Raw genomic sequence first — 144,179 nt, 5'->3', positions numbered from 1 at the left:
TGCACAAATGAGGATAGTAGCATACCAGCAAGAAGTAGCAAGGTCTTTCAATAAGAATGTCAGAACAAAAGTCTTCAAACTAGGAGATTGGGTTCTCAGAAAGGTATACGAAAACACCAGGGAAGTAAATGCAGGGAAGTTAGCACCCAACTGGGAAGGACCATACGAGATCACTAAGGTAGTAGGTAACGGAGCGTATAGACTCAGAAATGCAGAAGGAAAAGAAGTACAGCGAAGCTGGAATGCAGCACACTTAAAGCTATATCATTTCTGAGGAAGCGAAGGTACGTAATTATCATTTCAATTTTGTTTCTTTTTTACAAAAACAAAAAAAAACAGAAAAGCAAGGAAAAAAACAAAAAAAAAAAAGAAGAAAAACACAAAAACACAAAAATCTCTAACAGCCAAAATCAGCACGAAAGGTACTCCTCTCTACTCACCCTTTGTCAATTTGATTTATGATCATTACGAGTACTGACTTTGGCATCGGAGGGCCGTTGGGGAAACCCACGGCCACCCCTCACCTTATTCTGTTTTGCAAGGAACATTAGCTACGTTACTAAGCAAGAATGCAACAAGTCACTGCAGAACAATGGTCAATCATTCTTGCACAGAACAGACCAGCTATCCTAACAGATAAGCAAACACATGTAAGAAACACTACAACTGTAATACAACTGTAATGCAATTGCAACACAACAGCGACACAACACGTAAATCAACATAACAAAAGAGGCATAAATACTTAGTTGCATAACAACAAAACAAACAAATTATCCAGCTACAGAAATGTAGCACAAAAGACAAAACAAATTATCCAACTGCACTAAGGCAGTAAAAACAGAAATCATTCAAGTTTAACATTTTTTTAAGCTGACACAGCACCACTTAAACTAATTCTCCCCCGTGTTGTCAGCAGGGATCACCTCCTCAGCAACAGGCTTCATACTCTCTGGAGCATCCTTGACCTCATCATTGTGAGGAGAGTTCACTTCTTCATCAGCGAAACTCAGCAACAATGAGCCAGGAGCAGTAGTCCCTTCAGGAAATGCCTTCTCAAAGGATGCCTTGTCACCGTCATAATCCTAGGTTTCATGCTTTCCTTGCTGAAACTCCTCCATCATTTCAAGACGTGCCTTCCCATAATAGTACGTAGCAGCATCAATGGCCTCATTTGCAGCCTCCTTCAAGGTACCCTTCAGCCCATCCCGTTCAGCAATGCACTCCCTATGCTTAGTCCGTTCAGCCTTCAGGGCATCAGTAGCATCTTTGTACTTGTTAGATAGAGCATCACGTTCCTTCTTCATAGCCTCGTACACTCGAGTAAACTCTGACACCTTGCTTAGTTCACCCAAGCAAGACTGAAGACTCTGCAAAACAAAGGTTAAAATGTGAGACGCATAACTCAGTAATGTCGATTTTATCAAAAAAAAAAAATTTAGAGTATACTATACCTGGAAGGACTGCACAGCAGCCTCTTAAGAAAGGTCAGCAAAATGCAGCGAGGACTGACGATCCTTGAAAGATGGAAACAACAGGGTATCCACATGTTGAGCCAGAGAATCAAAAGAGAACTCAGCAGCATCAACGTCAATAGGCATCTCCAGCTTCCTCTTGAGACTAGCGCGAGGCGGAGGCGGAGGCGGAGGAGGGACACCTTTTGGAGCAACCATCTTGACAGGAGCAGTTTCAGAAGTATGAGGGGACGAGCGAGACTTGAGGCGACCTATGATGGAAGACGAGCTAAGAATATCATGAGACCTTAGTGACCTTGATGTATCTACAAGGAGCATGGCAGAATTCAAAAAGGAGCGCAGCAAGGAACACAATAAGCGTATTCAGCAGGAAACATAACAAGCATATTCAATAAGGCACGTGACTAACCCAGAAAGAACAGACAAAATGGAAACCAACAAATTCATGACAAAAGCAAAACAAACTTGCATCAACCAAACACATCTATAAAAACTGAAACAACAGAAAATTATAAACACACCAGAAGAAAGAAAAACAAACCTTGAGACATAGTTAGGGCAACTTTTTTTTTCAGAGTCAGAATCGTCCAGAGACTTGATTTGAATAACTGCTTCAGGCTGCGTCAACTTGATGAAGGATCTCTCGTCTGCCCTCAACTTGTACAACTTGTCTATCAGAGACGGAGACTGAGAACGCTGCTTCAATTTACTCACTGCAACCAACAAGCAAATAAGCCCAAATCAACAAAGAAGGAGAGCAAAACATAGAAGAATAAGAAAACAAAATACCTTCAGCCTCAACAGTGTCAATAAAAAAATCGCAATCATCACCCAATGAGTCAATCCTCACAAAGAAGAACTTGTGATACCACTTCTTATCAAACGCCTTCTCCAAGTCAGTCACCAAAGGACCAACACCATCCTTCAAACGAAGACCAACCCGACCCTTACCACTGGTCCTAATAGTATAAGGATAACACAAATCCCTCACAGCAAGCTCTATACCCAATTTTGCACTTAGCAAATCCAAGATTCTCAAAACCCTCCAAGTTTGGGGCAATAACTGACTAGGTGAAACCCTAACCTTAGAAAGAAATTGATGAACAAGAGCAGAAAAAGGGAAAGTATGCCCAATTACAAAGGGATACTCGAAGAAACACACCTAACCAGGGGCAGTCCAGTCAGCCCTCTCCCTAGAAGATGGAATTTTCACCACAACCCCATCAGGGAATCGCGCAATAGCAGCAATGTTCTGAACTTCCTCTTTCGTGATGGTGGAAGGATAGACATCCTTAGCAGGAAAGACGTTCTGCGCCACCAAGTTAGGCTTTTTCACACCCTCATCCACCCCAGCAAACACCACTTTCACATGATCATCCATCGCAAAAACAGAAAGAAAAATACGAAGTGAAAAAACAGAGAAAACAGATAAGAGAGAGAAAATACCTGATGAAATTGAAAATTGGGGCAAAGCAATGAAGTGATTAGACAAGAGCCTGCACACCCAATAAATACCAAAGACGGAAATAAACCGCCTTTCACAGTTATCGAGGAAGTTGCCTTAAAACCGCCACCACATTCCTTATTTTTGTTAACTGATAACTTGTTATTTGATACGATTTTAGGGTGATTTTTGAACCTTGTTTACTTGATATATTAGCATTTTGGTTCACTTCTATCCTATTTTCATTCAATTTTTGTGTATCCCTTGTTTCACGGGTTTTTAGTGTTTTTGTTGAGTTTTTAGGTCCAAAAACGATGATTTGTAGCATATGGATAATAAACCGAGGTTAGAAGCCGTGACAAAGGAGCAAAACTGAAGAAAATGCGAAGAAAAGGGCTTAGAAGACCCTGCACGGCCGTTCCATGTCCTGCACGACCGTGCAGGAGTGTCCCAGCCAAGCCAAGCCAGTGCCTGATTTGGCACGGACGTGCAAGGCTTAAGCACGTCCGTGCAAGTCAGCCAGCACGTCCGTGCCAAAAGCTGCACGGTCGTGCATCTCATTTGGCCCAAGTTGAAGCTACTGCCCGATTCTGCACGGTCGTGCTTAGGGTGGCACGTTCGTGCCACTAAGGCTGCACGTCCGTGCCACCCCTGGCACGTTCGTGCGCCCCTGTAGTCGTACCCGACTCTTGTTTTCTCCGTCCTTTTTATTTGAGGGTCATATAAATACCCCCTTTTGCTCAATTGTGCGGCATCCAAGTTTTTAGTGCTTCCTCTTAGTTTGTAATTGTAGAAACATAAATACTCTCAAATCATTAGTTAGATTTCAATTATTAGTTTGGAATTCTCAATCTCAATCATTGTAGAAGACAAGTTCCTCCATTGTTATTCAATTTCAAGCTTCAATTAGTAATTTCCTCCTACTTTTCTCCATTAAATTTCTGATTTTATTTGCTTTTGCATGTTATTTAAATCTTCTTAGTTCTTGGTAATTTCTTATTGGATGATAGTTATTTCAATCGTTAACCACTTTTCCCCAATTATTGAAGTAGTTAGAACCCTAATTGTTGATTGCATGTTGATAAATATGAGTTGTGAGTAGTCTTCTTGCTAGGGGTTGGGTGAAGCTCAACCTTTTGGGTTAGTTATGCAAATGTGGGAGAAACATTGATGTTTGTATTGCAATTAAATCGATTATATGAGATTGCTTGTTAGTTCTTCATGATAGGATTAGCTACCCTTGACTTAGGAGCTTGATAGCATGATATGCCTAATTTGACATGGAAGTGTAAATTGAGTATGTCATTACTTATTGCAATTTGATTATGTATCATCTATTGCTAGACTAATGAGGAATCTAAGTTTAGTAGTGTGAGTTATTTTCTAATTGCATGAGGTTGATTTTACATATAGTCCTTGCTATATCTTGTCTATTTTACTCCCCGTTTGCCTAATTGCCTTGATCGAGTGGATCTCATTCCCTAGTGTCCTTAATCCATTGATTTAGAACCATAGTTTATTTGTCTACTTGATGAACCCCATTTCACCTTCGACTTCGAATTAGCTTAAGTGTTAAGATCTTTAGCAACCATATCTCGTTCCTTGTGGACCAAACTCTTACTTGTCATCATGCTTGGTTTATAAGGTGTTTGTTAATAAATGTGTTTGACTGAGTGTGGAATGAGCGACCGTTCTAACGCCCATCATTAACCGTTGAAATAATTTCTGAAAATTCGAAAATCCTTCTAACGGCTTCTTTAGGTAATTTTCACTTCCAATACATGGAAATAAAAATTAGGGGCAATTGTTGGGCCCGTATTACCATACGACCCATTACACTTAGGGCACCAGTCCAAGATCAATGGTTCAGCAAAATTAGGCAAACGGCTTGATTGGAGTAAACAGGGAAAGCAGCATCATACATATCAATCAAGAGGATACTTGCCAAAGATACACCTACTGAACAGGGAAGAAGATAAATCAAGAAGATCTTCTTCATTTCGAATATATTCTGAAGATATTTGTAAACCCTAGAGATCCCTAAGTATAAATAAGCATAATTAGACATTTTCAGCATTCATGTACGCACGTATACTCTAAAATATAATAAAATTACTCTACTTTATCTACGGAACTGCATCCCTACTGAAGAAGGAGGCTTGTCCTTGCTCAGTATTGTATTTCTGAACTCATTCTCTTTACATAATTGAATACTTATTGCTTATTTGTTGTTTATTTATTGCTTTATCAATCGTTCTTAGTAGATTTATATGCTTTTGGTAGTATGATTGTTATTACCCCTCAAACCTAGCAGATTCTCATATGTCCTTGTTGAGATTTGCCTAAACAAAACCTATCCGAGCTATGCTAACAGACACTGTCTTGATGACCAGATATCAATCAAAGTACACTGAAAACAACTGAGTTGAACTGAACTGAATAGAACTGAAATAAATTGTTTATGAGATAAGGAAATTAGGAACTGAATTGATTGTAATTGAACTGAACCGAACTGAAATTAAGCTGAACAAAACCGGTCCCAAGTGTAAAACGCGGTGAATGAACGTACGATGATGTGTTAGTTCCAATTAAAATGCTTCTCTTTTGGAGCCAATAGGTCGGCCCATGGCCAAAAACACACTTGCAACTCAAAAGAAAATGGCAATCATGATACTTTTTTTGTTCCTAAATAAATGCATCACTTGCTGTATTTGGCCCTAGAAGGATTATTGACTACCTAAGAAAGAAGTTTGACTTTACATAAGGATAACTAAACCACACATTTGAGTTTTTCTTAGAAAATGTTCTCCATGGATTAAAATATTTTCCATTAAAACAAATGGAGACTATCTATATACTGCTCTTATAAATCTTAGAGGGAAAATGAAAGTCGTTCATTTGGAGATGATATGAGTTAGGGTAACAAACTAACAATCATATTACTTTAATACTCATATTATGATGATTGACCATTATATACTGTAGTATGAACCCAAAAACTAAATTCCTCAAATCAAAGAGAAAGGTTAATAGGACAGAAAACTGTTCATAAGTCATAAAAAAAAAATGCTAAAATTAACATTCTTATAAATAATTTCGTAAAGAGGCAGTTTACATTGCAGCAACATAATAGGCTAATGGTCAAAAGGAGGAGAAACTGGACGAAGATGATCAAAGCCCGGAGGGGCATCCAATACAAACGAACCAGTAAATAATAGGCTAATTGATCATCTTCGTCCAGTTTCTCCTCCTTTTGACCAGTGCCTTACGGGATTGGTCTCTGACTTGGTCGACAATGGGAATCAAGATACTCTTCCCTTCTTCCTCTCGTCCCTTTGGGAAGTTTGGTTAACTCGCAATAATTTGGTCTTTCGCAATGCAGTCTATTCTCCGACCTCCATTTCCGTTTTGACTGAGGATTGGTACCAGCGAAGCAAACATGCCATTTCCTTTTCCTCTTGGCAATCGTCTCAGCAACATTCTCTTTCTCTTCATCGGGTGTATTCTCCTTCGGGCTGGCTTAAAGGTTGTGATCAGTCATCGCTGGAAGCTTGCTTGATTTTTGATGGTGCTTGGGATAAACAGGATAATAGTGCAGGTGTAGGTTGGATTCTTCGAGCTTTGGGATCAGATGTGGTATTGGGTGGAGGCTCATGTGCTTGTCGAACTTCCTCTGCCCTCCAGGCAGAATTGCAAGCTTGTTTTTGGGCTCTCCCGGTGGCTTTGACAAGAGGCTTGTTGCGGGTCTCCATCTACATTGACTGTTCTTCTTTGTTTAATCTTCTGTGTGGTTCGGGATCTGATAATGTTGATTGCTGTTGGTTGCTTCATGATATTCGGTAGGTTCTTGATGGTTTCCAGGCTTGTCATTTTCAAAAGATTCCTCGGTCCTGGGAAGCTCCTACTCATTGGGTGGCTGTTCGGCGCAACGTCGTCATTTTCTTTTTTGGTCTTTTTAGTTTGTTTCTTTTTCTTTTTTTGTTTATTTCTTAGTTCTATTTGTCAAAAAAAAAAAATAATAATAATAATAATAATAGGCTAATGGAACTTCTCAAATCTTAAAAGCTGACACCTTAATCACAACTTTAACCAAAGCTTGAAGCTTGAACACAAACATATTCTGATATTCATATACAAATTACAAATGGAATGTTATTCCTCTCCTACAAAGAAGGCTCGATTCACACCCCACCGTAACTAATGAAAATGTCAGAACACTGCTCAGCTAATTTGAAATGAATACGTATCCATACACAACCTCACGAATCACGAAGATCTAGCCAGCAATTTTGTATGTTGGATTGACAAGATTATCACCGCCGGAGACCACTTGAGCTGATTCTATGACATCGCCGACCTTGAGATCTGCTAAATAATCTTCGTTTTCAGTAACATAGCCAAATACTGCATATCGACCATCTAATATATTGGCATTGCTTGGGGTCAGTTCACTTTCTTTTAGCAACCAAAATATTTGACTTGAAGCTGAATTGTTCTCAAATTCCTGCAACAAGTAGGAGCTGAATATGTCACAACAAAACTATATACTGAACAAATAGTATGTCAATACTACATTTCTACATACATAACAGTATTTATGATTATTGTATAAAGGAAAAAAGTAGTATTGCGGTTACTGTATAAAAATCAGTATTTGCCGTTGCAAGTTCTCACCTCTCTAGCCATGGCCATTGTACCGAAGGCATTGAATGGAAGCTTTGTCTGAGCTTTGTATAAACCAAGTTCCTAAAACCATATTGTACGGATTGTAAGATCTGAAATCATTTAATATTTTTCCAAAAGCAATACATATTGTCTAAATATAAGGGTAATAGAGGATCAAAATTACTCTAAAACAAAATTTCACCTTATTAAACAATGTATGCAAAACAGACACCCAATAACCGAATAATATTAATTGATCATGCAATAAACAGTACGCCACATTTCAGAAAAATAAATAAATAAATGAAAATCATAGGAAAAGTTACATATGCATTTATATTGGTCTCTATTAAACATAACTAGCCTTTTGGCCCGTGCAATGCACGGGTTATTCATATAAAATTGTATTGAGAGATAAGTGAGGAAATATCAGTAAGTCATTATAGGATATAATATGTAATCGGAAACACGATTAAAGAAATTTAAATTTTGGAACATTAATCGAAAAAGAGGCTTAAATAGAAAGGTGGAAGTGCTAAAATTAAAGAGAGAGAATAGGAAAAGGTTGAATTAAAGGAGAGAGAAGAAGATGAAGAGATGAAGTACAACTTTAATGAAAGAATTAAAAAAAATGGTGTAATAAAAATTTAATAGTGTAAGATGACAAGTGGCATTATGGTTAGAGAAGTGTAATAGAATGGATAGGGACATGTGTCTTTCTTAGTTTCTTGGCTATAGTTTTTAAATACTAATTATAGATATAGATTCTTGGCTATAGTTTTTAAATACTAAGTATAGATATAGATTGTGGAATAATGAACTGTGGTGATACACATTTGCAAAACATATTATGAGAGGAGCTTACTTCAAGAGTTGCATCATAAAAAGGAACTTTTTCTCCTTCAACCATGATTTCCAATGGAATTGTGCGAGGCTTTTCTGTGCTGGGGTCAATGAAACCCTCAGCTGGACCTTCAGGGTCTCCTGTTTGGACAACAAAGCCATCGGCTGCAATAGAAAAGAAAGGCCATCATATCATTAAGACACACACACAGTTTCTTAGCATTTCAATAACCACGAAAGTGTTGTAATTTCAGAATTCAGAGAATTTATTAGCATTTCAATAACCAAGAGAGTATTGTAATCTCAGAATTTCTTGGCATTTCAATAGAATTTCTTAGCATTTCAATGACCACTAAAACGTTGAAATATCAGATTTTATTTAGCATTTTCAATGACCACGAAAGCCAAATGGGAGGAAACATTTTACGCCCCAGTAAGGCAGTAATTATGTTTATGACGCAAAACAAGCAAAAGAAATAAAAGTTATCTGCACTAGCCATCAAGTCAGTATTCTAGTAAACAAACATATATTAACTGTCACTATAATTCCCATTAATTGTCGTAATAGTTACCAAATTACAAAGTATTAAATTTGGTACCTCTTTGGATTTCCATGCCATCATAAAAGTGTCTTTCCACCAAATCCACAAAATTGCCAGCAGTGACCGGGGCATTATAGCCATCAAGAACAATACGAAAAACACAATCCTCGAGATTTGGATTGTCCTTCACCTTGACCTTCATCTGAATAACTGCTCTTCCCTTCAGGAGTGGCATAGATCGGTATTCTTCTGGCACTTCATATGGGAAGCCATCCACCATGTCCTCTTCAACACTGCAGAAACCCAATGCCCCAGGAAGATCTCAGCTGCAGTCAATAAGGATACCTATGAGATAAAGCTTATTTTAAGAGGTTTGGGCTTTACACGTCCTTTCTAATTCATCACACTAATGTTCTACTATCCCTCAAACCACCCGAGAGTACCATACTTCCCCTTCATAACATCATAAGCACCCATTTTTTCCCCTGCCCTTTATAAAAGAGGAAAAGTGAAGAAACAAATAGAAAAGGGGACTCTTAGGATTTCTGTATTACGAAGTCATATCACAATCTCCGACAGATTTTTTTTAGTTAAAAACAAAAATCCAGCAACCAAACCTTATAATCAACACAGAGAAAAAGCGACGAAACAGACAAGAAATGGGGCTCTTAAGAATTTTATGTTAGAAAGTCATAAATCACAATCTCACACTAATTTGTCAGCTAATTATAAAACAGCCAGCAAGCCTTGCATAAAATCAATTGACAACAAAAAGTAACTTCACATTCCTAATAACAGACTACAGACACTAACCTGCCAACATACTGAAGCAACTCCTTTTGTTTAGGAGCAACCCCGTCCCTATTCCTGTTTTCGACAATCTGTTGGAGCTCACCCATTCCTATCTCTAGCTTGTCGAGCAACTCCATACCACGATCTTTCTTTGATTCAGCCAGCCCTGAAATAATTAGACTCTTGCCATTCTTCAGTGCTCGAGACGCCTGCTTTAGGTTCTACAATTACGAAACAGCTTATAATCAATCATCAGCATTATCAACACTGAATAAGAAGATAATTCCTGTTAACAAAAGAATAAGGCCCTTGATTCTTACTCTCTCAACAGAATCGAGAGCTTTAAGGCCCGCGACCTTAAGGCTATCCGTAATGTCTTCCAACGGCTTCTGAACTTCCCTAATGGCCTTATTATCAATAGGCAATGCATATCTCAACAATGCTTCAGGATCTTTGATTGGTGGACCAGATATTAACACTGCTAAATCTGGTAATGCTGGATTAGTGATTGCTTGGGCATGGCTTTGCCCATTCAAATCAGGTGCTCCAGTTATCAACCCGATTGCTAATGCTATCGAAATCGCACATTGCTTCATCGAAAATGAATTCTTTTTCTGCTATCAAACACCATAAAAATTTACACATACAACCAAACGTCTGTGATAACGAATATTAGGCCTTATTAATGTTCTAGGTTGCACAGAAACGGATACGGACAAAAACATGGACGGGTACGGGGGTGGGAAACGGCAAAATCAAAATTCCAAAAAAAGGGGTACAGCAAAAATAATTCAACATAATTAAACTTCATACATTTGACACTAACTATCACCCATTAATATTGGTCGATATTGATCAATCACACACACATGAGCAGTAAACCCGTTAACTCGAATACAATATCACAAATTACTATGAAAATTATATAATTACTACCCAAAAATTTATAATACCAAGCAAAATCAAAATTAATTAGCAAAGTTAAACTTACTTGTTTATCATGGGAGTCAATATGACGAGGAACTTCAGAATAACAACAAGAGCTCAAACGACTCAACCGAGTTTTATTACGAAACTTGGGGATACCCAAATAAATAGGGGCAATTGGGTTATTAGGAAGTGCATGTTTTGAGGTGCAAAGAGAAGGATAGAAATGGTGACAAATGAAAGAAGACATTGTTATACTAATTTGAAGCTTAAGTTAGTTAGAATACTAAAACATCAGTGTTGAATGTAACAAAGGAAGTACAAAGAGAAAGAGAGATAAGGGAATGTATAGTAGGGTGGTTTGACAAACTGGCTAATCTTATTAGTGGGAGGGAGTGAAAAGGAGAAGATGATGTTGTGGATCATCCGAAATTTGGATAAGGTTCTTGTTTTTGTTCTCCCAAAATTTCCCAATGTTTCTTTTTTTTTTTTTCCCCTCTAGTTCGTTTTGCGTGCGGCTATTCATATCACGTGTCCGCTTGTAAAAGTGTTAGATTATGTAACTAATCGTGTATATATTTAGATTGTATTTTACTAATATAGCCTTAGCCCTAACCCTAGCATACTTTGTATATATAATCTTGTTAATTCAATGAGAAAGGCACGGCAAATATTCTCATATTCTATCATGGTATCACGAGCTTAGGTTTTTCGATCCAAAACCCTAACTCTCTTCCGCTCTTCTTCTCTTCTCTTTTACTCTTCTCCTTCCTTTCGGTTTTTCCTCCATGGCCGAACAGAAACTTCACCCTGCTACCCTCGTTAACAACATCAAAACTTGCATTCCTGTGATCCTTGTTTATGATGGCAAACAATACAATGTTTGGTCCACCTTATTCCAACTTCATTGCCGCACGAATTTGGTGATCGATCATATCATACCTCCTGTTGTTAATGAAAAGGATAAAGCTCCTGAAATTTCTGATCCTGCTCTATGGCAACGACTTGATAACATTGTTCGTCAATGGATTTACAACACTATTTCGACTGATCTTCTCAATTCCATAATCGATCCTGATGACAAGGCTATTGATGCTTGGAAGCGTTTGAAGGATTTTTTTCTTAATAACAAGTCTGCCCGGGCATTACATCTTGATGCGCAATTTACCAACACCAAGCTTGAACACTTCGATGGTGTGAAACCCTATTGCACTCGCCTCAAAACCCTTGCTGATGATTTAAGGAATGTAGGAGACAAAGTCTCAGACAATAGGATGGCGCTTCAATTGTTGAAAGGGTTAACAGAGGATTACAAACCCTTTCGAACTTCTGTTAGGCATCTTGACCCTCTTCCCTCTTTTGACACCCTTCGTTCTATGCTCGAGCTTGAGGAACAAGGCAACGCTGACTCTGTTACGGATTCCCGTGAAGAGGCGCATCTCTCCTCTTCGACTAACCTTCCATTGGCTGATCAGTCTGCAAATCGAGGGGGAGGGCAGCAGTCTCGTGGTCGCAAGAGCAAGGGTAAAGGGGGAAAAACCGAGGTAGTGGCCAGAACAGCCAGCCACCACAGCAGCAGCGGTCTAGCCAGCCACCGCAGCAGTACCAGCACCATCAGCAGCGTGTTGGACAGCAGCAAGGACAGCAGCAGCAGTATGCCCCTGGCTCTATGCAGGGGTGGATGTTCCCACCTTGGGCATATTGGGGTCAAAGTCCTTGGGCTACGCCACCTTGTCCATACCCCTCACAAGGATCGGGCCCAAATCAGTGGGGAGCTAGGCCTCACGGGTATTCTTCACAATCCGGCATTCTTGGTTCTCGGCCTCACCAAGCATATTTCACCAATGCTCCGTCTTCTGCTTCGGGTTATGTGCCGACCGACATTGAGCAAGCAATGCACACCCTCACCTTGAATGATCCGAATTACTATATGGATACCGGTGCTACATCGCACATGACTCACTCTCGAGGTAATTTAGCACCTTATTTTTCTTTGAGCAAAAATAAGAAAAATGCAATTGTTGTTGGTAATGGTAGCAAAATTCCAATTTATGGTTATGGTCACTCTTCCTTGAACCACAATTCTTTACATCTCAAAAATGTTCTTCATGCTCCAAATCTTATCAAAAATCTTGTCTCCGTTCGAAAGTTTACAACTGATAACAATGTCTCTATTGAGTTTGATCCTTTTGGGTTTTCTGTGAAGGATTTGCAGACGGGGAGCAAAATAGTGAGATGTAATAGCCATGGTGACCTCTATCCTTTTTCCACAAATTTTCAAGCTGCTTCATCCACTCCTTCGGCATTTACTGCTTTATCTCCTAGTGTGTGGCATTCCCGTCTAGGACATCCGGGAAATGCAATTCTTAGTTCTCTTTGTAGTAGTAAGCAAATAAAATGTAATAAGGCTCAAAAGCATTCTTGTCACTCTTGCCCTTTGGGTAAATTAATGAAAACGCCTTTTTACGATTCTATGTCTTTTACTACTATGCCATTTGATATACTTCATAGTGACTTGTGGACCTCCCCTATCACTAGTTCCCTTGGTCATAAATATTATGTTCTGTTTCTTGACAACTATACTAATTTTCTATGGACTTTTCACATCTCTTCTAAGTCTCAAGTGTATAACTTGTTCATTCAAATTAGAACATATATTAAGACTCAATTTGAGCGAGAAGTTAAAGCTTTTCAATGTGACAATGGAACCGAATTTAAAAATGGCCTCTTTCTCTCTTTTGCTGAAAAACATGGTATGACATTCCGTTTTTCATGTCCTCACTCCTCTCCACAAAATGGCAAATCGGAACGAAAAATCAAAACCTTGAATAACATTGTTCGTACCTTACTTTGTCATGCATCTATGCCACCCTCTTTTTGGCATCATGCCTTAGCAATGGCGACATACATTCACAACATTCTTCCTACCAAAATTCTTGGCTATAAATCTCCGACGTAAATTCTTTATCAAAAGCATCCCGATTATACCCATCTAAGAGTGTTTGGGTGTTTGTGTTTTCCTCTATTTCCGTCCTCCGCCATACACAAACTTCAATCTCGCTCTACGCCTTGTGTTTTCATTGGGTATCCTTCAAATCACCGAGGGTATAAGTGCTATGACATTTCTAGTCGGAAAATAATTATTGCCAAGCATGTTTGGTTTGATGAGACGGTATTTCCTTTTTCTAAGCTTTATACTCCTTCTTCCCATTCCTATGATTTTCTTGATGACTATACAAGTATTCTTGATAATCCTATGGTCAAACACCATCTTCTTTCGGATGTAGCTGCACATTCGAATCCTCCCACCTCCTCTCTTACTCACGCACAGCAAGGACAGCAGCCCCCTTGCGGTGCTTCCTCTTCTGCCGCAGGTACAATGCGGGGTGGTCTGCTCCAACCCCTGCCATTTCACTACTCTCGCAGAATGCAGCCCCCTCACGCCACGCCTACTGGTCAGCCCAATGGCTTTCCAGCGGGCGCTGGTGCGAGGCAGCCACTCCACGCCACACCTACTGGTCAGCCCGATGGCTTTCCAGCGGGTGATGGTGGTGGGCAGCCTTTAATCTTACTCGCAACCCACCTCCCTCGAGTCAGCCTTTGTCTCCTACCACCGAGGCTTCTGTTGGGCAGAATAGGTTCCTTGTGGACCGTGGGTCTGTTCAATCAGCCACGGCCCACTCGGAACCTACCCACACAGATGGTCGAGGTGCTCACCTTGCTCCTCCTACACATTCTCCTCCCTCTACTTCAGTCGGCCCTCCTCCTCGTCCCATGGCTACTCGTAGTAGTCACGGGATCGTCAAGCCAAATCCAAAGTATCATGACAAGTCACTTCATACTATTACCTTCATCTCACCTATTCCAAAGAACCCGGTTCATGCTCTTCGTGACCATAATTGGAAAATTGCTATGCAGGAAGAATATGATGCGCTTATTGATAATGGTACTTGGGAATTAGTTCCCCGACCGAATAATGTGAATATTATTCGCTCTTTGTGGATTTTTCGGCATAAAACGAATTCTGATGGCTCTTTTGAGAGACATAAAGCTCGTTTGGTGGGTGATGGCAAAACTCAAAGGGAGGGCATTAATTGTGATGAAACTTTTAGTCCGGTAGTAAAACCGGCTACAATTCGGGTGGTTCTCAGCATTGCATTATCTAAGTCATGGCCTATTCATCAACTAGATGTGAAGAATGCTTTCTTACATGGCAATCTAAATGAAACTGTGTACATGCATCAACCTTTGGGATTCAAGGATCCTTCTCGCCCTAATCATGTATGTCTTCTGCGTCGGTCTATTTATGGTTTGAAACAGGCCCCACGGGCTTGGTATCAGCGATTTGCCGACTTCCTAGCTACTATTAGTTTTGCAAATAGCAAATCTGACAACTCACTGTTCATTTATCGCCATGGTAACGAAACTGCTTACATTCTTCTATATGTTGGTGATATTGTTCTTACCGCTTCTTCAGAGTCTCTTCGTCGTCGTGTGATATCTCAGCTAAGCTCTGAATTTGCAATGAAAGATCTGGGTAAATTGAGTTATTTTTTGGGAATTGCTGTCTCCCGGGGCAAAAGTTACTTATTTTTGTCTCAAAAGAAATATGCTCAGGAAATTATTCAGAAAGCAGGCATGGCTAACTGCAAACCGTCCTCTACCCCAGTTGACTCAAAGGGTAAACTAAGTGCCGATTCTGGTGATCCGTATGATGATCCGACGGGATATCGTCGTCTATGTGGTGCATTGCAGTACTTGACTTTTACTCGCCCAGATATATCTTATGCGGTGCAACAGGTTTGTTTGTTTATGCACGATCCCCGTGTAGAACACATGAATGCGTTGAAACGCATCCTACGTTACATCCAAGGTTCGGCTGATTATGGTTTGCATCTTTATAAGTCATCAGTTTCTTCTCTTCTTTCATACACGGATGCCGATTGGGGTGGGTGTCCGGACACTCGTCGATCAACATCAGGGTACTGTGTGTTTCTTGGTGATAATCTGATCTCTTGGTCTTCTAAACGTCAACCTACTTTGTCTAAGTCTAGTGCTGAAGCAGAGTATAGAGGCGTTGCAAATGTTGTTTCTGAATCCTGTTGGGTTCGTAATTTATTGCTTGAGCTTCGACTCCCTATTTCTAAAGCAACATTGGTTTATTGCGACAATGTTAGTGCCATTTACCTCTCTAGTAATCCGGTACAACATCAGCGCACTAAACATATTGAGATGGACATACACTTCGTTCGTGAAAAGGTTCAACGGGGCGAAGTTCGTGTTCTCCATGTGCCTTCCCGTTACCAAATTGCAGACATTTTCACCAAAGGTCTGCCTAAGGTTTTATTTGATGATTTTCGGGACAGTCTCAGCGTCCGCGGTCCTCCCGTTTCGACTGCGGGGGTGTGTTAGATTATGTAACTAATCGTGTATATATTTAGGTTGTATTTTACTAATATAGCCTTAGCCCTAACCCTAGCATACTTTGTATATATAATCTTGTTAATTCAATGAGAAAGGCACGGCAAATATTCTCATATTCTATCAAAAAGAACAAGTAACCTCTATAACACTCATCGAAAAACCACTGTAATAATGACTGAGTAATCCCTATAACAGTCAAAACCACTGTAATAATGACTGAGTAATCCCTATAACAGTCAAGAAGTAACCTCTATGGTATCATGTGCCCGCTTTTTTTTTCAAGTTGTGTTTTTTGCTTTCATCGTATTGTGCTTAGCTGTAAGATGCCTTAATTCTATTATGGCCTTTGGTTGTTAGAAGAGCTAACTATAGCTTAGTCAGTGTAATAATCTCATCAATACACTAAATTTGCCCTTTTCTTCTTCTTCTTCTCTCTATCTCTCTTCTTTCTCTCTCTAATCCGTTACATTTCTTCTTCCTTCTATACTCTTCAATTTTCTGGAAACAAACTCAAGCTCTGCTAATTAGAGCTCAGATAAGGAATTCTCCCTTATCAGTGGTCTCAGAGTCGCGATGTTCTCTACTCAGATCATTCTGGCACCCACTAACCAGGATGGAAGCTCAGTTAGCTGCATTGGAGAGGAGGCTCAAGACTTAATCTTCAACTTCAGCAGCAGTTCAAGAAGATAATGAAAATGATGCAGAAGCTATTGGAAAACATGGCAGCAACATTTGGATCAGAGGATCAAACCAGTACACAAAAATTGGGGTATAATCCTAAACTTAAGTTCCCAAAATTTGATGGTAGTAATCCTAGGGGATCTGGATTAAAAAGTGATGCAAACATTTTAATTTATGTAAAATACCAGATGATTATTAGAAGTTGATTTGGCTTCACTTAACATGACTGGTAAGGCTGAAAATCGAGTATCTAGTTCCCTAGCAACTAGATTTGCAATAGATTGGAGTGATTTTGTAATTTATGTGAATGCTAGATTCAAGGATGATAGGGGTATGAATGTGGTTGAGGAGTTTAATAAGTTGCAGCAGATTGATAATATTGAATTTTATGTTGCTTATTTTAAGAATATGAGATTAGTTATGATGCAAAGTTTGAGTTTACTTGAGAAATATCTGCTTGAGAGTTTCATTGGGGTCTTAAGCCTGGAATAAGGCCTTTATTTACATTTCCTCATTTGTACATGTTCTTCATCACATGGATATCTTTTTGTATTTATTTATTTGCATAATTCCTCTTTAAAAAGACTCTTAAAGTACCATGTATATCATCCAACATGTTCAGATTAAAAATAGAATAAAAAGATAAAAAGATCTATGGATAACAAATTACTCACAGACCAAGGACACATCAAAAGTTATGCTACAAAAGTTAGCACTAGTTCAAACATACGAATACTTAAAACATTCATATCTTGTTTCTAGCCCCTTTTCTAAGATTTTGATTTCGTCATCAATATTAGAATAACCAGGACTTCCTAAATTGATATGTGTAATAATGTTTTAGACTATTATGGCTGGCCAACACTATTAACGACACCCTAATCACTCTTGCTCCAAACTGTAATACATCACTTGTACAAAAGAAAGCTATAAAAAGTTCATAATGTTGAAAATTACTCAAAATAATAGATATGATTTGTATGAGCATAAAAACAATAAACATCCACTTAAAGTACTAGAAGTATTGCTCTCAAAGGATGTTGAAGATGGATCTTGATTATATAATTAAGTGTCGTTGTTTAGGCAAATCTCAACAAGGACATATGAGAATCTGCTAGGTTTGAGGGGTAATAACAATCATACTACCAAAAGCGTATAAAATAGCAATAAAGCAATAATAAAGCAATAGATAAGCAATGAAATAACAATAAACAGACAAAATACACTTCACTTCAAAAAAAGTAAGTTTAGAGACACGATACTGAATAAGGACTTGCCTCCTTCTTCAGTAAGGACGAAGCTCCGTAGATAAGTGAAGAGTAATCCTCTTATATTTAGAGTATATGTGTGTACATGAATGCTCAAAATGTCTAATTATGCTTATTTATACCTAGGGAACTCTAGGGTTTACAAAGATATTCGAAATATATTAAAAATGAGGAAGATCTTCTTGATTTATCTTCTTCCCTGTTCTGTAGGTGTATCTTTGGCAAGTATCTTTTTGATTGATATCCTTGATGCTGCTTTCCTTGTTTATTCCAATCAGGCCGTTTTGCTCGTTTTTGCTGAGTATTTGCTTCTTGGATTGGTGCCCTAAATGTTATGGGTCGTATTACAATACGGGCCCAACAATTGCCCCTAATTTTTATTTCCAAGTATTTGGAAGTGAAAATTACCTAAAGAAAGCTCTAGAAAATATTTTGAATTTCAGAAATTGTTCCAACGGTTAGCAAAATGGAAAGTGGTGGCGGTTTTAAGGCAACTTCCTTGGTAACTGTGAAGGGCGGTTTATTTTCGTCTTTGGTATTTATTGGGTGTGCAGGCTATTGTCTAATCACTTCAATTGCTTTGCCCCAATTTCAATTTCATCAGGTATTTTCTCTCTCCTCTCTATTTGCTCTGTTTTACACTTTGTATTTTTCTCTTGTTTTTGCGATGGATGATCATGTGAGAGTGGTGTTTGCTGGGGTGGATAAGGGTGTGAAAAAGCCGAACTTGGTGGCGCAGAACGTCTTTCCTGTCAAGGATACCTATCCCTCCACCATTACGAAGGAGGAAGTTCAGAGTATTGCTGCAATTGCGCGTTTTCCTGATGGGGTTGTGGTGAAAATTCTATCAGCTAGGGAAAGGGCTGACTGGACTGCCCCTGGTTGGGTGTGTTTCTTTGAGTACCCTTTTGTAATTGGGCATACGTTTCCTTTTTCTTCTCTTATTCGCCAATTTCTTTCTAGAGTTAGGGTTTCACCTTGTCAATTGTTGCCCCAGACTTGGAGGGTATTGAGAATTCTGGATTTGCTGAGTATGAAATTGGGTATAGAACTCGATGTGAGGGATTTGTGTTACCCTTATACTATTAGGACCAGTGGTAAAGGTCGGGTTGGTCTTCGCCTGAAGGATGGTGTTGGTCCTTTGGTGACTGACTTGGAGAAGGCGTTTGACAAGAAGTGGTATCACAAGTTCTTCTTTGTGAGGATTGATTCGTTGGGTGATGATTGTGATTTTTTTATTGACACTGTTGAGGCTGAAGGTATTCTGTTTTCTTATTCTTTTATGTTCTTCTTTCCTTCTTTGTTAATTTGGGCTTATTTGCTTGTTGGTTGCAGTGAGTAAATTAAAGCAGCGCTCTCAGTCTCCATCCTTGATAGACAAGTTGTACGAGTTGAGTGCAGACGAGAGGTCTTTCATCAAGTTGACACAACCTGAAGCAGTTATTCAAATTAAGTCCTTGGACGAATCTGATTCTGAACAGAAAGTTGCCCCAACCATGTCTCAAGGTTTGCTTTCTTTCCCTCTTGTGAGTTTCGATGTTTTGCTGCACTTATACTTTTGTGAATGTGTGGTTGGTGTCGGTTTGCTTGTTTAGTTTGTGGGTTTTTAATTTTGAATTGGCTGTTTCTTTGTTGAATATACTTGTATACAATTGTTAATCAATTTGTTTGTTATTAGCGTCTTTGCTGTATATACTTACTGTGATCCCTGTTGTATTATTTTTGAGCCAGCTATGTTCCTTGCAGACACATCAAGGTCACTAAGGTCTCATGATCTTCTTAGCTCATCTTCCATCTTGGGTCGTCTTAAGTCTCGTTCGTCCCCCCAGACTTCTGAGGCTGTTCCCATCAAGATGGTTGCTCCCAAGGGTGTCCCTCCTCCGCCTCCGTCTCGTGCCAGTCTCAAGAGGAAGTTGGAGATGCCCATTGATGTTGACGCTGCTGAATTTTCTTTTGACTCTCTTGCCCCGCATGTAGATACCCTGTTGTTTCATTCCTTCAAGGATCGCCAGTTTTCGATGACTTTTGCTGACCTTTCACAAGAGGCGGCCGTACAGTCTTTCCAGGTATAGTATACTCCAAAAATATATATATTTTTTTTTAAATAAAATTGACCTTATTGAAATATGCTTTTGACACCTCATCTTTGCTGTGCAGAGCCTTCAGTCCTGCCTTGGTGTTTTAGGCAAGGTGTCAAAGTTTTCTCGTGCGTATGAGGCTATGAAGAAGGAGCGTGATGCTCTGTCTGACAAGTACAAGGCTGCTACTGAGGCTTTGAAGGCTGAACGGATTAAGCACCGGGACTGCATTTCTGAGCGGGACGGGCTAAAGGGTACCCTGAAGGAGGCTGCTAACGAGGCTATTGATGCTGCTACGTACTACTATGGGAAGGCACGTCTTGAGATGATGGAGGAGTTTCAGCAAGGAAAGCATGAGGCTTGGGACTATGATGGTGATAAGGCTTCTTTTGAGAAGGCGTTTCCTGAAGGGACTGCTGCTCCTGGTTCCCTACTGCTGAGCTTTGCTGATGAGGAAGTGAATTCTCCTCACAATGAAGAAATTAAGGATGCCCCAGAGGTGATAAAGCATGTTGCTGAAGAAGTGGCTCCTGCTGACAACATAGGAGAGAATTAGTTTAGTTGGTGCTGTGTCACCTTTTGAAAAATGTACAACTTTGAATGCTGTTTCTGTTTACTGCCGTAGTGCAGTTTGGATAATTTGTTTTTATCTTGTGCTACACTTTTGTAGCTGGATGCTTTGTTTAATTTTGTTGCAATGCAACTAAGTATTTCTATCCTTCTTTCTGTGTGATTGCCTTTTCTGTATAGTGTGCTGTGAATGCAGTTGTATAACGAATGTATTACAGTTGTATTACAGTTGTATTACAGTAATGATGTTACTTACATGTGTTTGTATGTTTTGTAAGGGTAGTAGGTCTGTTCTTTTCAGGAGTGCCTTGTCTTTGTTCTGTAGTGAAGGGACTTGTTGCATTCTTGCTCAAGAATGTCAGCCGTGTTCCTTGCAAAACAGAAGAAGGTGAGGGGTGGCCGTGGGTTTCCCCAACGGCCCTCCGATGCCAAAGTCAGTACTCGTAATGATCACAAAGTAAATTGACAAAAGATAGAGATAGATGAGTACTTTTCGTGCTGATTTTGGCTGTTGGAGATTTTTGTGTTTTCCTATTTTTTGTTTTTTTTTTTTTTTGTAAATTAAAAGACAAAATAGAAATAACAATTGCGTACCTTTCTTCAGAAATGATATAACTTTAAATGTGCTGCGTTCCAGCTTCGTTGCACTTCTTTTCCTTCTGCATTCCTGAGTCTGTATGCTCCATTACCTACTACCTTGGTGATCTCATAGGGTCCTTCCCAGTTGGGTGCTAGCTTTCCCGCATTGACTTCCCTGGTGTTTTCGTATACCTTTCTGAGGACCCAATCTCCTAGCTTGAAGACTTTAACTCTAACGTTCTTGTTGAAGGATCTTGCTACTTCCTGTTGGTATGCTGCCATTCTCATTTGTGCATCGTCCCTTAGTTCCTCCACTGTGTCTAAATTGTGAATTAGTTCTGCTTGATTTCTTTCTTCTATCATTAGCCCATACCTTGCTGTAGGCACTTCTACCTCGGTTAGGATTACTGCTTCGCATCCGTACACCAGTGAGAAAGGGGTATGACCTGTAGCGCCTTTAGGAGTTGTCCTGTCTGCCCACAATATGTTGGGTAGTTCGTCTGCCCATTTTCCTTTGGCTCCTTCCAGCCTTTTCTTCATGTTGCCTATAAGGACTTTGTTGCTTGATTCTGCTTGTCCATTTGCTTGTGGATATCTTGGTGTAGACGTGATAAGGGAGATGTTCCATTCCTTACAGAACTTGGTGGTTTTGTTGCTGATGAATTGGGACCCATTGTCTGTAATGATCTCTGCTGGTACCCCGAATCTGCTTAGAATGTTCCTTTTTATAAATGAAATGACGTGCTTATCCTTGACCTCCTTGTACGCTTCTGCTTCAATCCATTTGGAAAAGTAGTCTGTCATTGCTAAGAAGTACACTCTTTGTCCTGATGACGGTGGTAGCTTTACTATATCCATTCCCCACTTCATAAATGGCCACGGTGTCAATGTTGGGTGTAACTCCTCTTATGGCTTGTGCGTCAAGGGCGCATGTTTTTGGCATGCTAAGCACTTCTTGGCGAACTCAACTGCATCCTTCCTCATGCTGGGCCAGTAGTATCCCATTCTAAGTGCCCTGTTGGCTAAATTTCTTCCTCCTGAGTGATTTCCGCATTCTCCACTGTGTAGGGATTGTAGGACTTGCTGAGCTTCTTTTCTTTCCAGGCATCTTAAGAAAGGTCCTGCTGTAGATTTCTTGAAGAGTACATTACTTATTAGGCAGTACTTGGAGGCTTTCTGTGTGAAAGCTTGAGCTGTCACTTTCCCTGTTGGTTTCGTGTTGCCCAGGAGGTATTCTTTCAGAGGTGTTATCCAACTGTTGTCTTCTTCTTCTGTTGGGCTTGTTTGAATTTCGTAGACACTCATGGTTGATTCCTTCTCTATGGCTGGTGAGAGTACATGTACTAGTGGGATTGCCCCAAATTCTTCTGGGTTGATGTTTGACCCCAAATTTGCCAATGCGTCTGCTTCGGTGTTCAGGTTTCGGGGTACTTGTTCTATCTTGAACTCCTTGAATTCCTTGATGAGCTTCTTTGTGACTTCTAGGTAGGCAATCATTCTGGTGTCTTTCGCTGCATACTGCACGTTGACTTGGTTTACCATGAGTAGAGAATCAGAAATTACTTCCAGGTGTTGTATCTTCATATCTCTTGCAACGGTTAGCCCTGTAATCAGTGCTTCGTACTCAGCTTCGTTATTGGTAGCCTTGAAGTTGCACCTTATTGCCTGTGCTATCTTCTCTCCTTGGGGTGATATCAGTACTACTCCTAGGCCTACTCCTCGTATGTTTGCTGCACCATCTGTATGGAGTGTCCATTTTTGTGCAGCTTTTGGTTCCTGTAGGGCTAGTACTTCCTTTTGTGCTTCTTCCTCAAGGGTAGGGCTGAAGTCTGCCACGAAGTCTGCCAAGGCTTGAGATTTGACCGCCGTCTTGGGTTCGTACTGTATGTCGTACCTGCTTAGATGTAGGGCCCATTTCTCCATCCTTCCTGACATTTCTGGTTTTCTCATGATAGCTCTGATGGGGTAGTTGGTCCGTACTTGTATGGGATGACTCTCGAAGTATGGACGTAACTTTACTGAAGTAGTGTACAAGGCTAAAATGATTTTCTCCAGCGATGCATTTCTTGTTTCCGCATTGAGTAGGGTCTTGCTGACGTAGTAGATTGGAAATTGTTCCTTTTCTTCTTCTCTTGTGAGAACTACGCTGACCGTCCCTTCAGATACTGCAAGGTACAGCTGGAGTGGTTCTCCTTCTTTGGGTTTGGAGAGAATCAACGGGTTGGCTAGGTATTCTTTCAGCTTCTGGAATGCTTCATCGTGTTCTTGTTCCCATTTAAACTCCTTGTTCTTTTTTAGTACCTCGTAGAAGGCTCTGTTCTTTTCTGATGAAGACTTTGAAATGAACCTGTTTAATGCTGCGATTTTCCCTGTTAAACTCTGTACACCCTTCTTGGATTTCGGTCGCTTTAGATCTAGGATAGCTTTGACCTGTTCCGGACTGGCTTCTATTCCTCTTTGCGTAACCATGTATCCCAAGAACTTTCCTGATTGTACTCCAAACGTGCACTTTGTGGGGTTCAGCTTCATGTCGTATTGCTTCAGGATGACGAATGCTTCTCTAAGGTCTCTGACATGATCTTCTGCCTTCTTGGATTTAACTACCATATCGTCTATGTAGACTTCCATCGTGTTTCCAATTTGTTCTTCAAACATCTTGTTTACCAACCTTTAGTACGTTGCCCCTGCGTTCTTCAATCCGAAAGGTATCACCTTGTAGCAGTATATTCCTTGACTGGTAATGAAGGCTGTCTTCTCTTGATCGTCCTTGTGCATGAGGATCTGGTTGTAGCCACTGTAGGCGTCCATAAAGGATAGCAGTTCGTGCCCTGCTGTGGCGTCCACTATGGCATCGATATGAGGTAAAGGGAATGGGTCTTTTGGGCAAGCCTTGTTGATGTCTGTGAAGTCTATGCAGATCCGCCATTTCCCATTCTTCTTTCTTACTACCACCACGTTGGCAAGCCATTATGGGTACTTTACTTCTCTGATTTTTCCTGTCTTCAGTAGGTTTTGAATTTCTTCGTTGATGATCTTGTTCCTTTCTGGCGCGAATTTTCTTCTTTTTTGCTTCACTGGTGTATGCATTGGGTCTACGTTTAACTTGTGGGTGATAACCTCTGGGGGAATGCCTTTCATGTCTTCGTGGGTCCAAGCAAACACATCTTTCTCTTCTTCCAAAAAGTTGTAAATTTGTTGTCTGAGTTCCGCTTTCAACTCTGATCCTATTCTGACTTTCTGATTTGGATGTAGGGGGTTCAACTGGACTTCAGTAGCTTCTTGCTCTTCTGATATACTCAACTTCTCTTGGCCCAGCTGACCCTCTGATTGCTATGCTGAACTCTTTTCTGCAGATGTTACTTTCAGTGCTATCTTGTAACATTCTTTGGCTTCCCTAGGATCTCCCCTGATTTCTTGAATTCCCCATCTAGTAGGAAACTTAATGACCTGATGGTACGTAGAAGGGATGGCTTTCATTTCGTGTATCCAGGGTCTTCCCAGAATCATATTGTATGAGGATAGGGTGTCGATTACTAAGAATTTGACTTGCAGGTTGATCCCTTTTGCATACGTTGCCAATGTAATCTCTCCACTTGTCTTCTTGGTTTCCCCACTGAATCCTACTAGCATTGTTGATTTGTTGACGATATTCTTCTCATCTATGTTCATGTGCTTCAGGGTGTCTAACATGATGATATTTACAGAACTTCCATTATCAACTAGGATTCGCTTAATCATGCAGTTTCCAACTAGGAGTGAGATCACTAGGCCGTCATGATGACCTTCTACTGTGTCGCTTTCTTCAAACATGATAGGGGTGTCTATCTTTGATTTCTCCCTCTTGTCTGGTTGCTCCTTGTTGCTTTCCTTTGCGTGCCGCTTCGCTGCTGAATATGTTAGACCGCATACTTCTGATCCTCCTGATATGAAACAGATGGTTTTGACAATTGGAGGTGGGGGTGGAGGACCTCCTTGTTTGGACTCTCTGTCCTTCCCTGAAGCTTTAGATCTATCTGACAAGAGTTCTTTGAGGTAACCTCTTTGGCACTTCTACCTGAAGGAGTTATGTCTTCGATAAGTGCAATTACTAGATATATCATAGGATCACAGTTATGGAGATAATAAGTTCATACTATAAGGTTGCCAATGTCTGTTGCTAGATTTGACAATTGGACTTTGGGCTTGTCAAATGGTCCAAAGCCTTATAGGATGGATCCTACAAGGTCACACACTAGAGTATTGGGTTAAACAAGTTGAAGGCCCATTATTGGGCCTCATGAGTATATGACACATCTTATGTTTGGGCTTGGAATGTAAGAAGAGTTCAATTAGGATTTGGACATGGTTTTATTTCTAGATATGATCTATAAATATAAACCATACCTAGGGTTGCATGATATAACAATTTGACACACTGTGAAATTGTCAGACAAGCAACCAAGAGATCCCGAACCCTAATTCTCTCTCATATTCGGCCCTCCTCTTCTCCTCCCTAGATCCGTGCGTCTCCCCTCCATTGGTGGTGCGTGTGGTGGTGCGTGGGTGGTGTTGCGGTGTGTTCGTGACTCTAATCTCTGTTGAAGGTTGATTGAAGCGTTCGGTCACAACTAACTAGCATTAGTGGAGGTTTAATCCGTGCTCGTGGACTAAGTAGAGGAATCACACGTGGGGTTCTTTATCTCCCTATTGTTCTTGCTCGATCATAGTGGAATCACGCTCCAAAGGTATAATTCTTACTTCTTTATGTGTTATGCATGAGATCCTTGGTTTGGTGCTATATGAATATGATTCATGTTAATTCCGCATTTAGTACCTATAATCTCCTACAGTGGTATCAGTTAGCCTCTTGCATCTACATATATTGAGTAATAATTCTTTGATAATCCACAATTTTAATTCAATTAGGAGGGAGAATAATTTAATTATGAGTCAATTGTTATATTAAATGTGATTTAACAATATAGAATCATTAAAGGTGTTTAATTTGCTCCATATTAGCCATAATTTGATCCGATTTTGCCCCAAAATTAATCAAAAATTCGAACCCCAAAACCCTAATTTCGAAAATTTCGAAATATTGAACCCTAATTTGTGAAATTTGTGTTTAATTTTGATTTATTTCGATGGTAATATGTTTAAGGAATTTAATCTATTTGATTACATGTTAAAATTATGAATTTTTTCATAGTCAAATTATTTAATTTAAATGTTAAATTAAATTGGGGATTAATTTCATCAAGAACCCTAATTTCAAAATTGAATATGATTTAATTTTGGGATTAATAGGACCACATAAAGTTTAATTGATTTTTACAAAATATGTTTTGTTTTAATTAATTAAAATCAAAAAAAAAAAAAAAAAAAAAAAGAGAAAGAACAGCAGCAGCACCGCGGCTGGGTGGCGCTGCCACGGTGGTGCTGCTGCTGGTGGTCCAGGAGGGAGGGGGCGGGGCTGGGTCAGGCAGCAAGGAGCAGCGCAGCAGTGCCGCAGCCTTGCGTGTACTGCTGCTGCTGCTGTTCCTGCGTTACTGCAGGGGCAGCAGCCACCGTGGCCGGCTCCGGCTGGCCACACCACGGTGGCTGACATGGTTCTTCATAAAAAAAAAAAAAATTTATTTTATTTTAAAAAAAAAAAAAATCAGATTTCAAAATTTTAAAAGATAAGTTTAAATTTTGAAAAGATAATTAACAAATTTAAAGTTGTTATTTTTGTTAAGTTTGGATAATTATGGAGCAAAAGATTCTATAAGGATAATAATTGATTAAATAATGTGATTATCTCATAATTATTTATGGATAATAATTGATTTAAAATATATGATTGGCAAGTAATTAGGATAGAATTCCTAAATTATTTAGGATAATCATGGAAAATAAATATGATTTATATTCCATAATTTCAAATAAGATTTGATTCTATCTCATACCTAAATTAAAATATATGATATTTTATAATTGGTTATGATTAATATATGATATTATCTAATTACAGTAATTATTTAAAATATGAGATATTTATAGCCATGTTTCCTTCATTATGATCATCAGATGTTGTAGTTTAGGAAAGCATGATGAGTGATTTATTATATGGCACTTTATAATATATGATATTGTTTATTGCTATATATAGACTAGTATGGCCCATAGATTCTAAAATACGATCTGCGCATCGTGATGTATTTTGTAATCTAAATACGGTCTGCGTACCGTTGAGTATTTTTGTAATTTATTTTATTTTATTTAAGTAGTAGATAGAATAGAATAAAATTACAGGTTGCAATTGATCCAAAAGCCAATGAAGTGAAGGCCCAATGGAGCAAGATGGATGAGATCCATGAAGATCCAAGTGGGAGCATTTTACTTTATTAGTTTTTCTTAGGATTAAGGGGACATACTATGTCATGTTTTATTGCATTAGTAGATTATGCATGTTTAGGTTTATTTATGTTGCTTGATGATGCGCTAGAGTTCACTATACAATCACAACATAATAAATCTAGATCCCAGAAATATTGATACAGCTTTCCCAATTAAAAACCCGACGAAAACCTTGATCGTTTGTGATGGGTCGGCCTCAGCAGAGCATCATAATATATCTTGGGGAAGTGGGGGTAGGACCGCATAACTACACTTTTAATTGGTTATATTCAACAAGGTTACCTAAAGATCAGTTTAGAACCTTGAAGCTAAGAGTAATAATTAAACATGTGATGGTTAATTATTCAACCAAGAATTACAAAGAGTTGTAATCAGTAAAGAGTTTACTCACCTTGAAAATGTAATGGTTGATGGCAGGGCCTCAGTCCGGTTAATTATTGCACAAATAAAGGATCTTGGAATCATTTTATTCAATAGGGATCATTTAAATATTGAGTAAAATGCTTTAAAGTTACCAATAAATTCTAAATTACTTATGGTACTTTAAATTTATTAAACATAATTATTGAATTTTGCCTCGTTTTGTTTTGTTTGTAGATGAATAACTTATATGACAACACAGATTTACCAATGAAACTCAATTTAAGGCTTAATCTCAGAAACTACAGGCAATGGGAGGGCGAATTGAGAAATGTTCTCACAAGCTTCAAGCTTGATACTCGCCTATATGTACCCGTTGAGAACAAGTGTGCTCCTGGTCAGGACCCTGAAATGCATGCAAAATTAGTTTTGGATGCAATAAAGGTCAAGAACCTAATACTGGAATCTATTCCAAACTGTTGGTATAATAGGTTCAGACGGTATGAGGTGACCAACTTATATCAATGTCTTCGTGCTATCTGTAGGGGTGGCATGGGGGCATTGGGTAGCGGAGGTGTCAACGATCCAAATGTAAGAGAGATCGTTAACTCGATCCCTCAGATTTACTATTCCTGGGCTGACAGTTTAAGGTATGAGACTTACCGGATTCATGGTAAGATAATGGCAAAGAAACTCTTGCCTGGTCAGTCTGTGAGGAACCATGTTAATGAATTGGTTGATATGATCAACCAAATGGATGTCCTCGGGAAACCGATCGATGATGATTCTGCACGTGACATTATTTTGTTCTCGCTCCATGCTGGTTTTGACATTGTGAGACTTTCTCATAATGATGAGGGATCATCAGCGAATTTGATCAACATCTTACTTAACCATGCTGAGGAGTACCTGATAAGGAGAGATTGCCAGTGCTTCTATTGTGGTGGATGGCAAGTCCATACACCAGGGTGTCCCCACTATACACCAGTGAAAACAGAAGGTAAGGAGTTACTTGATGTTTTTGTTGTAGAAATTAATCTTACTTCATCTTCCACTTGGGTATTTGATACCGGTTGTGGTGCTCATATCGTCAATGACGTGCAGGGCTTGAAAGGAAGTAGGAAGCTAGATCCAGGAGAAGTAACACTTTGAGTAGGAAATGGAGCAAAAGTTGCTGCACTTGCTATTGGGAGTTATCATTTGAGACTACCTTCTGGATTAATTTTAGTACTTAATAACTGTTATTTCGTTCCCAGCATTACTAAAAACATTATTTCAGTTCCAGTTTTAGATACTGAAGGTTTTTCATTTGAAATAAGAGACAAACGTTGTTTTATTTCGAAAGAAAACATGTTATATGCTAATGCTAAGTTAATTAATGGTTTGTATGTTTTAGAATATACAACTCATGTCTACAACATAGATCATAAAAAGCAGAAAACAGATGGTTCAAACCCAACTTACCTATGGCATTGTAGGCTTGGACATATTAACCAAAAGCGCATCCAGAAATTACATAAGGATGGACTCCTTTCTTCTTTTGATTATGAATCATTTGAAAACTGTGAGTCATGCTTGCTTGGGAAAATGACTAAGTCACCCTTTACGGGTATAGGTGAAAGAGCTAGCGACCTTTTGGGACTCATACATACAGATGTGTGTGGACCAATGAGTTCAAAAGCTAGGGGTGGATTTAGCTACTTCATTACTTTTACTGATGATTTAAGTAGATATGGTTACATTTACTTAATGAAGCACAAGTCGGAAGCCTTTGAAAAGTTCAAAGAATTCCAGAATGAAGTACAAAACCAGCTTGGGAAGACAATTAAGGCACTACGATCTGATCGTGGTGGCGAATATTTAACCCAAGAATTTGATGAACATCTGATTAATTGTGGAATACTTTCACAATTAACTCCTCCAGGGACACCTCAATTAAATGGAGTGTCAGAAAGGAGAAATAGGACTCTACTTGATATGGTTAGGTCCATGATGAGCTTTACTGATCTTCACATATCATTCTGGGGATATGCATTAGGAGCAACTGCAAACATACTAAACAGAAGCCCGTCCAAAGCAGTTGAGAAGACACCATATGAATTATGGACTGGAAGAGTTCCAAAATTGTCTTATCTCAAGATTTGGGGATGTGAAGCCTATGTAAAACGTTTACAAGGCGATAAACTACACCCTAAATCAGACAAGTGTTTCTTTGTGGGCTACCCCAAAGAAACAAAAGGGTATTACTTCTACAATCGCGATGATGACAAAGTGTTTGTTGCTCGCGATGGTGTCTTTCTAGAAAAGGAATTTCTATCTAGAAAGCCAAGTGGGAGTAAAGTGGTTCTCGAAGAAATTCGAGACGAGCAACAAATGGATGTGGATCACACCACATCAGAGGCGAGGGCGCATGAAACGATTAATCATGCGCCGGAGCAAGCTAATTCCACCAGCAAGACTCCTATCGTCCCACTTGAATCTAATTCATGCGAAAATCTTCAAGGAGTTGGAGAGAAAATTTCTACTGTTGCTCCTACCCCACGTAGGTCTGCCAGAATCAGAAACAAACAGTTTGTCGAGGTTCTGTTAACTGAGGATTCTGAAATCTTCTTATTGGAGAATGAGGAACCCACAACCTACAAGCAAGCTTTGGTGAGCCCCAACTCAGATAAATGGCTTGAAGCCATGAAATCCGAAATGGAATCAATGTCTGAAAATAAAGTATGGACCCTAGTTGACTTGCCTAATGGGGTAAAACCCATTGGTTGCAAATGGGTCTACAAGATGAAAACAGACAAGGATGGAAATGCCTACATCCATAAAGCAAGACTAGTTGCAAAAGGGTTCAGACAGATTCATGGTATTGACTATGATGAAACTTTTTCCCCAAGAGCAATGCTTAAGTCCATTCGGATTCTTCTAGCGATTGCCGCATTTTTCGATTACGAAATATGGCAGATGGATGTCAAAACCGCATTCTTGAATGGGTTCTTGAAGGAGGAAGTGTATATGACACAACCTGAGGGTTTTGAAGATCCAGAAAATCCTAGTAAGGTATGCAAGCTTGAGAAATCCATTTATGGATTGAAGCAGGCATCCAGGAGTTGGAATCTTCATTTTGATGAAGCGATCAAAAGGTTTGATTTTGTTAAAAGTGAAGAGGAACCTTGTGTATACAAGAAGTTTAGTGGGAGCATCATAGTTTTCTTAGTCTTGTATGTGGATGACATACTTCTCATGGGAAATGACATACCAATGCTTGAGTCAGTCAAGGAATGGTTGAAGAGTTGTTTTTCCATGAAAGACTTAGGAGAAGCCGAATACATATTGGGGATCAAAATCCATCGAGACAGGTCTCGAAGGATGATTGGATTAAGTCAAGAGACTTATATTGATAAGGTTCTTGATAGATTTTCCATGAAAGACTCTAAGAGAGGATTTCTCCCCATGTCTCATGGCATCACTCTCAGTAAATCTCAGTGCCCTAAAACGGCGGAGGAGATGAGACGAGTAAGTGATAAACCTTATGCTTCGGCAATAGGATCAATCATGTATGCCATGATTTGTACAAGGCCGGATGTTGCATATGCTCTAAGCATGTGTAGCAGGTTTCAGGCAAATCCAGGAGAAGCACACTGGACAGCTGCCAAGAACATCCTTAAGTACTTGAGAAGGACTAAAGAGATGTTTCTAGTGTATGGTGGCGAAAAGGAATTGGTTGTCACAGGTTATACGGATGCGAGTTTCCAAACAGACAGAGATGATTTTATATCTCAATCTGGATACATTTTCTGTCTGAATGGAGGAGCAGTGAGCTGGAAGAGTTCGAAGCAAAGCACTGTCGCAGACTCTACAACAGAATCAGAGTATTTGGCTGCTGTTGAAGCAGCTAAAGAAGCAGTTTGGATAAAGAAGTTCCTGATTGAACTGGACATTGTGCCAAATGCTCAAAAGGGAATCGAGTTGTTTTGTGACAATAATGGTGCTATTGCTCAATCGAAAGAAGCTAGGTCACATTTCAAATCCAAGCATGTAGAGAGGAAGTATTACCTCATTCGAGAGATCGTTGACAGAGGAGATGTCAAGATGTGCAAAATTCACACGGATGAGAATATCGCTGATCCACTTACTAAACCCCTTCCAACTCCAAAGCATGAGAAACATGCTAATGAAGCTGGATTGAGGCGAATGATGTAATTAAAAGTTGTATTTTGTTTTGAGAAAATAAATTACATATGTAATACATTCATTTGCTGAATTATGTTTAATCAGAAATTCTATTATTTCTCTTATTTAATTATGGTTTTAATATTAAATAAAATGTCCAAAATAATTATGGATTGATGGGCTCATCAGGTTATCTATCAGATAGAGACCTGGTGTATGAAACCCCACAGGTGAACAAAATCCACATATTATTTAAGTTCCTAGTTCGAAATCATTAAAGTGGACATAAATGATTTCAATGAATGGACTAGCATGTAAGATTGATTGGATAGCTCGGTTTCATGGGCTATAGGAGCATAGTGATGAGGCTCGGTCAATCACATGGATATGCATGAATGATGCAGGATCGAACTATAGACCAAACTTTGAAGTTCAAGTATAGAACTTCCGGATATATTAGTGGATTCCTTTGACATGAGTGGAACATTGATTTCATTCAATGGATGATATAACTGTGGTACATTCAAACGTCTACCCGTAACTGGAGATTATAAAGGGTGTTTCCTGGTTATATCAGAAATTGAGTGGGAGCTTTGGTTGCCACAAGATTGGATAGAGTCCACCTATTTAATTAGGAATGTGTCTTGGCCCCTTGAAGAGGGAGAATTCAGAAAATGCATGGCCGTGCTCAAATGGATTACATAGTAACCATTTGTTTTGTAATTCTAACTCAGTTTTCAAGAAAGATTTGTAGATTAATATGATCACGACATGAGATGCAATCATATTATCAAATCGACACACATTGACTTAAGGAATTTGAATATTGTGCACTTGTCTCAGACAAGTGGGAGATTGAAGGAGTTATGTCTTCGATAAGTGCAATTACTAGATATATCATAGGATCACAGTTATGGAGATAATAAGTTCATACTATAAGGTTGCCAATGTCTGTTGCTAGATTTGACAATTGGACTTTGGGCTTGTCAAATGGTCCAAAGCCTTATAGGATGGATCCTACAAGGTCACACACTAGAGTATTGGGTTAAACAAGTTGAAGGCCCATTATTGGGCCTCATGAGTATATGACACATCTTATGTTTGGGCTTGGAATGTAAGAAGAGTTCAATTAGGATTTGGACATGGTTTTATTTCTAGATATGATCTATAAATATAAACCATACCTAGGGTTGCATGATATAACAATTTGACACACTGTGAAATTGTCAGACAAGCAACCAAGAGATCCCGAACCCTAATTCTCTCTCATATTCGGCCCTCCTCTTCTCCTTCCTAGATCCGTGCGTCTCCCCTCCATTGGTGGTGCGTGTGGTGGTGCGTGGGTGGTGTTGCGGTGTGTTCGTGACTCTAATCTCCGTTGAAGGTTGATTGAAGCGTTCGGTCACAACTAACTAGCATTAGTGGAGGTTTAATCCGTGCTCGTGGACTAAGTAGAGGAATCACACGTGGGGTTCTTTATCTCCCTATTGTTCTTGCTTGATCATAGTGGAATCACGCTCCAAAGGTATAATTCTTACTTCTTTATGTGTTATGCATGAGATCCTTGGTTTGGTGCTATATGAATATGATTCATGTTAATTCCGCATTTAGTACCTATAATCTCCTACACTACCATGGCGATCTCTTCTGAGAAAGGAGACTCTATATAGCCATATGATGCTTCTTCCTCCATGGGCTTTGGAATTCCAGGGATCTTGGCGATCTTGGCTTCGATTGCCTTGAGGTACTCTTTGACTATCTTCTCTATCTTTCCCTCCTCAGATCCTTCTTGTCCATTCTGCTTAGGGATTCCTGCATTCAAAGAGTCCAGATCTAGGGTTGTTTCCCTAGTGTTAGATCCTTTTTCCCCGTTAGGGGTATGAAAGACACCTGACATATCGAGCTGCATGGCTATACTTTCAGTGTTTTTTCTGGTATTAATGGTTTTGGAAGCGACTGACTGTATTTAGCTACGGAGGGCTTCATTTTTCTTGGTGAGACTGGTAAGCTTGGCTTCAGTTTGGAATTTTTGGGCCAACAATGTTTCAATTTGGCTTTTTTGTTGGTCTAAGGTTTGACGGAATGCGTTCATTCCCTCATTAATTTCGGCTATGGTAAAGGGTACTTGGTGCCCAGACATGGTGTCTGTATTGATTTTTTTGGCGAATTGGTAGGTTAATTGATTATCAGCCCCACGGTGGGCGCCAAATTGTTTAGGCAAATCTCAACAAGGACATATGAGAATATGCTAGGTTTGAGGGGTAATAACAATCATACTACCAAAAGCGTATTAAATAGCAATAAAGCAATAATAAAGCAATAGATAAGCAATGAAATAACAATAAACAGACAAAATACACTTCACTTCAAAAAAAGTAAGTTTAGAGACACGATACTGAATAAGGACTTGCCTCCTTCTTCAGTAAGGACGAAGCTCCGTAGATAAGTGAAGAGTAATCCTAATTAAGAAACAACTCAGCTGAAAGAAAAGGCATGTTAAATTCTCAAGGTATTTGTAAAATCTTAGGAAATTTTCAATTTTAATACACACGTTCCAAACCTTTAGTAATTCTTTTTTTTTTCGAAACCTTTGATTCTCAAATTTTGTTCACTTTTTTTTTTCAAAACATAATTTTTTAATAATATTTTTATCATATTTAACATTCAAATAATTCATAATAAAAAAAAAACATTCAAATAATTCATAAACTATTGTGTAGACTGGGCGTCGCACTAGATTGCTACTTTAATTAAATCTTGTGATTATATGCATTTGATACTTATAATGTCTTTATTTTTTTTAAAGATTAGTGCTTATGATTATCAATTATATACATATATTTTCATGTTTATAACATAGTTGGCAATTGGCTTAGATGGTTAAATAACCATCCTTCTTATAATAGGTTGGGTGTTCGAATCCTCTTATCATCTTTTTATATGACCCAATATTGGGTTACATGCATAATGACTCAGGAGTGATGCTGTGGCATAATGAAAGATGGAGTAAGTGACGTGGCGTGATCTACGTGGTACAAAGATGTTCTTAGTAACGCCTTTTAATATATTAGTATAGATAGATTGATCCAAAGAAAAAACCTTTATTTCTCTCTATAACAGGAGCCTCTCTCTCTAGAAGAATTCTAGAGCCTTTCACTTCAGCCATCGTTAATCACCGACAACCGCTTTCTTCCACCCCTCAAATCTCAAAATCAATCAAATCAAGTTTTTCATAGCTTTTACAAATATACGATGGGAAACCCCTAATTACTCGTACAATTTGGGGGCACCTAATTCGCTGTTCTTCCTTTGTGTTAAATTTTCAGTCGTTCTTTGTTATTCTCCAGCGGCTGTACAAGTTCATCGGTGACGATCCCGTATCACCAGCGACAATTACCAGAGTTAGTTTTTTTACTCCATAAGATTAAAGCTTAGTGTTTCTTCTTAATTTAGAGGTTTTTTTCGTAAACTCTTATACATAAGCTCTGTAATTAGAGTCTTTAGTTTCCTATCTCTGTTTGCTTTCCCTAGTTTTTCGGTTTAAATTTCCTTGGTTTTCTCTTTCCCTCTTTCAATTGTAATGGCTTCACCTCAATATTCTGGCTATCCAAGTGACAAAGGAATAATTGTGTCATTAGACAGCCACACCTAAATCAAATGAATTTATAACGCTCGACTTAATCTAATACAAGTATATGGCAAGAAGAGGGATCGAACCACAGGGAGAAGCACATAAACACCGCATTCATCACTAGACTTTAAGCTATCTCAGGACAAAGAACAGGAATGACTAAGAGATTAAACTAAAGGTAAATTGAGTTAAAATCAATATAACTAAACACCATGGGAAATGGGTAGATGTAGATGCCGCTTGAACATGCAATAACATAAAAGTAAATCAAAAGTGAACTAAACATGCATGAATATCGAAACAAAGTCCAATCTAACCGCCTTCAAGGGTTAATCGGCTTCTCCTAACATAGCCTCTACGTTTCCACACTAGAACCATATATTAGGAGGTGCAATAAAAGAACAATCGATAGTAATGAAACCTAACTAAGTCAACTTCCGTTCCTTGTTAGCAAAGATTCACCTTTAATCAACCAACAATGTGCACTTACAATAAGATCAAAGAATATCAAGCATGCAAAGATTTTAATCACAATTAACTTAATCCCAATATTATAAGCATGAACAATTAGCAACTACACCATCCCCACACCCTTGGCTAAGTGGCTACTCACAATGTTGAAAACAATATCAATCATTAAATCAATAAGTATCAACATGATTAATAAGCAAAGAAGGAAAATCAAAGTAAACAAACAAAATCAAATGCAAAAGTAAAGAGAAAGAGTAAGAGATTGCTCATTAATTGAGTTGAAGATCTACAAAAGATTAAACAAGCTTCTTCTTCAAAATCCAAGTTCATCAATGAAGAAATCCACACTTTCTCTCTCTACCAAATGTGGACTAATGGTGTTTCTCTCTCTAGATTAAGCTAAAAATGTGCAGAAAATTAAACTAAGTTAATCTAATTACATCAAAACGTTCTAAAATGGGACTTATATAGTCCGTACACAGCTAGCTGAAGTAGGGGAGTGGTCCGACCGAACACTGGGAAGGTTCGGCCGGACTACAGGGTAGGTTCGGCCGAACCTTGGGTAGGTTCGGTCGAACTCCCCTGATCTTGGTCTGGTCAAACTTCTGAGGTTCGACCACTCCTGCAAAAATGCTAAAATGCAACTTGAAACTGCCTCTGCTATTTGGCCGGACAATGGAGCAGGTTCGGCCACACCCTGGTTCGACCGCACCTTCAGGGGGTTCGGCCGAACCTCTCCTTAACCCTGCTTTCTTAAGCTATCCTTGAACTTTAGCCTCCTCCTCTTTGAAGACCCTGTTTCCTACAAAGCATAAGCATGGAGATCAAAGTAAAGAGTAGGAAAAAGGGCAAAATCTAGGAAAGAAGATGCATAAAGGGAAAGGGAACTAAGTGCAAAGAAAATGATGAAAATAAGCCGCAAATGTGGGAAAATGACCATCAAAATGAACCTTAATCGTGGCATAAATGCCACTCATCAACTTCCCCCACACTTGCCTCTTGCTAGTCCTCGAGCAAGGAATACCAAAACAAAGAGAAACACACAACAAACATAATATGATAAGGGTTAAGAAAAACAACTTAAAATCTTAGGTAGAAAATGCTCCATTTGGACTCAAACGAAAAGACATGCACCAAAGAATACTCACCTTTCTCAATTCAATGAGGAAAAACACGTTATAAGAAGCTCGTGGTTGAAAGAGACAAACCTAAGCTAAGCATAGAGAACTAATAATGATTTCACCCTCCGCCCTAGCCCCAACCAAGACGGTCCACGTTCTCTCCACTAGTTTTAATTCATCCCCTAGTTAGCTCCTCATGATTCCTCGAGGGAACCGGAAAAAGATATTTCTATGTGGAATCATAAGGTCATATACCGCAGTGGAATAATCATACCGAAGCTTGTACACCTCGAAGTCAACCCCCGGGTAGAGGAGCCGCCAGGCTATTCTCAGGCGGGCTTCGTTGTCCCGCTCATTCTCATTGATGAGCCGACTTTGCTCAGCGTCGAGCTCCTCCTTATGTTTAGTCTTCAGAGTGACCAACTCAGCAACCAGCCGGCCGGAGTTCTCCTTCCGGAGATCCGTGTTCTCCTTATCGGCTCCCTCCAAGGCCTTGAGATCCGACTCGGCATTTTTCAGCTGCAGCTCTAGGTCGTTGATCCGGTTGGTAGTCGCGTCGTTGGCAGTCGTCAGGCTCTTAATCAGCTCCTCCTGTTTCAACTCCACTGCTTTAATTGCAAGATCAGACATATAATATGCATATTCAGCAGAGTTGAGGTTTTGTTGGGCCCTCTTCTTGGCATCATTTACCTCATCTTTCTTTTTCCTGACAGGCACCCTGAGCCCATCCACCCACACCATGACTTGTATTGGGTCAGCCGGAAAAGTCAAACACTTAGCAAAAAAAAAAAAAGAAGAAGTGAAAAGAAAAGAAGCTAAGTGACAAGTCCAACTTACCTCCGCCAGCTGACCCAGGATTTGGTCAAAATCCACTTCATGGCGATTGGGGACGGAGTTCTTCTCCGAATGGGTGAGAGTTCTCACCATTCTCTTAGCAAACCCCGCCATGTTCGGGGGCCCAGAAGTAGCATCTACACCGTAAGAAGTACTTGGTGAGAGACTAGCAGCGTATTTGGCATTCATTCTCTGCCGGCTGCTGACTGACCCCCCGGAAGGGTCGACCATTGTCTTCACCCTCATAAAGTCAAGCGGCCAAGGAATCTCAATCTTACCTTTAGCATCTGGTCTCGCCGTCTCCTCCCCTGCTGCTGCAGCACCACCTGCAGCATTGAGTGGCTCGCCACTCTTTGATGCCTCTGAGGCATCCGGCTTTTTCTTCCCTTCTCTCTCTGAGCTTTCACTCAGAGACTTCATTGCGGAGGGGCCCTTTCCTCCGGTTGTGGGGCGGTCTTTGGCAATAGAGTCGGAGACCGAGGAGCTTTTCTTCCCGGCTTTGGCAGCCAGGAATTTCAGTTGCTCATCCCCAGGTCTTTTCAAGACTTTTGTAATGGAGCGGGGAAGGATGCCAGCAGAAGTCTGCAAAATAAAATGAAAGTAAGTCATCCGGCATTGAAAGAACTTAAATAAATTCAAGAAAGAGAAATAGATGGTCTTACCCCGCCTTTCTTGGCCTTTTTAGCCTCGACGGCTGCCTTCTTGGCCAATACCGACTCCTTGCAGAGCTGTGCGGCAGACTTGGCCTGTGTTTTAAGCAGGGTCCACCATGTTCCTTGCTTAAACTGCAGATTACAAAAAGAAAGATTAGAACAGAATAACTGAAAACATTAAAGTATAGAATGCAAACGGCAAATTGCCGGATGGATGAGTGAGCCTACCCTTGGGAAACATGGTGCTTAACCCGCAGGTGGACAAGAATCTCTCATCCTTGAAAAAATCCGGATGGGGTATCCAGTTTTTTGGCACAACTATATGAGACCCATCCCCCAAGGGCTCAGTTGTAGTCTTGAAAAACTCCGACTCTATGATATGCTCCCTGGCCTTGGTAGACAGTGCGGGCGCACACATTTCTGGCCCACCAAAGCCGGCTCCTTGTTGTATCGCCGGAGAATTTCTTTTTGCCTTAGGTAGTGCATATGGGCGAAGGCGGTGAAGCTGGGCTCAATATCCTGGAGCTAACAGGCCGCAATGTAGCTCAGAATGTTGACCTACAAGTTTGGGGTCAGTTGCCAAACCCCCAAGTCATACCCCTTCAGTATTTTTCTTATTCCTTTGTTAAGGGGGAAGCAGAGGCTGGCTTCCATCACCGCCTCGTAGCAAACAAAGTAATTGTTTGCATTGTCAATGTCGTTCCCCCAAGCCATCACTGCATTAGCAGGCGGGACGATAATATCCCATCCCTCTCAAAAGGGATGTTGTTGTTTGAAGGCCTTGAAGCCACTTTCTAGAAGAGAAATATCACCCAGCCGCATCCTAGTCCTTGTAGGATCCAGATTCTCTATAGCTTTAGTCGTACGGCGATACGCCTCAGCAAGGTCCCCTTGGTCAGAGCCGGATGCCTCGGCCCCTGACCTCTTAGCGGCTTCTCCGTTTGAGTTATTTTCTTGCTCTGGAGAGGAGGCGGCTTCCTCACCGTCTCCCTCCTCTATTTCGTTGTTGTTGGACGTGGAGCGGGCATCTTCTTGAGAGTCGCTTTGCTCATCCGGACCCTCATAGTCCTCTTCTCTTACGACTTCATCAGCGGGCACTTTCCTAGTGCGCTGCCGTCTGGGTTTGATAGCCGTTTGTTTCACTCTAGCCATTGTGTCCAGCACAGACACAGAGAGGGAGGAAGCCGGAGATGAGCAAAGCATTTCTGAAACTCCAGACATGGCACCCCCGGTTCTAGGCTCAGCCGTAACAGGAGACCGGCTGAATGTCCTAGGCAGTGCCGTGTGTACGGATGGAGAGTCCATTTTATTTTTTGAAAAACTAATGTATACAGCCAGAAATGAATGTATACAAGCTAAAACTAAAAGAAGGGAACAGGCAGTTACCTTACTTTGAGTTCTGAAAAATCTGAAGCAGCAACAACCGGTGACCAGGTGACGTTGAGAAATGCACACGGAAATCTGGAATTTGCAAGAACGCAACCGGGATCAGAGCACCTCTCTCTAGAAAATCTCTCTCTCTATAAAAAGTCAAGGAATGAAGAAAAGTGAGAGGAGAGGAGGGGGGGTAAATCCCTATTTATAGAGGGGTGAAACGGGGGCATCCCCGTCACACCTTCGTTAAACTAGTCGTTTTTATTGTTCACCTTCACAGGTGGACACGTGTCACATCGCCACGTGGCCTGCCACGTGCCCCCTGTGAGGGGCAAATGTTTGGGGGATTTTTACCCTAGACACTTGGACCAATGAGGGCATGCCACGTGTTAGAGGCTGACAAGTCATCTCTGACCAATCTCCAGCTGACACGTGGCATTCCTAGATACATTCTCATAATTGCGGACTTCAAGGGCCCAATTCCCCAAATCCGCTCTTTTGCGGCGCAACCCACCTGCTCTAGGTCAGAATGACCTACTGGAGGGCACTTTTCCCCATGACTCTATAAATAAGGAGATATTCCCCCATTTTGGGGACATTCACAATCAATTATTACACCCCATTTCTCTCACATCAGAGAATACCTGAGCTTGGAATCCAAGCAGATCCCCACTGTAGACACCTAAAAATGTCTCCCCAAAACCAAACCCGATGATGAACAACCTTTTACCGCCATTATTGGTCGGGTTGAGTATTTAATCTTTGGAGTGCTTAAATCCATGTTCATTCCCAATACATTTCATAAACCAACCCAATTCCTAACCCATTTCACCAAACCATAACTTATGTTTCTCTTTTTCGTGCCTTTAAACCCAAAATAATTCATTTCGTGTCCATTAAAATCATTCATTTCGTGTCCTTTTTATAAAAACGTTTAGACCAGTTTATTTTGGTCCATAATCTGGGTCCAATTGTTATATAGTTGTATGGGGATTAAAAAGAGCTTTCCAATCATATATTATAAGCCCAAATCCGAGTTATAACGAATAAGTTATGGCCAAAATACTAAACTGGGTCTAAACCGAACCTAAGCCCACCTTACCTACGACCCAACGATCATGTGGAGGGTCCAAAGGATTTAATCTCATTCCTAAACCAATTAGGATTAATTGAAAGCTTCTATAAACTTCTAAAGATCTTAATTATCCTTTTTGAAAAGATTATATTAAAGAATTTTAAATTGAATAAAACTTTTCTTTTTGAAAGTCCTAATTCTATTCGAATTGAAAGACGTTCAAAGATTGACAGATATTATTTTTGTGCCTCACTGTTTTTATCTAAATGTTATATGGTTGGATAGCTCTTGAAATTATCTTTCCAATGATATATTATAATATTAATTCCGAGCTATAACGAAAAAGATATGAGTGAAATACGAAACTCTATCCAAAACTGACACCGTCCCACTACTTCGGCCATATCTTTTATTCTAAAAAATATTTTAATCTGATTACAATTGGGTTAGAAAGTAGACTTCAAGATCTTTCCAACGATATCTTATTCATCCTATTCCGATTTCTGGATCAAAAGATATGATAAAAACAAAAACCGCAAAAACTGTTGTCTATCGCAAGATTTTTATCCGATTCGAATTATTATCTTTTCTTGATTCGACCCCTCTTTTTTTCCCTATAAATAAAGGTCATATCTCCCTTTTTCAATCATCAACAAGCTTGATCACCAAATCATTCTCTCTTCCTCTCTTCTACACTAAAAATCATCCTCTCTCCCTACACCAAAAATATTCTCTCATCTCTCTCTTGCTCTAGCCTAAACTCTAGCCACCCTATTCTCTCATTTTATATCCCTTAAGCACTCTAAGGAGTCCATACAATACCCGAAGTTCTATACTTAAACCAAGGCGTGAAAGGTAGAATTAACTGAGGGTTTGGACCAAATCAACTCTACTTTTTATTTAATTTAATTTCCATTTGATTTATTTTTATTGAAGTTACTAACAATTTATTCATGATGTAGCAATTTCAAGGAATCACGGAAAGTGAGTAATTAATCACTTAATTACTCTCATCATTATTTCTTATTGCTAATATCATGATGAGGATTTTTATTTGATTTGGACTAACGCTATTATTGTTAAATTGCTTCCAATATTAATGTTTATTCTATTATTTATTATGATCACCGTATTGCATGTTAAAGGGAATATGTAATTGAAAATCACGCCTAATAAGATAAATTGGACAACCGGTTTAGGTTCCTTTTTAATCTTGTTGTTTAATCAAGTGATCACCAATATTCTAGAATTATGTGTTGCATTAATATTCAACCAATTTAGCATAATAATAGTTTGGAGCAAATTGAATATTTTGTTTGCATGCCTTTGAGATCACAGGAATACTTTTTCACAATAAGAATCGAGTAGAGGCCAATACGGGCGAGTGTGACTCCATGACTCACTTCGTACCATCATCCCCGATCCTCCTTTCGTGGTTCCGAACCATATGGAGTTAGTAATCTCATGGATTATGAATGGGGTGTAACCTTCACGGGTCAATTGTTGTTGCCTATCGTTGTTCCTTTTCGTGGTTGCCTTTTATGATCCGTGAACGGTTTACAAGTTCCTTAAAAACTTGTTGGCGGCTCCCTACTTTCCTTGTCCGTAATCGTTATGTCAATTCCCACTTCCTATGAGTGTCAAGCATATTCACACCATGCTTTTACGTAGGCGCACTTCAAACGACGCCTACACCCACCTAAATTTCCGCACTTTTTATCCTTCTTCAAGTTACTAACTTGATCGTTGGAGGCGGAGATCCACCCACCCGGAGTCTCCGTTGTTTTTGCAGGTACAGGCTCAGTCAGACCAGTCTTCGAGCTGTAACTCTCCCGAGGGACAAAAACACCCAAAACAGATGTTATGGCCAAAATACTAAACTGAGCCCAACCCGGGATTTATATGCGAGCCAATGATCATGTGGAGGGTCCATTAATTATAATTTTATTCTTAAAGTCATTAGGATTTGTCTTAATCTTCTAAAGTTATCTAGAAGGTTATTTTAAGATTAAAAGGATTAGGATTGATAATTATAATTATATTTGATTTTAAAAAGATACAGAATTCTACTTGGAATAAAACAAGTGTTTTAAAAGGATTAAATCTGATTAAATAAAAGATAAGTACGGACCCTACTTAACCAAATTCAATTGGAAGAAGGACTCGGTACGATTATTATTGTTTGGGGTATTTTTACCCTTGACAAGTGGACCAATGAGGAGGTGCCACGTGTCAGAGGCTGGCAGGTCATCCTTGACCAATCTTCAGCTGACACGTGGCCTCTCCAGATACTCTCTTAGAATTGCGGCCTTCAAGGGCCCAATTCCCCAAAAATCCGCTGTTTGGCGGCGCAGCCCATCAGTCCTAGGTTAGAATGACCTAGGGAGGGGCACTTTTCCCAATGACCCTATAAATAGGGAGATATTCCCCCAAAATGGGGGACATTCAGAAATTTACTATCATTTATTACATCCTACTTTCTCTCTCATCAGAGAACACCTGAGCTTGGAATCCAAGCAGATCCCCACCTAAATTTCCGCACTTTTTATTCTCCTTCAAGTTACTAACTTGAGCGTTGGAGGCGGAGCACCACCCAACCGGTGTCTCCGTTGTTTTTGCAGGTACAGAGTCAGCTGGACCAGTCTTCGAGTTGTAACTTTCCCAAGGGACAAAAACACCCAAAACATTTGGCGCCGTCTGTGGGGAGAGTACCTCAAGATGGTTCAAAATTCTGTACAATTCTCAATTCTACCTCTCTACGTCCGGGTACTCAGACGGGTAACCCAGAGGACTTGCAACCGGTTATTCAGCCGGAAGGGTTTGAAATCCCTCAGCCTCCGCCTCAGCCTCAGCCAGAGGTATTCACTGAGGAGGAGGAAGAAGAAGAAGACAATGATGTGGAGACCTACATAACCAAAGATGGCTCCCTCATCTTTAAATCCATTCGCTCCAGAGATCAACTGGAGCGAAACCTAGACCAGGGGGGTCCAAGCAGCCGGCCCACTGGGAGGTCAGACGGGGCAACCCAGAAGACCAGAGGAGAAGCTCCAGTCACCCGGAACGAGCTTATGAAATTCATGAACTCCTTCAAGGGTGAAATCAAGGAGATGATCAACAACAAGGCAGGCTCTACCAAGAGTCCGCCGGCTAGAAAGACTCCCAATGATGGGAAGAAGAAGAAGCCAGTCAAGGACAGGCAGCCAACTCCTCATCCAAAGGAGAAAGCAGCCGCAAAACTTGACTGATCGAAGATTTTGATGCCCCGGCGACCCCAGCCGGAGGCCAAAAAGACGTCTACCTTCGATGCTAGAGAAGTCATCAATCGAAGGAGGCAGCAACAGTCTGAGTCAGCTTCTACCTCAAGCTTTCCAGACAGCTTCAAGGAAGCTTCTGCAAGGAACTCTATGTCCTTGCATGAGAGTCGGACAGGCGGAAAACCCCGTCAACACCGAACCTCAACTGATGATAGGGTCTATGCCATACGCACCCCAGGCGCAGTATGGGCAATATGGCCTCCAGTTCATGCAGCCACCTCCATTCGGAGGTCAGGCGGCATATACCAATGTCCAGCCACTAGACTGGCAGCTCCGTCTGATGAGGCTAGGCGAACAGCCGTCTGCCTTTGTAGCCAATATAACTGAGGCGGCTCAGCCGGCGAAGGTTAAGAACATTTTGGTTGGTGCTTATGATGGCACCACCAACCCAGAAGACCACCTGATGGCATATACCAACCTAATGTGATTACAAGGTTGGGACGATGCCACCTGGTGCCGCTGCTTTCCGGCTACATTGAAGGGCATTGCCCAGCAATGGTTTGGCAACTTGCCAGCCAGATCTGTTGACTGCTTCAAGAAGTTAGCCTTCTTGTTTGCCACCAACTTCTCGATGAACATCCCTGCTAAGAAAACAAGTTTAGACTTGAGCACCATTAAGCAGGGAGAGAGAGAAGGGCTACGCTCATATGTCAGACGGTTCAACCTGGTTAGGATTCAGATCCAGGGGCTGTCTGACGAGGTAGCATTTACAGATTTCTTCAAGGGTCTGAGAGACGGGTCGACTTTTAAGTTCGACCTTGTCAGAAAAGGGGCAGTTACGCTACAGGCGGCCCTGAGGGAGGCGGAAAGCTATATACAAGCAACCGACCTCTGCACGCCTGGTAGCCAGTCAGACTCCAAGAAGGCTGACAAAGGGCTTCTGAAGTCCTATATTTCTAAGTCCCCAGCCGGGGCAAAGAAGAAGAACAAGGGTCAGTCCTCTAAGGCTACCCCCCAGCCTACTAGTAGTTCGGAAACCGATAGGGATCCGGTCTACACCATAGCAGGCGGATTCTCTTGTGGTGGCCCTACCATCCGGGGCACCAAAAGCCATATTCGAAAGATGGATAAGGATGATGAGGAGCAGGCGTCTGCCAGCTCCACTTTTCCAGATGTCCTCATTACTGAGAAGGACAGGGGCAGCGTCCGCTGCCCGCATGACGACCCGGTTGTTATTGAATGCAAGGTCGCCAACCAGTTAGTTGGGTGCATCCTTATTGACACCGGCAGCTCGTCAGACATCATCAGCCTCTGGTGCTTGCAGAAGCTGAAATATAACTCCAGCAGCATGCATCCGGTCACCCACCCCTTGGTTGGTGTTGGGGGTGGGATGGTCTATCCAGCCGGAAGAATTGATTTACCCATCCGGCTGGGTGAAAAGGGCAAGGGACGACATATTGTCGTCAGATTCTTGGTCGTTGAGGAGTTGACCGCCTACAACATCATTCTTGGGAGGCCAACCCTCAACGAAGCCAAGGCGGTAATCATCCCGTCCCTCATGCTCATCAAGTATAAGAGGGATGATGGTTCTGTTGGTTCCCTGAACGGGGATCAGAAGACGGCCCGGGAGTGCTACCTCTCAGCCGTCAAGGATACTTGACAGGGTAAAGTCGTATCACCTAATCAAAAGTATTACCTAAATCCTCTAACTAAAGTAGATAGGGAAGTAGGGTCGAATCCACAGGGAAACTGGTCTTTCTACTCCTAAATAATTAATATAGTCTAAATTATTAAAGTAACCAATTTGTTGTTTTTAATGTGAAACTATTCTATGGAGATTAAGTTTAGGGAGAAAGTCAATAATAAGAAGGCCTAGGGTCATAGGTTCACCAATAATTAATATTCCGGGATAAAACATAACAATCAATAAATCAACATCGCACAAATAACATGATTAACAGGCTCTCGCAATTTATTAACCAACATAGATCTAACAGGCTCTCGCAATTTACTAGATCTAAGTTCCTATTGAAAATAGCCTTTAATATCAAATTAACATCTGCTCGATTCATCAATTCAATATTGCTAAACATTCACAATCAAATTACATCTGCTCGATTCATAATCTAATTGCAAAGAATTAAAACAATTCAATAAGAAATTATCATGCATAGTCAATAATCAATAATAATAAATTACCCCTTCATATTAATTATGGATCCCCATAAACCCTAGAATTAAACTACTCGGACATAATCAAAACTAAACAAAACATAATAATTAACCAAGACATAACAGAAAATCGGAAAGAGTAAAATACTGAGATTAATTAAAGGAGAAATCGTACCAAGACGGCGGAATTACAAGAGTGTGAGGAGCAAGGAAAGAAAATAAAATCTAGAGAGAGAAAGTTAAGTAGAGAGAAGGAGGAGAAAAACTAAAACTAGAGTAATAATAATGATAAGAGATAATCGTCTTGCCTAAAAAAAAATTACATTAATACTAAGCGAGCTCTAAACGCTAAACAAAATTGAACGGAAGGCTAATCCTCCCTAGGGAACGACACGCGCCCGGCCGGGCAAGGGGCCGCCCGACCGGGCCCGTCTTCTTGACTTCAAGTGGCTTTCTCGCGCCCGGCCGGGCGCGTACACCGGGCGGGGCTTCCTTCGGCCCGCCCGGCCGGGCGCGCCTCCGGGCGGAGCTTTGGGCCTCCAAACTTGGATCTCTTGGCCCACCGAACTTGGATCTTCATAACCGAGCCCTTAATCACCGATTTGATCCCTCTAATCGGCCTTGGGCTATCGAACTGGGTCGCGGTCTTCTAATACTCGCAGATGCTCCTCTAAAAACCCGGGAAAATGCTCCAAGTATGCAAATTCCTACAAAACTCAAGCAAGACTACCAAAGCACTGAAAAACACAAATTAGTAATAAAAGTGGCTCGGTTGAGCCAAAAACACTACTAATTACGACCAAGGGACGGGGATAAATATATATATAAAATGAACACATCAAACTCCCCCAAGCCAAACCCTTGCTTGTCCCTAAGCAAGGAGCTCCTCAATGAACAAATAAAACATGCCTCACCCCAATATAAAAAAAAAATCAAACACAAACGATTCAAGGCAAATCAAGTGAACATGCTTCAAAATCAACCAATCCTATCCATCTAATCACCCTTCATCCCCAACAATTGTCAAATAGAGCAAACCACAAGAGCATATAGAATTCAAGACTAGTGCTCACACACTCAACTCTCATTTATGTGGCGAGTAAAAGATGTACTCGATCGCTCTCCATCCCAACCCCTTTAATGTGAACAATGCCCTCCCAAACTCACAACACTCGTGTGTTTAAAAAGACATACACTCAACCTAATAGTCGACTCGGAATATGTCAAATCATAACTTGCACTGATAAACAACACTTTCATATTTACACAACTCTATGCACAAGGTCAAAAGGTCTTTTAAAGCTTGTAATGTAAGGCTAGGGAAAAGGGTAGGATAAATTTGGGAATATGTGAGAGAAAAGCTATGCAAAAAGGGAGCCATAACCTAATAAACCCATGACCAAAAATAATGGTCATACACATCTCCAACATAACTAACTCCAACATAAATCACCAAATATACTCCAATCATAAAAATCCATCCCAAAACTTACAATTTCACTCATAAAAATATGATAATATGGAATAAGAGTGAATAAACAAACTTAGAACTCAAACTCAAATATTTACAATGAAACTCAAATTTTTTCTTTCTTTTCTTTTGATAAACCTTCACTTAGATAATTTGAACATGAAACACTTTTTCTTCTCTTTTTTTCTTTTTTTTTTCTAGAAGTTCACTTTCTTTTTTTTTTTATTTTTTCACTATATATTTTTTGAACTTCTCTTTTTTTTTCATCACACTTTTATTTTTCTCAAATATGTACACAATAAAACTCATCAAATAAAAATATGATCAAGAACAAATAACTTCTCAAACCCACCCAATTGTGCAAATAATGTGCACACTACAAACTCCCTCACCTCACTCACTAATAGCTCCCCCAAGCCGAGCTTGGGACTAGTAACCAATGGGGCAAATAAGGCTTGTAATGTGGCTAAAAACAATAAAAAGTCAAGGCAACAACATGGGTAGCAAGAAGGGAACAAATGTATCTAAATAAATCTGAAGGCTACCTAAAAAACAAATGCCTTCGTCCTCCACATGTGCATAATAATGAGCCATGAAACACTACTCATAGTTGCAAACCAATACTCAAATTCATTGACATACCAGGAACTAATCACGCATTCCTAACCAAATCAACTAGTCAAGCACTATATTCACAAGTAGTTGGGCGAAATTGACGCATGTTTAGGAATCCAAATAATTAAACTTCAAGTCATGATCAACTAATCCACAATGCTCACAATCAAATACCAAAAATCAAAACAATTTTTCTCAAGTATGGGGCACAGGGAAGCATGATTTACATTTCATTGGTTCGTATTTTTATATTTTTTTTTATTTTTCAATTTTTTTGTATTTTTCATATAAGGAAAGCAATAAACTAAACTAGAAAGCAATAAATCTAAACTAACAAAACACACCAAAAATAAACAAAAATAAAGAAAAGGAAAGAGAAAGGAGAAAAGTATATACCAAATCCAAAAATCCTCCCCCAAGCCAAGATCGGACAATGTCCTCATTGTCTCGAAAGTAGCCCAGCTGGCTACTCATCCTCATCCTGGTCCATATGAGAGGACCCACCTGCTCCACCACTGGAACCTGCACCATCTGCACCAAAAGAGCTACCACCAAAATAGTTAGCTTGAAAAGTCCCCCCCGGCGGTCCCCCAAAAGGAATGTCCTGGCCGTACCCATGGAACGAGGAATAGTCTGTGTAAATACCATGGGCAGTGGGATCCCTATCATATCCCTGAGGTGGGGGCTGGAACCAGTCTGGGTAAACAGCATCGTCGGGAATGTTGCCCCGACGAGCATAATCATCATAAATGGGGTAGAGTCCCCTACCCTGGTTCCTCTCTAGGTAGCCTAGCCTCTGGTCGACAGAACCAATCATCTGTCTGAACTCGGTCTGGGTCTGCTCTATGCGACCTATGGCCTGGCCAATACTCTGCAGGTCCCAAACTGGGTCAGAGTCACCGTGAGGGACGGAATGGGACTGTCGGGGTGGTGATGGTGGCTGTGGAATGGGTTGAACTACGAGCTGTGGTTGAGCCTGGGCCTGCTGTGGATCCTCACCCCTAGCATGGGCAACTAACAGGGCGTAAGTGTAGGACTCTTGCCCTGGTGGAAAGGCGGTCAGGTCTGGGCTGGGCAAAGGAAAAATGGGCAAGGGTTGTTCAGTCCCTGTCCTAATGCACCAATGGGTGACCTGGTTCTCGTCTACCCGCAACCACCCAAGCTCCTCGAGGTACCTAGAGGTCATGTAGGTGTCGGGTCCCATGTTGGTCATCTTATGAGGTCCACTCTCTACAAAACAGGCCTTCTTGATGGCTATCCTAGTGATAAGGCCACCAAGACGGATAGGGGTAGTGTGGTGGTTGCTGGCCGTAGCGTGCCTACCTAGGTGGTGAATAATGTACCGGGCGATGTTCAGTTTTTCATACCCAGAAATGTAATGGCCAATCACAGCAAGTTCATTGGTCTGACAGTTATGGGGTTCATTTCTACCTAGGAAACATACACCGGCAAATCTTTGCCACAATTTGGGGATGGGGTGGTGAATGGGCCTAGCACTAGCATGTTGAACATGAACATTTGAAATGCCAGTCAAAGCTAAATAAACATCTTCCATTTTAAATTCAACATTCCATTGTCTGTTCAAATCAGGTTCCAGTTCAAATAATTTACAAAATTCCACAAAAGAAAGAGAGATATTTTTATTGTTAAGCCTAAATATTAATTTAGGACCACTTTTATGGTTTTGAATCACAAGAGAAGACAAGAATTCACAGGTTAATTCACGGTATGTGGCATAATGCATATCTACAAATTTACGCATACCAATATCGTTTAAAAATCTCCTAACAAAACCATATAAACCTAAAGCTTCTAAAGTAGGGCGGTGTAACCACCGTGAAGGGATTACCTCGCGTCCGTAGAGCACCTCAAGTTTTTCCCGTTGCTCCGCCGTTGCGATTTTGATCGTCGGCCACTGAGGGAGCTGGAGCGCCGGGTCATACTGCTGGGACGAGCTGGAGCTTCCTCCGAGTAGGCTTCTTGCTCTTTTAGCCGCCATTTTAGGAAGTGGTCAAAAATTAAATTTGTGGAAACTGAAAATTTTTGGTGTAGGAATGTAGAGGATGAAGAGAGGAGTAAGGATATGTAAAAAGTTTTGGATTTGGGTTAGAGATGGAGGAAAAATCTTAGAGAGAAGTTAGAGAGTTTAAGGTTTCTAGAGAGAGAAATTAATGGCGGAAAGGAGAAAGTAAAGAGGAAAGAAGAGGAAGAAAAAGAAAAAGAAGGAGGACGGCTGGGAATGTCTTCGCGCCCGGCCGGGCAGTGCCGCGCCCGGTCGGGCGATCTTTTAACTTTATGGATTTGCTTTGCGCGCCCGGCCGGGCGGTCATGGGCCCGGTCGGGCGATCTTTAAGTCTTGTTGCCTTTGGTTCTCGCGCCCGGTCGGGCGCCATTTCGCCCGACCGGGCGATCTTTCGCCTCTGGGAACCTTTTGTCTCGCGCCCGGTCGGGCGTCTCGCTGCCCGGTCGGGCGATTTTCCTTCAATTTTGACGTCCCTTCTCGCGCCCGGTCGGGCGAAATCCCTCCCGGCCGGGCCAATTTTAAGTCCGTATACGTCAACTCTCGCGCCCGGTCGGGCGACACTTCGCCCGGCCGGGCCCGAGAGTAAGTTTTGACGAACTTTTTTCTTCCTCAAAATTTGACTAACTCTTTCCTGTAAACTGTACCAAAAACTCATAAAACTCATTAAATTCCCTCCTCTCTCCTTTCATAAGAAAAAGAAAGAAAAAACAAAAATTAAAGCAAGTAAAATACGGGTTGCCTCCCGCAAAGCGCTGGTTTATCTAGGTCCTGCACGACCTTTTTACCTCCATTGAGCTCATTTAGGAAGCGGAGTTAGGAGAGTCTCCTCCACATCCCTAATGGTAGCACCATCATGATACACTTTGAGTCTTTGACCATTGACCTTGAACTCTTCACCTTTGTTATTCACCAACTCCACCGAACCGAATTTGTTCACTTTTGTGACAGTGAAGGGACCGGACCACCTAGATTTCAACTTTCCTGGAAAAATCTTCAATCTAGAGTTAAAGAGAAGGACCTTATCACCCGGTGTAAACTCTTTTGGTAGGATCCTCTTGTCATGCCACTTCTTGGTCTTCTCCTTGTAGATGCGTGCATTGTCATAGGCCGCCAATCTAAACTCATCCAACTCATTGAGTTGGAGAAGTCTCTTCTTGCCCGCGGCCTTAGAATCCATGTTAAGCTCCTTGATTGCCCAAAAAGCTTTGTACTCCAATTCTACGGGAAGATGACATGCCTTACCATAAACTAGCCTATAAGGTGAAGTACCAATTGGTGTCTTGAATGCCGTTCGGTATGCCCAAAGTGTGTCATCTAACTTCATACTCCAGTCCTTCCTAGACTTGGCTACTACCTTCTCTAAAATCGCCTTGATTTCTCTATTAGAGACCTCAACTTGACCGCTAGTTTGGGGATGGTAACCAAGCCCGGTTCTATGATATACACCATACTTCTTAAGTAAGTTGTCCAACTGTCTCTCGTGGAAGTGGGAACCTCCATCACTAATAATAGCTCGTGGGACACCAAACCTGGGAAATATGATTCTCTTGAATAGCTTGATGACTACCTTGGAGTCATTTGTTGGTGATGCTATGGCTTCAACCCATTTGGACACATAATCGACGGCCACAAGTATGTAACAATTCCCATTGGAAGATGGGAACGGCCCCATATAATCGATACCCCAAACGTCAAATATTTCAACTTCAAGTATCCCAGTTTGGGGCATCTCATGCCTCCGCGAAATGTTGCCAGTCCTCTGGCAAGAGTCACAAGCCTGCACAAAAGTGTTAGCATCTTTAAACATGGTAGGCCAAAAGAAGCCTGACTCGTTAATCTTGGCCACCGTTCTAGAGGAGCCGTGATGTCCACCATAGGGTGAAGTGTGGCAACTAGTAAGGACGCCGTGAACTTCCCATTCGGGAACACACCTGCGAAATAATCCATCTGCACACTCACGAAACAAAAAAGGATCATCCCAAAAATAATGTTTAACATTAGAAAGGAATTTCTTTTTCTGTTGGTAGGACAAGTCAGGGGGTAGAGTACCACCCACCAAATAATTAGCAAAATCTGCATACCAAGGGTGATTCTCTACTACTGCATACAGGTTGTCATCGGGGAACGAATCATCTATAGGAAGAGAATCCTTACCCTCATCATACCTGATGCGTGACAAGTGATCTGCCACTACGTTCTCTGCTCCCTTTTTGTCTCTTATCTCAATATTGAAATCTTGGAGCAAAAGAACCCACCGGAGTAGCCTTGGCTTGGATTCAGCCTTAGCTATTAGATATTTCAACGCTGCATGGTCAGTAAAAACAATGACTTTAGAACCTACGAGATATGATCTAAACTTTTCTAAAGCATATATAACAGCAAGAAACTCCTTTTCCGTGGTGGCATAATTGACTTGGGCCTCATCTAAAGTTTTGCTTGCATAATAGATAGCGTGCAAAACTTTATCCTTCCTCTGTCCAAGCACGGCTCCTAGAGCATAGTCACTTGCATCACACATAATTTCGAATGGAAGGTTCCAATCGGGAGCACATATGATGGGTGCTGATATCAAAGCCTGCTTAATCCTGGCAAAATCCTCAAGACACTCGTCAGTAAAAACAAAAGGGGCATCCTTAAGCAAAAGCTGAGTTAGTGGTTTAGCAATTTTAGAAAAATCCTTGATAAAACGGCGATAAAACCCCGCATGACCAAAGAAACTCCTAACTCCCTTAACATTAACTGGGGGAGGTAATTGCTCAATCACTGAAATTTTAGCTTTGTCCACCTGTATGCCCTTATCAGATACAATATGACCCAAGACTACTCCCTCTGTCACCATAAAGTGACATTTTTCCCAATTTAGAACCAAATTGCATTCTTCACATCTTTTCAGGATTTTAGCTAGGTGAATTAAACATGCATCAAATGAGGAACCATAAACACTAAAATCATCCATAAAGACTTCCATGATAGACTCTATGAAATCAGAAAAAATGCTCATCATGCAACGTTGAAAAGTAGCAGGCGCATTACACAATCCAAAAGGCATTCTACGATATGCAAAAGTGCCATAAGGGCATGTAAATGTAGTCTTTTCCTGGTCGTCAGGGTGGATCGGAATTTGGAAAAATCCCGAATACCCATCCAAATAGCAAAAGAACTTATGGTTTGCTAACCTCTCAAGCATTTGATCAATAAAGGGGAGAGGGAAGTGGTCATTTTTAGTGGCGACATTTAGTCTACGATAGTCAATGCACATACGCCACCCTGTAACAGTTCTAGTGGGAATTAATTCATTTTTATCATTTTTAACGACAGTCATCCCACCCTTCTTAGGAACCACCTGTACAGGACTTACCCATTTAGAGTCAGAAATAGGATAGATGATACCTGCATCAAGTAACTTCATAACCTCTTTCTTGACTACCTCTTGCATATTAGGATTCAACCTTCTCTGGGGTTGAACGCAGGGCTTGTAATTGTCCTCTAAGTGTATCCTGTGCATACAAAAATCAGGGCTTATACCCTTGAGATCATCAATACTGTACCCTATTGCCCTTTTGTGGGTTCGGAGAACCTCTAAAAGTTGAGAAATTTGTGGGTCATCCAGTGCAGTACTAATGATCACAGGGTACAATTCCTGCTCATCAAGGAAAACATATTTTAAATGGGAAGGGAGAGGTTTTAGTTCAGGTTTCTTCACCTCTGCAGGTTTTGATTCTTGAACCAAATTTACTACCTTCACACAATCATTAAGATCAGATTCCTCGGTGGCAAGAGCTCTTTCTATATCGTCCACCTCCTTGCTCCATACGCTCATGTCACCTGCAGACAAATTTCCACAAAGAATTTCCTCCAAGGGGTCCCTTGCAAGAACATGTGGTAAGCTTTCCTCACAAATATCATCCATTGTATCAAGCACATCAATCAAATAACAATTTTCTTCAAGCATTGGACCTTTTAAAACTTTCCCTAAATTAAACGTGATATTATCGTCGCCTACAGAAAGGGTTAGTTTACCATTTTTGACGTCAATAATGGCTCCTGCAGTATGGAGAAAAGGTCTACCTAATATAATGGGAATTTGCGTGTCCTCAGCCATGTCTAGAACAACAAAATCAACGGGGATAAAAAATTTACCAACTCTAACAGGTACATCCTCTAAAATACCTAAGGGGTATTTAACAGAACGGTCTGCCATTTGCAATGTTATATTAGTAACTTTTAAATCACCCGTATTTAATTTAGCACAAACAGACGATGGCATTACACTAACAGAAGCACCTAGATCACATAATGCTTTATCAATGAAGACATTACCAATATGACAGGGGATAGAAAAACTACCGGGATCCTTTAATTTAGGAGGGGATTTATTCTGTAAAAGTGCACTACATTCCTCAGTGAATGCTACGGTTTCTACCTCATTAAAGGCCCTCTTCCTAGTCAGAATGTCTTTCATAAATTTAGCATATGCAGGAACCTGAGTAATAAGTTCTGTGAAAGGAACTGTTACCTGCAAATTTTTAACAACCTCCAAAAACTTACCAAACTGTTTATCCAACTTAGTCTTCAAGTGACGGTTGGGAAAAGGTAGCTTGATAACTGGTGGTGCTTCCCTACTCTTCTCCTGGGGTGCATCCTTCCCTGGAGTTGTACCCTGCAATGAATCATCAAAAATATTAGCATCAGGAATTTTACCCTGCAGCCCTGCAGGGGAAATTGGTACAAAGGAATCAGGATTAGCAATGTCAGATAATTCAGGTTCATCCTCTTTGGGCATTTGGGGCCCATCATAGTGTGAACCACTCCTTAGGGTGATTGCATTTGCATGATCCGTTGGTTGCATTCCCTGCGCTGGTAAAGCTCCCTGCTGACGAGATTGAAGGGTAGAAGACAATTGGGCAATTTGGGTGTCCATGACTTTATTATGGGCTATAATAGAGTCAATCTGTTGGTCTCTACTCTCCATATGCTTTTGCATATTAGTCAGCATTGCCCTAATTTCTGATAAAGCAGGGTCAGAAGATGTAGTAGGGGGTTGTGATGGGGGTTTCTGATTGGCATGAGGATGGTAATATTTCTGCTGTGGAGGGGGTGCTTGTTGTGGTTGTTGTGGAGGTGGAGGATTTTGAACATTGGTGCTACGGTAAGATAGGTAGGGATGGTTCCGGTAGCCAGGATTGTAGGAATTGGAGTATGGGTTATTTTGCTTGTAAGTTTGAAAAGCATTAACTTGCTCCATTGAACTCCTGCAATCTTGTTCAGAATGACCTACACTTCCACAATTTTCACAGAAAGCATCATTAGAAACAGCAGAAACATTAGCAACAGAATTAGGATTGTTAGTAGTAAGATTATCTAGTTTCTGACAAATAGAAGTAAGCTGGGCTTGCAATAAAGTGACTGAATCAACATGATGCTTGCCCTTGTTAGCAAAGCCTCTAGCATTCCCATATTGGGAATTATGGATTGCCATATCTTCGATAACCTGACCTGCATCATCAACATTTAAATTCATAAATCTACCGCTAGCTGCGGAATCTAAAATTGTCCTAGGGCATTTCCTAAACCATTGTAAAAAGCTTGAATCAACTGCCACTTCGCCAAATTGTGGTGGGGACACTCCCTCTGCAGATCCTTGAATCTTTCCCAAGCTTCATATAATGCTTCATCTGCCTCTTGGGCAAAATTCTGGATGGCGCTTCTCAATAAAGCTGTTTTCTCTGCAGGGTAATATTTATTATAAAAATTCAATGCAAGAGTCTCCCAGTTAGTAATACCAAGTGCAGCTCTATTCAAACCATTAAACCATAATTTAGCTTTTCCACATAAAGAAAAGGGAAAAAGAATCTCCCTGATTTGATCCTGCGTTACCCCATTCTGCCTAATAGTATTGCAGTATTGACAGAAATCTGCAATGTGAAGATTAGGATCTTCACCCTTTGCTCCACTGAATTGCTTCCTTTCTATCATCGTAATGAATTGGGGCTTGATCTCGAACTGGACTCCCTCGAGATCGGGCGTAGGAGAAAGATGCGGAAAATCTGTCAGCGATGGTTGCGAATAATCGCTAAGCTTACGAGGTGGTGGAGGTGGTGGTGTACCCATCTCTAATTCTGAATCAGATGAATGCTCCGAATCACTAGAGGAAGGTAATGGATTTCCAGGAATATCACTACTCCCGGAATCTGCTAAGATCTGCCTGTAAAGATTCTTTTGTCTATGAAACGAGCGTTCGATCTCAGGATCGAATGGAATGTAACCTGATCTGGAACACCTGGGCATAAACAAAGAACTAAAAAAAAATAGATATTAGTAATACCTCAAAGAACTAAAGTCCCTTGAGGCAAAAGAGAAAATAATCTAAACTATAAAAACAATTAGAAATAAAAAAATAAAACCGTTTCCCCGGCAACGGCGCCAAATTTTGACAGGGTAAAGTCGTATCACCTAATCAAAAGTATTACCTAAATCCTCTAACTAAAGTAGATAGGGAAGTAGGGTCGAATCCACAGGGAAACTGGTCTTTCTACTCCTAAATAATTAATATAGTCTAAATTATTAAAGTAACCAATTTGTTGTTTTTAATGTGAAACTATTCTATGGAGATTAAGTTTAGGGAGAAAGTCAATAATAAGAAGGCCTAGGGTCATAGGTTCACCAATAATTAATATTCCGGGATAAAACATAACAATCAATAAATCAACATCGCACAAATAACATGATTAACAGGCTCTCGCAATTTATTAACCAACATAGATCTAACAGGCTCTCGCAATTTACTAGATCTAAGTTCCTATTGAAAATAGCCTTTAATATCAAATTAACATCTGCTCGATTCATCAATTCAATATTGCTAAACATTCACAATCAAATTACATCTGCTCGATTCATAATCTAATTGCAAAGAATTAAAACAATTCAATAAGAAATTATCATGCATAGTCAATAATCAATAATAATAAATTACCCCTTCATATTAATTATGGATCCCCATAAACCCTAGAATTAAACTACTCGGACATAATCAAAACTAAACAAAACATAATAATTAACCAAGACATAACAGAAAATCGGAAAGAGTAAAATACTGAGATTAATTAAAGGAGAAATCGTACCAAGACGGCGGAATTACAAGAGTGTGAGGAGCAAGGAAAGAAAATAAAATCTAGAGAGAGAAAGTTAAGTAGAGAGAAGGAGGAGAAAAACTAAAACTAGAGTAATAATAATGATAAGAGATAATCGTCTTGCCTAAAAAAAAATTACATTAATACTAAGCGAGCTCTAAACGCTAAACAAAATTGAACGGAAGGCTAATCCTCCCTAGGGAACGACACGCGCCCGGCCGGGCAAGGGGCCGCCCGACCGGGCCCGTCTTCTTGACTTCAAGTGGCTTTCTCGCGCCCGGCCGGGCGCGTACACCGGGCGGGGCTTCCTTCGGCCCGCCCGGCCGGGCGCGCCTCCGGGCGGAGCTTTGGGCCTCCAAACTTGGATCTCTTGGCCCACCGAACTTGGATCTTCATAACCGAGCCCTTAATCACCGATTTGATCCCTCTAATCGGCCTTGGGCTATCGAACTGGGTCGCGGTCTTCTAATACTCGCAGATGCTCCTCTAAAAACCCGGGAAAATGCTCCAAGTATGCAAATTCCTACAAAACTCAAGCAAGACTACCAAAGCACTGAAAAACACAAATTAGTAATAAAAGTGGCTCGGTTGAGCCAAAAACACTACTAATTACGACCAAGGGACGGGGATAAATATATATATAAAATGAACACATCAATACTGTGGCCTCAGACGGCCAAGGAAAGGAACCAATAGACCTTGACAATGTCAAGGATGCTCCTTCACCCCCACCAGCAGCCGGAAAAAAGAGAAAAGCTGCAGAGCTGGTGGCGGTGAAGAAAGAAAAGAAATAGCAATCACTGAACGGTGGACGGTCAGAGGAGCTCCGACCCCAACCGGCTGGTGAAAGTATTGATCTTGTTCTAGACGACAGCCGTCCAGAGCGAACTGTTAAGGTTGGGACGGTTGCTAATGCTGTTCTGGGTGCAGACTTGCACATTCTGCTGAAAGAATTCAAAGATGTGTTTGCCTTTGAAGTGGAAGAGATGCCAGGCATCAGCTCGGATCTCGCTGTCCACAAACTCGCCGTGGATCCAAAAATGAAGCCCATCCGGCAAAAGAAGAGGAACCACGGTGAGGAAAGAAGTCAGGCGGCAGCTGCCGAAGTAAAAAAGCTGTTGGATGCCAGGTTCATTCGGCCTTGTAATTTCCCCGACTGTGTGGAAAACGTTGTGCTTGTAAAGAAGTCGAATGGTACCTGGCGGATGTGTGTAGACTACACAAATCTCAACAAGGCATGCCCAAAGGATAGTTATCCACTTCCAAAAATTGACAGCTTGGTCGATTCAACAGCCGGTCATGCCTTGATGAGTTTTATGGATGCCTATTCCGGCTTCCATCAGATACCTCTGTGGAAAAAAGATCAAGAAAAGACGGCCTTCGTCACTGATCAGGGGTTATTCTGTTATACTGTGATGCCGTTTGGCTTGAAGAATGCGCCGGCTACGTTCCAACGGATGATTAATACAATCTTCATTAATCAAATTGGGAGGAACGTAGAGGCGTACATTGATGACATGATAGTCAAATCCAAGCAGCAGGCGGATCACCTTGCTGATCTCCGAAAAACCTTCACCACACTTAGGCAGCATAAGGTTATGTTAAATCCTAAGAAGTGTGTCTTTGGTGTTGAGTCTGGGAAGTTTCTCGGATTCCTGATTGATCAAAGGGGGATAGAGGCTAACCTTGAGAAGATACAGGCGGTAATTGACATGAAGTCACCCCGCACTGTCAAGGAAGTTCAAAGACTCACCGGTTGCCTGGCCGCCTTGGGGAGATTCCTCAGCCGGTCAGGTGACAAATGTCTTTACTTCTTCCAAGTAATCAGGAAGAAGACTAGATTTGAATGGGGGGATGATATTGAGGCGGCATTCCAAAAATTGAAAGAACACTTACACTCTTTGTCAAGGCTTGTTAGTCCTTTGCCTAGAGAGAAGTTGTATATGTACCTAGCCGTCTCAGACCATGCTCTCAGTGCCGTTCTCCTTGCTGAACGAGACGGCACTCAGCTCCCGGTATACTTCATTAGCCATGTGTTAAAAAATGCTGAACTCCGGTACCCCATGGTGGAAAAATTTAGTCTTGCTCTATATATGGCCTTCAAAAAGTTGAAGCCATACTTTCTGGCACATCCGGTGATAATCTACACCGATCAGCCCCTCAAGCGGTCAATGTCCACTCTGGAGTCATCCGGCAGAATGTTGAAATGGGCTATTGAAATCCAAAGTCTTGAAATCTCCTACGAACCAAGGAAAGCAGTGAAAGGTTAGGCTTTTGCCGACTTCATTGTTGAAATGACTCGTCCGGTTCTTCCGGATAATGTTGATCAGGTTTGGAAGGTGTATGTAGATGGGAGCTCTACAAAGAACGGCTGTGGTGCAGGCATTGTTTGTGAATCTCCAGAAGGAGATAGATATGAGTATGCACTACGGTTCAAGTTTCAGGCCTCAAATAATGAGGCAGAGTATGAAGCCCTGCTAGCCGGAATCCGCATGTGTAAGGCAGCAGGGGCAACAAAGATTGACGCCCATTCTGATTCTCAGTTGGTTGTTATCTAGTATGAGGGCACTTATGAAGCGACCTATCCGGCTATGATCAAATATCTTCAGGCTGTCAAAGATGAGGCTGGGACACTTGAGGAATTCAGATTAAATCAAGTGCCCCAGTCAGATAACCACCCGGCGGATGCACTGTCAAATTTGGCATCATCCCCCTGCCATGATACGCCTCGGTCAGTCTTTTGGGAAGTTCTTGAAAAAAGAAGTATTTATGAAGAGCCCATTGGAATTCTGGATCGAAGTTCTACTTAGATAGATGGCATCCGGGCGTATCTTGCAGACGGAACGCTCCCTGATTCACCTCAAGAGGCAGCCGTCATAAAAAAGAGAGCAGCAAACGTCGAGTTGAGAAACGGAGAACTCTTCAAGGCTGGTTTCCTCAAGCCCTTGCTGAAATGTGTTACCCCAGAAAAGGGGAAAGAGGTACTCGCAGAGCTGCATGCGGGATTTTGCGCCTCCCATATAGGCGGCAAGTCCCTAGCCGTCAGAGCCAGGCGGCATTATTTTTAGCCTACCCTTGAGGTAGACGCCAAAGAATTTGTGAAGAGATGTGATAAATGCCAAAGGTTTGGCAAGCTAATACATCGCCCGGCTACTGATCTGACGGCAATCCACAGCCCAGTCCCGTTTGCTAAGTGGGGCATGGACATTTTGGGTCCTTATACGCCTGCTCCAGGCGGAAAGCGCTATATCTTGGTGGTTGTGGATTATTTTACCAAATGGGTGGAGGCGGAGGCAGTTAAGAATATCAAGACAAAGGATGTCATCTCTTTCATCTGGAAGAATATTATCACCCGGTTTGGGGTACCTATGTCTATGGTATTTGACAACGGGCCTCAGTTTGAGACGCCTCAGCTCTAGACTTGGTTAGGAGATCAGGGTATCTCAAGTTACTTTGCCTCAGTCGGCCGTCCTCAAGCAAATGGTCAGGTTGAGGCATTCAACAAACTCATCTCAGACGGCATAAAAAAGAAAATTGAAAGAGCCGGTGGTTTATGGGCTGAAGAGTTAATTCATGTCCTTGGGCCATCCGGACAACTGCCAAGGGGTCAACCGGAGAAACCCCATTTCTCATGGTATATGGGGCTGAAGCCGTTTTACCCATTGAACATTATGAGCCTACGCTCAGAGTGATGCTCTATGATTAAGAGGCAAATTGGGAGGCCATGCGGCTGGCATTGGACTCCCTCCCGGAACGCAGGGGCAATGCTACCCTGCGACATGAGATATACCGTCTGAGAATGACGAGAGCCTACAACAAAAGAGTGCACAAACGTCCCTTGAAAGTGGACGATTTTGTGTTACGGAAAATGGAGGCAACCGGTAGGGCCAATGAGCTTGGAAAGCTAACTCCTAATTGGGAAGGCCCCTACCGGATCTATGAAGAAGTTAGGGATGGCACATACCGCCTGGAAACCCCAGACGGTAGACGCCTGCCTAGAACTTGGAATGTAGATAACTTAAAAAAGTACTACTTCTGAGTATTGTAAAGGTTTTTGTAACAAGAAGTATTAATGAAAAATGCTTTTGTTTCTTTTATTGTCTTTTTATTTCCGTCTGGGTTTACCCATACAGATGTTGAAAAGTTTAGTAGCAAATTTAATATGTGAATAACTTGAGGCCAATGGCCAGATAAAAAACTAAGTCCGATACTTAGTATATAAAATCAAAAGTCCATAGTGACAAGAGGCCAACAGCCGGATCCTTAAGCTAAGCACAAAACCGTTTAGTGGCTATGCAACCGGTCTTCAACTAGACCAGAAGCCAAAGGCTAGATGGTTGTCTTTTTTACAAATTCGTCTATCCTGTTTTGGATGTAGGCGTCCGGCAACACCCCTCCGGGTGCAATCGTCGCAGAGAACAGCCACCTTGCACGTTCTATATACCCATGCAGGCGGCAAAGATTGAGTGGCTAGACCAGCCAACTCATAGCTGTCTAACCATGCTATTTCTCCTAAGTAATTTTTGGTTGCGGAAACTCCGGCTGCCTGCAAGTGTCAGCTGGAGTACCATCATAAGTTTTTTACTTAGTAAAATTTTCTTCAAGTTGCGCACTTTTAGGGCAAACCCTTTTTTGCGTAATGGCTATAAAGGATACCCAGGCGGTTTGATACCGACTGGGGCAGAGGTTGTATGTCTGTCATTTGGCCGGCTGTGTACTTGGTTTGGGGCAATCACTATTGTGATTGATTGTCTTACAAACATCCCATACTCTTTAAAGTATGAGAAGTTTCCAAGACAATCAATCCTGTTTCAGATTAAACCAACCACACAGCCGCCCAGGGGCAAGGACAGCCGGATTTGTACCTGCCGTATGCTTTTCATAAGATAGGCAAATTCACAAGTATATATTGAGTATATATGCAAAAGTGAAAAAATTGAAAATTGAAAAATTGTGCAAGTATAAGAAAACCGACTAAGTCGGTATACTTCAATAAATTAACTGGCTCAAGGCCAGGAATGATTGTTAGCCGGACCCACATCCGGTATACAGAGATATATAAAAAAAAAAAGAAATTACACAATTACTCGGCGCACAGGCCGGAAAAGTTAAAGTTGGCACACAGCCGCTGAAAAACAAAAAAAAGTGGTTGGCATACTGCCACAGAGAAGGAGGGGAGCTACGCTTGGGGCAGTTCCGGTTGGGCTGGAGTTGTTAAAGGAACATCATCCGGAGCAACAGCCTCTTCAGGCTGGCTGTCCTTGTTGTCCAGTTCCTTTATTATCTCATCCAGGTCCGGCTCCTCAGTGTCCGAGACCTCAGCACCATTCTCAGCTGCCTAGGGCTTGAATCGAGGCGGAGCAGGCTCCCCAAGAACCTTGGCATCATACGCCGCAGTGGCGTAGTCATACCTCAGTTTTTAGAAATCAAAGTCTACCTCAGGGTAGAGAAGCCCCCAGGCCATCCAGAGGCGGATCTCATTATCCCGCTCATTCTCCTTGATGAGCCGCTCCTGCTCAGCCTTGAGCTCCTCAGCATGCTGACTTTTCAGAGTGGCAAGCTCAGCAGTCAGCCGGGACTTGTCCGCCCGTAGATCAACATTCTCTTTGTCAGCCCCCTCCAAGGCTTTGAGGTTGGAGCCGGCATTTTTCAGTTGAAGCTCCAAGTCGCTGATCCGGCTGTTAGCCTCATCGTTGGCAGCCGTCAAGGTCTTGACCAGCTCCTCCTTTTTCAACTCGAGGGCTTTAATCTCAACATCAAAGTTAATATAGGCATATTCAGCAGAGTTGGGATTGGCTTGAGCCCTTCTCTTGGCATCAGTTACCTCTTCCTGTTTCTTCCGGAATGGCACCCGGAGCCCATCCACCCGGACCATAACCTGAGCAAGGTCATCCGGGAAACTAAACACTTAGCAAAATTGAAAGATGAAATGAAACGAAATGAAAAAAGATAAGGGGCAAGTTTCACTTACCTCCGCCAGCTGCCCCAGAATCTGGTCGAAGTCACCTCATGGCGGTTGGGGATGGAGTTCTTCTCCGTTTGGGTGAGAGTCCTCACCATCCGTTTGCCAAACCCCGCCAGGTCCGGGGCAGAAGAAGCATCTGCAGCATAAGAAGGACTTGGTGAGAGACTAGCAACATATTTGGCATTCATTCTTTGCCGGCTACTCAAGGAATCCCCGGAAGGATCAGTCATAGTCTTGACGCGCATAAAATCAAGCGGCCAAGGAATCTCAATCTTACCTTTGGAGTCGACCCTCGCCGGCCCTCCCCTGCGGCTGCAGCACCACCTGCAGCCTTGGATGGCTCGCCATCCTTCGATGCTTCAGTAGCATCCGGCTTTCTCTTTGACTTCTCTGAGTTTTCACTCAGAGTTGTGACAGGCTAAAGTCGTATCACCTAATCAAAAATAATTACCTAAGTCCACTAGCTTATGCAGATAGGTAAGTAGGGTCGAATCCACAGGGAAACAAGTCTTTCTACTCCTAATTAATTAATATAGTCTAAATTATTAAAGTAATCAATATTTGTTTGTGATTATAAACTATACTACGAAGATTATGAGTAAGGAGAATAATTAAGGAAGAAATCAAATATTAAAAGGCCTAGGGCATAGGTTCACTAATAAACAATATTCCAGGACAAAACACAATAATCAATCATCAATGCATTAATTATTCAGATCATAAAGGGCTTTTGCTATGTATTACAATCACAGAATTAATTTACCGGTATTAAATCTCATCTCTTGAATCTCGACCTAACCATTTATAAATTAATCTGCCTATTGAAACTAAGCCTAAACATCAATTCTCATCTCTCGAATCTCGAATCAATATTGCTAAACTCATACAATTAAACCTGGCCAAATCTAATTGCATAGCATTTAAACAATCAATAGGAAATCAATTAAGCATTAATGATCAACAATCATAAAATTACCCCTTCATATTATTTATTAGATCCCCATAACCCTAGAAAGAAAACTACTCAGACATGATTAAAACTAGGCAAAACATAATAATTAAGCAAGACATGAAGAAATTGAATGAATAAAATACTGAGATTAATTAAGAGAGAAATCATACCAAGACGACCGGCCCGCCTTTTCTTTCCTCAGCAGGCTTCTCGCGCCCGGCCGGGCGCGTCTCCGGGCGTGGGCTTCCTCAAACACTGATCCGCCCCGCCCGGCCGGGCGCGCCTCCGGGCGAAGCCTTGTGGCTTGGGCAAGGCCTTTGGGCCTCCGAACTCGGCCCAAGTGCCATCAAACTGAGCCCTTAGTCACCGGTCGATACCTCCGATCGGTCTTGGGCTAACAAACTGGGTTGCGGTCTTCCAACACTTGTAGATGCTCCTCAAAAACCCGGGAAAATGCTCCAAGTACGAAAATTCCTATAAAACTCAAGCAAAACTACCAAAGCACTGGAAAACACAAATTAGTAATAAAAGTGGCTCATAGGAGCCAAAAACACTACTAATTACGACCAAGGGACGGGGATAAATATATATATAAAATGAACACATCAAACTCCCCCAAGCCAAACCTTTGCTTGTCCCTAAGCAAAAAGCTCCTCAATGAACAATAAAACATGCCTCACCCCAATATAAAAATCAAGCACAAACGATTCAAGGCAAATCAAGTGAACATGCTTCAAAATCAACCAATCCTATCCATCTAATCACCCTTCCTCCTCAACAATTGTCAAGTAGAGCAAACCACAAGAGCATATAGAATTCAAGACTAGTGCTCACACACTCAACTCTCATTTATGTGGCGAGTAAAAGATGTACTCGATCACTCTCCAACCAACCCCTTTAATGTGAACAATGCCCTCCCAAACTCACAACACTCGTGTGTTTAAAAAGACATACACTCAACCTAATAGTCGACTCGGAATATGTCAAGTCATAACTTGCATTGATAAACAACACTTTCACGTTTACACAACTCTATGCACAAGGTCAAAAGGTCTTTTAAAGCTTGTAATGTAAGGCCAGGGTGAAAGGGTAGGATAAATTTGGGAATATGTGAGAGAAAAGCCTTGCTAAAAGGGAGCCATATCCTAATAAACCCATAACCAAATATAATGATCATACACATCTCCAACAAAACTAACTCCAACACAAATCCACCAAATATACTCCAATCATAAAAACCAAACCCAATACTTACAAAATTTCACTCATAAAAATATGATAATATAAACTAGAGTGAATAAACAAACTTTGAACTCAACTCAAATATTTACAATGAAACTCAATTTTTTCCTTTCTTTTCTTTTGATAAACCTTCACTTAGACAATTTGAACATTAAACTTTTTTTCTTTTTGCTCTTTTTTTCATTTTTTTTTCTCTTTTTTTTTCTAGAAGTTCACTTTCTTTTTTTTATTTTCTCACTTTTTTCTTGAACTTCTCCTTTTTTTTTTCTTTTCCATCACACTTTTATTTTTCAAAAATATACACAATAAAACTTATCAAAACAAAAATATGATCAAGAACAAATAACTTCTCAAACCCCACCCAAATTGTGCAAATAATGTGCACACTACAAACTCCCTCACCTCACTCACTAATAGCTCTCCCAAGCCAAGCTTGGGACTAGTAACCAATGGGGCAAACATGGCTTGTAATGTGGCTAAAAACAATAAAAAGGCAAAAGCAACAACATGGGTAGCAAGAAGGGAACAAATGTATCTAAATAAATCTGAAGGCTACCTAAAAGAACAAATGCCTTCGTCCTCCACATGTGCATAATAGTGAGTTATGAAACACTACTCATTGTTGCAAACCAATACTCAAATTCATTGACATACCAGGAACTAATCACACATTCCTAACCAAATCAACTAGTCAAGCACTATATTCACAAGCAGTTGGGCAAAATTGACGCATGTTTAGGAATCCAAGTAATTAAACTTCAAATTATGATAAAAAAATCCACAATGCTCAAAATCAAAAACCAAGAATCAAAACAATTTTCTCAAGTATGGGGCACAGGGAAGCATGATTTACAATTCATTGGTTCGTATTTTTTTAATTTTTTTGATTTTTCAATTTTTTTTGTATTTTTCATATAAGGAAAGCAATAAACTAATCTAAAAAGCAATAAATCTAAACTAACAAAACACACCAAAAATAAACAAAAATAAAGAAAAAGGAAGAAGAAATATATACCAAATCCAAAAATCTCCCCCAAGTCAAGATCAGACAATGTCCTCATTGGCTCGAAGCTAGCCCAGCTGGCTACTCATCCTCATCCTGGTCCATCCGTGTGGACCCACCTGCTCCACCACTGGAACCTGCACCATCTGCACCAAAGGAGCTACCACCAAATAGTTAGCATGAAAAGTCCCCCCCGGCGGTCCCCCAAAAGGTATGTCCTGGCCGTACCCATGGAACGAAGAATAGTCTGTGTAAATACCATGGGCAGTGGGATCCCTATCGTATCCCTAAGGTGGGGGCTGGAACCAGTCTGGGTAAACAGCATCGTCGGGAATGTTGCCCCGATGAGCATAGTCATCATAAATGGGGTAGAGTCCCCTATCCTGGTTCCTCTCTAGGTAGCCTAGCCTATGGTCGACAGAACCAATCATCTGTCTAAACTCGGTCTGGTTTTGCTCTATGCGACCTATGGCCTGACCTATACTCTGTAAGTCCCAAACTGGGTCAGAGTCACCGTGAGGGACGGAATAGGACTGTTGGGGTGGTGAAGGTGGCTGTGGAATAGGCTCAACTACAGGCTGTGGCTGGGCCTGGGCCTGCTGTGGATCCTGGCCCCTAGCATGGGCAACTAACAGGGCATAAGTGTAAGACTCTTGCCCTGGGGGAAAGGCGGTCAAGTCGGGGTTGGGCAAAGGAAAAATGGGTAAGGGTTGTTCAGTCCCTGTCCTAATGCACCAATGGGCGACCTGGCTCCCGTCTACCCGCAACCACCCAAGCTCCTCAAGGTACCTAGAGGTAATGTAGGTGTCGGGTCCCATGTTAGTCATGCGGTGGGGTCCACTCTCTACAAAGCCGGTCTTCTTGATGGCTATCCTAGTGATGATGCCACCAAGACGGATAGGGGTAGTGACCTGGTTGCTGGCCGTAGCGTGCCTACCTAGGTGGTGGATGATATATCGAGCTATGTTAAATTTCCCGAACCCAAACATATAATGGCTAATTACAACTAATTCATTGGTCTGACAGTTGTGGGGTTCGTTCCTACCTAGGAAACAGACACCGGCAAATCTTTGCCACATTTTAGGGAGGGGGTGGTGGATGGGCCTAGCACTAGCATGTTGTGCAGACACATGAGGAATACCAGTCAAAGCAAAATAAACATCATCCATTTTAAACTCGGCATTCCATTGCCTATCCAAGTTAGGTTCCAGTTCAAATAATTTACAGAATTCCACAAAAGAAAGAGTGATGTTTCTATTATTAAGCCTAAAAATTAATTTCGGTCCACTTTTATGACTTTGAATAACAAGAGAAGATAAGAATTCACAAGTTAATTCACGGTATGTCGAATAATGCATATCTTTAAATTTACGCATACCAATATCATTCAAAAATCTCCTAACAAAGCCATAAATACCTAAAGCTTTTAAAGTGGGACGGTGTAACCACCGTGAGGGGATTACCTCGCGTCCGTAGAGTACCTTAAGCTTTTCTCGTTGCTCCGGTGTTGCGATCTTGATCGTTGGCCACTGAGCAAGTTGAAGAGCCGGGTCATATTGTTGAGATGACCCGCTTGAACTACCCCCGAGCAAGTTTCTGGCCCTCTTTGCCGCCATTGGAAGTGGTGGTCGAAAATTAATTTTTGTGGAAAATCAAAATTTTTGATATAGGAATGTAGAGGATGAAGAGAGGAGTAAAAATATGTAAAAAGTTTTGGATTTGGGTGAGAAATGAAGGAGAAATCTTAGAGAGAAGTTAGAGAGTTTAAGGTTTTCTAGAGAGAGAGAGTGATGGCGAAATATGAGAAAGAAAGAAGAAAAGAAGAGGAAGAAGAAGAAAGAAAGAGGGGACGGGGTGAAGCTTTTGTCGCGCCCGGCCGGGCGGTCTGGGGCCCGGTCGGGCGATCTAAATCTCCCAAAAAAAGGTAGCTCGCGCCCGGTCGGGCGCACACCTCGCCCGATCGGGCGATCTTCACATTCCTCGATCTTTTTTCTCGCGCCCGGCCGGGCGTCCTTCCGCCCGGTCGGGCCAATTTAAAGTCCGTATACGTCAACTCTCGCGCCCGGTCGGGCGATGCTCCGCCCGGCTGGGTCCGAGAGTAACTCTAGACGTCTCAACTTTCTTCAAATTTTGGCTAACTCTTCTCTATCTATACCAAAAACTCATAAAACTCATTAAATCCCCTCCTCTCTCCTCTCATAAGAAAAAGAAGAAAAACAAAAATAAAAGCAAGTGAAATACGGGTTCCCCCCCCCCCCCCCCGCAAAGCGCTGGTTTATCTAGGTCCCGCACGACCTTCTTACCATAGTGTTCTCAAGGTGAACTGGAACTAGTCAGGTGTAGTAATTCAACTGCACCAATTGTAGCCCCATTATGATATACCTTAAGCCGCTGACCATTTACCTTGAACTCATTACCAAGCTCATCAAATAACTCTACAGAACCGAACTTGTTGGCCCTTTTTACCGTGAAAGGACCCGACCACCTTGACTTCAACTTTCCTGGGAACAGTTTAAGCCTAGAGTTGAACAACAACACCTTATCACCCTCTTTGAATTCTCTAGGAAGGATCATCTTGTCGTGCCATCTCTTAGTCTTCTCCTTGTAGACTCGTGCACTATCATAGGCCATCAACCTAAACTCATCAAGCTGGTTAAGTTGCAGGAGCCTCTTTTCTCCCGCTAGCTTAGCATCCAAATTGAGCTCCTTAATAGCCCAATATGCCTTGTACTCTAACTCCACCGGGAGATGACATGCTTTACCGTACACAAGTCTATAGGGAGTGGTACCTATAGGGGTCTTAAATGCGGTTCTATATGCCCAAAGGGTGTCATCCAACTTATCACTCCAATCTTTCCTAGATTTTGCTACCACCTTCTCTAAGATGACCTTAATCTCGCGATTAGACACTTCGACTTGGCCACTAGTTTGGGGATGGTAGGCTAACCCTGTCCTATGGTAAACACCATACTTCTTTAGGAGGGTATCTAACTTCCGCTCATGAAAGTGGGATCCTCCGTCACTGATTATGGCTCTAGGCACTCCAAATCTAGGAAAAATAGTCTTCTTGAAAAGCCTATGGACCACCTTGGCATCATTGGTAGGAGTGGCAATGGCTTCTACCCACTTGGATACATAATCTACGGCGACTAGTATATAACGGTTCCCTCTAGAAGAAGGGAACGGTCCCATGTAATCAACACCCCAAACATCAAAAATTTCAACTTCCAAAATCCCAGTTTGAGGCATCTCATGCCGCCGCGAGATGTTGCCAGTCCTCTGGCAAGAGTCACAAGCCTGCACAAAAATGTTAGCATCCTTGAACATGGTGGGCCAATAAAATCCGGACTCATTTATCTTGGACACTGTTTTAGAGGGACCATGATGTCGTCCATAAGGTGAAGTGTGGCAGCTAGTGAGAATACCATGTACCTCCCATTCGGGGACACACCTGCGAAATAATCCATCTGCACACTCACGAAACAAAAAGGGATCATCCCAAAAATAATGTTTAACATCATAGAGGAATTTCTTTTTTTATTGGTAGGACAGGTCAAGAGGTAGAGTACCACCCACTAAATAATTTGCAAAATCGGCATACCAGGGGTGTTGCTCTACAATTGCATACAGGTTGTCATCAGGGAATGAATCATCTATAGGAAGAAAATCCTTACCCTCATCATACCTGATTCGTGATAAGTGATCTGCCACTACGTTCTCTGCACCCTTTTTGTCCCTTATTTCAATGTTGAAATCCTGGAGCAAGAGAACCTACCGGAGTAGCCTAGGCTTTGATTCAGCTTTGGCTATCAAGTACTTTAGAGCTGCATGGTCAGTAAAAACAATAACTTTAGAACCAACTAGATATGATCTAAATTTTTCTAAAGCATAAATAACAGCTAAAAACTCCTTCTCCGTGGTGGCATAGTTAACTTGAGCCTCATCCAAAGTTTTACTTGCATAGTAGATAGCATGTAAAACTTTGTCCTTCCTTTGTCCGAGCACGGCTCCTAGAGCAAAGTCGCTTGCATCACACATGATCTCGAATGGAAGATTCCAATCGGGTGCACATATGATGGGTGCCGATATCAAAGCCTGCTTAATCCTGTTGAAAGACTCAAGACACTCGTCAGTAAAAACAAAAGGGGCATCCTTAAGCAAAAGTTGAGTTAGTGGTTTAGCAATTCTAGAAAAATCTTTGATAAAACGGCGATAAAACCCCGCATGACCCAAGAAACTCCTAACTCCCTTAACATTAACTGGGGGAGGTAATTGCTCAATCACTGAAATCTTAGCTTTGTCTACCTGTATGCCCTTATCAGATACAATGTGACCCAGGACTACTCCCTCTGTCACCATAAAGTGACACTTCTCCCAATTTAAAACCAAGTTGCATTCTTCACATCTTTTCAAGATTTTAGCAAGGTTAGATAAGCATGCATCAAATGAAGAACCATAGACACTAAAATCATCCATAAAGACTTCCATAATAGACTCTATGAAATCAGAAAATATGTTCATCATGCAACGTTGAAAAGTAGCAGGTGCATTACATAAACCAAAAGGCATTCTACGATATGCAAAAGTGCCATAAGGGCATGTAAATGTAGTCTTTTCCTGATCTTCAGAGTGGATCGGAATTTGAAAAAATCCCGAATACCCATCCAAATAGCAAAAGAACTTATGATTAGCTAACCTCTCAAGCATTTGATCAATAAAGGGGAGAGGGAAATGGTCCTTTTTAGTGGCGACATTTAATCTACGATAATCAATGCACATACGCCACCCTGTAACAGTTCTAGTGGGAATTAATTCATTTTTTTCATTTTTAACCACAGTCATCCCACCCTTCTTAGGAACCACCTGAACAGGACTTACCCATTTAGAGTCAGAAATAGGATAGATAATACCTGCATCAAGTAATTTCATAACCTCTTTTTTTACTACCTCTTGCATGTTGGGATTCAACCTCCTCTGGGGTTGAATGCAGGGCTTGTAATTGTCCTCTAAGTGTATCATGTGCATACAAAAATCTGAGCTTATACCCTTGAGATCATCAATACTGTACCCTATTGCCCTTTTGTGGGTTCTGAGAACCTCTAGAAGTTGGGAAGTTTGTGGCTCATCAAGTGCAGTACTAATGATCACAGGGTGCATTTCCTACTCATCAAGAAAAACATATTTTAAATGAGAAGGGAGAGGCTTTAGTTCAGGTTTCTTTACCTCTGCAGGTTTCGATTCCTGAACTAATTTTACTACCTTCTTGTTCTCTGTCATCAAGTTCCTCTATGGCAAGAGCTTTCTCAATAATATCCACTTCCTTACTCCAGATACTCGCATCACCTGCAGACAAATTTCCACAAAGTATTTCTTCCAAGGGATCCCTTGCAAGAATCTATGTCAAGCTATCATCACAAATGTCATCCATTATATCAATAACATCGATCAAACAACAATTTTCCTCAAGCATAGGACCTTTTAAAACCTTCCCTAAATTAAAAGTAATATTATCATCACCAACAGATAGGGTTAGTTTACCATTTTTAACATCTATAATGGCTCCTGCAGTATGGAGAAAAGGCCTACCTAATATAATGGGGATTTGTGTATCCTCAGCCATGTCTAAAACAACAAAATCAACAGGGATGAAAAATTTACCAACTCTAACAAGGACGTCCTCTAAAATACCTAGGGGATATTTAACAGAACGGTCTGCCATTTGCAAAGTAATATTAGTAATTTTTAATTCACCCATATTCAATTTAGAACAAATAGACGATGGCATTACACTAACAGAAGCACCCAAATCACATAATGCTTTATCTATGAAGACATTACCAATATGACAAGGGATAGAAAAACTACCAAGATCCTTTAATTTAGGAGGAGATTTATTTTGTAACAACGCACTACACTCCTCAGTAAAATCTACAGTTTCTACTTCATTAAAGGCCCTCTTCCTAGTCAAAATATCTTTCGTAAATTTAGCATATGCAGGAACCTGTGTAATAAGTTCAGTAAAGGGGACCGTTACTTGCAAATTTTTAACAACCTCCAGAAACTTATCAAACTGCTTGTCCAACTTAGTCTTTAGTTGGCGATTAGGGAATGGTAATTTGATAACTGGTGGTGCTTCCCTACTCTTCCCCTGGGGTGCATCCTTCCCTGAGGTTGTACCCTGCAATGAATCATCAGAAATATTAGTATCAGAATTTTACCCTGCAGCCCTACAGGGGAAATTTGTACAACGGAATCAGGATTAGCAATATTAATTAAATCAGGTTCATCCTCTTTGGGCATTTGGGGCCCATCGTAGTGTGAACCACTCCTTAGGGTGATTGCATTAGCATGATCCGTAGGTTGAATTCCCTGCGCTGGTAAAGCTCCCTGCTGGCGAGATTGAAGGGTAGAGGACAATTGGGCTATTTGGGTGTCCATGACTTTATTATGGGCTATAATAGAGTCAATCTGTTGGTCTCTACTCTCCATATGTTTTTGCATACTGGTCAGCATTGCCCTAATTTCTGATAAAGCAGGGTCGAAAGATGTAGTAGGGGCTTGTGATGGGGGTTTCTGGTTAGCATGAGGATGGTAATATTTCTGCTGTGGAGGGGGTGCTTGTTGTGGTTGTTGTGGAGGTGGAGGATTTTGAACATTGGTGCTACGGTAAGATAGGTAGGGATGGTTCCGGTAGCCAGGATTGTAGGAATTGGAGTATGGGTTATTTTGCTTATAGGTTTGGAAAGCATTAACTTGCTCCATTGAGCTCCTGCAATCTTGTTCATAATGACCTACATTTCCACAATTTTCACACAAAGCATCATTAGCATTATTAGAGACAGCAGAAACATTAGCAACAGAATTAGGATTGTTAGTAGTAAAGCTATCTAGTTTCTGGCAAATAGAAGTAAGCTGGGCTTGCATAAGGGTTACTGAATCAACATGATGCTTGCCCTTATTAGCATAACCTCTAGTATTTCCATATTGGGAATTATGGATCGCCATATCTTCAATAACATGACCTGCATCATCAACATTTAAATTCATAAATCTACCGCTAGCTGCGGAATCTAAAATTGTCCTAGATGCATTTCCTAAACCATTGTAAAAAGCTTGAATCAACTGCCACTTTGCCAAATTGTGGTGGGGACACTCCCTCTGTAGATCCTTGAATCTTTCCCAAGCTTCATATAATGCTTCATCTGTCTCCTGGGCAAAATTCTGGATGGCACTTCTCAATAAAGCTGTTTTCTCTGCAGGGTAATATTTATTATAAAAATTTAAAGCAAGAGTCTCCCAGTTAGTAATACCAAGTGCAGCTCTATTCAAACCATTAAACCATAATTTAGCTTTTCCACATAAAGAAAAGGGAAAAAGAATCTCCATGATTTGATCCTGCGTTTCCCATTCTGCCTAATAGTATTGCAATATTGACAGAAATCCGCAATGTGAAGATTAGGATCTTCACCCTTAGCTCCACTGAACTGCTTTCTTTCTATCATCGTTATGAACTGGGGCTTGATCTCAAACTGGACTCCCTCGAGATCAGGTGTAGGGGAAAGATGTGGAAAATCCGTCAGGGATGGTTGCGAATAATCGCTAAGCTTGCGAGGTGGAGGTGGTGTACCCATCTCTAGTTCTGAATCAGAAGAGTGCTCCGAATCACTAGAAGTAGGTAATGGATTTCTAGGAATATTGTTACTCCCAGAACCCGCTAGGATCTGCCTATAAAAATTCTTCTGTCTATGAAACGAGTGTTCGATCTCAGGATCGAATGGAATGTAACCTGATCTGGAACACCTGGGCATAAACAAAGAACTAAAAAGACAGATATTAGACCTACCTCAAAGAACTAATGTCCTTTGAGGCGAAAGAAAAATAATCTAGACTACAAAAACAATTAGAAATAAAAATAAAATCATTCCCCCGGCAACGGCGCCAAATTTTGACAGGCTAATGTCGTATCACCTAATCAAAAATAATTACCTAAGTCCACTAGCTTATGCAGATAGGGAAGTAGGGTCGAATCCACAGGGAAACAAGTCTTTCTACTCCTAATTAATTAATATAGTCTAAATTATTAAAGTAACCAATATTTGTTTGTGATTATAAACTATACTACGAAGATTATGAGTAAGGAGAATAATTAAGGAAGAAATCAAATATTAAAAGGCCTAGGGCATAGGTTCACTAATAAACAATATTCCAGGGCAAAACACAATAATCAATCATCAATGCATCAATTAATCAGATCATAAAGGGCTTTCGCTACGTATTATAATCACAGAATTAATTTACCGGTATTAAATCTCATCTCTCGAATCTCGACCTAACCATTTATAAATTAATCTGCCTATTGAAACTAAGCCTAAACATCAATTCTCATCTCGAATCAATATTGCTAAACTCATACAATTAAACCTGGCCAAATCTAATTGCATAGCATTTAAACAATCAATAGGAAATCAATTAAGCATTAATGATCAACAATCATAAAATTACCCCTTCATATTATTTATTAGATCCCCATAACCCTAGAAGGAAAACTACTCAGACATGATTAAAAACTAGGCAAAACATAATAATTAAGCAAGACATGAAGAAATTGAATGAATAAAATACTGAGATTAATTAAGAGAGAAATCATACCAAGACGGCGGAATTACAATGGAGTTTTAGGAACAAGAGAAAATAAAAGTCTAGAGAGAGAAAGTCTAAGTAGAGAGAAGGGAAATAAAAACTAGAATAAGAGAAGTAGAAAGAGGTGTCTAATCTTGCCTAATAATAACACATTAATACTAAGCAAGAGAATCTCCGCTAAACAAAACTAATCGGAAAACTAAACTTCCTAAGCAACACTCGCGCCCGGTCGGGCAGTGGCTCGCCCGACCGGGCCCGCCTTTTATTTCCTCAGCAGGCTTCTCGCGCCCGGCCGGGCGCGTCTCCGGGCGCGGGCTTCCTCAAACACTGATCCGCCCCGCCCGGCCGGGCGCGCCTCCGGGCGAAGCCTTGTGGCTTGGGCAAGGCCTTTGGGCCTCTGAATTTCTACCTTTGGGCCTCCGAACTCGGCCCAAGTGCCATCAAACTGAGCCCTTAGTCACCGGTCGATACCTCCGATCGGTCTTGGGCTAACAAACTTGGTTGCGGTCTTCCAACACTTGTAGATGCTCCTCAAAAACCCGGGAAAATGCTCCAAGTACGCAAATTCCTACAAAACTCAAGCAAAACTACCAAAGCACTGGAAAACACAAATTAGTAATAAAAGTGGCTCATAGGAGCCAAAAACACTACTAATTACGACCAAGGGACGGGGATAAATATATATATAAAATGAACACATCAAGTTGCCATGGCTTCGGGGCCCTTTCCCCCGGTTGTTGGGTGGCCTTTGGCATTAGTGCCAGAGACCGTTGAGGTTGCCTTCCTCCCGGCTTTAGCAGCCGATTTCTGAAGGTTCTCATCGCCAGGTCTTTTTAAGACCTTTGTTACGGAGCGGGGGAGGATTCCAGTTGAAGCCTGCGAAAACACAAGGAAAACATAAGTCATCCGGAATCAAAAGAACTTGAAAAATTTCAAGAAAAGTTGAAGTTATCTTACCCCGCCTTTTTTGGCCGCTTTGGCCTCAATGGTGGCCTTCTTGGCCATGATGTTTTCTTTGCGAAGCAGAGCCGCAGATTTAGTCGGAGTCTTAGCCGGATCAACCATTCTCCTTGCTTCCTCTACAGAAAAAACATGAAAAGTGTTAGAACAAGAAAAAGTTCAAGGCAATGAAATTTAAATTGCAGGCGGAAGACCGCCGGGTGGGTGAGTGTATCTACCCTTTGGAAACATAGGGCTCAACCCGCAGGCGGACAAGAATCTCTCATCCGCAAAGAAATCCGGGTGGGGGATCCAGTTTCTTGGAACAACTATATGAGTCCCATCCCCCAAGGGCTCAGTTGTTGTCTTGAAGAACTCCGACTCTATTATTTTTCCCGGGCTTTGGCAATGAGAGCTGGGCGTATACACTTTTGGCCCACCAAAGCCGGCTCCTTGTTAAAGCGCCGGAGGATTCTGTTTATTCTTATTTGAGGGGAGGAGACTAAGTACCACTTGTCTTTCCAGCCTCCCCACTTGGACACCTTATCCAAAGTCATCAGGTATTCCGGGAGCGTGGAAATAGTGTACCACGCTCCATATCCGCCTGGGGCACTCTTGAGGTAGTGCATGTGGGCGAATGCAGTGAAACTGGGCTCAATGTCCTGGAGCTCGCAGGCGGCAATGTAGCTCAGGATATTGACCCAGGAGTTGGGTGTCAATTGCCACACCCCCAAGTCGTACCCCTTCAGAATTTTCCGGATGCCGCGGTGAAGGGGGAAGCGGAGGTCGGCTTCTATTACCGCCTCATAGCAGACAAAGTAGTTGTCTGCGTTCTTAATGTCATCCCCCCAGGCTAGAACAGCATCAGCCGGAGGGACGATAATATCCCAGTCATCCCCAAAGGGATGTTGTTGTTTGAAAGCCTCAAAGCCGCTTTTGAGAAGGGCCCTGTCTCCAGGCTTCATCCGGGTCTTGGTAGGATCCGGGTTTATTTCTTTCTTTGTTGTTTGGCGATAAGCCTCAGCAAGGTCCTCTCCCTCATAGCCGGATCCTTCTTGTTCCTCAGCAGCCTCTTCAGCTGAGTTATTTGGTTGGTCTGGAGAGGAGGCGGTCTCCTCTTGAGTCACTGTTGCTGGAGGTAGGCGGGGTGTCCTCAGCTGAATTGCTTTGCTCAACCGCCTCATAGTCCTCCTCCCTCACAACTTCACTTGCGGGCACTTCCCTAGTGCGCCGCCTGCTGGGCTTGGTAGCCGTTCTCTTAGTTCTGGCCATTGTGTCCTGCACAGACACAGAGAGGGAAGAAGCCGGAGATGAGCAAAGCACTCCAAAAACTCCAGACAAGGCACCCCCGAATCTAGACTCAGCCGTCCCTGGTGACCGGCTGAGCGTCCTAGGCAGTGCCGTGTGTGCAAATGGAGAGTTCATTTTATTTTATGAAAAATAAATGTATACAGCCGGAATTCGATGTATACAGGCTCAAGAGAAAGAAAAAGAAGAAAACTTAAAGAAGGAAACGGATAGTTACCTTACTTTGAGTTCTAAAAATCTGAAAACGGCAAAGCAACCGGTGACCGGGTGACTTCGAAAGAGCACACGAAAATCTTGAATTTGCTTAAACGCAACCGGGATCAGAGCACCTCTCTCTAAGAAAACTCTCTTTCTCTCTCTAAAAAGTCAAGGTTGTGAAAAGTGAAGAGGAGAGAGGGGGGTAAATCCCTATTTATAGGGGGTGAAACGGCACGAATCTCCGTCACCACTGTCAAAAAATAGCCGTTTTCACTGTTCACCCTTCATGGGCCGACACGTGTCACAGGCGCCACGTGGCCTGCCACGTGCCACCTGTGAGGGGCAAATGTTTAGGGTATTTTTACCCTTGACAAGTGGACCAATGAGGAGGTGCCACGTGTCAGAGGCTGGCAGGTCATCCTTGACCAATTTCCAGCTGACACGTGGCCTCTCCAGATACTCTCTTAGAATTGCGGCCTTCAAGGGCCCAATTCCCCAAAAATCCGCTGTTTGGCGGCGCAGCCCATCAGTCCTAGGTTAGAATGACCTAGGGAGGGGCACTTTTCCCAATGACCCTATAAATAGGGAGATATTCCCCCAAAATGGGGGACATTAAGAAATTTACTATCATTTATTACATCCTACTTTCTCTCTCATCAGAGAACACCTGAGCTTGGAATCCAAGCAGATCCTCACCTAAATTTCCGCACTTTTTATTCTCCTTCAAGTTACTAACTTGAGCGTTGGAAGCGGAGCACCACCCAACCGGTGTCTCCGTTGTTTTTGCAGGTACAGAGTCAGCTGGACCAGTCTTCGAGTTGTAACTTTCCCAAGGGACAAAAACACCCAAAACAATTATCGTACAACAATAATCGCGCCGCGATAGGTTTATCGATGTGCGATAGAGCCATCGCGTCGCGATGACTCTGTCGCGTCACGATGGATCCAGTTTTACTCCGAGTCAAATTCTGACTCTTTTCTGATCGTTTTTGGTCGATTTTTCTCTATAAATTAGGACGATATTCTCCGTTTTCAAAATCACCAACAATCATCATCTCTCTTCTCTCTCTAAGCTAAAGCTTATTCTTTCTCTCTCTCATTATTTCTAAGCCTAGCCTTTTCAAACACATCATACGTCCTTCACGAGATTTAGACACACCTAGCCAAGCTCGAAGTTGCTTTCGCCCTAGATGTGAAAGGTTGATAATTTCTGAGGGTTTGGTCCCAAATCCCTGTTTCAATTATTTAAATTAATTGTTTGATTTAAAATTTACTGAATTTTACTAACGTGTGTATTCTTTTGATAGAAAGAGATGCGAGACAACAAAGTGATTAATTCAATTACTCTAATTCTTTAGATTACAAGTTTATATTTTATTAATTCCTAATATCATGTTAGGATGTTCTTTATTGCTTTCTAATATCGTGTTTAAGATGCCTCCTATTTTAATATCATGCTAGTATCATATTTAGGGATAAAGTTTTAATCTTTCTAGTGACATACTAAGATTTGTTTTTAATCGTGTTAGTATCATGTCTAGATCGTGCTAATATTATTGTGCTTTAACGATGAAATTTATTATTATGATGATGATTGTTGTGTCAATATTATTATGTTGCTTGACATATATTATTGTGATTGCTTGATCACGCCTTTTCTGCAGGTTTAAAAGGAATTCGTACTTGAAATCACGCCTAATAAGATTATTAATAATTTGATTTAGGCTTAATGTGATTTTAATTCAAGTGATTGTCAACAATAGAGTTATTTGTGCATTAATAATCAACCAACATAGATTAAACAGGTTTAGGGCTAACTTAATGATTGTATGTTGATCGAAAAGCGCACATGAATATAAGAAGAATAAAGTAGAGACCTATTTTAGGGCGGGTTCAATCTCTTTTAGATTGGATTCGTACCATCATCCCCGAATATCCAGTCATGGTTTTGGACCACTATGGAGTTAGCGATCTCTGTGATCGTGAAAGGGGTGTAACCTAAACCTCGTGAACGGTTTACAAGTTCCTAAAACTTGTTGGCGACTCTTTTGCTATAGCTTCTTTCCTTTTGGACGCCTTCATGCTTAAATGCATAATCACAGTAGGGCTCAAAGTTGGGTGTTTGAAATATTCGCCACGATTTTCTTACTACTAAAACCAATGTTTTAAGACTACTATTTGCGACAGATTAGCAACTAAATCATTGTCCCTCCAATAGGGTATGGCTTCAAAATAAACCTGCTTCATTACAAATTATGCCATACCATGTTAATCAGTTGATTAACGCGGCTAATTATTCTCATTTTTAAATAGATAATACTTCTTCGTACAACACAATGCTTGAAAATATAATATCCTAATTCGTAGATAGATAATACTACTTCGTACAACACAATGCTTGAAAAAAGTAACAAAACATTACATTGATATTAAAGTACATTCAATGATACAAGTAACTAGCATGTACACAAAAAAAGAAAAAGACATAGATCAATCACGTCAAGCCACAATGCAATACTAGTATATTTGTAAATGGCATGTTTCAAGTAAACTTGTGAGTACAAAGTAAATAGCCAGAGATGATAGAGGTAAAGGCAAAGGCAATGAAAGCAACAAAAGATACTCCAATTGATGCAGTTGCCATAGCGGGGAATTTGTCATTACCCCAGTTGGAAATCCAGTCATCCACTCGTGTAAAAGCCGAAGATGAGGCTGATAGTAGAAGATATGCCAATACCTGCCATTCAAAAAACAGTACAAACAACATCAACATTATGAAATCTTTAATAAGGGTATCATTAAGAGCTAAAGAATGTGGCAAAGTTGTATACTTGATCTTGCAGATTTCTGAGTTAAATTTATGTGAACATCTAACTAACAGGGATCAGGATCATGTAGTTGTACATCGATCAAACGATGATGTAAACCTGACAAGGGGTTTCAATCTTAATAAAGATTTAGACCCCATGAAGCTAATGATGCCATATTTAGGACCAAATCTGACCGATTTTTAGCAACTGAGTACAGCACAGACTGAAAGCTAAAACAGTGTTCAAATGCTGAATATCAGCAGCAAACCAAAATGTTCTACAGATAAATATTCTTGCTGACTTTTTTTCGTCAACTTTCTTGCAAACTCAGCCGTCTTCCAAACTCTCTTTTAACCCCGGGTGTTTTCCCGCTCAAATTGATTTCTAGATATCTCAATGATATAAGAGTATATATGACTATAGGAGCCACCAGAAAAAATTGGAGACAAGAGCCATTCAAAATTCTTCCAGGGTGAGTCCAATATCTTCAAGGCCGAAATAATATATTTATAATGAGTGGTGTAGAACACATACGAGAGACGGCGAGGAGAAGGCTTGGAGATTTAGTAGGGAGGGGATTGTTTTATGGTGGGGTGGTAATTGGAGGGAAGGGTAGTAGTGACTAGTTTGGGGGGATGGGGGGGTGTTGGAGGTTGGGTTTTTTGTTGGTTAATTCTTTTTATTTTTCTATAATGTAATATTAGGATTATTTAACAGCTTGCTAGATGATTGATAATGAAAGGTGGCTCTGAGAATACAATTAAGGTAATGAGTGGTATATTTATTTTATATAGATGTTTATTTTAGTTCAAAGAGGCTATGGGATTAGCCTTTCTCTTGAGGGTAGTTTATGATTTAAATTTCCAAACATAAGAAATAAAAGGATTCAGCAACCACAGAAAAGCAAAATAAAGAGTAACTCTACTAGATTCCACAAGTAAGGTACTCGTTTGGTATTACGATTAGATATGTAAACTTATCTTTCACCCCTACCCACAACTGCAAATGAGACAGTCACAAGAGGCCTATTTAAGGTTTATTATGTGAAGGTATTTCAAAAAGTAGAGAATTTAATATGACAAGAAATACTGACCATTTATATGGAAAACAAAAAGTAGAATAAAGGTGATAAAAAGGCAATCCCAGCAGCACTAAAAATTCTTCAAAGCAAAGTAATCCTCTTGATCAAGTTGATCTTCCAAATTTATAGCCAAGGAAAAGGCTTCCCGTTTCAGTATATTGTGGGAGTATTACCTTTTCAGACTAGTTACACCAAGATGCAGTCACGTAAAAACTGATACTGCATTTTATATTTGATGATATCCGAGGAGATACAAACAGGTTGAAAGATATAGATAATGTTTCCTAAATTTTGGCTCGCAGTTTTCAGATTGGTTTGCAATCTTTACACCTGAACAGTCTAAGAACCCGATTAGGCTCATGAAATTTCATCATAATTTTGCTTGCAAAACTTGACCTAATCCTTTTATATATTTTCTTTCAGACTTACGATGACTTCGAGCCTAACAACCAGACATCACAAAAACTAGTACCAACTACTGACTAGATACGAATGAAAATACAACCCCTACAAACCTCCAAATGCATAAGATTGTGTACACAAAGATAGTTTTGTTGCACCTAACCACCTATATAGAATATTGCACTAGTTTTGTGGCTTACATCAAACATCTTAAATAATTTATGCCACTACCATCTTCAGAACCCTTCTGGTCAATATGAAAGCCTGGTATTCAGGATATAGCTAACATCTACTACCCATTGTTTCTATTGTAAACAAGAAGATGATAGAACATTAGTGTTTCTACTTTCTAGACACTTTAATTCTTATAAGTTTTAGATTTGTAAAGACTATAGAGTATACACCAACACGAAAGTAAGAAAACCCAAATGTCTTTAACTAGACATTCACTTAATCGATCAGATTTGCACTTCAGATAGATAGTCACATCAAAACTTTGCCCTGCTTACATATCTACTTCAAATTGGGAATAGCAGAGGATGTGTATGTTAAACGCCCGATAGCATAAAGTAAGCTTACAAGTTATCTTCGGAATTATTGACCTTCGGCTTATCATTGAGGCACAACAGCACAACCCTCAATTATTAAGACAAATATAAAAGAGGCAGTTTTCAGAAGTGGGTGAACATGTTATAATCCAGTCAAGAACATAATTCCAAAAATTGAAAGCTTTCTTCCCTCAACAAACTACAATAATCAAATAACATAGTTTAGTGTTTTGGGCAATATCAAGTTCAATCACCAATTCAGCACTACGAAAAATGCAATAATGCAGCAAAGAAAAAATTAAATGATTCCAAAAATTGTAAAACACAACTAACCTGATCACTTGCAAAATCGAAAGCATACCGAACTTGGCTCCTAGAATCCTTTCTTGTAGTCAATTGGAGAAGCAGATCAAGTCCTTGCAAACCAGAGTACGCAAAGCTGATTACATTTACTGACATCGCGTACCTGTAAACCATCGCATACAAATTCATCCCAATTCGTACATACTTTCAAGTTCTAAACTTCTAATATGTAGCAACAAAAGCCCATGTACAAGTATCAGGTACTCATCATCATAAGTCAGACAAAATAAAATAAGAACTTAATACCATTTATACCAAGTCCAAATTCTTACAGTATATTGGAGTTAAATTAAAATATGTTTAGCAAATGAATTAGCATAGTCAATAATATCCAAACAGAAAACAAATTGACCTGAATTCGATGTAACGATCAAAAGAGTCAAAAGCCCAACCGCGATTCTTATCAGCAGCCATGACAGAGAACGAAATCAAACATAAAACAAATTCGAAAAAACGCAACACCAAACCCGCTCTTTTAACCAGCTTCCCATTCTTAGCCCTTTTTAAAGCCGGCAGTTGTTGCCTGTTAATCTTTTCACTAGCGAACCCGGTTTCGGCTTCGGGTTCGGGTTCAGTCTTGGTTACACTCTCAGGTGGGTCACGGGTTAACCGGGTGGCCCCTTGAACTGGGACTAGAGACTGAGACGGGGCCGGGATGGGGTTTAGAGACGGAGAGGGGGAAGTGAAGGTTTGTTTGGTGGGTGAGAGAGCGTGGGAAGTGTGGTCAGAGTCAATGGAAGAGATCGAAGAAGTGGGTGAATGAGCGGCAGGAGAAGTGGTGGTGGGGAGCTGGTGGGAGGAGAGAGAAGTGGAAGATGAAGATTCCATTTGAATTTTTGGGTTTAAGTGTGAAGATGGTTTTGTTGTTTGTTGTTGAATTGCATCTTCTTCTTCTTCTTGTATTTGAACCATTGAAGAGGACTAACAGTTGAACAACAATTGGAGGAGCAAGGTGAGTGTGGACTGCTATCTGTGCAGCTATGCTAACTTGCTAAGGGTTTAACTCAACTCTACGCTACTCTCTACTCCGTTACTCCGTAGTCCGTACTACTTTGTGTTGCAGGAAGTAGGGGTGTTCAAATCCGGGTACCCGGGTTTCGGGTACGTACCCATTGGGTTCTTGTTAATTTGTCCCATGTCCCGACCCGAATATCTTGGTTACCCGGGTTTCGGATACCCGAATTATTCGGGTCAGGATATAGGGTACCCGGATTTTTGAATGATTGTAATTAATTTGCTCCCAAAAGGTAAAAAATTGAAAAACAATATAGATCTACTACCCAAACTCCACACAATCGAACAACCAAGATACAAAATAACCAATTTACACAAAGCTTTGTTTCAATAATAATAAATTTTGAAAATATACAAAGAATTAGAAGAAAAAAAATATATAATTAGAAATAGCATTAGCATCAATGAACTGGATCTTACATATGCGAATAAATAAATAAATAATTTATAAACAAAGAACATATTTGGTACTGTTGTAAGTCTTGCAATAGTTGCAACATAGAAATTGTTGGGCGAAGTAGCACGCAGCGACCACCGATGACGAAGTTAGGCGAAGTAGCAACGAGCCTCAAACGGAGGTGGGCAAAGCAGTGGTAAGAGTGGGAGATTGCAAATCGAGAGTGAGGGAGTTGAATGAGAAGGCGGTTGAGAATAGATTTGTGATACTATGAATTATTTCTTTCTTTCTTTCTTTCTTCTTCTTCTTCTTCTTCTTCTTCTTTTTTCTTTTTTTTTTTTTCCAGAATTTGTATTTTTTTTCTCTCTCATTGTCTTATATTGTTAGGGCTTGTTCTCATTGATTGAATTGAATTGAACTAAACTGAAATGAATATTTTATAAGAGAAGTAAATTAGGAGCTGAACTGAACTGAACTGAACTGAATTTCAACGTATGAGAACAGACCCTTAATTGATGCTTCTTTCTAATGTGTTTTAAGAACTTCTGGGTCGTCAAGTTTGTGGGATTGTTTTGGCTAATTCGGTCAGATTTTAGTTTATTTGCATGACAAAAATTGGGTTTATGGTATTTGACGACTGATCTGTTTGTGGGATGTGGACAAGTTAATTTATTTTCCATCTCCAATTGTCACAAGTTTCGTATCCAATTGTCATACATTCCGTCAAAAATTGTGAGTATTAGGCAGGATTGCTGTAATCATTTGATTATCCTTTTTTCTTTGGAATGTTTATTCGGTAAGAATGTACTTATTTTCTAGTTTTATGAAATTCACTTATATTAATATTTTTGGGTAAAAATTTACATCTTTTATGATTTAAGGAAATTCAATTTCATGTATTAATATTTTTGGGGATATATATTTAAATGGTATTGTTGAATTTTCAAAAATCTATTAGAGTTTTTAGATCAATAAATCACTATAAGTTCAAATACAAAAAGAAAAAAAAGTATAATAAGTTAGACAACCGTCCATTGCACGGATTTAAAAATAGTTTTAAACCGAAACCAAATTGTCGAACTGATTTGAAAGTGCCACTAATACTCTTGTCCTGCCAAAGTTGGGAGAGAAGCCTGGCGAAGTAAAGTGCGCGCTCATTATTTTGCGGCATCTGTAGTCACTACATACGGTCACCACCTCTGTGAATTACACAGTCCATTATCTCTCTCCCTGAAACTCTCCTCATTCATTCTCCATTTTCTCTCTTCCTGAAACTCTCCTCATTCATTCTCATACCAAAATGGGAGGTTGGCTAAGCAAAGAATCGCCTCCGCCGATGGTGCTGGTCCCACCGCTTTTCGATTTTCCTCCGCTTGGCGCTCGAACCAGGTCCTCCACTTCTTCCCATTGTTTACACTTCATTTTTTGTCTTCTTTGATATTCTGTGCAATTATGCAATTGGGTTCTTAATCATTTATTCGTATGCCTGTGTTTTTGAATGTGTGTGTTGTTATCTGTGTTCTTCCTGTCAATTCAGGTGTCTTTGTTTCTATTTGATGCTAATTTTGTATGTTGCATGAAAAGGGGAAATGAATTTGCAAAATTGTGTATGAATTTGTTTTATCTGGCTGCCTCCAGGCCCTCCACCGCTCGGATTAGCCGATAAGGGGGTATCAGGGTTGTTCCACAAATTTACAATCAGTGACGACATTTTAGTGCCGATTGCAATTATTAATTTATTTACCTATAAATAAATACAACAGTCTGTAGTATGTAATAAATTGTGGCAATGGGAATGAATTTTAAGTGTAATCAATATATATATTAAAACTCAATGGCAAGGATTGTAATCCTGTCATGTGTCGCTAATCTCGCCACGTGTCATAATGGTTTGACAAATCATATGACACATCTTATGATACTTGGTACAATGTAATAAAGTTGCATTTAAATGAGTTATTCATATTCATAAATTCTAAACTTTTAATTGTCAAATCATATAGGTATATTTTAACTACAATATGATTACAAATTAATTTCATTTCTTTAAACTACTCATTTACAATTCATATAGGTTACATGTATTTAAAATATATAGCTAAAAAATGCATAGTTTTTAAAAGGTTTTTTCTTTTAACCACAAGATAGATTTACTTTGTTCTTAAAAAACTACATATGTTTACTTTAATTGAAGGAATTTTTATGACAAAGGAAAAAATAATCTAATACTAAGCATAAAATTTAGGTTGCTACATATTGAGTAATGAATTTTAATGTTTACTAATATTAGTAAAAATAAACAAGTGATTTTTTCTTATAAAACAACCAATATATTGTACTTTATATTATTTTATTATTCTTTTTTATTTACAAATAATGACCCGGGGCATCGCCCGGGCCAAAAACTAGTTTAGTATGAAAAACAACCTATAATGAACGCAATTTCATCCCCCAAACACGTGTTTTTTCTTCATGTGTTTACATTACCATCCATTACACCTTGTGGTATTAGGTGGGAATGAAAATTTATATAAAAGAATAGACAATTTAGGATCATCTTGAATGGCCATTGCCTTTCTTTCCAGAACCGGCCATAAAGGCAACTTCTAACATTTCGGTGACTAGAATGGGTCTCTCTTTTCTCTCGTTTGATTCATTTTGATCCTTAACTTTTTTCTATCTTGAAGTTGGTAGCATATTTACCAGTTTTTTCCCTTGTGGCTCATTCGTAGAAAAACCCAAAAAAAAAAAAGGGGGGGTTGAATCAATATTTCTACAAGACTTTTGAATCTAAGATAATATAAAGTTAGGCTTCAGCAAAATTACGATCGTCTTGTGAGATACTTCTTGCACATACTGTACCATTATCGAGGAGATAATTTAACGATTTGTTGTAGATTTAAGGATGTTTTCCTTGTGATTCATTTGATTATATTTGAAAATTGAAATTTGTTATGATCCAACATAAATCTATATCAACAAACCAATTTCACGATAACTTGCCAAACTTCTTAGGAGAAAGTATGCTCCACAAGTGTAAGAAGGTACCTTAGAATTGCTAGATGAATTAAACAGTTCATCCCCAAAGGTAGATTCTATGTCCATTTTGTTTGCATTTATTGAAATATAAGCTCACGAAGTGTGACCCTTATTTGTGTATTGAAGAAGGAGACTTGTTTACTATGTATAGCCTACAACTCAGGTGATAGGAAGCTACTTAGCCAGGAATAGGAAATACATTCATGAACTTCGTTAAATTTGTACGGCATCAGCAGTTTTCTATATAACATATACCAATGTCTAGCATTAAAATACAAGGGAATCATGTAAATACTTTTTCATTAAATTAGGAAGAGTGAAATCACAAAAGCTAAACAAGCTAATACTTTTACTATGAATTTTAGAAAACTTCTTCTATTATTTTTTAAAATTTGTAAATTAAGATGGTGTTAACATTTCAATTTTTTTAATTTTTTAATTTTTAATTTTGTATGATAATATGGCTTAACATACATCCTTACAAATGAAATAAAAGCTAAGAGCAGACCACCAAGACATGTGTAGCACAACTAGCTAGTCTTACATAGGAACATTGGCATTCAACTTCGCTACACCTTCTGTTAAGGGTTAGGAATGACAGATTTTTTGAAACTTGAGGAGTGAACAGGTGGAACAAATACCCAAGGAGTTACCAAGATGTCCAAGAGTTCAGGAACACCCACAAGCAACAAGGAAAAGAGATGGGTTTATTGAATTTACCTTTCCCAAGGTTCAAGAAATATATGTTTAGCAACAGCCTCTACTGGTTTACAAGTATATTCAAAATCTTAGAAATTTTCTCCAGCTAGGTGTAGTACACAGTCCATGAGAAGCTACCCACATAACTCTTTTCTTGCGGTGATTATATAGTCCTTTAGGATTCCTGCTTTAAAATAGCATCTGACAGTGTTTTCTAACCCTGATCAAACCAATTGATTGCTGGATAATTGTCCAAAGACTCTAAACTGCAAACAGCACCAGCATAGGAGCAGTTAAAAAGAAGAGGTGGTGAGTGCTGTCATTTTGCAGCTCCACAAAGGGAGTAGATAGTAGCAATATTAGGTTACCATCAAGCCACCCTCACAGTAGTTGGTAACCTGTCTAGTACAGCCATCCAAGTGATGAAAATAATCCTTGTTGCTAATTATTACATCTCACTTTCTTTGAGGTGACTTTGGAAAACACACCAAGTATAGAAGAGTGACCAAAAGATTGCATCAAGCTAAGTTAGGCTGATATAAAGAGATTTTAGGAAGGAAAAATAAATTTGTTAGTTTGTTACTCTAAAAGACATATTATATGTTGGGCCGTGATTTATTTATAAAATTACAAGCTTTCTAGTTATCATAATTACCCAACACAACTGGGAAAAGTAAAATTCATGAGCATTTCCATGCACCATAGGTGTCTATATAGAGGGGAATCTTTTTGAATGGTGTTAATTGATTTCAAGTTAAACAACTTGATGTCTTAAAATAGGTTTGGCTGACAAGCTTTATTTGTTTATTTATTTATTTTACTTTTATCTTGATGCAGGATGCTAGAATCCTCGTATAATATGTTATTTGGAAAGCTTGCTTTGAAATGTCTTTTTGAAGATTACTTTGATGAAGCAAGGAATTTTAGTACAAGAATCATGCTAAAGCCATTGGATGACCCTCATGTTGATTTAATTGCAACAGTATCCTTCTAAAGGTGTGCAATTACTTTGTTGAAATTTCACTACTCGCTTAGTCCTGAAATAAATCATTTGTCTTTTGCACAAGTTTTTAGGAACGTGAATAAATTAATAAGATGGTGGGATTTGGCTGATTAAAGGTGAATATTAAAAGAAGATAGTGGTATCTATAACTATATACTAAAGGCAAAACCAAAGATGACAAGTGTCATCTTTAGGTTAAAAATTTTCCCGCCAAAAGTTTTTTTTTTTTCCTTTTTTGTTTTTTGTCAAAAAATCTTCTTAGAGAATATTTCATTCCTTTCTTACAAAAATAAAATACTTTTTCCTTTCCAAATGATCATTATTTTTCCTCCTTATATATTATACTACGTACTAAAATATTAATTATTTCATTGTTTGATATGTTAAGTATCTTTAATTATTTTACATAGGTATAATTTTGGTTTCATATTTTTATCTAATAATTACATACTACATAGAAAAAAGTAACAGATGTACTACATATATGAAAACATGTAACATTATGATGCAACCAATGTTTTATTTTTATTAAGCATGCAATATATACAATCTATCTATAACTATATACTAAAGGCGAAACCAAAGATGACAAGTGTCATCTTTAGGTTAAAAATTTTCCCGCCAAAAGTTTTTTTTTTTTTCTTTTTTTGTTTTTTGTCAAAAAATCTTCTTAGAGAATATTTCATTCCTTTCTTACAAAAATAAAATACTTTTTCCTTTCCAAATGATCATTATTTTTCCTCCTTATATATTATACTACGTACTAAAATATTAATTATTTCATTATTTGATATGTTAAGTACTATGTTACTCGGACTCGGGTACCCATGTCCGACACGGGTACGTGTCCAAGTGTCCGACTCGGCTATTTTGTGAAAAAATTCTATGATTTTCAACTAAAATGAAGTGTCCATGTGTCATACCCATGTCCGAGGGTCGAGGGTCTGACACGGGTACTTGAGGTAAAATGAAGAGTCCGAGTAACATAGGTTAAGTATCTTTAATTATTTTACATAGGTATAATTTTGGTTTCATATCTTTATCTAATAATTACATACTACATAGAAAAAAGTAACAGATGTATTACATATATGATACTGTATACAATGCTTTATTTTTATTAAGCATACAATATATACAATTTTTTTAATTTAAAGATTAAATTAATAAATATGTCAGATTTATACATTTATTTCTGATGTTTGGATAAAATAAAAAAATACACCGCATGTAGGTTATTTTAAACTTACCATAACTTTTTAAGTATTTAAAGTTAGGAAAATTTGTTAGAAACAACCTTTTAAAGTGTTCACTTTATTTAAAACAACCTTTTAAATACTATTTTACAAATTCAGACCACATTATAATTTTTTTTTATCAAAGACAACCTAGACAACCTAATGCTAGTTTTTGGCGTTGACTCTATTTTTCCGATGTTGACAACGAGTGTATGAGGTATGTGATCTCATATATTGCTAATTACACCCCTTTCCCTCCAATTCACTCGTACTAAATCCCCTCCTCTCTCAAAGTAATTTGTCACTTTGAAGGATTTTAATAGGAATTAATTGGAGGGGAAAGGGGTATAATTAGCAATATATCAAGTCACGTGCCTCACACACTCGTGGTCAACATCGGAAAAATAGAGTCAACGCCAAAAACTAGCATTAGGTTGTCTTTGGTAAAAAAATTTATAATGTGGTCTGAAGTTGCAAAAAAAAATTTAAAAGGTTGTTTTTAATAAAATAGACAATTTAAAAGGTTGTTTTTGACAAAATTTCCTTAAAGTTATTACTGTAATATTTTTGTATCAATACACCACGGGTTTTATGTTAAACCTATGTTACTCGGACTCTTCATTTTACCTTAAGTACCCGTGTCGGACCCTCGGACATGGGTATGACACATGGACACTTCATTTTAGTTGAAAATCATAGAATTTTTCCACAAAATAGCCGAGTCGGACACTTGGACACGTACCCGTGTCAGACATGGGTACCCGAGTCCAAGTAACATAGTGTTAAACCACATGCCCAAATTATGCTATGACCTTTTTTTTAAAAAATTATATTTTTAAATTTAAAAAATGGTCAATTTTATATGGAAGAAGAAGAATAAAAAAAAGTTGTATTGTATCAATATATATATATAGTAAAAGACACACCAGTAATGACACATGTCATATTCTGGTGTGTCCTTAGTATATATTTAAGTACATAAAACTTTTACGAAAATTAATAGAGAATATATGCAAAAAAAATTTCTTCAATATTTAGGAAAAAAAATCATAAAATAATATACTTACCAACTTAAATATCTAAGTAATCTAACCATATCTTTATTAAAATTCCTATATAAGTACTTACTTAATTTATAATGATTATTCATAGTAAAAGAAAAAATCATGAACATATATATATCTTTCAACCTAACATAATTGGTGAATGAAAAATTATCAAATGTGAAATTAACAATAAAGAAATAAAAAATTATAAAAAAAAAAAAACAAGTTCAAAGTAAAAGAAAGCTTGAATAAAAAATATAATATGGAGTCATAAAAGTTAAAAAATAATATTTTAAGTTGAATGATTTGGGATAATATAAGAAATAGATTTTGGACTAAATTATATTTTATATTGAAATTTAGTTTTAAATTGATACTCCGCAACAAAGAGTGATAAACCGTGCATGGCACGGGATCTAACCTAGTTTGGTTGATTAAAAGTGAAAAATAAAGGAAGATGGTGCGGGTTGATTGATAAAATATGTGAATACATAAATGGATAAAGGTGAAATGATACTGTTATAAAGGGCCAAATCCATTTTGGAATTTTCTTTACATTAGTTGTGTTATCGACTTCCTCTCCATATGTCTCAATTGTAACATTTCCCTAAATAATTATACACATCCATTGTAAGCTGTTGGTAGTTATTCAGATATTAGTATTAGTTTATATACTTCTCAAAGAATATATAGTGGGTATTGATATATATATATATAGCTATTACATCCACATACATAGAGTTTTAATTTTTTTATTGTCTTTCTTCATATTGATTCAAACTGGGTAATTTTGATCTAGACAATCGTGGTAATCATGTGATCACATTGTTAATAGTTATGATGTTTTAACTGTGCTCTGTTGGTTTGCTCAATAATCAATTGACTATCAACGTGTGAATCTTGCGTTTGTTTGCAAAATGGTGTCTTCTCATGCTAAGGTTTCCCCTATCTTCCAAATAGTTAATCAAACAATTATTCAACAGCTGAGATAATAGCACTTGAAATTAACATTTAAGCTCAGCTTTTGTTAATGGTAATATCTCTGCTCACCATTAATAAACGGATTTTGACCAATGGATGTGATTCTCTTGAGCTGCATTGTGGTTGATTTCTTAACTATTAGTAGGTTTCTGGTCCTCTTGATCACAAGTCTAAGGAAAATGTTGTATGTAATACACAGTTTCGTTGGCAAAGGTACGCTATATCTATTCCAAACACCAGGTTTTATATATTTGTTAGGAATATATATTAATTGATATAAATTATTTGATTATTTTTGCTTCTTCCTCTGCCAAGCAGTGATGTTGATGATCCACATACATTTATTGACTTTTTTGTTGCAAACACTGATCCGTAAGTATTTTTATTTTCCCCCTATAGAACATGAGTGTAATCCTTTTCTAATTGACCAAAAAGTTTTCACTTTGTTAATTTGAAACCTGTTTATGCTTCTTTACCTCTAGTAGGTGGGGAAGGAATCTCATCTATGACTTTTCTGAATGTTTCTCTTTCAAAAAGTTGACAAGTTCTATGGAACTGGAGTATTTTGTACATCCTTTTGTGTTCTAGAATCATAATATATAAAAGGTATCTATGTTTAATATAGGGTTTTACGGATACGGTCATCTGCGTTTAATCCTAAATATGGATTTGGAGGCTTTGTTATCATCCCACTAATATCAAAGAGAAGGTATTTTCTGAAAGTTACAGTATTTCAGAATCGGAGTGTGAGTAAATTTTGAATGTTTCTCTAAAGAACTGGTGTTTGTGCAGGATATCACCTGAAGATTATGGTATTATGGGATTGAGATATGGCTCAGAATATCTTTCTTGTGGGCTGACTGATACTCCATTTCGTAGTATGTGACTTAAATTACCAACTAATGTAATGAATTTCAGTGAGTCAATTATGTCCAGAATTTTTTTGGGCTAAAATTTACGCCTTTTGGTAGATGTTGGGAAAGATTATAATTTCCCTCTTTGTGCAGTTAAGATGAAAATAAAAACAAGTACTCGTATAAAACGAAGTACTCAAAGGAACACAACAATTTTTGGTTGCATGGAAAACCTAAAATCTGGATAATACTGCGAGACTAATAGTCCAACTCTTCCATTATAAGATGATAGTAGGATTACAAGACTTCACCCAAATCAGATGGATACCAATATTTCCCTCTCAGTAATTTATACTTGTATGTGATGCTTACTAACTTTAGAAAAGTTCCTCACTTTAAATTGTAACTTGCTTTCATTCTTAGAGACATTCTCACAGTGCTTGTTGTGGATTCCAAACCCCTCTAAGGTTCCCAACTTCCCCATGTATGGACAAAAGAGCTCCTAGACTCTTCCATCCAAAGCTAGAGAATTGCACCTAGCCATGTTTGAAGCCTTAGTCCCGAAATGATTTGGGGTCGGCTAACATAAATTATCATAAGGAACCATCTGACAAGAAACAAGAGCACAACAAGATAATTGATTGAATAGAAGTTTGAAAAGGGTTTAAAGTGAGAAATAGAAAGAGTATACAAATCAATTTTAAGAGAGTTAAGAGTGGTAAGGAGATAGAAGGAAAGGAGATTATGTGAGTAAATAACATAAACTTTGAGATAATGGGACAAAATTCATTAACACTTTGTGTTCATGCTTCAGTATTGAATCATGAACAGTAGGCTCATGTAAACTATTGCTGTTCATGAATATTCTATTCTGCTAATTTCAAGAATGTGGCTGCCAGCATATGTCTCAATGCAACTTGATATAAGAATTTTTATTGCTATCCCATTCCGTCATTCATCATCCCCCTTTTCTCTCTTTTTTTTAATTTATTTATTTTTTATTTTTAAATATATTTATTTTGGCATCCCATATATAGGAAGGATATCCCAACAGGGCCAATTACTGTATAAGTTTAAAGAAGGCATAAATTTTCTGTGGATATGATTTCTCATTTTCCTTCGTTGATAGAGATATCTATTTCTTGCTTTTGTTTTCGCTTATTACCCATTTCTATATACCATTCTGCTGTTGCATCAGCAGGGTCAATTATGCATTGTTTATCATCCTGTCTGCATGTTTGAACTACAAGCTTTTAAAAACTTTGTTCAATGATGATAAATTAGGAATCTCCATGCTTATGTTATATCAACTGAAACCATTACTTGAATTATTTATGATCAGTGTTCCATTATGTATCTTCCTTTCTTGCAGTGTCTGGTGGGTTTCCTAAAAGTGCTTGGTTGGTTAGCAAGATGGGTAGACTTACTGCCGGAGTGCGGTATGAACCACTATGTAAGTACCGTATAAGTCACAATTTAGCAACTTTTGATTAATTATTGTTACAGATTCACTGTCCTTGGCGTCTTCCTACTTCTCCATTGCTAAGTTCCTTAGCTTCTTTTTACACACCTAAGCCATTCATCCTCCAATGTTCCTACAATTTAGAACACACCGTGAAAGCATCTAATTTGAGTAGATGTGGTGAACATAAGTATAAAAAGGAGCTAATGCCGGCATTTACAACATTTGACACACATTAGCAAGAAATGAGTGAAAAGGACACTATAAATTTACTAGAAAGTTAACATAAACTACTAAATTCTACCTAATTCTCTAGATTAAAAGTGCTGTAAATGTCAGTCATCAGTTTACTTTTTTTTTCTTTTTTTTTTTTTTTTTTTTTTTTTTTTAAAAAAAAATTTATTTATTTATTTATTTTTTAATTATACACGATAGACAATCAGCAGGATATATGATGAGTAGTATGTATTAAAATTATCAGCTGAAACCAATGATGATTCAAATTTCAAAAATCCAAAGAACTGGAGCTGTGCAGTCGGCTATGGATTGGGATCAGGCAGCCCACTAAGCCCTTCTTTCAATTTTTGTCTAGAACTTGCAAATAGCTCTCAGGTATGAAAAGTATTATCATCAATTGAATCATATTCTGTGCTCCTTTTGTGTATATCATCTAAGTCTGGGACTTGCTACTTTTTTTCAATGTTGCAATCTGAGTATGATTTACTTGCAAATAGATGTATCTTATTAAGTTACTATCTTACATTTTATTCTTGCCTTTGAAGTGTTTAGGCTCAGATTTGGTAACTTGAATAACTAAAAGAATCTAGAAAAGTATAATTAGAAATCTAGATAAATTGGAAGTATTTGATTTAATTACTAAATTTTTATTGGATATAGTAAATATACATACTATTGATCCCGATTAACTTGTATTAATCTCTACTTTGGGTATGATTTCTAAAATAGATTTAGGTTTAGATATTGGTAAAGTGACTTTTGCTTTTGTAGTTCACATGATATGACTGACTTCTCAAACAGTCAAACTTAACAATATGTATAGAACCAGGGCTTAAAGATGTCAACCTTATATAATATCTCACATTTAATATTTGGGCATGAACCTTAAAGATGTCGACCTTATATACAATCTCACACTAAATATCTAGGCATGAGCCTTTTTTCTAATTCACATAGAAATCATAAACCTTTGACTTAAAATTTTCGTACTAGAAGGAAGTATGTCAAAGTTTGGCCGAGCAAAACTACTCGGAAAACCGAAAACCTGTTTCGTAACCGTTCCGAAAATTATGGTTCCTGATCCGATAACCATAACGTTTCAGGTACCCGTTCCGATAACTTATCGGGTATCATTTTAAAATTAACGATTACCCGATCCAATCCGATAAGCAATTTTTTGTTTTTTTTCCTACTTAAATCTAATTTTCCAAAATCTAAACTCTTACTTTACTTCATAATCACTTTATAATGTCAATGATTATTACTAATTTAGTCATGATCATGTGGTATTGTTGTTAATTAGTGTTAAAAGATATCATAATAACTAAATTATTAAGTTTAATTATCATTATTGGATACCTTATTGGGTACCGATAACCGATCCGAAAATCCGGGTACCCGAAGTTCGGGTACCCGAACTTATAGTTCGATTTATGGATATCACTTTTAGTGATATTGGTTCATGGGTACCCGAACTGTTAGTACTAATGCTACGAGTACCCATCCTATGCTTATCCACTCAAACGATTCTTTTCTTCACAAGCTGGCTAATTAAGCTTAAGGTGTTCTACTTTACCTCAGACTGTGATGTCTTGTTGCCTTCAAAGCTCTTGCTTTTTCTGCACCTCAAATCAGGTTAGTATCTCCCGCTCTACTAGATCATTGTTGCTTCGCTGCAGCCTCTTCTAGAGCAAGATAGGTATTGACTGAACAAACATAAAACTCAACCTTAAGCTTTAGTGGATGTGGATCACTCTTCAGGAAACCTCGCTACACCATGGGGCCTCTTCGGGTCACCTCAGAATAGGGTGACGCTCGGGTTTTACCTAATAATCCCCAACCCCTGCGTATTTTGTATTAATAATTTTGTACCAATACTCACAACTTTGGTCCCACAGCGTATTTACCGTATTCTAATGCCGAGAAATAGGATTAAATGAGGAGGGGGCAGGGGGTCCTTCTTTTGCTTTCCTGTTTGTTTCTTTTGCAAGGTTACATGATAAATGAGAATGGAACACAAAGTTTATTGAAAAAAAATGTTGATAATATTTAAAAGAGGGAAAAAAGAGATGAAGCTTACAAGATATATAGGATTTTTTTAGTTTTACCACAAAAAAAATCAAGAAATTGTTTTTTACGACCAAAACTTGTAAAAGTTTAATTTTACCACCGAATAAAATTCTAATAATTGTTTTTTTACCACATGTCGTCAAAAATCTAACGGAATATTTTAAATTCTTTGATTTAAGTGCTAAAACATGTTCTTCATAGGTTTAGGGGGGCATTTTGGCCCTATGGGTCCAATTTGAGGTCAGAATTGATTAAAAAATGATCGAAAATGCCTCGTTTTGCGTGTTTAAAAATACCTCAAATTGCGTAAAACACGTAAAACGAGGCATTTTCGATCATTTTTTGTCAATTTTGACCTCAAATTGGACTCGTTGGGCCAAAAATGCCCCCTTAAACCTTTGAAGAACATGTTTTGCGCTCGAAAATCGAAGAATTTTTTTTAACACAGTTAGATTTAACGGTTTTCTTAACGGTAGGGGGTAAAAAACAATTTTTAGAATTTTATTTGGTGGTAAAATAAAACAATTAAAAGTTTTGGTGGTAAAAGTTAAAAAATCCGGACATATATGTATATCAATGGGGAAAGTAGGGAATATGGGTAGTCGTTGAAAAATTCCGCACGATCTGATTTTTTACCCTCTACATCAACAAAGTTTGGTTGCTTGTTACTCCTTATGTTTGTAATTGACATTAGAGACTAACTACTAGAACTCTTTCCTTTGTTAACATTTCTACTCATTGTCATTTTAGAATTTTCTTTCTTGGGAAAATTGTTGTGATTTCTAGTTTCATTTCCATGTCTTTGACTCTTCTTCAGGGACACAAAGGATGTTAGCCCTGTCTAGTTGTTTATAGGATCATTAAATGTCACTTTAGACTACTAAAGCTGAATATTTAGGTTGTAAGATCACACGAATCTGGAGAAAGGCTTAAGGTTTGACACTCGAGATTGACTACCTTCAAATAATATCAAATCCCTATATCACGAGGTTTACAATGAGATACAAAATTATGATTGGCTATAGCTGAGGGTATACTAAAGAATGTTTTAATTGTTCAAACTCTTTTTTATAGGTTTCATCTGAATGAAAAGGAGGTTAGCTAGAACAAAGAGAGATAAAATAGCTTAGTTTCTCTTTCTCGATTATCAAACAATAAAACATTCTTGTTCTTGTTCATTATAATGAATCTTACCCTGGCCTGTGGTTCGTGTATGAGAGCTAGCACATCGGTAATCTAAAAAAAAATGAGAATAAGGTCATTATGGGGTCTAGTTGGGGTATTCCACATTATGGTGAGCACCAAAATAATATGTGAGCCAACCAAATAGGTAATAAGCCAAATAAAAAAATAAAAAAATACGACGGTTTCAAAAATCCCAAAATACCATTGAGACCATGATAAATCCCATCAAGAACTGCTAAATAAAGTTCCAACCTCGAGCCATCGAAGCTGCTGTCTCAAAAGTGTCAGGTGTATTAACCATCACACAGTCACACTACAGATTAAGATTACAGAAGTACAAACAACCAACTAAACAAGAAAGCAACAGTGAAGTTTCTTTCCTAACGTTTAAACCGTGTAGTTTCTTTCCTAATGTTTAAACATGGATGACTCATCCTCCATTCGCAGCGTTAGTGCGGTAGATTGCTTTCCATCAAGGTCACTCGCAGTTTTTTTTTTTTTTTTTTTTTTTTTTTTTTTTTTTTTTTTTTTGGGTGGGGGGTGGGTGTTTGGGGATGAGCTAACACATATTTTCCTCCTTAATATTAATATTTTATCCATCATTGAACTGAAGTGAAACCTCTTTTTTTGATACCTAAGTTGGTGATAAGAAGAATATATGTTGCTCACAATCTCAATAAACGCGTCGTCAAACGAATATCCCTAAATCGAATACAATTTATAAAACTTAACTTATCCTAATACGAGTATATGATAAGAAGAGGGGTCGAACCACAAGGAGAAGCTAAACACCGCGATCACTACCAATCAATTAAGCTATCTCGGAAAGAATGAATAGAATTATCTAAAGACTCGAAAGCAAAGATTAAAATGAACTAGAAGCAATATAATTAAGACACCAGGGGAATGGGTTAGGTAAGTATTCACTCAAGCATAACGAAACATGAAATCATTGTTGAACATGAACTAAGCATCACATATCAATGGTTTAAGATACAATTCAACCGCTATCAGGGTCAATTGCTTTCTCGATTCATCAAATAGCCTACACTGTTGTCATAAGCTATGCAAATCAAGGTAATAATCAAACAAAACCATTCAATGGAAATTCCTAAGTCATGCTATCGCCACAACTTAGATCAATCCACCTAATTGTAACTAATGGTTGGCCACCCAAGAGAAACAACTAGTAAGACATGGAATACAAAGAAATTTATTCACAATCAAAACGATTTCAATACCAAAACATGCTTGAGATTCAATTATACCATCACCATCCCCTTAGCAAGGGAGGTTACTCACTAATCATATTGGAAGCAAGATCCATTATATTAAATCAATAAGCATCACTATCCCCTTACCAAAGGATGAGAAAATGCTCATTGATTGAAGTTGAAGATCTACAAAGAGATTGGTTAAGTTTCTTCTTCAAAATCCAAGCTCAACAATGGAGATCCACACATTCTCTCTTTACAAAACCAAACTAAGGAAGTTTCTTTTTCTAGATTAAGCTAAAAACCAGAAAATTAAGCTAAGCTAATCTAATTACATCGAAAAGAGAGTATGGACTATATGTATGGGTGTTTGGAAAAGAAGAAGTCGAAGATCGTGCGCCTTCTCAAGCTCTTCGCGCGCCCGCAACAAAGTGAAGGAAAAAATTGGATCCCTGCGATGTGCGCCCGCGCAGCTACCCGCGCGCCGCCCAGAGCTAATGCGTGCTCTCTTCAAATAACGCGTGCCCGGAACTTCATGGGTACGGAGAAGTGAAACCTAGATAAACGCGCCCGCCCGCACCTGCGCGCCCGCGCAAAACTCCCTGACTTTGTTCTGCTCCTCTTCCTCCATCTGCGCGGGTTCTCACAGTTGGGTGCTCGCCTTTAAGGTGTCGAGTAGTGGTTGCGCAAAACATTCTGACTTAACCCCTTGAACTCTCGACTTTGCGCGCCTTCTCGCCCGCACAACACTCATATGCGCTCTATTAAGGGGGCGCCAATGCTCCTCCTTAGCCCAAAGTCTTCTTCTTTTTAACAAAATGGTTCTGCTAGAGATCCTTCCAGACCTCCAATATTGGTTACATATGCAAGGAAGAAGCATTTAGCCTTTATAATGCTATTAGGGAAAGTTTGTTATGGAGAGAGAAAAATCTTAGCAAGTTATTAGCTGGCTAAGTTTAAGGGGGAATAATCTGTTGTAAGCTATGTTACCTGGACACGGCATTTTGGCCGGCATACCCGGGTCGATACGACGCGACACCGATCCGGGTATGAAATCCGTTCCGGATACTCCATTTTGTTCTCGGGTACGGCGGCCATTGAAGGAGTTGAAGCTTTGAAGAAGATGAAGACGGTTCTCAAACAATTTCGAAGATGAACACGATTACGAGTTTTCTCAATGCAGTTTTCTCTCTCTTTCTTCTTTCACGTGTATTTACTTATTTAATTTCTGAAGTTTTTGACTTTTTTTCTCCCTCCTCTCTCCTGATTTACCTAGCAGTAACATTTTTTTTTTAATATATGTGCTTAAGGGTGGCGGCTAGGGTTTTGTTTTAATTGGTAAAAAGCTTAAAAGGCCTTAAACCTATGTTTCTCTATCAACAACTTGGGCTTTTTTTAAATAAACAACTTGGGCTTTTTATTTTGTTTACTTTTTTTTAGCAATCCACTCACCTAGATATAAAAATCTATCAATAAAAACCACCTATATAATTTTTGATATATTATGGACAAAATTATTGCCGTATCCGTACCCGAGTCCAATGTTAAGACGGTGTCCCCGTGTCCTAAATTTTTGAGAATGGCGTATCCGACACTCGGATACGTACCAATATCGGATACCCGTACCCGTGTCAATGTAACATAGGTTGTAAGAAGGATGCTAATAATATTGTTAAGCTTTTGCTTAGTTTTAGAGAGCTGCTCTTCCTCTCAAATGAAGAGTGATTGTATTTTTTTGATTACCCTGATCTTCAATACAAATATTAGTTACTTAGCTACTTAGCTAATTTTCTGTTTATTCATCTTCCTATTCTCTCTATTTGAGCTAATTCCTAGCAAAGTGGTATCAAAGCAACCACGATCCTCTTTGGTGTGAACAATGGCTCGTCTGACCCATGACCCATGCCGATTTGCTGGAGCAGGAGATTGCCGGAGTTCCTATCCGTGTTGCTCAGGAGATCACTTCGGCATTGGCAGCACTTAAGACTGATATCGCTGCAAAGAAGACTTGTTCTGAGCCTCGTTCATCAGCAGCGAACGGTTCGCCATTCTAGCGGGACAACCCATTCGCTGGTGCACACCCACACATGGCGTTTGGCGAAGGTGGTGATCAAGGAGGGCAAACTTGCCCGATGGTTGGATTCTCCGGGCCGAGAGATTCTTCCATTTTTATCGTCTCACGGCTGAACACCAATTGGAGGCGGCGGTTGACGCGCTTGAGAGTGACGCCTTGCTTTGATATCAGTGGGAACATCGGCGCCACCCTCTGTTGTCGTCTTCTTGGGAAGCGCTGAAAATTTCTTCGGCGTTTTCAAACCACTGCCACTGGTACGCTTCACGAGCAGTGGCTCGCTCACCAGCAGACCGGTACGGTGGCTGATTACCGGCGACGCTTATCGAAGTTCTTTCCCCGATTAATGGTGTGCCACTGGAAATCGCAAAAGCAAAAGGTCAGTACATTAACGGGTTAAAGGATGATATCAAGGTGGAGGTTCGGATCCTTGACCCGATCTCTTTGGATCATGCCATGGATTTGTCCATGAGGATTGAGGAGAAATTACGTTTGGGCCCACAGCCCAAATCTACTGGACACCTACCCACTTGGAGAACCCCCTATCCTTCAACCCGGTTCACTCCTTCTACCTAGACCCAAACTTCCCAAACCTTAAACACATACCCAGCTCACTCAAACTCCACCACTCAGTCAAACACAACCCATTTCACTTACAAACGCACCGGAGAGATAAGGTGGCTGTCGGAATCTGAATTACAGCAAAAAAGAGAGCAGGGATTATGTTTTCGGTGCGACGAAAAATAGAATCTCAACCACCGTTGTCAGCGGTGAGGTTGATCGTTGACGATGAGGTCGACGGGGATGCTGCTGGTGACTTTGATGCAGGGGAATTCTCGAATGTTGAGACACAGCCCGCTTTGGAAGCCATCCCTGCGCTAGTTGACGCCACCCTTGGTGTTTTTCTCTGATGGGGTTTACCAATCCGAAGACTATGCGCATGGCTAGAACAGTGAACGGTAGTCTGTGGTGGTGATGATTGATCCTCTTGCTACTCATAACTTCATCTCCACCTTAGCCGCTTAGAAGTTAGGAATTCAGCCCTCGAATTCGAATAGTTTTGCGGTTACTTTGGGTACCGGTTGTAGGGTTGTGTTGTTGGATTTACAAGGCGTCACCACCATAGTTGAAGACTTCCTCATCCTTCCTTTGGGCAACTCTGATTTAATCCTTGGTCTCCAGTGGCTCGAAAAATTAGGCACCATCGCAACTAACTGGAAAACTCAAGTGATGAAATTCCAGTTGGGTGACGATTCGGTTACTCTCCAGGGTGATCAATCTCTTATCTTGAAGGAAGGGTCGAACCCTGTTAGTGTCCATCCCTATAGGTACCCGCAAAGTCAGAACGATGAGATAGAGAGGTTGGTACTGGACATGCTCACGGCAGGTATAATTCAGCCTTCTTCTAGTCCTTAATCTAGCCTTGTGTGTTGGTGAAGAAACGTGATGGCTCGTGGCGTTTCTGTGCTGATTATAGAGCTTTAAATAAATGCACTGTCCTGATTAGTTTCCCATCCCTATTATTGATGAGTTGTTAGACGAATTGTATGGTGCTTGTATTTTTTCGAAATTGGACTTAAAATCGGGATACCACCAGATTAGGGTCCGTGAGGATGATGTGCTTAAGACCACATTTCGTACCCACGAAGGCCATTATGAATGTCTGGTAATGCCTTTCGGTTTAACGAATGCTCCCGCCACTTTTCAGTCTTTGATGAATTCGGTTTTGAAGCCGTTCCTTCGCAAATTTGTATTGGTATTTTTTGATGATGTGTTGGTCTGTAACAAGTCTAATGAAGAGCGGTGTTGAGGGTGCTGCAAACACACCAATTATATGCCAGCTAGAAAAAATGTGAGTTCGGGCAGGAACGTGTGGCTTATCTAGGTCACATTATCTCGGGGTGGAGGTTGATTAGAGCAAATTCAGGCTATGTTGGACCGGCCAGAACCGAAAAATTAGAAGCAAAATTCGTGGGTTCTTGGGGTTGACCGGATATTACAGAAAATTCATCTAAAATTATGCTCTCATTGCCCATCCCTTGACAGAGCAGCTGAAGAAGGACAATTATGGTTGGACTGAGCCTGCCACCCAAGCCTTTGTGACTCTCAAGGAAGCTATGACTAAGGCTCCTATCCTTGCCTTGCCTGACTTTTCTCAGACTTCTATTCTGGAAACTGATGCGTGTTGTCAGGGGGTTGGCGCGGTGTTACTTCAATCCGGACACCCCATTGCCTACTTCAGCAAGTTGTTGTTGTTGGGGACTCGAGCATGGAATAAGCCTATTTATGAAAAGGAGTTGATGGCTATAGTGCTTGCGGTTGAAAAGTGGCGCCACTACTTGTTGGGGAGGCATTTTATAGTGCGCACCGATCAGAAAAGTTTAAAATTTCTGTTGGAGCAACGTGAGGTGGGGCAGGCCTACCAAAAGTGGGTGGGGAAGCTCTTGGGTTATACCTTTGAAATTCAGTATAAACCCGACTCGAGCAACATCGTGGCTGATGCTTTGTCTAGAGAATTGATCCCCAGTATCACATGTGCCACTATGGTCTCTTCTTGTGGGGTGCCTTGGGCTACTTTCCAGGCCCACATACTGAAGGACCCTCTGCTTTGCAAGCTGAGCAGCAGTATGAGGCAGAGGGATAAGGTTCCCTTTACTCTGGACAATGATGTCCTTAAGTGCAAAGGAAGGATTGTTATTCCGAAGAGTTCTGCCCTCACTTCTGCCTTGTTCGAGAGTATCATGACTCACCTGTTGGGGGTCATGCGGGGAACTTTAAGACATACCAAAGGCTGTCAGCAGAATGGTACTGGATGGGTATGCGCAAGGATGTCACTCGGTATGTTCAGGCATGTCAAGTCTGCCAGCAAATTAAGACCTCTCTAATCAGTCCTATGGGTCTTTTACAGCCCCTTCCCATTCCGGATAAGGTTTGGGAGGACATTTCGATGGATTTCATTAAAGGCCTTCCAAAGTCAGCTGGTTGGGACACTATGGCCCTGTTCTTTTGAGCTTCCGGGCAGGTAGAGCAGAGCTGAGCAGAGCAGATTTTATTATAATAATTATTAGTATTATTTTTAATCACAGCAGAGTAGGCAGAGCAGAGCAGCTCTAAAGAACGAGGCCTATGTTGGTGGTAGTTGACAGGTTTTCGAAGTATGGACATTTTATACTCCTCAAACATCCATTCACCGCGCCAATGGTAGCCCAAGTCTTCGTTAAAGGAGTGGTGAGGTTGCATGGTGTTCCTTCTACTATTGTCTCCGATAGAGATAAGGTGTTTCCATCCCATCTCATTCGTTACTCTCAAGGTAATACCTCAGTTGCTTCGGTGGAAGATCAGCTATTGGAGCAAGATGCTGTGTTGGATGACTTAAAGTTTCATCTCGTAAGGAATATATGCGCCATTATGAGAACAAGGGTAGGAGAGCAGGACACTTTGAGGTAGGAGATTTGGTGTTTTTAAAACTCCAACCATATCGTCAACAATATGTGGGAAAGAGGTCAAATAAGAAGTTATCTCCGAGGTATTATGGGCCATATCCTGTGGTTCAAAGAGTTGGAGAAGTGGCATATCAATTGTTGCTGCCAGAGGGGCCAAGAATTCACCCAGTATTCCATTGCTCCCAGCTGAAAAAGTCGGTGGGCCACGGACATACACCTTCTCCATTGCCTGCTAGCTAACAGTTGACATGGTGCTTGAGGTGCAGCCTGATTCTGTCCTTGGGGTTAGGAACAGCCAGCAAGGTAACCTCACTTTGGTTGAAGTCCTCATAAAGTGGCAGCATCTCTGGAGGCCACTTGGGAGCCTTTTGATGACATTGATGCCAGGTTCCCTGAGTTCGACCTTGAGGACAAGGTGAAGCTTGTTGGGGGGGCATTGCTAGAGATCCTTTTAGACCTCCAATATTGGTTACATACGCAAGGACGAAGCATGGCAAGGGGGTTGGAATCCCTTAACAATGCTAGGGCAGAAGAGTCTTTAGCCTTTATAATTCTGTCAGGGAAAGTTTGTTATGAAGAGAGAAGAATCTTAGCAAGTGATTAGCTGGCTAAGTTTATTTAAGAGGGAATAATCTGTTGTAAGAAGGATGCTAAAAATATTGTTAAGCTTTTGCTTAGTTTTGGAGAGCTGCTCTTCCTCTCAAATGAAGAGTGATTGTATTGTTTGATTACCCTGATCATCAATACAAATATCTGTTACTTAGTTAATATTCTGTTTATTCATCTTCCTAATCTCTCTCATCTGAGCTAATTCCTAGCAGGTTCCTACAAAACACAAACAAAGAAACCACGGTAGAAAATAGATAAAGGAGGTAAAAACTAGAAAAGAAGACAAACAAAAGAAAGGAGAACAAAAGATAGAAAAGAGGGTACAAACAAGCTACAAGCACGGGAAAAACCGTTAAAATAAGCCCTTAATCGTGGCATAAATGCCACTCATCGTCTCGTGCTATCAATGTTGCATGATGGGGGACAATGTTATCTCTATTTTTCCCATGAATGGGCAATATATGAAGCTTATGTAAATCCCATAATATCCTCTCCCATTGTACGGAGAAAAAACTTTTAGCTTTTTGGTTGTTTATACATTAAACAACTAATAACTAGCAATTATTTACCAAACACTTTTACACAAACAGCTAAACTAGCTAATGCAAACAACTATCGGGTTAACATCTAGTCAAATTAACTAAAAGTTAATTTCCAAAAACGAAGATATATTCCGTTGTGCCTTCATACGTACGACAAAAAATGCACCTCCAAAAGGTGGATCGAAATAGTTATTTGTAAGTAATTTTTTCAGAGTGAGATGTTAATTGAAAATGCAAATGTTTTTTGGTAATTCAAACTTGGAAAAATTTGTATTATTAGTCCCAACTTTGGGCCATTCTCTTTAATTAATCCTAACTATCGAATAGTTTTTAATAATCCCCACTTTATAAGACATTTTCTTTCATTGGGCCCAAATTGGTTAACAAAAGTCAATGACTTGTTATACCAAGTTATTGGACACGTGTCAACACGTGATTTGTCAAAAAATTAAAAATTTTTTAAAAAATGTTTTTAAAAAAATGATTAAAAAAAAACCACCAGCCCTACCCTCCTCCCTTTCCCCTCGCCGGATGCACTCCCATCGGAACACCTCTCCTCTTCCCAGCTTGCCGGAACCCAGCCCCACTGTTCCCTTGACCCCAGAAACTGTTGATCGGCGTTCCCGCTCCCAGTAAACACCCCCTCCCTTCCCCCATTTCGTAAAACGCCCCCCATCTCCCCCTGCTGGAAAACGAACCCTCTCCCCTCCCCTTGCCTCGTGATTCGAATCCGGTGCCCTAAGTCTAACAGCCACGCTGTTATGGTGATGATAGATTAATGGCGAAGATTGTTGGTGATAATGATAGTTGAAGCAACCATGCCCAAACGGAAGAGGGAACAAGGGAGGACGTTTGATTTCTGGGATGTGGGGCTGTGGGTGGTTTCAAATGAAAGGGGTGGGGCTGTGGGTGGTTGCTCGGTGTTTTTTTCAGTCGGGTTGGGGAGGGAGATGGTGGTTCCGGACTTCTGGTGGGGGCTGGGGAAGGAGGGAGGTGGGGCTGCGGTGGGATGGAGGACAGGAGGTGGTTGGGTTTATTTCTTTTTTATAAACAAAATTTATTTTGTGATTTTTTAAAAAAAATTTACTAATGAAATTGCTACACTTGGCATTTAAAAAAAAAATGAAAAAAAAACCTTTTAATCAGGTAAACGGTCATTTAACCTAATAAAAGAAATGCCCCCCAAAGTTGGGATTATTAAGGAATAATCGATAATTGGGATTAATTAAAGTAAATGACCTAAAGTTGGATTAATAATACCAATTTTTCCTTCAAAATGCTACAGTTCACCTTTCATGGACTAGCTACTCGCAATATACTTCCTATGTCTGGGCATAAAAAAAACACATCCCAAGCTATAAAGTCGAGAAAATTTCTCACTCTACCATGCACATTATGCCTCTCTCAACTCCAATGAAAACCTCTTATGAGCTTTTGAAAAAAGATCTTTTTGGATCCCAAAAACTCTTTCAAACAGCTCTATAACAAACAACCAAAGAGCTTTTTAAAATGGTCAAATAACTTTTCACTCCAAATATCTCTTAACCAAACACCCCCATAGTCTACTGTGAGGTAAAACAAGACTGAATTTGTCAAGAATTTCTATTATTATGAATTTATGACCGTATGAATTCTCTTATTGGAGATGGGTCATTGGCATTGAAGCTACAAGATTGTAGGTTTGGCAACCAATGTTGAGAACCTTGGTTTCTTGATGACATTGTCAACAAAGCGTTATTGTGAATTACATTGATGTATTGTAATCCTAAGACTTTGACATGAATTCGTTATCTATTGCAGTTTGTTTCCTCATTCTACCAACATTTTGTTGTCCAAAGAAAGGTATGTTTTATCCACCTCGTCCATATTTATAGTTTCCTTCTGCAACACTTAATCCTAAGACCTTGTTTGTTGTAATCATTAAGTTATACACTATTTCCATTGAGCAGGTACAGAATCCATTTGAAGAAAATGAAATAATTGGAATTACAAACTACTTAGATTTTGGTTTTGAGCTCAAGACAAGGTAATCTAAGTTGGTCACTAGTTCAAGAGGTTTTCTTAGTGTACCCAAGCTCATTAATCTTTTTTGTTGTTGCTGTTGCTGTTGCTGTTGTTTTTATTGCAGCTTGGAGGATAACATAACATCACATAAATCTCAGAATTCTACATTTCAAGTAGCAACATCTTGGCAGGCAAACAAGAATTTCTTGTTTAAGGTACATGATCAAATCACTTTTAGTGATGAGAGTATTTATTAGTTGTCATTAAAGGTACATGACTGTAAATATGTATATTGGTGTTAGTATAATGAGTTGACAATGCAGGGGAAGTTGGGGCCTCTAAGTTCAACTTTGTCATTGGCTTTCAAGTCATGGTGGAAACCTGCATTCACTATTAGCTTTTCAGGTACTTTATACATAACCACCTTCTATTCCATCTTATATTCTTATTTCTCTCTTTGTTGGATAATTAATACATGAAAGTCAGATTTATGATTCTGCAGCCACTCCTATTAATAGTAAAGAATCCAAGAAAGAAAGGGTGGAGGGGTTTTGATCAAGGATATTTTAGGTCGTTGAAACTAAAACACCTCTAATCAAACACAAAATTTCTAAACCTAAGCACTAAACACAAGTTTAGTGGTAAGTCAAGGATCGATCCTAGGGAGAAGCTAACACTACGTTCACTACCAACAATTAAGTTATCTCGGAAGAGGAATAAAGTTGTCTAAAGGTACTAAAACGAAGAAGGAAATGACCTAGAAGCAATACAATTAAAGCACTACAGGGAATGGGTATATGTAGGTTTCACTTGAACACACATAGACATGGAATTGAATTAATCATGAACTAAAGTAGAATCCCACCTGGGTCAATTGGTTTCTCCTAACATAGCCTCTATGTAATCACATTAGAACCATATATTGAAGGTGCAATCAAGTATAAATCGATACAAATTAATCTAGCTAGGTCTGCTGTCGCATCATCAAGCATCAATTTATCCTCAATCGACAACCAAAGTAGATTGAAGAACATCAAGCATTTAAAGACTTTAATCATAATCAAATTAAATTCCAAACCAAAAGCATGAACAAAATCTAAGTAAAAGCAAGCTAATCTTGACATCCTTAGCTAAGGAAATACTCACTAGCCATGACAATTAACAAGCTAATCTTGACATCAACAAGCAAAAACATGATTAATGAGCAATCAACAAAGTAAAAGCAAGCTTTTTTTTTTTTTTTTTGAAAGAAAGTAAAAGCAAGCTAAAAGCAAAATCAAGTAGCAAAATAAAGAGAAAAGAGTAAAGAAATGCTCATTGATTGATGTTGAAAGTCTACAAGAAGGATGATTAAGCTTCTTCAAAATCCAAGCTCAACAATGGAGAAACCCACACTTTCTGATATGAAATAACCAAGGAAAGACAAGTAAAAGGGGAAAACTTTCAAACAAGCACAATTTCTAATGCAACAAAATAAGGCAAACCTATCTCAAAATCACCAAGATAAATGAAATAGGGATCTTAATCAAAGCTAACACCAAGTAAAGCTAGGATTAAGGTGTAACTACAAAGATTACATGGAAGCAATCACAAAGAAAGCAAGATAATCACAATGATTATGGTAGAGAGAGAAAGTCACTTTTATTACAAAATCAAGCAAAGTTCAACATTAGGTTTATTGGAAAAACGTCTTAAAAGCAACTTAAATAGTTCGTACAAGCTGGCTCAGGGAAGTTCGGTCGAACTGCTGGGTAGGTTCGTCCAAACCTAGGTGAGTTCGGTCAAACTTGTGCTGTTCATGGTTAGGTCGAACTTTTGGAGTTCCACCACTGCTGCAAAACTGCCAAAATCGGGTTTGAAACTCCCTGGGTGGTTCGGTCGGACTTCCTTGGTTCGGCCGCACCTCTTCAATTCTTCCGGTCTTCAAGTGTGATGATGGTCAACCCCGAAAGGTGACCTCCAAGGAGCTTGGCCCGACTTCGTGTCACGACACGTGGCACGTCTTCCACTTCTTCCACCAAGTTCCATGCACCAACGTCACTTTCTCTCTCTAAAAAGCTAGGACTAAGGATGTTTCTCTCTCTAGATTAAGCTTATAAACCAGAAAATTAAGCTAATCTTATTCTAATTCTAATTACTCAAAAAGGAAAGAACAGGCTATATAGGAATGTTTAGAAAGAATACGTCCACCAGCTACGTGCCTTACCTGCGCGCTCGGGCAGAGCAGTTGTGCTCTCTCTCCAGTGATTGCGCTTGTAAATTTCTGGGTACGGAAAATGAATCCCAGAAAGTCGTGCCCGCACATCGTTTCTGCGAGCCCGCGCAGTTGATGTGTGTGCCTTCTCTATGGCAGCGCAGCTCCCCGCGCAAACTTCCTGCATTGTCCTATTCTTCTCTTGATTACCTGTGCAACAGGGCTGCGTGCCTGTGCAGTATGGTGGCTCGCCCCCTCATAGGTCGCGCAGCAAGCGTGCAAAACAATCTGCCTTGCTCTTCTTCTTTCTTTTGTGTGCGCCTTCTCACAAGGTTGCGTGCCCGCACAGGCTACATTTGCAAGGCTTCTCCAAGGTCGTGCAACGCATCTTTGATCTTAATATTCTCCTTATCAAACACGACGGTTCCTACAGAACGGGAACAAAGAAACCAAGGCAGAAAAAATAGACAAAGGAGGTATAAAACTCGAAAAGAAGATGAGCAAAAGAAAAGAGGGTTAAAGATAGAAAAGAGGGTCCAAACAAGCTACAAGTATGGGGAAAAACCATTAAAATTGGCTCTTAATCGTGGCGTTTATGCTACTCATCAGGTTTATTGTGATAATTGGCATAATCTGATGACATATTATATGCTGGTTCATAATGTGTGTATATTGTCACAAGTCTCAATACTTACTGATGGATAAGATAAGATCTAACTATTTATACTAAGCTAATGTGTAAACAGACAAATTTATTGGTTTAATTTTACTACCGGTAAGAAAAAAAGTGTTAAATTGTTATGGTTTAAATTTTACTTCGTCCGTTTAAATTTTCAAATCACTTCCTTAAATATCTTGCCAAAAAGGTGTGTTGCAAGTATAATAAAGCAGATGAAGTATTATAACTTAATAGCCCATAAAAGGTCAGTTGATTATCTGCGTTTTTTTTTTTTTTCATTTTATATAAAGTCAAAGAAGTTATTATCTCAGTCTTTGTAAAATATCTAAGTGAATCTTTTTTGTGTTTTTGATGAAAACAGAAAAAATTATTGTGATGCTGTGTAGAAAGAAGTATAAACTTTGACAAGGGTTGTAAGCTGATTATTTTGTTAAACAACTCAGTATCATTGTTATATCTGTGGCAGGTGTCATACATTTTTATCTGTATGTAAGCAGGAAGTTCATTGGTGATACAGAAAGAATTTGACCAGGAACTTATTTTAGTTTAGATTAGTTATGAATTTTTGTATGTCGGCTGATCAGGTTCAATATGGATTTAATTTTAGTTTAGTTATGAATTTTTGTTGATGATACACTTTAGTTATGATACACTTTAATATATGTGTCAATTGAACAAAAGAAACACTGTCTAGGGTCTGTAATTTGATAAACTTATAATGGCATAAAGCATTTTGTATGGATTCTGTCTAGGTAATGAATGACAATATCTGATGTATTTCATAATTAGAATAATGAATGTGTATAGCTTAGATATTGTCTTAGCCAAAAGAAAAGGAGAAAGTCTTGACTGTTAAAATGATTTCATATTCAGTGAAGAGGATGGTTGTTCATGTCACCAAATATTCTTTTTCATTCCGTTTTTCAATTAATAAATAATACTCCTTGTTAACTTTTGTTCCATTTGATATATTCAAGACAATGCATGTTGTCACCTTATTTTCACCAATTGATGCTTAACATGGCCTTGGTGGTTCTGCAGCAATCAGGGATCATACAGTTGGAAATACGTCTTTTGGGTTTGGCATCCGAGTGGAAAATCTTAGAGAAGCAAGGTATACATTAGGTCCTTGTCATCTGCACAGAAAATGACATGTTCTTGTCTACTGTTTGCTGCAGCAGCAGAAGCTATCTCAATTCTTAGCTTATCAGTCAATGAATTACTATGCAATTACTGACTGAACCTTTTGTTTTTCAGCTATGAAAGGGCTGACCCGAACTTTATCATGCTGACTCCAAGTAAGGAGCACATAGCTGAGAGTGTGCTTTGGAAAGACCGAAAGAGCCCGTTTTATCAGTCAGATGTAAGTGTTGGGAATTTTGATGGCTTGCCCAAGGAGTTGAGACCTCTAGGAAAATTTTTGTAGCTTCCATGTGAGTACTCAATATACCAATCCAAATCTGGGGAGCTGTAATTCTCTGGAATTGTAATTGTTATGAAGTGTTATCTTGTCATGAGATTAAACTTGAGGTAATCACATAACTTAGTGTGTGATTTGGAATGATTGACAAAGCCTGTGTTAAGAAATTTTTTGTAGAGCCTACGAGTACTCAATAGTCAATACACACCAGTACAAATTTGGAGTTGTAATTGTAACGACTATCTAAACTTTTCGGATCGTTGTATAGTTAGTTGAAATATATGCATACTAAGTGAATATTCTTTTTTTTTTGCACATTAATTCTTCTCAGTCAAAAAATATTCTTGAGAAATCTGTCTGTTTTGGGTTGTGATGGCATAGATGCCGCAGGTCTTAGTGGTGGTATGTTTATATGTTGGTTTGCTCCATTGGGTTTAGTTCCTGTATATAATTCTCTGAATGTTTTTCTCTGTAAATTGGTGCAAGGAGATGAAATAAAACATATAGTGTTTGTGTATGGCTCGCCTCATATTACTAATCGTTGGGAGGTTTGGAATTTGATTAGCGACATTATCGAAAATATTCCATATGTTGTTTTGATCGGTTATTTCAATCAAGTAGAGTACCTTTTAGACAAATTAGGAGGTCATTTGTCTATACCCGTAGAGATGGATTTTATACAATGGTGTACGGCGTTGGATTAGTTGACGTCTTATTTTCCAGTTCAAAATATACTTGGACTAACAACAAGACTGAGCTTATGCTTCATTGTAACACTGTAGAAATTCCTTTCCTTTAAAATATACCTGGATTAACAACAAGACTGAACTTTTTTTTTTACGAGTAGTAATTCACAAAGACCTCTTTTTTGAGGTAGTTATCAATGAGCATTTCTAACTCTATCTCATTTATTGTTTTGATTAGTTAATTCATGTTTGTTTGATTAGATTTGATTGGATTTTGATGTTTGATATTTGATTAGAGTAATTGATCTTGATAGATTGTTGATTCTTGTTTTCCATAGTTGCTTGTTGATTTGATGATGTTGTTAGAGTAGTTTGCTTGCTGGGGTGATGGTCAAGCTTATATGATGTGATGGATTGATGTAAATTGGGGATAATTGATGGAGTTGATGATGTGATTAAATTGGTTGAATGATTATGTGCATGTGTATGTTTAAGTAGGAGTGATCAACCTAGTTAATCATGCTAGATTGTATTGTAGGTTCACATTGATACGGACAATTGATTTGTGACTTACAATTGTCGATTGAGGTGTCTTGTAACGTTCCTAGCTAGCTAGAGTTTCTCATAGTTGACGCTAGTTAGACCTCTAGGAAAATAGCTTCATATGCTCTTTCTTGATTGCATAATCGACCTTCCCTCGCATCACTCGACTTAGTCAACTTCTTATCCCAATTTGCTATGTTCATTGCTATTATATGTGAATCCTAATATAGTCCCTAGCACTTTATTTGTTTGGTTTCTTCGTCTAGTAGTTGTTAGTGTCTTCTTCTATCATTCGTCTTCGACCTAGCTTAGGCACCCAAATCGAGAGCATTTGAACATTACCGTTCCTTTGGGTTCGACCCTTGACTTACCTCTATACTTGTATATAGGTTAGTTGAGTGATTATAAATTTTTGTTGGCTTAGGGAGGATTAGTCCAACGACCTAGTTCACCCCACGTCAAAATGGCGTCGTTGCCGGGGAACGGTGTCTATGTTTGAGTGTTTTTGATTGCTTGAGTCTAGGTCTTTGTTTATACTTTTCTTTTATCTAATTTTTGTTTGTTTTGTAAAAATGGCATGTCTCTCATTTCCTCAATATGACAATGAGTCTTTTTGTGAATATTTCAATAGACTTAAGGGATTTCTTGACTATCATCATTGTAGTCTTTTGGAGGCTTGTGAGATTTGTTATTTTGGTTTGAATGAACAAAATATGGATATAGTTGAAGGAATGCGTAATGGTAGATTTAGAGCATTTTCTATTGAAGATGCTTGGGAAGTCTATAATAGGGGTAATCGTGCTTCATTTTTGATGTGCAATATGTTAATTCTTCCAATGCTAGCATGATTTCCCATGATGTGTCACATGATCCCATAGTTGAACCTAAAATAAATGCTTCCAATTCTATTTCCTCTTTTGTTAATGATAATGAGGTGCATGTTCAAACTAACAAATCTCATACACTTGAAAATGCTCCCAATCCCCTATTTAATGAAAATGCTCATGTTTGTAATGATGATGATCCTACCTTTGGTTGTACTTCTTCTTCTCTTGTTGAGCCTCAATCTTCTACACCTTTTAAATCTCTTATTGCTACTTTGGAAACTCAAATTAGGCATATTGAGCTTAGTAATGATCTTGGGCCTAATAAGGAGTTGATTCTTAATTCTATGAGAAGTCAATTGGAGATAATGAAAAAGAGCGAGGAGCGTCTAGAGGAGGGAAGAAGGAGAGGTGAAAAGCTAGAAAGCCAATTGTCATCTTTGATGCTTGTGTGTGAAAATTACAAATCCAATGTGTGTGTTGAGGGTGATGATGATAATTTCGAGCAACCAAGAGTATGTGAGGATCCTATTGTTGAGCATAGGAGTAAAGGAAAGGGAGTCGAGAGTGATGATGATTTTGATGATATTTTGAGTCTAGACATCTCTTCCTTTGTTGATTGTGATGAGTCTCAAGTGTATGAATGTGACTCTTCTATCCATGAGTATTTGGACTCGTTTGAGGTTATGTCCAATGTGTTTATTGAGTGTATATGGAATAGCCATAGCCTTTTAAGCAAGTTCATTGAGAAAACAACTCCATCAATTATCCCCAATTTACAATTGATTTGATCACTTGTGTTGAGTGTACGTATAAGGAATAGCCATAGCCTTTTAAGCATGGACATAATCAATCAACCAATTTAATCACATCATCCACTCCATCAATTATCCCCAATTTACATCAATCCATCACATCATATAAGCTTCACCATCACCTTAGCAAGCAAACTACTCTAACAACATCATCAAATCAACAAACAACTATAGAAAAAAAGAATCAACAATCTATCAAGATCAATTACTCTAATCAAAGATCAAACATCAAAATCCAATCAAATCTAATCAAACAACACATGAATTAATTAATCAAAACAATAAATGAGATAGAGTTAGAAATGCTCATTGATAATAGAGAAGATCTCTAACACAATTGTCACCCTTGCATCTTCAACCTCTCAAATCACCATTGAAATTCCTCACTTTCTCTCTCTAAAATCTACTCCTAAAACTAACCCTAAAACTAGAGAGAGAAGCTCTCAACTAAGCTAAGAATATGATCAAAATCTAATATAAAACTTGCCCTAAAAATCGGGTTAAAATGATATATATAGAGGCGCGAAATCACAAAAACCAAGTAACAAATACCCAGGAAGGCGCGCCCGCAATGCAGGGGAGGCACGCCCATGCTACAGGGGTGGTGCGCCCGCACCATAGGGTGGCGCGGCCGCATCTCAATCGGGCGCGCCCGCGCGTCTCTGGGTTTCTTCAATCTTCTCGCGACTTTGTGCGTTTGCTAAGGTCACACGACTATGATGATGATGAACACTAGGAGTGGCAGTCTTTAAATGGCTTCCATGGTGGGTACAACACCAAAAATGGTAGCACGGAATGAGAGCGCAAGAGCTAGGACTTGGAACTTGCACTTCCTTGCATCTTGAGCTTTCCAAATGCCGTGAGCTTGCTCCAAAAGCTTCCTCCAGCTTAGTAGATCACCAATATCAAGACCAGAACCTCATACAATACCTACAACCACGAAAATAGAGCAAATAGAGGAGAAAAGACTAGAAAACCAACGAAATACACAAAAGCTACAAAATAAGAGAGGAAAGGTAAAACTAAGATCAAAAGCATAAAACTAAGCATTTATTAAGCATGAAAGCCATAAAATTAAAGGAAGGAGAAAACAACCTAAATCCTCATCAATTGGGTGCCATAAATGAAACACATCAACAATTTATAACACTCAACTAACCTAATACGAGTATATGTCAAGAAGAGGGGTCGAACCACATGGAACGATTAAACACTACCAAATGCTATCAACAACTCAGCTAGTCCGGAATAAAGGAAGGTAAACTAAAGGTCTAAACAAACTAAATCTAGAGATAAAACATTAAGGAAATGGTCTAGCATAACAAAGGCATAGAAGTTGAATTAATTATGAACTATTCATGCTCGAATATCGAAGTAAGGTCCAATCTAACCGCGTTTCGGGGTTAATCGGCTTCTCCTAACATAGTACGTACTATTAAAGATTAATTGATAGTAATGAACCCTAACTAAGTCAACTTCCGTTCCTTGTTAGCAAGATTCATCTTTAATCAACCAACAATGCGCACTTGCAAGAAGATCAAAGAATATCAAGCATGCAAAGACTTTAATCACAAATAAATCAATTTCAAACCCTAGAACATGCTCAAGATCCAACTACACCACAATCATCCCCTTAATGGCGGAATTACCCATTAATCATGATAATAACAAGATTAATTAACAAATAACCAAGAATCAACATGATTAACAAGCAATACCAACAACTAAAACAATAATAAAAAGAAAGCAAATAAAATAGAGGATAGAGAGTTAGAGATTCTCATTGATTGAAGATGAAAGTCTACAAACAAGATGATCAATCTTCTTCTTCAAAATCCAAGCTCAACAATGGTGAAACCCTCACTTTCTCTCTCTAAACTACTCTAATCCTAAGCTAAACCTAGAGAGAGAAGCTCTCCTAAAACTAATTAGAGAATAGAATAATTGTTAATTGTTTAACACTAATTACCCAAAAAATGGGTATTTATAATAAGCTTAATAAACTAAAAGAGAAATAGAAAAATAAAGAAAATAAAATAAATAAAAAGAGAAAAATAAAAAGAAAACAAAACCTACTAATTAAGGGTTCGTTTGGCATCGCTGTGGTTTTATGTTTTTTGGCTTTTTGTTTTTATAAAAGTGTATTATATATGTCACATAATGAATAAAAATATATATAAACTTATTAAAATCATGATAATTTTAAAAACTGACAACAGAAAAGTAGAAATACCTTTTTCTTGTTTCCTGTTTTTGGTTTTTGGTTTTCAAAAAAATAGAAAACTGAAAACCAAAAATGATGCCAAACAAGCCCTAAATCCCCCCAAAACCAAAACATCAGACGCCCAATTTCCTTTCTTCGCATTTGGCTGCTCTGAACTCCATCACCACCGTTTATCAACCATCAACATCGATCATCAAGGGTAATCATCAAACATCATCTTTCATTTACGCTCTTAGCCGTTCGATCTCACTAAATGCCATGTGCGAAGCTCGTGAGGTGGTTTGATCGAACCGAGGGTGGGTTCGACCAAACTTTGGGTTGGTTCGGTCGAACCAACGATGTGTTCGACCACACCTGTAAAAATCAGAAAACTTCGAACGATTCTGACCGTTTTTGGTCTTTTACTTCGACCTAACTCCTTAACGGTTTGCCCGAACCTTGACAATTTGCAATTCGCTCCAATTTTAGTTGATGCTTGTGCGAATTGGTAATTGGAGCTGCGGGGGTTGCGATTTGTTGCTTAGTTGTTGCCGGTTGTTGCTGGTGACGGTTGAGGCTGGTTTGGTGTTTTGTTGCTGTGGCAAAGGGTGGGCGGAGGAGGTGATGAGTGGCTGTGACTGTTGGTGATTGAGAATGGTGGTGCGGCTGGTGGTAGATACGGAGGTAAGGTGATGTTACTGCGGGTTTTGTGAAGGGTGAGCTATGGTTGTGAGATGTGGGGGTCTGGTTGTGGTCGTGTGAGGTGGTGAGAGCAGGTGCTGTTGCTACTTGGTGTATTCACGAGAAAACAAGAGATTAAAAGGAAAAAAAGGGAAAATAAACACGGAAATAACTCTAAAACTACTCCCTAAGAGTGACATAAATGTCACTCATCACACAGGTGTCTCCATTTTTATGTAAAAAATAAATTTTTTTAAGGGAGACGGTTATCTTTCATAAAGGGTCTTCATTAAGCTTTAAGAGACCCGTTATTTGTAATATTGGGTATCTTGAAACAAAGAGACACGTTCGGGACAAGAGAACTATCTACAGCCCACTGATCGATGGTGAAATGGTAGGTCGTTGGACTACCCTCCCCAACCGGTCAAACAAAATTTATAACACTTAACCAACCCTTATACAAGTATAGTGGTGAGTCAAGGGTCGAACCCAAAGGAATGGTGAGTAACGGTCTATTGTCTATGGCTAAGCTATTCCGAAATCAAGAGGTAGGGTTGTAATGCTAAGACTAAGTCGAATGCAACAAATAAACTTGAAGGAAATCAAATGTGATAAACACTAGGGCTAGGATCCACATGCATTCATAATGAAATCAATTAATTTGGAAAGTCAATCAATTAAGTCAAGCAATGTGAGGGAAAATCAATATTGCAACCAAAATAGCATATCAAGTAGGGGTGAGCACGGATCGGATATCCGATCCGAAATCCATTTTCGGATCGGATATCCGTATCTGAAAATTAGGATATTTGAAATCCGATATCCGATCCGAAAGCTTCGGATATCCGAAATTTTGATATCCGAAATTTTCGGATCGGATACGTCGGATATGAGAGGAAGGCTTGGGAATCCTTGGAAACACGATCATAACCTAAAAACAAATGAAAACAAACAAATAAAAGGGAAAAAGATCAAATAAACAAAGAAATGCACAAAACAAGGAAATTAACTACGGAAAGCACAAACTAACGAAATAAAGAACAAAACTAAGAAAAACTAAGGAAAAGAGCTATAAAATGGAATGAAAATCATCCTAAAAGAGATCAAATGAGTGCCATAAATGACACTCATCAAATTCCCCCAAGCTAAACTTTTGCTCGTCCTCTAGCAAAACAAAGCAAGAAAGAATAAGGATGAAAAACTTATTAAAAAGAAAAAAGAAAGACTCAAGAATGGAATGTACACTAAGACTCACTGTCGTAGGAATCACGGTTGTTTTTAGCTACAACAAGCCCTTTAAACCCCAAAGTCGCCTATGAGGACGAGTGATGTCTCGTAAGGGTATCCTAAGAGTTTACCCACAACTCTCCACCAACATCAAAGAGGCAAAACCTTCAAAAGAAAATAAAAGGAAAAAATGAAAACTAAACCTTTGCGAAATGGACTTACAAAGAGACTACAATGCAAATGAATGAAAATCTTTCTCAAGTAGTCAAGGTATGCACTTTTCAAGATATCCAAGGTTGATTGAAACATAGGATATGCTAGGCGTAGGAACTAGACATCACAATCCACGTTCATCCCAAACGATCTTACCGCGTTCTCCCCACTAGTCTCAAATCTCCCCTTAGTGAGCATCCCAATGATTCCTCGAAGGAATCGGAAAAAGAGATTTATTTAGGCTACTCGACAATCTTGACTATGCATCCCCTTTCCTTAGGCAATGACCCATGATTCCCTCCCCTAGTAATCACCAATCCAAACAAAAATACGTACACCCCCAAGCTTATTTGAAGCTATACTCACAAGAAACATATACAAAAAGCCTAAACGCTTCTCCCCCAAGCTCAAATGAAGCATTGTCCTCAATTCTTAGAAGGAGAAAAGAATACATCAAAATATTTTAAAAATTTTCACTTTTTCAAAAAAAAAATTTTTGTTTTTTTTTTTTTATCGATATGCTTTGTCCTTGCCTCTTACCCGGTTCGAACCTCTACTTAGTTTCACCCAAGCTTCATGCTGGTCATGGATAGATCACCCAGGTTCGGGTCCATAAGCAGTGACAATTTCCCTATGAAGACTCGCTTTCGCTACGGCTCCGGTGGGTTCCCTTAACCAAGCCACTGCCTATGAGTCGCTGGCTCATTCTTCAACAGGCACGCGGTCAGGGTTGTGCCCCCCTCCCACTGCTTGAGAGCTTACGGTTTCATGTTCTATTTCACTCCCCGATGGGGGTTCTTTTCACCCTTCCCTCACGGTACTACTTCGCTATCGGTCACCCAGGAGTATTTAGCCTTGCAAGGTGGTCCTTGCTGATTCACACGGGATTCCACGTGCCCCATGCTACTCGGGTCAGAGCGTAAGCTAGTGATGCTTTCGGCTACTGGACTTTCACCATCTAGGGTACCGCACTCCACTGATTCGCCTAGCAGCACGACGCTTGTATTGCTCTCCCACAACCCCGTTTTCACGGTTTAGGCTGCTCCCATTTCGCTCGCCGCTACTACGGGAATCACTTTTGCTTTCTTTTCCTCTGGCTACTAAGATGTTTCAGTTCGCCAGGTTGTCTCTTGCCTGCCCATGGATTTAGCAGAAGTTCGAAAGGTTGACCTATTCGGGAATCTCCGGATCTCCGCTTATTTTCAACTCCCCGAAGCATTTCGTCGATTAATACGCCCTTCCTCGTCTCTGGGTGCCTAGGTATCCACCGTAAGCCTTTCCTCGTTTGAACCTCGCTCTTAACTTTAAGGTTATGCCATCCTAAGGTGCTGCTAAATATAAATGGAAGGATCTTATCAACGTCCATGAATGAGAAATCATAGATCGAACGGCCGAATCGGAAAAAATTGGGTGCTATCATATAGCTTTGTATCGGCTAAGTTCACGAGTTGGAGATAAGCGGACTCGAACCGCTGACATCCGCCACAGGGTAAACCACCGTCTCTCAGGCCCCCGACTGACTGATTCTACCATAGAGGCCAACGATAGACAATAACTCCCCCCCGAACACAGCTTACAACTTTCATCGTACTGTGCTCTCCAAAGAGCAACTCTTCTCAAAATCTCAAAAAAAGGTGATAAGTTGGAATCCAATTCGAACTAAGGATTCTTGTGGTTCCGGAGGATCCGGCTACAGGAGAACTAGGAACAGAGAGCTTTCCCCCCTTTTCCGCCTGACCCCTTGGTCTTAAGAATGCTGATTTTAAGGTTTTAAAAATGAGTGATTGCCCTTCTCCGACCCTTACTGCCCAACCTGGGAGCGGACAGCTGATGCGTTCCACTTATTGAATTGATGAATCAAAAAATTTCAATTGAACTTATTCTTTGATCCTTTGAATTGCTTTTTTTCTTATTCGCTTTCCAAATGGAAACTTAGGTAAGTACTTTAGAAACATATATGTATAAAAAGAACATCTTTTTTTTAGCCCCTTCATGTCTACTCTAACTAGTTATTTTGGTTTTTTACTAGCGGCATTAACTATAACCTCTGCTTTATTTATAGGTCTAAGCAAGATACGACTTATTTAAAATTAATTGAATAAACAACTCAAGAAATCTTTCTGTACTGTAGGATTCTGTCTATTTTAGAGTTCTTTACTGCGACAATTGATAGTTTTTGGTTATTGAGATTCGTGGGGAATTCAGATTCATATTTAGGGATAGATATTACCTTTCTTTTTTTTTTTCAAACGAATTGAAATGATTGAAGTTTTTCTATTTGGAATCGTCTTAGGTCTAATTCCTATTACTTTGGCTGGATTATTTGTGACGGCATATTTACAATACAGACGCGGTGATCAGTTGGATCTTTGATTAATTAACAAATCTTTTTTTGATTGACCTCCTCCTTTCTCAAATCAACAGGAGGTCAATTTTCAATTAGATTACTGTTCATTTAGTTTAGTCTAAGTCTTTTCTATTTCTATAATTCAACTTGACTTAACAACAATGGAATCACGCTCTGTAGGATTTGAACCTACGACATCGGGTTTTGGAGACCCACGTTCTACCGAACTGAACTAAGAGCGCTTTCTTATCACAATAGATAAGAAAGATTGGCAAGAATGGTTTTTTTTATAACTCCAAACTATATCTATATCCTGTATGCATAGATTATCTACCATATAGAGTATCATAAAAAAAAGAGAGATTATGTATCTTCGATTTTAATCAAAATTTCAATTAATTCCTCCTTACTTCTCAGAGTAAAAGTAATTAGGTAGGGATGACAGGATTTGAACCCGTGACATTTTGTACCCAAAACAAACGCGCTACCAAGCTGCGCTACATCCCTTTCAATTCAATTCGTTTTTATAGTGTAATTGTAAAGAATCCTTGCCTTGTTTTCCACATTCTTTTTTTCCATAAAAAGAAAATACAGAATTTTTTTTGCTCGGCTATTTCCTCTTCTTTTCGGCCTCTTCTCATACTAAGGTATAATAGAAAGTATTTGTATATTAAAACCTGTCGTAAAGTAAAAAAAATATGTTGTAGGAATGCTCAGTTCGGTAGATAAGGGACATGCTATTCTTTTTCTTAAAAAAATCTCTTTAAATTCTATTATTGGAAATTTTCATTTGACTTAGCTTAGGCATTTTGTGTACAAAGACAAGTATTCTTTAACTATCATATATATAGATCCGATCATAGATCCAATATGTATTACTTTATTTTTTCAATTAAAGAAATTAAAAAGGAGGATTTTCAATGCGAGATTTCAAAACATACCTTTCCGTGGCACCGGTCCTAAGTACTTTATGGTTTGGGTCTTTAGCCGGTATATTAATAGAAATCAATCGTTTTTTTTCCAGATGCGTTGACATTCCCCTTTTTTCATTCTAGTTATTAATACGGAAAGGGTTTAGCGAAGATTCGAGATAGAATCAACTCCCTGTGAATAATCCCTACCCTTTTTTATTTATTCTAAAAAAAGAGGGTTAGTTTAGTAAAGAAGAAAACTGGATTCAACCTTCCCAAAACTTAGGTTCAGGTTAAGTTAAGAGTTTTCTACACGATATTTAAATGAAATACTATGATTAGAGAGATATCTAGTTAGAAACCCTTTTGAATTTGATTACGGAGTAGTTCTTTACTTAACTATTACTACTCTATTGATTTCCACATAATCTTTCGAATTGCGAATTGTATTTCTAGTTAGCAACTTCTATTTTAGCAACTTTTCTATTTTTTCCCTTCTTCAAGAAAAATAGAAAAGTTTCGGACGACTTTTTCAATAATGCAATTTATTTGTCCATGCCTTTTATAAAGTAGGATGGCTTTTACTCATAAGCATTTGCCATTATTCACAAAGAAGATATAATCACAAGCTTGCATCAATGGAACCACATATCCCAACCATATCACAACAAACTCCATCAAGAATGATCAATTGCTTCACAAAAACAAGAAGAGGAAGAAAATGAAACAAAAGGCCAAAGATCTAAAGATGTGGCTTGAAAAGAAGGGAATAGGCTCAAATGGTTGCAAGAAGGCAAATGTAAACCCAAAAATGAAGATGAAATAAATTATCCTAAAAATGAAAAATACCACCCCGAAAAAGGTGCCTTTGTACTCCCTAGATAGCTCGGTCTCGGGTTTAAGAATCATACATCAAGCTTTATATATTAGGTTTGCAAAGTCAAGGATCCACGCCGCTCATACAAAATAGGTTGAAGGCTTGAAAAACGATGAACCTCACATGGATGTAGCAAAAACTCACTAGTGGTGTCAAATCGACTATAGGGAGCAACTACCAAGCATGCCACAAACAAGTAGAATCCGGCTTCATGATCCTCCTAGTTCAAACCAACTACCCTAGCATACACCTATCCTAGAGTCAACCGAATATAGTCTCAAACCGTGCATACCTTTACCACTTAGGAAGAAAATCATGCAAAAGACAAAGTCCAATGTACAAAGTCCAACTCATAAAAAAAATAAAAAATGAAAAATAAGCCTGAAAATCAAACCACAACCAAGAATGAAAATAAAAGAAAATAAAAGGAAAGGTAAAATAAAGGAAAAGAAAAGGAAATTCATAGATAAAGGAGAATAGGAGAAAAAGAGAAAAGGACTAGAAAGCAAGTTAAACACATATATCCCAATCGACAAACAAGTGATCGAATGACAACATCGTCATCGATCCCAAAAACATTACGTGTTAACAAGCATTCATCCTCAAACCATTCAAATTCCCCTAAACTAATCCTAATCTATGCAACCAAAGAAAAATAAAGAGAAAAATTAGAAAGGTCTCACCGGGCATCCATGCCTAGCATAATAAACGAAAGCAATATAGAAACCACCTTCGTTACGTTCCAAGATCGTAAGCATCTTCAAAAAGCCGCGTGAGAACAAGAAAAATAAAAGAAAATATAAACAAAGGAAAAAGGTTAGTAACTTCAAAACAAAAGAAAAGAAAAGGAAACTACAAAGGAACACTAAGTAACCAACTAAACTACTAGCTAATTAAAAGACATTAGACTACAAAATTTGGATTCAAAGGAATTTGGATGCAAAGGTTTTGGATAAATGAAATTTGATGAGTTTTGGGAGAAGGTTGGTGCGGTTTTGAGGGTAAGAGGATGATGGGGGTCGAAGGTAGAAGGAAGAAATAAGGGGAAATAAAAGAAGAAAGAAGGAAAGGGAAGGTAAGGGGCATGGCAGTGGGTGCGGCCATTGGTGGGTACACAAATAATGATGATGATAAACACCAACATAGGCAGTAGCAAGATCCCCATTTTAGTGGGTTCAAATTCTCAAAATAATGGTAGCACCACATGAACCCACCAAAAACAAACTTCCTTCAACTTTTAAAGAACAAAATTCTCTATCTTACCTCCCACTAAAATTCATCCCCTTTTAACTCAAATTTCGATGATATCGAGTATAAACACATCAAAAACTGCAAAACACTTTCTCATTCCTCATGCTCACTTGATGAAATCCAATCCCAAGAATCCAACCTACAAATCCAAACAAGTAGAAAAGTGAAAGAAAAGAAACTAAAAGAAGGGAAAATAAGAAAATTCAAAATAAAAAAGAAAGATTAGAGATCTCCGGGTTGCCTCCCGGGAAGCGCTTACTTATGGTCCTAAGCTCGACCCTTCCTCCAAATCATGGATAGTCAAAGAACACCACCTTCTTCAAAGTGGCGGAAAAAGCAAATGTAATACCCCGTATTTTTATACGTATTTTATTTAAAGTATGTATTTTATAAAATATTTAAATAGTTATAATCATTTTAATTAAAGCATTTTAATTAATATTATTATAAAAGGAAAGTTTATTTAATTATTTTTATTTAAAAGATGGGGTTTTAATTTAAGAAAGTTTAATTTTTAAAAAGTTTTATTTGGGAAGGGATTAGGAAAACTAAAAGAGGAAAATTTAGGGTAAAAGGGTTAGTAGAGAAGGGGTATAAATATCCCACTTATGAGGCAAATCAACTTTGCCCAGAGTGGAGAAAACCCAAGGTAAGCTCTCCCCTTTTCTCCTTACTTTTCTTTTTCTTTTTCTTCCTCTTCCCCTTCCCCTATGCACGGCCGGCCACCATCACCACCAGCACACGTGGCCGGACCACCACAGCACACCACCGCGCGCCACCAGCACACGGCCAGCAGCCGCGGCGGTAGGCGGCAGCAGCCAGGCCACGCCGTGGTGGCTGCTGCCGTGAGTAACTCTCAAAAAAAAAACTTAATCTTTCTTTCTCTATTTTTAATTTATGCTTAGATCTAATTATAAAATATGAGTTTTTGGATTAATTTTGATATTTGAATGATGTAATTATATTAATAAATTTTCAGATTTAGTTTAAATTGAAAAGCCCATATTTTTGAAACCCTAGGTTCTTAAATTATGAAATTATGAAAGTATATGATGTATTAATGTTTAGATCTTCAAATTAAGTGCTTTAAGACTAAATTACAGCAAGTTTTAATTAGAAAAAATAGTGCAGGAATTTTATATAGAACCCTAAATATTATGCTTTTAAAGGAAATTTAAATTACCCATTAAGGGGAACTTAATTATGGTGTTTTAAATATAATTTCAGCTTATTCTAATTAATTTATGAAGGGGTTTTAAAATAGTATATATTGCTGGAAATTTGTTTAGAGTGGACTTTAATACTTCATTATAAATTTAATGTGTACGAGACTTTGAAGTGAGCAATTTTTACTAGTCGTGGCGATTTTAAGATCATATTCAAGGTACGTTCGCGTACTTAGCATATTTGATGATGTAGAATCATGCTAGGTTTGGTTTCAATCAATTACAAGTAGTATCATGCTAAGGTTTATGTATTAAATTGTGAATTATTGGTATTGGTGATTGAATTATGAAGCATGAATTATTTGTGATGATTTATGGATTGGAAATTATATTTTTGGCATGTGTATATGGACTACATATTTATTTATGGCATGTTATAGATCATGTTTAATTAAACTAATTGTTTAATTATGTTCAGAATATTAAAAAGGAATTTTATTATAGTCCATATAATTTTTATTGATGCTTTAAGCATGAGGAAGGAGCTATATAAGTGTCTATGTACACAAGGAATAAATAGTATGTTGGTGCCTTTGTGCACTTAAGGTGTTTTTAACACCGAGGGATAGGATTGTTGACGCTTTATGCGTTTAAGGTGTCTTTGACACTGAGGTAGATTTAAAAAGGGTTCAACATTAAATTATATGTGGTCACTAATTATTCAAGAATTAAATTGGTATGTTTGTTTGATTGAATAATCATTGTTGATTGAATTATTATGCTTTGGGAGTCATCACCAAGTTTAATAATCTGTAAATAACGTAAAGTGAAAGAGATTACGCACCAAAACTCTTGGAACGTATATACCTTGAGTATGATCAATGGGGGGAGTTATGGGGTTTTACATTTAACCATAACTTCTAATGGAGTACAGGACGCTGTATATTCCTTTTTATTATTATGCGCTGGAATTCCGCCACCAATGTGTGGCATAGGTGTGCTGGCACGGTTAGCTCCCGTGACAGTGAACCTCAATTTATTGAGGGAGGTTTAGTTGGAAACCCATTCGATGCGTAATCAACGCTAAATGAATTATTTAGTGTCCAGTTAAAGAGTCTTGTCGTTTGTTGTGTGCTTGTAAACAGGTGCAATGAGGTAAGTATGTGTGATGCTAGGTATTGCATGTTACTGTGTTTAATACGCTTATGTACTCAGCTTTGCTGATTGTGTGTGTTGTTTGTGTCTGGCTACGTCTTTATCTTGGCCCTACGATGATCCATTTTAATGGAGAGTAGTGGGGGCAAGTAGAGATACTCTTTTCAGGTATTGAGGCATGTTCATGATGGGGCATGAGTGAAGAGAGAATTATGCTAGTTTCCACTAGGATGTGTAATGATTATGCTTTGGATGTTTTATTTTATTACTTGTTGGACTAACACTATTATTTGATTGATCGGTTTTTGAATAAGGGCCCTAAGTGGTTCCAAGTTGTAATGGATTTTATTTAACTTGGTTTTGTTGATTTTCAACTTTACTTTCGTTAATTTGGTTTTTAAATTGTGTCATTACTTAGTTTTGGCTTTCAAGTCTTCCGCTGTGTATCTTTGATTGTTGCCTTAGTTGTTTTCACGGTGGCGGTAATGTCTTAGGGATTCCTAAAACGTATTTTCAAGAGGGGAAAGTGTATTTTAAAGGAAAGGAATTTCTAGGGTGTTACAGCAAAGCAACATCTCGTTGTTGCTTGATGAGATTTTATACAAAGACTTTTCAAATGCAAGCTTTTCTTTCCACAACTTTTTTCTCTTTCTGTTCTTCTTAGAATCTCGAGCTTTTTTCTTTGCCTTTTTGTTCTTGGTAGATGGTTCCTCACCATCTAAATTCATGGGAACATCACCTTCATCTTGAGGATAGAGTTCAAACCAATGAGGAATGTTAACTTCCTCCTCGTCCATAAGCTTGGGAAGCTTCGTTTTCTCTTCACTAACCTTCTTGCAATCACAACTCAAAAGCACATCATCATAATTCTCAAGAAAATCGTTAGTTGAAGAGTCAATCATGCATACATTATCAATGGAGCAAGGGGAATTAACACACATAATTCCTTTCACAAGAGACAAAGACTCATGCATCGGTTTCAAATCAAAACTTTCCTCATTTGTACCAACTCTCAATGTAATACGACCTCCCTTAACATCTATCAAGGCTCCCGAGGTAGCTAAGAAAGGTCTTCCTAAGATGATAGGGATATGGTCATCTTCCGCAATCTCAAGCACAATGAAATCAACGGGCACTACTAGAAAAACATTAATTTGCAGCGGTTAAAAAAGGTTCATTTGCTACGTTTTTGGAGGGGCATCAAACGCCAGGGCAACAAATTAATCGATTGATTTGCTGCGGTTGTAACTGCAGCAAATTAATCAATCGATTTGCTGCGATTTTGCCATTTAGCGGCAAATCAATCAATTGATTTGCTGCGTTTATTGCCATAAACCCCCGCAAATAAATAAATTTGACAATTGTTGAATAATTTAATTATTACCTTTATAATGTTCGAAACTCTACAATTCAATATCACTAAAAAATATTCTTTTTACTAAAACATTTATTTGCACTAGTAGAAAAAATCGTAATTGCATTGTAACTGATACACAAAGGCATAAATATATAAACTACTGTAATATATTTCCATTAATAAAAAAAATTCATGCAATATTACATTACACTTTCATTAAAAAAAAAATTAAAAAAATACATCGGGAAAGCAACACAGTAGGCCTTTCAGCAGCTCAACATAACATAATTGGGGCAAACCAAAAACAAAGGTATGTAACAGAGGTAACAGTGGGAGCATAGCCTCTTGATGTTAACATGAATCACCCAAAATTCCTACTCCACCAAATATCAAACTCAGAGATTCGATGGTTTGAGAAGTAATAGGACTATAGGAGGAAACAAATGTAGTGATGTCAAGTAGGCAGCAACATAAGCAGCATCCGGTAAGCAATACCATGAGTGGCATCTAGCATATAGCAGCACAAGCACCGGCAACACAAACACAAGAAAATATAGCACAGACAACATTAGCATTTAATATAAAAGGACAAGGCATGTTTCTTACTGATAACAAAATGCATAATAATCAGTAGCACGTTAACAACCTTATTGTGAGAAAAATAAATGATACAAACTATCACACAAAAAGATATAAACATGGGACAATAATCTTTTCCACCTCCCAAAGAAAACTAAGTGAAATTTTAATAAGTTTCATATTACTTCTTTTCCACCTTTCTCTACAATTGAAGTATTGAACCACCTATATGCTTTTAAAATAAAGTTAACCATTATACAAATATCAAATTATTCAATTTGAATATATTGGCATCAAATCTTAGAAACTGACATGTATTATCTTTACTATTTCTTACATTTCTCAAAGTTTTTATCTTTGTCGAAAACCTGAATCTAATTAGCTAATTGTCATGGTCATCATGCTGACTAATCTATAAAGTTAAGTCATTTCCCTTTGCTTAACAAGAACAAAAGCATGTCCATAGCCCAGTGTGACAATAAACAAATTAACAAAATAAATAAAAACTTAAACTCACCACCTTTTTATAGCATAAAACACATATCCAATAAAAATCACCACCATCCATCAAAAGAGACAGTATATTGGAAGCTTGCAAAACACTATAGCAACTTAGTACCTACAGGAATGTTAGAAGTAAGTCTGATATTTTTAATTTTCATTTATCATGTATATAGAAAGCAAGGAAGCATACAAAAGACCATATGGTGAAATAAGTAGATAGTAGGATGACAGTCATTGTAGTAGACTAGCAGATGCTAATAGAGAATTGATTGCAGTGAAATTGAAATGTGAAATCAATACATAACAAGTTGATATTTTTCTATCCCTTATCCCTTCACAAACTCAAACCCATTTTAGCTAAACAAAAAACCCACCTTCACTTTCTTATGCAACTAACTAACCTTCACCCCCGATTATCATAATCATATAATAATTCAAAATAGCAAGAGATTCCAAATTAAGATGCAAATCACAATTTGAATTAAAATTCTCCTAAAATTGGGGATCCCTGTTTTGTAAATTGTAATAAAGGAAGTAAAAGCAAAGCATACAATTAGTTACCTAACTATGAGATTGGCGGTGAGCGCAACCTATTAGATCGGTAGGTGACACTTCGATTGAACGACTCAAACGCTGCCAACAACAATGGATTAGCCACTATAGCATGAACCAAATCAGACCCAGAAAATCACAAGTATTGAAGAAGCTTAATTTTAGGTTTTAGGGTTTAGTCAGCATTAGCACACAGGATTCAAGTTACATAAGCAACAACCTTTTTGATTTAGGATTGTTCAAATCCAATTTTTTACGGAGATTAACAATTGAAACAATATTTTTAGCGAAATCAAAATCACTGACCTTCTTCGCTCTTGCGCTTCAAGAAATCGAGATAATTTGGTCGGAGAAAGGGTTTTTTCGTTGGGAAACCCTAGATAATCAATCAACAGAATCTCCAATAATAGATGAGATTCCGATGAAGAAGACGATGATAATGATGATGATGTTGAATGCTGTAAATGGCAGCGACAGCCATGGATGATGTATAGAGGATGAGAGTCAAAGCTGCGCCAACTTGGTGAGGATGAGTGAGAAACGCAAGTCGCCGATTATTGAGGATAATTAAAACCTAAATCGCCGGTGATCGAGGATTTGTAAGGAACTCAAATTGTTGGAGTGAGAAACGAGGAAGGTGGAAGAGGAGGAGAGAGAGTAATGAATGAACTGGGTGGCTAAGGAAGCAGGGTTTAGGGTAAATGTAGGATAATTGATTTGCAGCGGTTCAAAAGGAAAAACCCCTGCTAATTAATGGTTGTAATAAAAATAAGCGGTAATGGATTAAAATCTATGTAAACTCCACTTTCATTTGCGGCGTATTGCCAAAAATGTAGCAAATCAATAGCAGCAAATCAATTTTTTTCTTGTAGTGGGGAATGGTGAACTCTCCTATCTTGAGAGGAACATCCTCAACTTTCCCCTTTGGAAACTTAATAGACCGATTGGCCAATTGAAGGGTCATGTTGGATGGAAGAAGCCCACCTAGCTTGAGTTTCTTAAAACGGAATAAGGCATGATGCTAACACTAGCACCAAGATCACAAAGAGCATTGTGGAACAATTTTCCTTTGATTTTGCAAGGTACGGAGAAATTTCCAGGATCTTTCAACTTTTGGGGTAAGTCATTATGAATAAAGGCACTAAAACACTCCCCTAAATTCACCGATTCCACCAAATTGCAATCTCTCTTACCGCTCAAAATTTTCATTAGAAACCTAGCATAGTTTGGCATTTGTTCTACCACATCGGTAAAAGGAAGAGTAAGATGAAGCTGCTTAAGCATCTCGATTAATTTCCCAAATTGCTTATCCAATTTGTGTCTATTGTGCTTTTGGGGGTAAGGAAGTCTAGGTTTGTAAACCTCATCTTGCTTCCTCTCTTTCTCCTTAGGCTTATCATTGGAATCCTCACTCATCTTGCTAGGTTCTTCATGCTTATTCCCTTCACTCGGATCACTCTCCTTTTCACTCTCCTTACTCTTCCTAGGAACACTCTCTTTAAGGACCTTACCACTCCTAGTGGTCATAGCACACATCGGTTCCCTAGAGTCAACTTCTTGTGAGGGTAAACAATATGGACTAGCACAATCTCTCAAAGGGTCGGCTAGTTGAACAATTTGGTTCTCAAGCTTCTTTCCATGAGTAAATAGGACCTCAAACATTTTGTTACAAGACAATGTGAATTCATTCAACATCTCGAATTGAGCCATCATGAAATTCTTTAGCCTATTCAATTGGGATTGTTGAGCATAGAAATCATCACCTTGGCTTTGAGTCTTTGGAGTAATTTGGGGTGGGGTATCTCTTTGAACATCATTTTGAAAATCTCCCCTACCTTGATTACTCCAATTACCCTTACCATGATTTTGGCCGGAATTTTGATTATGGTTACCATAAACTTGGTTATGATCCCCATATTCTTGGCCATGGCTTTGATCATTACAACAAAAGTTATTATGGTTACCACAAAATTCTTGGGTCACATGGTTACCATAACCACTATTTTGGTTATAATTATCATAGCTCCCATGATTGTGATAATTCCTATTCCCAACATTCTTTTGAGCATTAAATCTAGGTCCAAAATCATTATTATCAACACAATTCTCATGCACATTCTCATATCCATCATATCTATCACAAGGAACATTGGGGCAATTAGAAGCATTATGATCATTCTTTCCACATAAATCACAAACCAAGCATTCTCTTATCATGCAACAAGAAGAAAAAAGGGGGTTGGAGTAGGAAGATGTACCTCTCCCCTTAAATTGGGAGGGAAGACTAAAAGCTTGTGAAGGACTCTCGAGCTTGGTCTTGAGAGAATTCACCTCCTTTCCTAACGCCGAGACCAATGTGGACAAGTCATTGACGACATAAGATTGATCAATTTAGCCACTTGTGCTTGCCGATTCCCTCTCTACATCATGCCAATCCATGTGGTTCCTTACCACATCATCTCTTACATCCACAACCTCTTCTTCCGTTTTGTTCATAATCGGCCCTCCGGCTCCGGCATCAAGGCTTGATCTACCTTGAGAGCTTAAACCACCATAGAAAATTTGTATGACTTGATAGGTTGGAATTCCGTGGTGAGGGCATTCCCTTTGGTAATCCTTGTACCTCTCCCATGCTTCATAGAGATTCTCTCTAGGCAATTGCTTGAAACATTGGATTAAGGCTCTAGCCTCCGTCGTTTTCTTTGGTAGGTAGAAGCGGGACAAGAAAGCTTTTGTGACTTCATCCCACGTCCTAAGGGACCTTGGCTTTACCTCCTTGTCCAACCACTCTAAAGCTCTTCCAATAAGAGAGAAGGGAATCAACTTGAGCCTTATATATTCTTGAGCAACTCCAGCTACCATAATTGTATTACAATACTTTTCAAAATCCTTGAGATGGTTGAGAGGATTTTCACTTTTTGTGCCACCATATTGTTTCCTCTCAATCAAGGTGATCATAGCCAGTTTAATTTCAAAATCACCATCCGGGATCAATAATAGAGCAATCCCGCTCTCATACTTGTAAGCGCCCGGAGTGCCCAACTCCTTCAATGTCACTCTATGAGCTTCTCCCATGGTTCACTTACACACAATCTCAAACAAAATTATTAGTAGCACGGCTACAAGTGTAGCCTAAAACCAAATCTTTTTGTGTTTTTCAAATAGATGGAATAGACTCAACAACAATACACAATCACGACACCATTCCCCGGCAACGGCGCCATTTTAATCGATGGTGAAATGGTAGGTCGTTGGACTACCCTCCCCAACCGGTCAAACAAAATTTATAACACTTAACCAACCCTTATACAATTATATAGTGGTGAGTCAAGGGTCGAACCCAAAGGAATGGTGAGTAACGGTCTATTGTCTATGGCTAAGCTATTCCGAAATCAAGAGGTAGGGTTGTAATGCTAAGACTAAGTCGAATGCAACAAATAAACTTGAAGGAAATCAAATGTGATAAACACTAAGGCTAGGATCCACATGCATTCATAATGAAATCAATCAATTTGGAATGTCAATCAATTAAGTCAAGCAATGTGATGGAAAATCAATATTGCAACCAAAAGAGCATATCAAGCTATTCTCCTAGAGGTCTAACTAGCGCCAACTACGATAAACTCTAGCTATGAAACGTCACAAGATACCTTAATCGTGTAAATGCAAGCCACAAATCAATGGTCCATATCAATGTGAACTTACAATGCAATCTAGTGTGAATAACTAGGGTGATCAAGCCTAAATCAAACACACACATGCACAAAATTAATCAACCAATTTAATCACATTATCAACTCAATCAATTTCCCCAAATTAACTTCAATTCATTACTAATACATGCTTCACCATTACCCTAGCAACCAAACAACTCACAATCCATTAAGAACATCAAAATCAAAGCTAAACTAATCAACAAATTCATATTCATCAATTGAAATCAAACTAGATCAATCAAACTTAATCAATCAACAAAACTTTTAGAGCCTCTAATTACATTGAATTGGTGTATTTTTGGGTTTAAAGCTTACTAACTTAATCTATAATGTAGATAGTTTCAAAGATTACTATAATTCCAAGATTTTATGCATAAAGTTAATTTTCAGATTTTTATAAAGGTCTAAACTTGCATTTCATGTATAAGGGTGTATTTTAAGGTTTTTATGAAGGAAACTTAAAGAACTATATATAAGCTTTTGATTTTAATAAAAGGGAAGGTTTTAAAGTGTTGTTTAATTGGATTTTGAAGGTTTAAAAGTAAGTTAGTATTGCTGTAAATTTGATTGTTTGGGTATTGATTGAAATCTTATTGTTTGGTTTAGGAGAGGACTTTATAAAAGGTAATTTCTAGTTGGTTAAGTGGCCAACTAATTGGTTTGTTCAAGGTACGTACGAGCTACGAAACCTTGCCTTTAGAAGCATGTTTAGGAATGAAACGAGAACTTAGTATCATGTATAGAGAAGACTGGGAATAATTATTTGGTTATACATTGTGATTTCTGAATGAAGTGCACTATTTTACTCAGCAAATATTATTTATGCATTTACTTTGCAAGGTGCGATTAGAGGCAAAGGTATGTAAGTTTGTGGAATGATTTATTTATTACTCATTCATGATTATTGAAATAGGATGAGTAAAGGAAGAATTCAAGTCTTATAAGACGAGGTTAAGGTTTTGGGGTGTCTTATGCACTCAAGGTGTTTATACACCAAGGTAGTTAATGGAATAAATAATAAATGTTGCTTGTCACTAATAAATCAAGAAATGAAATTGGAAACTTGTTTACTTGATTGAATTGATATTAGATTATTGTATTGTTTGCATATGAGTCACCACCAAGTCTAAACTTGTAAATCACGTAAAGTGCAAGATGGATGAGCAATAAAACTCTGGATTGGTACACATCTGGAGTAATGACAATCAGGGGTTGGGTACATGGGGTATTAGCCGTGTACTTTTCTCGAGGCCATCTGATCTACGAGTCTCTTATTTCAAATATTTTTGTAAACAACTAGGAGTTAGGTGAGATCTCATACTAACTACGGTCACGGAGTCGCGCCTGTGGTCGTTGGATGTTTATTGATGTTTTCGAAAGGAGGCATGGGGTTTTCTTTATTGATGTTCCAAATGGAGCATGGGTTGGACAACTTTGTCTATTGCTTAATCCAATGAATAAATTGAAATGAGTTAGCTACTATTAACTAGTGAAGTCTTAATAAAATTGATAGTTGAGTCGTGTGTTGAGTCTATAATTTAATTATGCATGATGATTGGTTATTAGTAGCATGTTAGGGATTTCTTACTTTGTTTCGCAGCTTGTATGTACTCAGCTTTGCTGATTGCGTGCTTTTGTGTGTGTTTTTCTTTGGTCATGGCCTTCGCCTTTCAATGACCCTGTGACGATCCAATTTTTACACTTGTAATATTGGGGAGCAGTTTAACCACAGGTTCTTACACATGCAGAATTCACATCGGGGTTGTGGGATTTTGAGTGGAGAGTTGGTTATTGTTCGCAGTTTATTTCTTTTCGCAAGTTTGAATATATTTGAACTCTGGTTTTATTTATATACTACTTTTGTTGGGTTTTGAATAAGGGCCTTAATGGTTTTAGCTTGTATCACTTAAGTTGGTTTTATTTGTTAGTTTTGAAACTTATTTATAACTGTAGACACCTAAAAATGTCTCCCCAAAACCAAACCCGATGATGAACAACCTTTCACCGCCATTATTGGTCGGGTTCAGTATTTAATCCCGAGAGTGCTTAAAAATCATATTTAATTAAATTCGTATTTCTGAATAGTCCATGGATCAGTCTTGATGTTTGGTAAAAGCATAGTTTTAATTTTAGCCCAAAACCTTTTTTTATTTTATTGTTTTTGGCCCAAACCCCTTTTATTTATTTATTTTTAATTATTTTCTTAATTTAGCCCATTTTTAATAAATCTGAAAATGGCCCGAAATTATTAATCGGCATTTAAAAGCTGAATGAAATTAGGGTTAAAAATGAATTTACACGGAAAAATGACAAAAACTATCCCGCGCCACGGCAGGAATTCCCGCGTCACGGGATTCTTTCCCGTCTGACGGTAGGGAATCCCGTGTCACGGGAAACCTGATGTGACACGGGTACAGTTCGTGTCTTTTCCGTGTAAACCCTAACGCGTTTTCTTCCCCCGTTTGTTTAAAAGTATCCCGCGTCACTCAAAAGTGCACCGTGTCACGGGATTCTCTCCCGTCTGACGGTGGAGTTTACCGTGTCACGGTACAGTTTGCCGTGTCATGGGAAACTGTTTTAGGGTTTCTGTCATTTTAGGGTTCCGTGTGTTCCCTCAACACTTTTTTCCTATAAATAACCCCTCATTTCTGATGTATGGGGCATAAAATAATTCTCTCATATGCTCTAGCCTAAACACTAGCCTACCCTTCTCTCTTTCAAAATACCTTCCTTAAGAACTCCAAGGAGTCCGTACTTTACCCGGGGTTCTGTCCTTAAGCCACGGCGTGAAAGGTAGAACTGTTTGAGGGTTTGGCCCCAAATCAATTCTCATTTAATTTAATTTAATTCCATTTTAATTATTGTTTAATTATTTTCCTTGAAGTTACTAACGCGTTTATTGTTTTTATAGTAGCAAGCAAACAAAATCAAAGTAAGGAATCATGTTCCTTTTATTTCTACTATTTTTCTAACGATTTTATATTGTTGGATTTATTGCTATATTGCTTCCAATATTAATGTTTGTTTATTCTATATTTATGATCACCATATTGCATGTTTAAAGGGAATATGTAATTGAATGTAACGACTAATAAGATAATTTGGACAACCGGTTTAGGTTCCTTTTAATCTTACTATTAAATCAAAGTGATCACTAATAATTAGAATTATGTGTTGCATTAATATTAAACCAATTTAGCTTAATAATAGTTTGGAGCGAATTTGAATTTTGTTTGTATGCCTTTGAGATCGCAGGAATACTTTTCACAATAAGATCGAGTAGAGGCCAATACGGGCGAATGTGACTCCATGACTCACTTCGTACCATCATCCCCGATCCTCCATTCGTGGTTCCGAACCATATGGAGTTAGTAATCTCATGGATTATGAATGGGGTGTAACCTTCACGGGTCAATCGTTGTTGCCTATCGTTGTCCCTTTTCGTGGTTGCCTTATAATGATCCGTGAACGGTTTACAAGTTCCTTAAAAACTTGTTGGCGGCTCCCTACTTTCCTTGTCCCTAATCGCGTCCCTAATCGTATATGTCAATTCTCACTTCCTATGAGTGCCAAGCATATTCACACCATGCTTTAACGTAGGCGCAATTCGAGCGACGCCTACAATTTGGCGACTCCACTAGGGAGGATTCTTGGTTATTTATCTATTTGAGTGATCGGTATTTAATCGAGATGAGTGGATGAGACTTGAAAGATTCTTGAAAAATATTCCTGTGATTAATTTGGCATTTTTGCATAAGCATCGACGTTTTAACGTCGAATTTAGATCTGTCCCGTAGGAAAAATTGAACAACTTGATTGCGTACAAAGAAAAATAGGGCACCAGTCAGATTTTCTGACTGCCGTGTCACGGCAAAGTCTGCCGTGTCACGGTACAATGTACCCTCTGACGGTAAACTGTACCGTGACACGGGAATTTCTGCCGTGTCACGACAGTCCTAAAATCAGTCCGGTGGCTTATTTTCTCTTCTCACAGTTGACTTCCTTCGATTTTTCAGAAAAACCGTATGTGTTCTACATACGTCTTAGCCCCGGGGAATTTAAGCTCTATCAACCCAAAAACTCTCATGGCAATAAGGGTTCATCCGAGTTATTAAATCCACCCAAACCATGGAGTCGAGTTCGGTTTCATCACGAACTCGCGGAGCCGCCCGTTGGCATACACCCTCAAGGGAGGCTGCCTTGATAATGCGTCCAAACTCTTAACCATGGTACCCTTTTTGACACCCAAAGCTTGACCGTAGTCGAACATAGAACTTGACTTTAGGTTGAGAACTTTTTGCATCATCGTGACTAAACGCTACGTGGTTTATTTGGTACTAACCCACATGTGTTTGTTCATTTTGTTCTTGGACTAATCTATGACCGAGGGTTTTTATTTCCACTTAGTAATTAGTACTGACCATAAAATCGATTAAAATCTGGAAAAATGTCACAAAAAGGCTTGGAACTGAGCACCGCGTCACAGCAAGTCTGCCGTGACACGGTACTTTCTACCGTCTGACGGTGGACTGTACCGTGTCACGAAAGTCAGCACCGTGACACGGTGCCCAGGAAAATGTCCCGTCTGTCCTGTTTTGGTTCTGTGTGCGTACCGTATGTGGTCTATGTGTCCAGTTTGGTGTCATGTCTAGCTATACGGTCAAAACACGCGTCTATCACTCACATATCGTGTTCGCACACTTTTAAGTCGTGCACCACTTTTTTGACCGTATTTTAGGGAAGTCTTGTTTTTGTGTCGTTTTTTTTCGGAGAAAGTCGGATGGTATCCTCCCTTTAAAAAAAAAAAAAAAAAAAAAAGTTGACCGTGTCACGGTACAGAGCACCGTCTGACGGGGTACCGTACGTGGCATGGGAATGTCCACCGTGACATGGTGGATTTTTCAAAAAAAAAAAAAGTTGACCGTGTCTCGGTACAGTGCACCGTCTGACGGGGTACCGTACCGTGGCACGGGAATGTCCACCGTGACACGGTGGATTTCTCCAAAAAAAAAAAAAAAAAAAAGTTGACCGTGTCACGGTATGTCCACCGTGACACGGTGGATTTCTCCAAAAAAAAAAGTTGACCGTGTCACGGTACAGTGCACCGTCTGACGGGGTACCGTACCGTGACACGGTGGATTTTTCAAAAAAAAAAAAAAAAAAAAAAAAAAAGAAAAAAAGAGAGAGAAAGCGTCAGTCAAGTTTTCCGTGTCCTCGCATCAGTCATCTTGGTTACTATTCACATGTCTAGCCATACGATCATACCACGAGTCTTATAACGTCACTTAATCACTCACGAGTCAAGAATAGTCCACACACTTTCTTTATGTTCCGACTTGAGTCGTGCACCATGTCGTTTATGATCGTATACTAGGTTCATGCACCCTTTTTCCGTCATAATAAAAAATGAGTGGAGTTTTCTCACCTGTTTGCAAATGTCTTTTTCCTTCCTTCCCTATCTTGAGCAATGAGCTAAGTCAAACAATTAAGTGATTTTATTTCATTTCACAGCACTTGGTCAATAAGCAGGGGTAGACTGTTACGGTTTGAGTCGCTACCTCACCAACCTCTTATACCTAAGAGGGGTACAAGAAAACCACCACAAGCATCCCCACGAAATCCATCTCCCATTTACTTTCAACCAATGGCCACTAAGGAAGATATGGAGAATATGAATCAGGCCATCGAAAGGTTGTCTACTATGATGGAAGCACTCACTACTAGGGTTCTCACGGTAGAGCAAAACAATCAAAGCAATGCCACTGTAGCTGCAATAGACAAGATCAGAGAACAGATGAGTAAGATCTCTGAAGAGTTTACCTATGTCGAGCAACCTGCCACTTCTCTGAACATAAGGGATAGGCTTCCTGAGAAATTTTCCACCGCTGACATTCCCAAGTTCAAGCCTACTGATAACCCGATGTTTCATTTGAAGGCTTTTTCTGCAACCATGGCTCTTAAGGGATTGGACGTAACACTCTTCCCTACGGTGTTCCCTCTCTCCTTAGAACATGCTTGCCAACAATGGTTTTATTCTCTAGATGCTAACTGTATTGCGACTTGGCAAGATGTCACCTACAGTTTTATGAACCGTTACAAGTGTAACATTCAAAGTAAAACTTCTGAACGTGAACTCTCTATTCTCAAACAGAAAGAGAATGAAGGCTTCACTGCTTACCTGAATAGGTGGAGGGAAACAGCTGCACTCTTGGTAGATCCTCCCAAAGAAAAAGAGATGGTTCGCCTCTTCATCCAAAATCTGACTCACAAGTACAAGCAACATCTCAAATTTCTTCCGTTGAACACTTTTGAAGCTGTATATGACATTGGCATTAATATCGAGGACGAGCTAATAAAGACTGCTGGTAGTAACAATAACAACACTTGGAAAAACAAGAAGAACGACCTTCCTTCTTCTTCGTCTTCTAAGCAGGAAAATACTACCAACAATATAAGCCAAGTTGATTTCAATGAAGTATTAGCTCTTGATGCTCCATTGCCCAAGAAAAGGAGAACCTACACTCCTTTGGGAATGACTTATGATGCGGCCTTTGATCGCCTTTACGGACAAGGCTTGATCACACCTATTGGGCCATTTCCAGAGCCCAAACCTGAAGAAAGGAGCGCCAAATGGAACCCCAATGCCCATTGCAAGTTCCATCAAGGAAGGGGTCACTCTACCGAACAATGCTGGAATTTGAAGGATGCTATTCAGGATCTTGTTGATGCCAACAAACTTCCAGTCCCTCCAGGTGGTAAAAAGTGACAAGCAGCAATGAAGACAAAGCGCGCGACGAGCTCCTCGTGCAAGATTTCCTGATTTTTTCCTTTCCGCCCTTTTAAGTCTAGCATAGATTTCCCATCCTAAGTTTAGTGTTTAGATTTCCTCTTTCTATAATTTGATATTTTTGTTATCTTATTCACCATTTCCATCAATAAAATGAGCATTATTTCTTTATATCTCGATCATAGCAATTCTCAGTTTAAAAAAAGAAAAATTGCCGAACTAAACACAAGGTACACCCATGATTTGAGGCACCTTTGCAACCCATTCATTCCTTTAAAAAATTTTCAAACACTCATTCCATTTCTTCGTCAACCACTTTGAGCCTCGTCTAACGATTGACCTTATTTATTCAACCCACATTCGCTTAACCCAGGGATGGAAAGATGTGCAATTTGTGTAACAGTAAGAAAGCAAGTTCAAATAATAAAAAATAAAATAAATAAAATAAAATAAAAAAACAATGTCTAAAGGCAAGTGTTCCAATGTCTTCGATATGAACACGTCTCAAATTGCGTCTCTCATCGAGTGCTTGGTACCGTGCCTGAGAAACATGAATGCTAAGTGAGTGATGAACCGCATGATCTGAGATTGCCTACATTGATTCAAAAGAGTAAAAAAAAAGGAAGAGAAAGAAAAGAATTTCAAAGAAAAAAATATGTGAAAAATAAAACTTGCAAATTCAAAGTTTTCAAATACACAATTACACATCTCGGGGGGTTTCTCTCGTGTCTTGAGCCTTTTACCCCTTTCTTCCTTAAACCATTAGCTTAACCACATTACAACCCTTGAAAGACCTCTTTGAGGTGTACATACACTTGTGCAAAGTTCGGCTAGAGCTACGTTCGGCCTGATTCCTAATGGATACGTAGGCAACCTCGCATTGAGGTGCGGCCACATTCATATTCATATCCATGCATGATTGAGTCAAAGAATATACAATACTTATCCCTTACCATTTAGAGCTAGACTTGGGGGCTTGAACCCACATCACGTAGCTTACCCAGCCTAACAAGAGTCATCATCTTTGACTCTTCTCGCATCTATTTCCATCACCACAACCTTTGCAGCCAACCTTAGTATCACTTTCACACACTTCATCCTTCCCTTTAAGAACCCTCTATCATGAAATCTTGTTTCAACACTGCGCATGTCACCATTTTTCAAGACAACATTCATCAGAAAAAACATTGTATACTTGCTTAGCTTCCTGACCTGAGCAATATTCATTGTTTCATGCATCGCATAATGTGCTGTGTTACATTTATATATCTGTGATTTTTAATCATACAAAGCATATCGTGCTTAGCTCCTTGACTTAAGCAATGTTCATTATGCAATAATCACTTCGTCTATATACGTGCTTAGCTTCTAGACCTAAGTGACGTTCAAGATCGTTTCTTACACCAAATATGATGCTTAGCTCCATAACCTAAGTTCATTCATCTATCGTGTCACATGATTTAATTGTCCTTAGCCTCCTGGCCAAAGAGCATGCATCATGCATAAACTGTTTTCAAGACAAGCAATTCAATTCATACGATTCATTTCGTCTTGCTGAAGGAGGAAGTTCAAAACTTCATCCCCTGTTTCATTATTTTTTGTTGGGGAAGTTCAAAAACTTTTTCAAAATTTTCTCATCGAGGGAAGTTCGAAAATAAAATCTTTTTCATGCCTTTCTTTTGAAGGGAGAAAGTCGGTACCCTCCACTCATGACAAAAATGACGGAAAATTTTTTCTTTTGCATTTTCGGTTGCTTGTGTCTGTGCACACACACTCAAACTATACACACAATCACAAGTCATACACATGTCATGTCATGTCGTGTCAAGTCAAACTTGGTCAAGTTAGTTGGTCAAGTCAATCATAGTATATACGAGTCCCTTGGCAAATTTTATTTTGCAGGTCTTAATTACAGCCCATGTCTGGGGACAAGCGGACCATCCACAACCCACGTCCGGGGACAAGCGGACCATCCACAGCCCACGTCCGGGGACAAGCGGACCAACTACAGCCCACGTTCGGGGACAAGCGAACCTTCTACAAGCCCACGTTCGGGGACAATCGAACCTTCATCATTTTAGTGATCATCTCCCATGCGAAGACGATTCACGGCGCAAGGTTCTCGATACACAGAGATTTGCAATTTCATCATCAGACAAGTTTTTCCTCAAGCATGGAAAATTGTCATCTATCGACTTTCCTCAAGCATGGAAAGTATCTCAACCGGCGAGTTTCTTCAAGCATAGAAAACCGCCAAAATCATCTGTCGGCTTTCCTCAAGCATGGAAAGCATTATCGGTGGATTTCTTCAAGCATAGATTACCGCCAAAATCATTTGTCGTTTTCCTCAAGCATAGAAAATGTTCTCCGGTAGATTTCTTCAAGCATAGAAAGCTACCAAATTCATCAGTCGGCTTTCCTCAGGCATGGAAAGCATTTCAGCGAAAAACAATCCGGTGGATTCCTTCAAGCATAGGAAGCTGCCAAAATCATTTGTCACCGATACACTGGTGTCAGATACGTATTCTATCCCTTTACTCTTTTATCTATGGAACTAATATTTTTCTGCAGGTATCAGCGTATACAGAGTGATTTAGGATCGCAGAACGTCTTAAATCATTCTCCGTCCCACTCGACTACTTTGACTATCGTTTTCGAAACTTACGTTTCTACAAACTCAGTCAAAGTGGGGGCTTCTGTAGACACCTAAAAATGTCTCCCCAAAACCAAACCCGATGATGAACAACCTTTCACCGCCATTATTGGTCGGGTTCAGTATTTAATCCCGAGAGTGCTTAAAAATCATATTTAATTAAATTCGTATTTCTGAATAGCCCATGGATCAGTCTTGATGTTTGGTAAAAGCATAGTTTTAATTTTAGCCCAAAACCTTTTTTTATTTTATTGTTTTTGGCC

General features: G+C 39.2%; 5 protein-coding genes and 4 non-coding genes across 10 annotated transcripts; 3 read left to right on the top strand and 6 right to left on the bottom strand.

The window, feature by feature from the left end:
- Positions 1-6,967: 6,967 nt before the first annotated feature.
- LOC145604944 (peptidyl-prolyl cis-trans isomerase, chloroplastic-like) lies at positions 6,968-11,120 on the bottom strand. Of its 2 annotated transcripts, none has more exons than XM_081660938.1 (7): positions 10,753-11,120; positions 10,082-10,378; positions 9,783-9,982; positions 9,027-9,262; positions 8,450-8,592; positions 7,594-7,665; positions 6,968-7,423 (listed from the first exon to the last, which is right to left on the bottom strand). In XM_081660938.1, exons 1-7 carry the CDS (start codon positions 10,936-10,938, stop codon positions 7,196-7,198), a joined length of 1,362 nt encoding a protein of 453 aa, XP_081517064.1. In that variant the 5' UTR covers positions 10,939-11,120; the 3' UTR covers positions 6,968-7,195. The 2 variants fall into 2 exon arrangements, with proteins under 2 accessions (XP_081517064.1, XP_081517065.1); XM_081660939.1 differs by having other exon boundaries at positions 10,082-10,375; positions 10,753-11,119.
- A 10,189-nt stretch (positions 11,121-21,309) lies between these two features.
- LOC145604117 (uncharacterized) lies at positions 21,310-21,828 on the bottom strand. Its single transcript, XM_081660067.1, has one exon. The coding sequence runs from the start codon at positions 21,826-21,828 to the stop codon at positions 21,310-21,312; it is 519 nt and encodes a 172-aa protein (XP_081516193.1).
- Positions 21,829-22,194: 366 nt separating this feature from the next.
- On the bottom strand, positions 22,195-23,916 carry LOC145604116 (uncharacterized). The gene has a single exon (XM_081660066.1). The coding sequence runs from the start codon at positions 23,914-23,916 to the stop codon at positions 22,195-22,197; it is 1,722 nt and encodes a 573-aa protein (XP_081516192.1).
- A 50,398-nt stretch (positions 23,917-74,314) lies between these two features.
- On the top strand, positions 74,315-74,421 carry LOC145606463 (small nucleolar RNA R71). The gene has a single exon (XR_014105331.1). It is a non-coding gene; the product is annotated as a small nucleolar RNA R71 (small nucleolar RNA).
- A 6,251-nt stretch (positions 74,422-80,672) lies between these two features.
- Positions 80,673-84,470, bottom strand: LOC145605713 (CASP-like protein 4A1). Its single transcript, XM_081661786.1, has 3 exons — positions 83,821-84,470; positions 83,439-83,571; positions 80,673-81,001 (listed from the first exon to the last, which is right to left on the bottom strand). Exons 1-3 carry the CDS (start codon positions 84,378-84,380, stop codon positions 80,807-80,809), a joined length of 888 nt encoding a protein of 295 aa, XP_081517912.1. The 5' UTR covers positions 84,381-84,470; the 3' UTR covers positions 80,673-80,806.
- Positions 84,471-85,949: 1,479 nt separating this feature from the next.
- Positions 85,950-113,123, top strand: LOC145605428 (uncharacterized). The gene is made up of 14 exons (XM_081661480.1): positions 85,950-86,268; positions 89,455-89,599; positions 93,031-93,098; positions 93,204-93,257; positions 93,511-93,594; positions 93,678-93,763; positions 95,112-95,192; positions 95,683-95,813; positions 108,373-108,414; positions 108,522-108,598; positions 108,701-108,791; positions 108,900-108,981; positions 112,491-112,563; positions 112,707-113,123. Exons 1-14 carry the CDS (start codon positions 86,180-86,182, stop codon positions 112,873-112,875), a joined length of 1,272 nt encoding a protein of 423 aa, XP_081517606.1. The 5' UTR covers positions 85,950-86,179; the 3' UTR covers positions 112,876-113,123.
- A 9,453-nt stretch (positions 113,124-122,576) lies between these two features.
- On the bottom strand, positions 122,577-122,650 carry TRNAW-CCA (transfer RNA tryptophan (anticodon CCA)). The gene has a single exon. It is a non-coding gene; the product is annotated as a tRNA-Trp (tRNA).
- A 191-nt stretch (positions 122,651-122,841) lies between these two features.
- On the bottom strand, positions 122,842-122,915 carry TRNAP-UGG (transfer RNA proline (anticodon UGG)). Its single transcript has one exon. It is a non-coding gene; the product is annotated as a tRNA-Pro (tRNA).
- A 10,429-nt stretch (positions 122,916-133,344) lies between these two features.
- Positions 133,345-133,450, top strand: LOC145606415 (small nucleolar RNA R71). Its single transcript, XR_014105295.1, has one exon. It is a non-coding gene; the product is annotated as a small nucleolar RNA R71 (small nucleolar RNA).
- The last annotated feature ends 10,729 nt before the right edge of the window (positions 133,451-144,179 follow it).

This window comes from Chenopodium album, chromosome 22 (genome assembly GCF_948465745.1).
Source record: "Chenopodium album chromosome 22, dcCheAlbu1.1, whole genome shotgun sequence".
Classification (NCBI taxonomy): Eukaryota; Viridiplantae; Streptophyta; class Magnoliopsida; order Caryophyllales; family Amaranthaceae; genus Chenopodium; species Chenopodium album.
Note: the sequence above shows the minus strand (reverse complement) of the source record. Positions and strands in the feature narration are given on the sequence as shown.

What these genes read in the sequence shown, in the direction of transcription:
- LOC145605428 (XM_081661480.1), top strand. Translation starts at nt 86,180, where the DNA reads ATGGGAGGTTGGCTAAGCAAAGAATCGCCTCCGCCGATGGTGCTGGTC. An exon ending in CCGCTTGGCGCTCGAACCAG is followed by an intron (nt 86,269 to 89,454) that starts GTCCTCCACTTC and finishes ATCTTGATGCAG; the next exon opens with GATGCTAGAATCCTCGTATA. An exon ending in TTTGTTGCAAACACTGATCC is followed by an intron (nt 93,258 to 93,510) that starts GTAAGTATTTTT and finishes TGTTTAATATAG; the next exon opens with GGTTTTACGGATACGGTCAT.
- LOC145604116 (XM_081660066.1), bottom strand. Translation starts at nt 23,916, where the DNA reads ATGGAAGTCTACATAGACGATATGGTAGTTAAATCCAAGAAGGCAGAA.
- LOC145604944 (XM_081660938.1), bottom strand. Translation starts at nt 10,938, where the DNA reads ATGTCTTCTTTCATTTGTCACCATTTCTATCCTTCTCTTTGCACCTCA. An exon ending in TTGACTCCCATGATAAACAA is followed by an intron (nt 10,379 to 10,752) that starts GTAAGTTTAACT and finishes GGTGTTTGATAG; the next exon opens with CAGAAAAAGAATTCATTTTC. An exon ending in TTGCTTCAGTATGTTGGCAG is followed by an intron (nt 9,263 to 9,782) that starts GTTAGTGTCTGT and finishes GGGTTTCTGCAG; the next exon opens with TGTTGAAGAGGACATGGTGG.
- LOC145605713 (XM_081661786.1), bottom strand. Translation starts at nt 84,380, where the DNA reads ATGGTTCAAATACAAGAAGAAGAAGAAGATGCAATTCAACAACAAACA. An exon ending in GATCGTTACATCGAATTCAG is followed by an intron (nt 83,572 to 83,820) that starts GTCAATTTGTTT and finishes GATGGTTTACAG; the next exon opens with GTACGCGATGTCAGTAAATG. An exon ending in TCGATTTTGCAAGTGATCAG is followed by an intron (nt 81,002 to 83,438) that starts GTTAGTTGTGTT and finishes TTTGAATGGCAG; the next exon opens with GTATTGGCATATCTTCTACT.
- LOC145604117 (XM_081660067.1), bottom strand. Translation starts at nt 21,828, where the DNA reads ATGAAGAAAAGGCTGGAAGGAGCCAAAGGAAAATGGGCAGACGAACTA.